General features: G+C 60.7%; 12 protein-coding genes across 28 annotated transcripts in view; 5 read left to right on the top strand and 7 right to left on the bottom strand.

Moving 5' to 3' along the window:
• HMG20B (high mobility group 20B) overlaps positions 1 to 578 on the top strand; it is an 8,061-nt gene extending 7,483 nt beyond the window's left edge. For all 4 annotated transcript variants that reach the window (XM_063358143.1, XM_063358147.1, XM_063358145.1 and 1 more), the window contains one exon: positions 1 to 578. This exon is cut by the window's left edge and continues 550 nt beyond it. The gene's annotated coding sequence lies outside the window, so the exon portion shown is untranslated.
• Positions 579 to 913: 335 nt separating this feature from the next.
• On the top strand, positions 914 to 3,561 carry GIPC3 (GIPC PDZ domain containing family member 3). The gene is made up of 6 exons (XM_063358148.1): positions 914 to 1,171; positions 1,634 to 1,819; positions 2,197 to 2,377; positions 2,885 to 2,997; positions 3,250 to 3,331; positions 3,410 to 3,561. The coding sequence occupies exons 1-6, from the start codon at positions 914 to 916 to the stop codon at positions 3,559 to 3,561; spliced, it is 972 nt and encodes a 323-aa protein (XP_063214218.1).
• Positions 3,562 to 3,953: 392 nt separating this feature from the next.
• On the bottom strand, positions 3,954 to 11,483 carry TBXA2R (thromboxane A2 receptor). Of its 5 annotated transcripts, none has more exons than XM_063358209.1 (4): positions 11,307 to 11,483; positions 8,194 to 8,290; positions 4,825 to 5,734; positions 3,954 to 4,440 (listed from the first exon to the last, which is right to left on the bottom strand). In XM_063358209.1, the coding sequence occupies exons 3-4, from the start codon at positions 5,644 to 5,646 to the stop codon at positions 4,168 to 4,170; spliced, it is 1,095 nt and encodes a 364-aa protein (XP_063214279.1). In that variant the 5' UTR covers positions 5,647 to 5,734; positions 8,194 to 8,290; positions 11,307 to 11,483; the 3' UTR covers positions 3,954 to 4,167. The 5 variants fall into 5 exon arrangements, with proteins under 5 accessions (XP_063214279.1, XP_063214276.1, XP_063214274.1 ...); XM_063358206.1 differs by lacking the exon at positions 11,307 to 11,483 and adding an exon at positions 10,191 to 10,328; XM_063358204.1 differs by lacking the exon at positions 11,307 to 11,483 and adding an exon at positions 10,191 to 10,321 and having other exon boundaries at positions 8,194 to 8,410.
• An 8,551-nt stretch (positions 11,484 to 20,034) lies between these two features.
• Positions 20,035 to 25,495, bottom strand: CACTIN (cactin, spliceosome C complex subunit). 2 transcript variants are annotated; one of them, XM_063358201.1, is made up of 10 exons: positions 25,328 to 25,495; positions 24,356 to 24,845; positions 23,683 to 23,778; positions 23,056 to 23,201; positions 22,809 to 22,971; positions 22,565 to 22,682; positions 22,125 to 22,317; positions 21,659 to 21,781; positions 21,236 to 21,528; positions 20,035 to 20,726 (listed from the first exon to the last, which is right to left on the bottom strand). In XM_063358201.1, the coding sequence occupies exons 1-10, from the start codon at positions 25,468 to 25,470 to the stop codon at positions 20,236 to 20,238; spliced, it is 2,256 nt and encodes a 751-aa protein (XP_063214271.1). In that variant the 5' UTR covers positions 25,471 to 25,495; the 3' UTR covers positions 20,035 to 20,235. The 2 variants fall into 2 exon arrangements, with proteins under 2 accessions (XP_063214271.1, XP_063214273.1); XM_063358203.1 differs by having other exon boundaries at positions 21,236 to 21,504.
• A 354-nt stretch (positions 25,496 to 25,849) lies between these two features.
• Positions 25,850 to 78,778, bottom strand: PIP5K1C (phosphatidylinositol-4-phosphate 5-kinase type 1 gamma). 8 transcript variants are annotated; one of them, XM_063357716.1, is made up of 19 exons: positions 78,607 to 78,778; positions 51,569 to 51,600; positions 49,200 to 49,286; positions 48,721 to 48,851; positions 48,005 to 48,122; positions 45,891 to 46,043; positions 43,133 to 43,432; positions 42,399 to 42,604; positions 41,128 to 41,211; positions 40,569 to 40,617; positions 39,467 to 39,551; positions 38,930 to 39,091; positions 38,741 to 38,770; positions 37,822 to 37,954; positions 37,489 to 37,521; positions 34,975 to 35,079; positions 34,581 to 34,713; positions 30,326 to 30,409; positions 25,850 to 29,904 (listed from the first exon to the last, which is right to left on the bottom strand). In XM_063357716.1, the coding sequence occupies exons 1-19, from the start codon at positions 78,704 to 78,706 to the stop codon at positions 29,902 to 29,904; spliced, it is 2,028 nt and encodes a 675-aa protein (XP_063213786.1). In that variant the 5' UTR covers positions 78,707 to 78,778; the 3' UTR covers positions 25,850 to 29,901. The 8 variants fall into 8 exon arrangements, with proteins under 8 accessions (XP_063213786.1, XP_063213791.1, XP_063213784.1 ...); XM_063357714.1 differs by having other exon boundaries at positions 25,851 to 29,904; positions 37,816 to 37,954; XM_063357722.1 differs by lacking the exon at positions 78,607 to 78,778 and adding an exon at positions 64,362 to 64,495 and having other exon boundaries at positions 25,851 to 29,904; positions 37,816 to 37,954.
• A 165-nt stretch (positions 78,779 to 78,943) lies between these two features.
• TJP3 (tight junction protein 3) lies at positions 78,944 to 92,126 on the top strand. Its single transcript, XM_063357870.1, has 21 exons — positions 78,944 to 80,015; positions 80,463 to 80,568; positions 84,269 to 84,457; positions 84,543 to 84,667; positions 84,881 to 84,983; positions 85,172 to 85,622; positions 85,910 to 86,013; positions 86,999 to 87,161; positions 87,250 to 87,340; positions 87,588 to 87,652; positions 87,806 to 87,884; positions 88,020 to 88,176; positions 88,539 to 88,647; positions 89,092 to 89,311; positions 89,646 to 89,842; positions 90,047 to 90,142; positions 90,448 to 90,518; positions 90,634 to 90,945; positions 91,065 to 91,289; positions 91,537 to 91,580; positions 91,715 to 92,126. The coding sequence occupies exons 1-21, from the start codon at positions 79,798 to 79,800 to the stop codon at positions 91,812 to 91,814; spliced, it is 3,225 nt and encodes a 1,074-aa protein (XP_063213940.1). The 5' UTR covers positions 78,944 to 79,797; the 3' UTR covers positions 91,815 to 92,126.
• Positions 92,127 to 92,251: 125 nt separating this feature from the next.
• APBA3 (amyloid beta precursor protein binding family A member 3) lies at positions 92,252 to 99,259 on the bottom strand. 2 transcript variants are annotated; one of them, XM_063357871.1, is made up of 10 exons: positions 98,048 to 99,259; positions 97,617 to 97,656; positions 97,024 to 97,169; positions 96,769 to 96,855; positions 96,025 to 96,183; positions 95,489 to 95,683; positions 95,072 to 95,284; positions 94,322 to 94,441; positions 93,392 to 93,532; positions 92,252 to 93,257 (listed from the first exon to the last, which is right to left on the bottom strand). In XM_063357871.1, exons 1-10 carry the CDS (start codon positions 99,119 to 99,121, stop codon positions 93,186 to 93,188), a joined length of 2,247 nt encoding a protein of 748 aa, XP_063213941.1. In that variant the 5' UTR covers positions 99,122 to 99,259; the 3' UTR covers positions 92,252 to 93,185. The 2 variants fall into 2 exon arrangements, with proteins under 2 accessions (XP_063213941.1, XP_063213943.1); XM_063357873.1 differs by having other exon boundaries at positions 95,489 to 95,668.
• Positions 99,260 to 99,276: 17 nt separating this feature from the next.
• On the top strand, positions 99,277 to 100,369 carry MRPL54 (mitochondrial ribosomal protein L54). Its single transcript, XM_063357869.1, has 3 exons — positions 99,277 to 99,408; positions 99,650 to 99,806; positions 100,114 to 100,369. Exons 1-3 carry the CDS (start codon positions 99,333 to 99,335, stop codon positions 100,244 to 100,246), a joined length of 366 nt encoding a protein of 121 aa, XP_063213939.1. The 5' UTR covers positions 99,277 to 99,332; the 3' UTR covers positions 100,247 to 100,369.
• A 938-nt stretch (positions 100,370 to 101,307) lies between these two features.
• Positions 101,308 to 108,294, top strand: LOC134526461 (mucosa-associated lymphoid tissue lymphoma translocation protein 1-like). The gene is given in 18 exon segments (XM_063358357.1): positions 101,308 to 101,401; positions 102,274 to 102,436; positions 102,658 to 102,824; positions 103,372 to 103,502; positions 103,615 to 103,765; positions 104,063 to 104,151; positions 104,153 to 104,245; positions 104,361 to 104,457; positions 104,624 to 104,671; positions 104,766 to 104,801; positions 105,067 to 105,270; positions 105,420 to 105,597; positions 105,924 to 105,998; positions 106,472 to 106,599; positions 106,676 to 106,822; positions 107,072 to 107,229; positions 107,327 to 107,461; positions 107,550 to 108,294. Coding segments are annotated over 17 exon segments (2,229 nt in total). The 5' UTR covers positions 101,308 to 101,401; positions 102,274 to 102,299; the 3' UTR covers positions 107,805 to 108,294.
• Positions 108,295 to 110,942: 2,648 nt separating this feature from the next.
• RAX2 (retina and anterior neural fold homeobox 2) lies at positions 110,943 to 113,500 on the bottom strand. Its single transcript, XM_063358295.1, has 2 exons — positions 113,258 to 113,500; positions 110,943 to 111,386 (listed from the first exon to the last, which is right to left on the bottom strand). The coding sequence occupies exons 1-2, from the start codon at positions 113,498 to 113,500 to the stop codon at positions 110,943 to 110,945; spliced, it is 687 nt and encodes a 228-aa protein (XP_063214365.1).
• An 8,367-nt stretch (positions 113,501 to 121,867) lies between these two features.
• On the bottom strand, positions 121,868 to 124,261 carry LOC134526444 (complexin-3-like). The gene is made up of 3 exons (XM_063358333.1): positions 123,460 to 124,261; positions 122,728 to 122,815; positions 121,868 to 122,389 (listed from the first exon to the last, which is right to left on the bottom strand). The coding sequence occupies exons 1-3, from the start codon at positions 123,612 to 123,614 to the stop codon at positions 122,153 to 122,155; spliced, it is 480 nt and encodes a 159-aa protein (XP_063214403.1). The 5' UTR covers positions 123,615 to 124,261; the 3' UTR covers positions 121,868 to 122,152.
• Positions 124,262 to 124,802: 541 nt separating this feature from the next.
• Positions 124,803 to 131,478, bottom strand: part of MATK (megakaryocyte-associated tyrosine kinase) — a 7,819-nt gene continuing 1,143 nt past the window's right edge. Inside the window, exons 2-13 of the mRNA XM_063358332.1 lie at positions 129,080 to 129,136; positions 128,747 to 128,860; positions 128,476 to 128,591; positions 127,931 to 128,150; positions 126,896 to 126,989; positions 126,730 to 126,795; positions 126,481 to 126,580; positions 126,305 to 126,389; positions 126,054 to 126,127; positions 125,753 to 125,948; positions 125,276 to 125,362; positions 124,803 to 125,135 (exon numbers count right to left, since the gene is read on the bottom strand). Coding sequence (XP_063214402.1) covers positions 124,953 to 125,135; positions 125,276 to 125,362; positions 125,753 to 125,948; positions 126,054 to 126,127; positions 126,305 to 126,389; positions 126,481 to 126,580; positions 126,730 to 126,795; positions 126,896 to 126,989; positions 127,931 to 128,150; positions 128,476 to 128,591; positions 128,747 to 128,860; positions 129,080 to 129,088 — 1,344 coding nt within the window. The 5' untranslated portion in view covers positions 129,089 to 129,136 and the 3' untranslated portion in view covers positions 124,803 to 124,952. The remainder of the gene's footprint in view (positions 125,136 to 125,275; positions 125,363 to 125,752; positions 125,949 to 126,053; positions 126,128 to 126,304; positions 126,390 to 126,480; positions 126,581 to 126,729; positions 126,796 to 126,895; positions 126,990 to 127,930; positions 128,151 to 128,475; positions 128,592 to 128,746; positions 128,861 to 129,079; positions 129,137 to 131,478) is intronic.

The raw sequence follows: 131,478 nt of genomic DNA, 5'->3' as shown, positions 1-131,478 counted from the left end.
AGCAGGTGAGGTGGCAGCTTCCTTCTGCTCGCCTCTTGCTTTATTTAATCTTCCCCCTTCCCCTTGCTGCTCCCCGATGGGTGCCTTCAGCCCCCTGCCTGTGTCACCCTGCCTGTCACCTCTCCTTCCCCACCCGCCTCTGGGACCAGGCAGGGCAGCTCCTGCCCTTTGCAGTGGTGAAGGCAAAAATAATCATGCAGGAGCCAGGACTGACCCCTTTTTTTCCCCGTGGTGGGGAGCCTGTGGGGCAGTGCACAGGTTTTCGGCTCCTGCCTCCCTGCCCGAGCCCCTCCTGCATCGTGGGACCACCGTGACGGCAGCCGCGTCCCGGCCGTGCTGTGCTGGGGTCGCCCGGCCCCGGGGCTGCCCGTCACTAATCTCAGACTGTGTAATTAGAGAGTGTCTTATTTTCTTACTAGCACTACGGTGATCTGGCCCTGGGTTTAACCCGGGGCTGGTGTGCGACCGCTCGTCTCTCGCCTGCAAGGTCCGTGCTCTGTAGATGAGTCTCCTGGTTGCCATCTCCCGGCGGCCACTTGGCTTGGGATGGAGATGGGAGCAAATAAATGTGGGAGAAAACAACCAGCCCGGGCTCCGTGTGTTTGTGCTCAGAGGCAGCTTCAGAGCCGCTCCCGGCCCTAATCCCGGGAGCTTTGGGGTGTTGTAGGGTGATGGCCCCGAGCTCATCGCTGCAGCCCCCAGCACCAGCCGGGGAGGGTGCGATGGAGCCGGCTCTGTACGGGCTGCTCTCCCACCTCCTCCAGCCTGCCCGGGGCCCTTCCTACGTGGCAGAGCTCACCCGATCCCAGGTGGGTTACCTGCGCCGCGGGATCGGGTTCCCAGGCCCGGGGATCACCTTACGGCCGAGCCGGGAGCCGGCATCCATCTATAATTCAGCAGTGCCGGCAGCGGGATGCGGCGGGCGGGCAGGCGCGGCAGGCAGGTCCAGGAGGGCAGCCCCATGGAGAACGGCGTGGGGCAGGAGCCGGGGACCCCCGAGCTGCCCTCTGCCGAGGACATCCCGGCCCCCCGGCCCCCCCGTGTCCGCCCCAGGCTGGTGTTTCACACGCAGCTGGCCCACGGCAGCCCCACGGGGCGTATCGAGGGCTTCACCAATGTCAAGGAGCTCTACGCCAAAATCGCTGAGGTCTTCGGCATCTCGCCCACCGAGGTGAGGGGGCTGCGGCTGCCGGGGCGCGGGGAGGGGGCTTTGCACCCAAAGCGGGGGACACCAACCCCGTGACACCATCTGTGGCCACCCGTCCTGTGGGTCCCCAGCTGCTTGCAAATGCAGCCCCCAAAATGACCTGGAAAAGAGTGGTTTAATCTCAGGGCTGTGGCGTCTCCTCTGGGGAGCGGTTGGGTGGCTCTGTGCCTCGGTTCCCCCCCCGGCATGCAGGCAAGGAGCCGGGGCTACCTCTTCCCTGGCTGATGCCAGCGACCGCGTAGCCTGGAGCCCAGGGAAGGGCTCCCAGGGAGCGGGTCCCCGGGCAGGCTGGGTGTCCCCAGACCCCTCTGCTCCAGCAGCGCCCGGACCCGGCTGCCCACGGCCGGCACCTGCCCCGACAACCCGGATGCCCCCCGACCCTGCTGGGGCATCTCCAGCCCCTGATGAGGGGGTTCCCCGGGGCAGATCCTCTTTTGCACGCTCAACACGCACAAAGTGGACATGCAGAAGCTGCTGGGGGGACAGATCGGCCTGGAGGACTTCATCTTTGCCCACGTCCGGGGCGAGACGAAGGAGGTGGAGGTGACCAAGACGGAGGATGCGCTTGGCCTCACCATCACAGACAACGGGGCCGGCTACGCTTTCATCAAGGTGAATCCCCCCCCCGCCCCAGCCCCGTGGGGTCACGCTGGGGCTGGGGGCAGCCGTGGGAGCGGTGGCCCCGCAGGGTGGCGTCCCCTGCTGCCACCCCATCCCTGGGACCGTGCTCCTTCCCTGACTCCCCTCCCACCAGTGTGTCCCTCCCCGCCCCAGGCCCACACTGGCCCTGGGGGTTACCCCCACCATGTGCAGTTTTGGGGGGGGGGACACCCTCCCTGCCTGACCCAGTTGCTGAAGGACACGGGACCACGGAGGTGCTTTTGTGCCGGGTTGGGGGCGGGGGGGGCTATGTCTATCTGTCTTTCCCGTGGTGCCACCTTGTCGTTGTGTGTTGTCCCCCCCCCGCCATCCCCTTCCGCGGTCCCCAGAGAATCAAGGAGGGCAGCATCATCAACCGCATCCGGACGGTGTGCGTGGGGGACAGCATCGAGGCCATCAATGACCACACCATCGTGGGCTGCCGGCACTACGAGGTGGCCCGGATGCTGCGGGAGCTGCCCCGGGCTCAGCCCTTCACCCTCCGCCTGGTACAACCCAAAAAGGCCTTCGGTGAGTCTTGGCGGGGGGGGGGGTCCCGTCCCCTTGCCCTGGGGATGGGAGACCCCTGGGAGGGGCATGGGGAGGCCGATCCCCCCTGCCCCCCCGTCCTGCAGCCCCCCCCGGGGTCTGCTACCCACGTACCCCACAGACTCGCAGCACCCCTGTATGGGGCGCACCTTTGGGGAGGGGGGGGGCGGGGGTCCCCACACCTGCTTGTCCTCCCCATGGGCACCCCAGCTCCTCTGTGTGCGCTGTCATGAGCATCCTGTAGCTGTCTGCACCCCCCCACACCCCCCGCGCCCATGGGTGTCCCTTATGCCCACGCTGCCCCCGAGCACCCCCTCCCCATGCACGGCTCAGCCTGCGGTGCCCCCCCCACCTCGGGGTGCTGGGACATGGGTGGGCTGGGTGACGGCCGGGGTGGGGGCAGCGAGGGGCAGGAGGGTGCCAGGCCCTGCCTGTGCCCTCACCCCCCCTTACTCTCCCCCCTTACCCCCCCCCCACCCTGGGGTGCAGACATGATCGGGCAGAGGACGCGGAGCAGCAAGTCCCCGGGCGAGGGCAGAGTGACCAGCGGGAAGGAAACGCTGCGGCTGCGGGCACAGGGCCCGGCCACGCTGGAGGAGGGGGTAAGACACCCCCCCGCCTCCCGACCCCGAAACCCCCCCCCCCCCGAGCCCACATCCACACACACTGTGACCGGGGTGGCGATGAGCATCCCCACGCCCTGGGTGAACCCTATGGCGGGGGGAGGGGGGTGTTGCTGGGTGCCCACGCGTGCAGCACCCATGGGCATGGCCTTGTGGGAGTGGGGCGGGGGGGGTGTCCCTGAGCTGTGCCCCCACCTCCTGGCACCCACCCGCTGGGCCTCTCGCCCCCAGCCCAGCCCCTTCGAGGAAGAAGCCGCCCGCCGGGTGGACGACCTGCTGGAGAGCTACATGGGCATCCGCGACAGCGAGCTGGGTGAGCGGGCAGGGGGGGACTGGGGGGGCCCTCCCCGGACCTCCACTCGCCACTGACCCGGCCTCCCCTCTTCCCCAGCCTCGACGATGGTGGAGGCGGCCAAGGAGAGCCCCGGCGCGGCCCAGCTCGCCCGCGGCTTGGACTCGGTGCTGGGCGAGTTCGCCTTCCCCCAGGAGTTCGTGGCCGAGGTGTGGGCGGCCGTCTGCCACCCCGAGGCAGGGCAGGAGTAGCTGGGGGGGGGGGGGGGGGGGGGGGGTGGCGGCGGGGCCCCTCGTCTGCGTCCCCTCCCTACGTCCCCACCTGGGGCTGGCGGTGCTGCTGGGGGGTCCCCATCCTGCCCCCTCATTGCACCCAGGTGTGTCCCCTGAGGTGGGGGGGGGGGGGGGGCAGCAGGGCACCCAGCTGTCCCCCCATCCTCCAAGGACCGTCCCCCCCAACTCGTGCACCCCCGAAATGTGGTGGGAAGCGGCCGCGGCTCATTAAAGCAGAGACTGGAGGAGAAGGGCTGTTGCTCCGGCTGGACACGGGGCTGGGGCCCCCCCCATGGTCCCCCCGGGGATGCTCACCCCCAACAGGCGCAGAGAGCTGTACAAGCGGTGGTTTATTGTTGGGGGGGGCACTCAGGTGGGGACAGGGAGGAGGGAGCAGCCCCGAGCCCCCTGCCACCCCCCACCAGGTACCGGGGCTTGGCGGAGGTGGGTGGGGAGAGCCCACGGATGCAGGTGATGGGGACAATTAATTAACCTGGGGGGTGGGGGGGGTGGGATGGGGGGATGGCTTGTCTGTGTGTGTGTGTGTGTGTGTGTCCCCCGCTTGGCAGCTGTCCCCGGGGGCCGCTACTGCAGGACGGAGTCGGCGGTGAGCTTGCGGCGCAGGGAGGGGTTGAGGACGGGGTAGAGGGAGAGGATGGAGGGCCGGGGGCGCAGGCTGGGGTAGACGCGCTGCAGCACGGCCCGGCGGAAGAGGATGTAGACCCAGGGGTCCAGGATCTGGTTCCAGGTGACCATGCGGATGTAGATGAGCAGCATCTTCTGCGTCTCCGGGGGCAGCATCTGGAGCCGGTCGCCGCCGGCCGGCAGCTGCTGCAGGACCGTCTGGACGATGAAGATCTGCGGGGGATGGAACGGGGCAAGGCGTCAGCGGGGGGGGCGAGGGTGGGGGTGGGCCACGCAGAGGCCATGAGCTGCCCCAGGGTGGGGGAGATGGTGAGGGTCCAGGTTGGGCGTTGAGCCTCTCGGAAAGGGCTCCCAGGCCGGTTTGGGGCACCCGATACCGGGGAGCGCCCGCTCTGCCTGCGGGCGGTGCTGAGCCCCAGACCCGTCGCTCAGGTGCCCACCCAGGGTGCAGCGTGGTGGCGGGGGGGACACCGAAACCCAGGGCCTCGCTAGCAGGGACGTGGGGGGAACAACACCCCGAGACCTGGGACCTCGCCGGGGGGGAGGCCACCCAAGAGGGACGTGGAGGGGGGGGCACACCGAGACCCAGAGCCTCACCAGGAGGGGCATCCAGCAGATGGTGGCGATGATCATGATGCCCACGAGCTGCACCATCATCTCCACCTCGCTGTCCCGGCGTCGCTGCACTGACTCCCGGTCATGGTAGACGCGGCAGAGCGTCACCACGCTGACCGTGTTGAAGATGAAGGAGAGCAGCACGGAGAAGATGCCCAGCAGGGCGAAGAGCAGGCAGAAGACGACGTCGCCGGTGTCGGGCAGGAGGGTGAGGAAGCACCAGGAGCCCGGGTACTGCAGCGTGTACCGCCCCAGCCCCAGCACCGGCAGCAGCCCCAGCAAGCAGGAGAAGCCCCACACCAGCCCCACGATGGACCAGGCGCGGCGCTTGGAGATGCTGGTGGAGCGGGAGAAGGGGTGGTTGATGCCAAAGAACCTCTCGCCAGCCATGGTGGCCCCCAGCAGCAGCGGGCACTGTCCGAAGAAGACCATAGAGAAGCCCAAGAAGTTACAGAGGTGGCAGCCGGGGTCCACCTCGGCCCAGGTGAACTTGATGAAGTGGTAGGGGATGATGACGGAGGCTGTCACCAGCAGCCCCATGAAGTCCGTGACCACCAGCCCACAGAGGAAGACGAGGAAGGAGGAGCGGGCCCGGCTGGACAGCTTACGGGAGGAGCTGAGCAGGACGCAGAGGGCAAAGAGGTTGGAGCAGAGGCCGATGAGGCCGAAGGCGGTGGAGAACCAGGGCGAGGTGATGCTGTTCTGCGCCGTGTCGCGGCCGTCACTGGCGTTGAACACCCCAAAGCACGTGTCTGACCGGCCGGCCGCGCTGCCGTTGCGGGGCTCCATGTCCCCCCACCCCATCCCGCTCCTTCCGGCGGCTTCAGGCACCCTCTCGGCTCAGCTCCATGGCGTGTGTCCCCTCCGGTGCCGGCACCGATCCCGCCTTGCCCTGCGGGGACAAGGAGGGGGGGTTTAGGGCCGGGCCCCGCGGCCAAGCCCACCCATCGCCCACCGTGCAAATGTGGAGCACCCCCGGGCTGGGGAGGGGGACACCACGCCAGGGCCACGGCACGTGCCGGGCTGGCGCTGCTCTGGGGGCGGCAGCGGCCGGGAGGGCCCCAGCCCCGCAGCTGGCCAGGATTAACTGTCCCCGGCCACGAGCCACATGGGGCTGTTGCCATGAGGCTGTAATCCAGCGCGGTGGGTGTTCGGAGAAGCGCGGCGCTGGCAGCTCGGCTCTGATGGCACCGGCTCCCCCCGGCCCCAGGGGGGACGCGGCCAGACACCCCCGAGGACACCTGCCCTCTGCTGTGGTGGGGGGATGCTCTGAAGGACGGGGTGCGCAGGGATGGGGCAGCTGTGACAGGGCCTGATCCTGGCACACACCCACCCCCCCCCCATCTCTGCTCCTTCCTCTCTGCACCCCTGGCTCAATGCGGGGAGACCCCGTTCCCACAGTGTGGTGGGGAAACTGAGGCAGGAGATGGGACATCCATGCCCGGAGCCATGTGCTGCAGCCCCCGGTGCCGGCACGGCAGTCACCCCACGGCTGTGGGACACGCAGCTGGCCCGCACGTGTGCCATCCCTCCTCTCCCCCTCCCCGGCCCCGCCGCAGCTGGAGTCAAGGCTTTGTCACCGGGAGGCTGGCCTGGCGCCTGCGGCAGGGTGCACGAGGATGGCTGTGGTCGTGGGCAGCCCGGTCGATGTCACGCTGCCTTGCCGGGCCCTGACCCGGGGCCGGGAAGCATCCGACATCTGGAAAGCCCCAGGGCTGCCGCCTCCATCGCTAATTAGTCCAGGCTGCAAATGGGGTGATGTGGGATGGGGCAGAGGCGTGGTGACAGCGGGGGCTGGACACCCCAGGGACCCCAGGGACCAGACCCCGCCTCTCCTCCTGGGATCCCTTTCTCCAGGCTGCGGATGTCCTTGCTGCCCCGTCCTCCCCGTCCCTACACCGCTGACGTTGTCCCCAGCCCAGTGGCCCCCAAGGGATGCCCAGCTGCCTCTGCAAAGACCCCGCCGCGGTGCTCCTGGGCCGCAGGGGTCCTGGCGGCCCTGCCTTCCCCTCCTGCAGGGTGGCACTGCCACCCGCCCTCCGTCCCCGTCCCCAAGGCAAACCTCATGCCAGCCCCGATGGGCGCCAAACCCAGCGGCTGGTCCCGCGTCCAGCCCTGCTCTGTGTCCCCATGTTCCGGGCGAGCCCTGGGCCGCGTCCTGCAGCCTGGCACCTCCATCCCCTCGCCACCCCCTTTCCGGCCCCCGGCGCGAGGGTGGCCACGGGGCCGGGAGCCGCGGCCCACACCCGCGGCGCACGCCGATCCCACAGCCCATCCCGGGGCTGGGACGGGGCCAGGCGTTGCAACATCCTCCTCTGGGGCCGCATCCAGGCGGGCTGCAGGGCCGGGGGTGCTGGCACCCATCCGGCATGGCAGCGCCCTCGCCCCCATCACCGAATGCACCATCAGCCCCCGCGGCTGCGGGGTGGTAGCAGGGGCATGTCCCTGTCCCCATCCCCATCCCTGTCCCGGCGCGGGCAGCTGGCAGAGCGTGGCAATGATTCACTGCTGCAGCGTGAGGACGGCCACGGCTTTTTCCATGAGACAAGAGCGAAAACTTGCTGCTGTTTGTTTCCTCCGGTTCCCAAGGGATGGCAGTGGCGGCCCTAAAGGCGTCAGTCCCCTTGGGGCATGCGGTCAGGCCTCGGCGGCACTGTTCAGGGTCCCAGAGGAACCACCAACTTTTCCCGTGTCCCATGGGACTCTCGTCCCTGGGAGGCGGCACATTCCTCCCATCCCATGGTGATGCCACCATGGCTCGGAGGTCCCGCTCCGGCTGTCCCTTGCCATGTCTCTGACCATGCTCTCGGGACGCGGTCCTCAAATGTGTGTCCGTTCCCCGCACTCCTTCCAGTGTGGCTGGGGATCAGGAGCCCCCAGGGCGATGCCACCCTGCTGTCCCCATTGCCCAGGGACTCACAGCCATGGGATGCTCCTGGCTCACTGCAGCAGGATCCCACCCCTCTCCCCACAGTGTCCAGAGCGGGGATCCCCGCGGCGTCACCAGGGCTGGGCAAGGGTGCACCAGCCCCAGCAGCTCTGCACACCCCAAACCCCACCGTCACCCACGTCCCCTCCCCGTCCTCCCCTCCCCTCCTGCCCCTGCACCACCGTGACCCAGACCCTCACCCGCCGCTCGCTGCCAGCAGGGCTGGGGACACGGGGGCTCTGCCCCAGGACCAGCCGCGGTGCTGGGACGGGCTCAGGGACCGAGCAGTGGGTGCCACCCTGCTCGGAGCTGCCTCAGCCGGGTGGCGTGGGACCACGCGCAGCACTTAGAGGGAATCAAATATTAAAGAGCTGGGAGCGAGCCGAAACCTGCGCGCGCCAGGGCAAACCAGAGGCACTTACTGGAAGGGGTTCATGTGGGGGCCAGGGACTCCTCACTCGCTGTCTCCCTCCATCATGGGCGGTCACCGCAGGAGGACGCGCGTGGGGACGGCAGTTCCTGCGGAGGAGAGACCCTGAGCCCGCTGCCTGTCCCTGCCGACCCCGCGCGCTGCCGTTTGGGGTTACTGGATCCGGCAAATTCCTCTCCCAGGGAGATCCCACGGGACCAAGGGTTTGGCTGCGAGTAAAGGCAAAGGGTGCTGGGGTTAAAATCCCGGCGGAGAGCAGCTGTCTCCGCAATGGGCCGCTGGAGCCCGAGAGGCGCTGGCAGCAGCGGCGGGGGCCGGTGCAGGCGCTAATGGGGTTCTTGGCGCCGTGCGAGCCCGTGGGTCGGCGTTACGCCGCAGATGCACCGCAGGCCTCCCTGCCTCCGCCGGGCACCGCTTCCTGCCCTGGCCACATCCGAGGTTAGCGAGGGAAAGGCGAGAGGCTAATGGGGGAGCGCAGGAGGCTGCTCCTTATCAGCGCAGCGCCCGCCCCAGCACATCGCTTCCCCGGACGTCCTCGGCAGGATCAGGCCGGGAGGGGCTGGGAAGGGAGGTTCGCTGGGTACCGGGGCGCCACGCGCCTGCAAAGGGACCTCAAACCGGGCAGCAGCGACTCCCCCCCACCCCATGTGCCCCCTTGGCCGGGGCTCTGCCACTCGGGACGTGGCACTTGGCCGCAGGACGGCTGCGCAGAAGACGCTGCGGGGCGTTTGCATTTGTCCCTTTGCTTGCTGGACACCTCCAGGGACAGGCCCTTGTCCCTGGAAGGACGAGGGCTTTCTCTGCAGCGTCCCTTCTCTCCCCCCAGCCTGATGTCCCTTGTGCAGCTGGTCCCACCCTCCCCGTTGGGCACAGCCATCCCACCTCCAACCACCCCCCCCCCGCCCCCGGCTGGGGCTCCCTGGCAGCAGATCAGCTCAAGGCCATCAGCTGGGACGGGAAAAGCAACAGCCACGTCATGGGGATGGGGACCTGGCAGAGCCCCAGTGTCCCTCCCTGGACCCACAACCATCAGATGGACCCACTGCCGGGGGAGATGGCCTGGCCCGGAGCAGGGACACCCCTGGGACACCCAGGACAGAGGACATTCATGGAAAGCAGTGACACACCGGCAGGGATAGACCCCGCCAGGCACGGTGGCTGTCCTCGCCTGTCCCTGTTGTGGCCCGTCGCGGGGGTCCCCAACCCGCTCACCCCCCCGGGCTGGGTTAGCACCGTCCCTGGGCCATCTCCTCCCAACCTGTCCCCAGGGCCCCCGGCGCAGGGCGGGCGGTGGCCGATCACCCTGGGCACCTTTGGGTGCAAGAGCCGGGGCAGCGCTGGGCCCCCGAGGTGGCAGGCCCGGGGGGGGGGGTGGGGGCAGCCAGGGCCCCCCCGCGCCTCGGCTGCCCCCGGCCGCAGCATCGCGGCACCTCCGGGGCTCCGAAGCCGCCGCTGGGTCACCCGCTCCGCCCGCCCAGAACAGCCCTTTTCCCGGTCCTTTCCCGGCCCTTTCCCGGCCCTTTCCCGGTCTTTTCCCGGCCCTTCCCAGCAACGCGGCGGAGCCGGCGAGGGGGGACGGGGGCCGCTGCTCTGGCAAAGCCGCTCGCAGGGGCCGGGTCCGCCCCGGCGGGGGGAGCCCCGAAAGCTGGTGCCGGGGAGAGCCTGGGACGTGCCAGCCCCGGACACCCAGCGCGGGGGGCAGACAGCCGGGGGGGGTTGAAGGGGCACCACGTCCCCGCTCCCCCCCTCCCAACCCGTGGGGGGTCACCGCTTTCTCCCTCCCCCGAAACCTTCGGGTTTCTGTGCAAACCAGCCCTTATCGTCCCGGCCCAGCCCTGCGGTTTCTCCGTCCGTCCCGGTCCCTCCGTCCTTCCGTCCGTTCCAGCCTCGGGGGCTCTTTCTCCTTCTCAGCCCCTCCGGTCCCTACCCCCGCCCCCCGGGTCGTGCATCCTCCGGCCCCTCCATCAGCGGCTCCCGACCCGGCCCTACCTCGCTGCCTCCGGGACGGCGCGGCTCCGCCCGGCTCAGCCCAGCCCGGCTCGGCCCCGCTCGGCTCCTCTCGGCCCCTCTCGGCCCGGCTCAGCCCCGCTCGGCTCCTCTCGGCCCGGCTCAGCCCGGTCCCGCGGGGGGGCGCGGGGGAAGGGCCGAGCCGCCGGCGCCCCCCGCCCCGCCCCGCGCCCCCGGAACAGTGTCCGGATCCGCCGCCCTCCCCCCGCTCCGCACGGGGCTCCCGACCCCCCCCCCTCCCCGTCCCCCCCCGACCCCCGCCCCGGCTCCCGTGCCGGCACCCAGCGCCCCGAGGGACGAGGCACGGCGTCCCCCGGCCCCACCTGCCCCCACCCCGGGACCCCCCCATCCCGGGACCCCCCCCCCGGCCGGTCCGGCTATATTTAGCCGCTCCGCGTTACTCATCTGTTTACCCCAGCCGGATTCCTGCGGCCGGGGGGGGCGCGGGGGGGGTCAGTCCCGCCGCCGCCGCCGTTGTCCCCGCGGGACCCGCACGGCACAGCCCCGTCGGGCGGCACCGCAGGGGGCCTCGTCCTCCAGCCTGGCGGGGGGGGGGCGTCCCCGCCGTCACCCACGGCGGCCCCCGAGACCCGGTAACGGGGAGGAAGGAGGGTGGAGGAGAGCGACCGGCCCCCCCCACCCCCCCCGCCCGGCAGCGTCCCTGGGTGTCCCCATAACCCCGGCCGTCCCTACCCCAGGGGACACACCGGACGCCCGGCTGCTCGGAGCTCGGTGTGTCACTGAGCTGCCCCAGTGGCAGGTGGCCCAGGTGGCCCATCCCAGGCACTGTCCTGCTGAGGCGTGAGAGCTGCAGGAGGGACGCGATGGCCTCTGCTGCTCCTTGTGCCCCGCTGGGGAGGGCAAAGCCCGTCCCTGGCACCAGCGTCTCCATCCAGCTCGGAAGCACTGGGAGCGTCTGAGCCCACGGGTGACGCAGTGGCGCCCCGTGCACCCGGTGTCCCCTGAAGGCCAGGCTGGGGCACGCAGGCGGCCGAGCGATGCTCGGGAGCCTGAGCAGGACGTTTTCCTGCCACCGCCTTGGCACTGCCGGGCTGCAGACCCCGTCCCTCCATCCCCTGGTGTGGAGCAAAGACTCACAGCAGAAGCCCAGGGGCGGGGTGACAGTCGGTTGGAGCCAGAGGGACACCTGCGGAGCCGGACCACGGCCGGCCCTGGTGGAGGAACGTGCCGGGAGCAGGAGAGGCCCCACCGTGAGCAAACTCGTCTCAGCACCGGCCGTCGTGCCCGGATGCTGCTGGGGTGGGTGTGTTGACCCTCCCGCCAGGCTGGCGCGGGGCGCAGCTGTGCTCTCAGAGGATGTGGGCATGGGGGGTGCCGAAGGGTGGCTCCTCACCGGCCTTGCCACCACCCTGGCGTGAACCCAGCCGAGCCGCTGACAACTGTTTCCGACAGCAGAAGAGAGCTGGACCTCCCAAACCCAGCCCGGGGCTGCGCCATGGCAAACCACGAGGCAGAGGAACAGAACCGGCTCCCCCCAAAATACCGGGGAGATGTGGAGCAGAGCACCCAGAGCAGCCGGGGCTGGAAAAACCATCCCGGCCTTCAGCCGGGTCCAGCCCCTGAACCGGCCGCGGTGGGTGCCCGGCAGCCGTAGCCCCGGGGCTCAGGCTCTCGTGCCCCATCAGTGGCTCCATCCAGGGCTGGACGTCAGGGGTGCGGGGAAAAGGCAGCGCCTGGGAGGGGACACGGACCCTGTCCAGGCTGGGGACACCGTGGGATGTTTTTGGGGGAGTAGCCCCCCCATGCGTGTGTGTGCCCAGGAGGGAGGGGGCACAGCGTGGGGGGTCGTTAAGCAGGGAGGGCGCCCAACCACTGCCTTTGAGGTTTGGTTGGGTTTTTTTTCCCATTTCCTCCAAAGCCGTCCCTGGCCCGGCCGTCACAGGCTTCCTGCGCTGAGCTCGGCGCCGGACCCCCCTGCGCCAGGCAGACGCTCAGTGCTTTAAATAACCCACAGGAAGGAGAGGCCGGGGACGCGTCCCAGCGCGGCCGGCCTGGGATGTCCGGCAGGATGGGGAGGGGGCACCGGCTGTGGGGCTGGGACGGTTGGGGTCTGCCCCGTCCCCGCGGGAAGCTCCGCAGCGTGGGCTCCCCCCGCCTTTGCAGGGCTGGATCCCGCCGGCGGCGCCCAGAGCTCTGACACCTTCGCTGCACCTTTTTGAGGGCTGGACTGAAGAATCATGGAAGGATCATAGAATTGTTAGGGTTGGAAGGGACCTTAAAGATCATGTAGTTCCAACCCCCCCTGCCCCCCCCGCCCCCAGCCCTGGGCGACGCGGTCAACATTTTGTTCCTGCTGCAGATACTCACAAACTGGGACCGATTCACGGTTTAACCTTCTATTTGGTAATCTAAATCGCTTCACCCCCTTTGGTCTTTCAATACATGGCGCGTTTTCCAATTCTTTCAGGACTGGGCAACCTTCCTGAGCTATGGGGAAAACCGACAGCCGTGGGGCAGCCCCCGAGGCCGGGGAGCTCCCCCCGAGCCGGGCTGGCTCTGCCTGGGCAGCCCCCGAGCTCCTCCGCCACGGGGCAGGATGCAGCGAGGCCCCTGGGGAGGAAACAACAGCGCTGCAGCACTTCATGGCCGAGACAGAGGTTTCCCGGAGGCTGCCGGGTGTTACTCACCCCGCTCCCCGGCGTCCCCTCCCGCCGGCTCCAGCAGAGCCGGGACACCCCGGCGCTCGGGAGCTGGTGGGGTCGGGGCCGGGGGGGGGGCCGTCCCAGACGAGGGGCCGCGTTAGCAAAGCGCATCCTCCGTAGGGTTAATTGCGCCTAATGCTGAGAGCCGGCGTGTGCCGGCTCATGGGTAAAGGGGGGATTCTGTCCTTGAGCGCGTCAAGGATGATCGGTCAAAGAGCTCCTCATCAAGACAGCAAGTATTGGTGACGTTCTTGAGGAGGAACGTCCTGGAACGCACGAGCATATGGACCTTGAAGATGGTACTAATCTCCGTGTTTGGAGAAGTTTAACCGACTTGGCAGAAAAGTGAAAATTCTCAGTGTCCTGAGCGGAACTACCTTCATTATAACACTAAAAATCACCCCCGTAGGTCGAGACGACCCGCGCCCAGGTGAAGACTGTTTCCCTGAGCAAGCGTATGAGCCGTTGTGCGCCCGTAGGTACATTACTAACCAAGAAAATAGGGGCGGGAGGTACTAATATGATAACCGTGTTGTAAAACGTGCGTATCAACCGCGTGGAAAGTTCCGTTTGGTGTGCCCGGTTTGTGGGAAACCACCCAGCCTTGGTGCAACCCCGAAATAAATCACCGATGTCTCGTCCCGGCGTGTGAGATCGGCCGCTGCCCTGCGGGGAGCGGAGCCGATTTTTCGGACAAGAGTTTCTGGCTTCGCCAGATGGGACGCGCCGTGCAGGGATGGCCGTGCCGACGACCAGCGGGGAGAAGAACCGCGCGGGCTCCAGCGGCCACCGACCTCTCGACCGGCCACTCCGTGCGAGTTCCCTCCTTGTCAGGGAGCGGGGAGCGACTCAAAGGCCCAGCGTTAATTAGAGTCACGGAGAGTAAAGAAGTGGAGAAGGTTATAAACGGAGCGGGGGACGGAAGGCTTGTAGGTGGGGTATTTTATAAGAAATGAATCCCACACGGTGACAACCGCCGTGCACGAAGGGGTGGTTAAAGGTTTTCTTCCTGGGTGACGATCTGGGGACCGGTCCCTCCTCTGCGCCCTCCCCCCGCTCACCTTTAGGGTGTATTCTTAGGAATCGGAAGAAGTTTGGTGGAGGCCCTCTGATGAAAGGAAAATTAAAAGAGTATTGTGCGCGACGGTGGCCAATGTAGAAGTTGGAGGGTGAGGAAAAGTGGCCCGAAATGGGAACTTCGAGGTACGATAGATACTATTTTGCAGTTAGCGTTGTTCTGCAGGAGGCAGAAGAAGTGGGATGAAGTTCCGTATGTGGATTTATTTGTCGCTTTAAGAAATGATCATGAAACCAGAAAGAAACGTGGGTTGCCGGCAAACGATTCTAATGTGATGCTGGTGACGGATGAGAAAAAGGAAAAGCCCAGATGCCGTCCGGCACGTAGCATCGGGAAAAGATGTGTAAAAATGGGAGAGGAGGAAGATGTACAGCTCCTTGTAGCTACAGAGAGCGGTTCTGACCAAGGCAGGGCAGCGGGGAGGGAACAGAATGGGATTCCCGCCCCGGGAGGGTTCGGGCTCAGCAACGCGCCGTTCCTCAGGCCCCTCTCGCGGCAGCAGTGGGACCCGCGGGGCCGCCCGGCTGCGTAAAGCCCCCGTTTACAACCTCCGAGCTGTTAACTTGGAGCCGGGCAGCTGGATCTTAGCGGGAGGATCCTGATCAAACGTACAGACCAATTCAGCTGAGACTCGAGAATCATAATCCCGGCTGGGAGGATGTGCGGGGGCTTTTAAACACCCGGCTCCTCCCCGAGGAAAAGCGGCCGGTGTCAGAAAAATCAAAAGAAGAGAACACGCGGATTAATAGAGAAGGGCCCGGACGTTTCACGCCGAATCGGGAGCTACCTGGAATCCTGATTCTGATGTTGGGAAATGAATGATTAAACGGTATCAACAGCTAATTCTGTGTGGGATTAAAAACGGGGTACGGAGACCTAGGGCTCCAGCTAAATTGTTCCAAGTGGTTCAGGGAAAAAAGAAAATCCTTCTGCATTTCATGAAGGACTTCGTGAAACTGCGCGGAAATGGACAGGCTTGAATCCTGACGACGAGACGAACGAGGTGATTTTTAATACGTTGTTTCTAAGACGGCGTGCTCCAGGGGTAAGGCAGATGCCGCAGGAAGTAGATGGGGTGTCGGGAACGTCGGCCTCACGTTTGATGAAAATGGGGTACGATGTATCGTAACAGGGAGGAGGAAGAAAGGAAGGAAAAGCAGAAAGAGGGGCAGAAAAGCCGGGAGCCGACAGACCAGCTTTTAGTGGCTGCTCTTGCCCGAGCACAAGCAGCGGCTGGAGGAAGGGGTTTTGCTGGAGGAAGGTGTCGAGGAAGAGGAAGGGGAGTGGGAAGAGGAATATCACCAAGGGGACGAGCGCCTTTAGGTGTGGATCGCTGTGCCCTCTGCAAAGGACACGGGCGCTGGAAGAATGAGTGTCCTGAAAGGACTCGAGGGAAGGCACAGCCGGTTCCTGTCCTGGGGCTGGATTTGTTCATGATGGGGACGGAGGATTCTGAGTGACACCAAACTCCCCGGCAGAGCCCCGGTTCCCCCAGAGCTGGGGAATGAGACAATAAGCTTTTTAGGGGCTACAGGAGCTACGTACTCGGTATTAAGTAGTTGTGAAGGACCTTTAAGTTTAGTACGCCAGTGACCGGGGCCATGGGAAAGCAAGAAGTAAAAGCATTTTCCAAACCTGTTAAACGTAGAATTGGTGAACAGACCGTAGTTCATAAATTCTTATATCGTAGAATGATAGAACGTGCTGGGTCGGAAGGGAGCTCTAAAGGGCCATCTCGTCCAACCCCCTGCAGGGAGCAGGGACAAGCTTCAACTGAAAGGCTTAATGTCACCTACCCACACGTAACGCAACCCCGAGAAACCAGCCAAACGCGCCTTTCCCTCAAATTACAGTTGTACTGCGCGGCGTTCCCCTGCTTACAGGCAGCGGGGCGGGAGGCGGCCACGCTGCCACTCTACGGGCGAGGAAAACTGAGCGTAGACACGGGCGGATCATGTGCGGTGCAAACCCCCGCTCCCCCCCCTGCCTCCTTCAGGCCCGCTCGGTTACTCGGGGTGATCTCCCTCCAACCGGGGCCACAGAACAATGCAGTGGTCTGACATGAAAGAAAGGAGAAAGGAGGAAGGAAGGGAGGGAGGGAGGAAAGGAGGGAGGGAGGAAAGAGAGGGAGGAGGGAGGGAGGAAAGAAGGAAGGAAGAAGGAAGGAAGGAAGGAAGGAAGGAAAGGCAAGGAAGGGGAAGGAAGGAAGAAGGAAGGAAGGAAGGAAGGAAGAAGAAGGAAGGAAGGAAGGAGGAAGGAAGGAAGGAAGGAAGGAGGAAGGAAGGAAGGAAGGAAGGAAGGAGGAAGGAAGGAAGGAAGGAAGGAAGGGAAGGGAAGGAAGGAAGGAAGGAAGGAAGAAGAAGGAAGGAAGGAAGGAAGGAAGGAAGGAAGGAAGGAAGGAAGGAAGGAAGGAAGGAAGGAAGGAAGGAAGGAAGGAAGGAAGGAAGGAAGGAAGGAAGGAAGGAAGGAAGGAAGGAAGGAAGGAAGGAAGGAAGGAAGGAAGGAAGGAAGGAAGGAAGGAAGGAAGGAAGGAAGGAAGGAAGGAAGGAAGGAAGGAAGGAAGGAAGGAAGGAAGGAAGGAAGGAAGGAAGGAAGGAAGGAAGGAAGGAAGGAAGGAAGGAAGGAAGGAAGGAAGGAAGGAAGGAAGGAAGGAAGGAAGGAAGGAAGGAAGGAAGGAAGGAAGGAAGGAAGGAAGGAAGGAAGGAAGGAAGGAAGGAAGGAAGGAAGGAAGGAAGGAAGGAAGGAAGGAAGGAAGGAAGGAAGGAAGGAAGGAAGGAAGGAAGGAAGGAAGGAAGGAAAGGGCAGAGAGCAACGGAGCAGAACACAGGCGCGTGCCTGGTCCCCACGGCTCCTACCGCTGGGAGGTAACAACTGCAGTTGCTCGCTCCTGACACCGTCCGGATCGTGGCCACGGGGAGGGGGGATACCAGGGCCCCAAGATGCAGCAAGTTCTGGGGCTGCGTAACCATCGTCCGAGTGGAAAAATACCTGACGAAAGTCAATTGTCTCGGGTCCTATAAGCAGTGATTGTGGTAAAGACCCTCTGAGCTCTCCTGGCTCATGGCGTGCCGTGACCCCCCCGAGCTGAGACACCCCCCAGGCCGACACCTGGAGGCCGGGGCAGGAGAAGACCCTTCTCAAGCCTCAACTAATGCCCGTTGAGGAACGCCAACGCATCGCGTTTACCCCTAAATCTGAGAAAGGGGAATTTTATCTCTAGGCTGGTCTCTCTCATCCATCCCTACGTTAGCTTTCTGGATGGGGATGCTCTTCTGGCCCTCCGGGCACGCGTAGGACCTAAAAGCGGCACCTTTCGGCTCGCTGGCATTGCCCGTTATTAAGAAACTCCCGATCGGAGACCTGTCTGTGTGCGCGCGTGCTCGTATGCTTTGCTTAGATATATACACATATATGGATTAATCTGCAATTTGTGCCTTTGCTCGTACGTGTATGTACGGATTCGGGATACCTGCCAGTAAGTCGAGTGAAATCTTGCCCTCTTCCACTCTGGAACTAAGGCACCTCTCGATTATTTCGTTTACTCATTTTCTAAACCCCTAAACAGGCCAACGATTAGGTGCTGCTAAAATTCAACCTCTCAGTCTACCTTACGTCGTTAGTGAATTTTGAAGCGCTGCTGAATCATAACCCCGTCAAGGCTTCTCATCCGCGAGAGCGTTGCTAAGGGTTCGCTTCCTCTGAGGCCTAACAGTGGAAAGTTCCAACGGGAACCAGGGCGGTCGGTACAAGCCTTGGAACTGTAACACCCGGTTTAAGCTGGGAGAAGAGACTGCGGAAATTTGCAACCAAATCAAATCCTTGGGTTTGTACGCACTCCCCCGGACGTACTGAAGAAGGGACGGCTCTTGTAGGAATTCCCCGACTGAAGATATCGTGGAGCGATTTGTGGAGGGCCACCGAAGAACAGGAATGGGTTGCTGATATTTGGAAACCACGGGAAGCTTACGGCACCTGCGTGCATCGACGTGTTCCCCCCTGAAAGGCACCCAGAGATTTGGCTGCCTCAACCCCCCCACCAGCGGAGGGGAGGGAATTTGCGTGGCCAGTTCCAGAGGGAAAAGGATGGTACCGGCTCTGCGGAAAGGCGGCCAGGAGAGTTTTACCTGGGAACTGGAAATGAGGGGCTTTAATCCCCAACATTCCTGCAGTGAGTAAATTAGATGCAGGGCTATGGTTGAGAAGTTATTTAAAAAGCTATAAACACACCCGCGATCCTCTGATGACGCCTGCGGCCGCTCGCGCTTTTCCTCGATGGTTTATCCCACGGCTGGGTGGGGGTAAGGGAATTCGAAAAAAGCCGGCGTGAATATCTCAGCCCCCGCGTTGAGAAAATTCGGGATGAGACCTTGGGTGCAATCTGGGCCCCGCAAGAAGCAGGAAAGGAAATAGCAAATATCGGAAATAGCAAAACGGAATGGCCTTAGATGTGCCCGTTACCCCCACAAGGGGGTCTGGGCCGCGGTTAACCCCGGTTGTTGTGCGTATGTTGATCAACGTGGCCGGATTTCTACGGATCTGAATGAAATTCGTGAACAGATTCAGCTTTTGCAGGAAATGCAAAAAAAGGCAACACCTCCTCAGGGCTTGACTTCCTGGTTCCCTGATTCAACAGCACGGATAAAGAAATCGGTCGCTCTTGTGGTCTTGCTGACTTTTGGAAGCCTATAGGTAATAGGACCACGTACCTGGCAACGTTGTTGTGAAGTTAGCAGATGCGGGGAGTGATGAGACTGACGCGGGAAATCCCAGATAAGTCTCACAGGGGAGAATTGCACCAAAGCGCGTCCTCGGAATGGTTAATAGCGCCTAATGCCGAGAGCCCGCGCGCACAGGCCCACGGGTAAGGAGGATTCTGTCCTCGATTAGGCAAAGAGCTCCTCATCAAGGCAGCATTGTCAACGTTCTGGAGGAGGAACACCTGAACATACGGACCTTGAGAACGCTACTAATCAACACGTTTGGCGGAGTTGAGCCAACTTGGCAAGACAGTGAGGATTTAGAGTGTCTGAAGCTGAACTACCTTCACTGTAACAGGAAAAGTCACGCCCACAGGTCAAGAAGACCCTCGTCCAGGTGAAGATCGTTCCCCTGAGCAAGCGCATTCGCTGTAACTCGACTGCGCAGCTATATGCGGCGCAAATCAAATATAGATGGGAGGTACTCATATGATAATGATGTAAAATGCGTAGACAAACCACGCGCAAAGTTCCGTTTGCTCTGCCCGATTTGTGGGAAACCCCCGACCCGAGCACCCAGCCTCGTGCCGCTCCGAAATAACCATCCGTGTCTCTTCCCAGCGCGCGAGATCGGCTGCTGCACAGCGGGGAGCGGAGCCGATTTTTCAGACAACAGCTGTGCCCCACGGCCAGCGCCCAGAGGGACCGATGCCAGCCAGCCCCGGCTCAGCCCTGCAGCGCTCCCCAAGGTGCCCGACACCCGCTGAGTGTCACTCGAGGCCCTCGGGGACCCCCAGCGGAGCGATGGGGGTCTGGGGAGCGCAGCCGCCCCTGGGCAGGGCAGCGAGAGCCGCTCAGGCAGCGGGTGGGAGGGCAGGCACGGAAACCGGATTTTCCCCTGTAAGGAGATATCCCATCTGCTCCTCCGCGCCGAGGCAGGCGCTGCGCAGCCGTTGAACCCTTTCATCCCACAGCCGGGTCAGGGGGGCGCTGGCATTCCCAGGCTGGAGAAGCCAGATCCCAGGGGAGAGTGTGCCAGAAATGGGGCCGGCTGGGGGGCGATGGGCACAGGGAGATCTGCGGCAGGGGGACATCTGGGGCAGTTGGAGATGAGGGTGCTGCGGCTCCAGCTGGGGAGCACCGGGACTGGGCAGGAATGTCACCAGCGACGGGAGCAGGCGGGAGGGGGCCGCTGTGGGCAACATACAGGGCTGACAGCACATGGGGAAGGGGTGACAGAGCCCGGAGGCACGGGGGTGAGGACATCCCCCTCCAACATTACCCAGCCACCAGAGGAGCAGGGGAGCCCCCAGTGCTGGCCCAGTGTGGGCCTGGCTGGTGACGATGTGCAGGAGAGCTGCACGGTGCCCACGTACAGGATACCCGGCCTTAAACAACCCCTATTTATTTGCACCAAAGTCTCAGGGTCCCTCAAGATAAAAGCAAAGACAGGGAAAACCCTCAGGAATAGGCCCTATGCTGGGCCAGGGCCTGGGGATGTCTGTGGGGCAGTGCCTGTGACAGGGGACACGACCCCCTGCCCACCCCTGTGCCAAGTGTCTGGAGCCGGCGGGGAGCTGAGCAGCCCCTCATCTGCGATAACGGTAACGCTTGAAGTGGAACCAGAGCTGGAAGATCCCATTGGCAAACTGGCAGCGGAAGCCATGGCGGTGGGAATACTCCCACTCCCGGTTGACGATCTTGAAGGCGATGTCCTCGTAGGGCGGCCCGGCGTGGAAGCGCAGGATGGCGAAGTCCTTGTTGTCCTGGCAGGCCTCCAGGAAGTACTCGGGCGTCGAGCGCTTGTCGATGAGGTCGGGGTAGAAGATGTTGAACTTGTAGCCCTGCACGATCTTCGGGGGGGGGTTGTCGAAGTCGTAGTGGGTCTGGTTGTACTTGTTCCACTCGAAGCCCGTGTGCACCCGGTTGAAGAAGCGGGGCTTGCGGGGCCGGTACTTGTCAGCCCAGAGATAGGCCTTGCCCGTGAGGGGCATTTCCACACTGAACTGCGCCTCGTCCGCGCCCATGCCCTCCTTGGCCTTACGGAAGAAGATGTCATCGGCGCTCTCGGTGGCATCACCTGTAGGGAGGAGGGGTGACATCGGGTCCTGCAGTGCCAGCCAGGCCTGGGCTGCGGGGACGCTGCTGTCAGGCTTGCAGAGGGAAGGAGCAGCAGATGCTGGGCAGGGGATGCGGAGCTGGACACGGAGATGTGCAAGCCGCCCTGCAGACTCCAGGTGGGCAGAGGGCTGAGCTGTGCTGGGAAAACAACCCTTCCCTCTTGTCTGCAGCCCTAACAGGTTGGTGGTGTGACTGGGAGTGGGGAAGGATGTGACGTAGGTACCCACAGGGAACACCGGTGTCTGAGCCCCATCTCCCTGCTCCTGCCCAGGCCACAGCACCCTTTGCTGCCTGGGGCATCCCTGTGCCAGGCCGGCTCTGGATGCGTGCTCCAGATCCAGCTCTCACTCACTCTTTTCTGAGGGCAGCGTCCCCCTCCAGCCCTGCACCCCGAAGCGCACGCACACCCCTCTGCGCCAGGCAGACCGTGAGGCCGGCGGGCACAGGGCCTGAGCGTGGGGCTCCTACCTGTGACCTGGAGCTGCTGCCGCAGAAGCAGCAGCCGATGCGCGTCCTCCTCAGCCTCCAGCACGTGGGCGTCGAAGGGCAGCTCGTTGGTGCCCAGCAGCCGGGGGCTGTACTTCCCTGCATCATAGTCATCCAGGCTCTGCTGGATCAGGTCCTCCTCCATCAGCACAGCTTCCCCCTCTGCCTCTCCTTTGGCCTCTGTGTCCTGCTCAGCCTCCGGCTCCGAGGACGGCCCCGGCTGTACCACAATGCTCTCCTCTGGATCCAGCCTGCAAGGAACAGAGAAGAGAGAACTGGGACGGGGATGGTACCCTTGTTCTCTGCTTTCCCGAGGTCTGTCTAGACGAGGATGCGTTTTCTGTCCCCAGTGCCCGCAGGGAGAGGCCCGGACGGCTGCGCTCCCCAAGGGAAGGGCTGCGTTACCTGTCGCTGGGGGAGGCCGGCTCCTGCTTGATGATGGGGAAGAGCGGTTCGCTCTCCACACCCTGCTCCTGCTTCAACTTGTACAGTTTCTGGCGCAGCACATCCTGGTGCCGCTCCCGCAGCCTGCAAAGAGGAGATGAACCGTCAGGTCCCACCCAGCAGAACCCAGCATGCCCACACTGCCCATAGGTGTGACACCCACCACATCTGCTGGGTTTTGTACAGTTTTTGGGATTAATAACCCTCCAGTTTGGTTCCTTCTCAGAGACCTCACTGTAAACATTGCCACCGGAGAAGAGACCAAGTGTTCAGCCCTTTTCCATGCTTGGGAGAACCAACCATCTCAGAAAAGGTGTAAAACCCCTCCACCAACGACTTTGGGTTTGTGCCTCCCCAGCTCTGCTCACAGCAGGGTCTGCGCTGCCCCTTTCCACAGCCCTGGCCAAGGGACAGTCCCTGCTCTCACCTGGCCCGAGCCATATAAGCCTTCAGCTGCTGCAGCAGGCTCTCCCAGTACCCAATGTCAAGGTTGGGTCCTCCTGCCCGGATCTTGGTCTCGATGCCCTGGTATAGCACTTGCAGCTGGTTGTACGTCTTCCCCTTGAACACGGACTGCACGTCTGAGCTGACCGAGGCATTGACACCATCCCGACGCTCCCCTGAACAGACAGGCAAGGGCGGTCAGTGAGTCTCCGAGCGCTCAGCCTGCTGTCACCCAGGCTCTCCTGGGCTGCACCTGACAGCGGAAGGCTGGATCCCAGCACAGGGAGGCTGTCAGATCCACAGCCTCCATCCAGCAGATCCCAGAGAACCCCTTTGAGCCCAGGTGTGCCCGGCAGACCCTACACCCTGCTTTACCCACCGCTCACACTCCCCTTGACACCCACACCAAGCCCTCCCGCTTACCCGGGCCTCCTTTCCCAGAGGCCTCCAGTTTGCGGAGCTTGGCTATCTCATCCTCTGTGATGATGGTCATGTCCCTCCAGAAGTCCACGTTCTTCCCTTGCTCCAGCTCCATGTAAACCTGCAGGCAGGAGACAAGCAGGACATCAAACACCTGCTCCGCACCCTGGGCAGGGAAGTGGAGCGGAGGGGGCCTCAAGCTGCTGGCCCTCAGCCAGCCCCAGTACAATGGCGGCAGAGCTGGCACCTGGATGTCCTCCACCAGATCCTCCATGTCAGAGACGGTCAGGCCGTTCAGGAAGGTGTAGGGCTCGTGCATCTCCACGGCCAGGTCGTCATCCTCCGCACTGATGTACTTGGCCAGAAGGTCAATGGGTTTTGCCCTCCCATCCCGAATCCGGATCTTAGACCTGGGAAAGAAGAGCGGGACAGTGAGCGGTGCCTGCCATCCTCTGCTCCCTGGTGGGCCCGTCCCCATGAAGCTGCACGCCTACCGCAGCTTGGCCTGCTGCAGGTGGAAGTTGTCCTCCTGCTCCTCCCAGGTTTTGAAGTGCTCTGCCTCTTTCTCTCGCTGCAGCATCTCCAGCTCCTGCTCACGCATCGCCTTCTCCCGCTCTCGCTCCAGGCGCAGCTGCTTCACCTGCCCGGGATGGAGAGAGATGTGAGGCCACTGTGGAGGGGGCACCCACAAAGGACATCCCTTCGAGGACGCAGCTGTAACCCTGCACCCTGAGCTGCCTTGGCTCCTGTCATCAGCCCAAGGCTCCCTGGGGAGCCAGGAGCCATGAGAAAGAAGAGCCAGCATGGGCCAGTGGGGCCGGGGTGCTTGCTGCTCGCTGCCAGCCCTTTGGAGGACAGGGGATACAGGCACAACAGAGTGCCTCAGTGCCATGGCCTGGCACTTGTCCTCCTCAGCACTTCCTGAGCTGGAGTCAACCCCAAGAGAAGCCTTCTCACCCTGGAATAGCAGAAGTCGGTATACTGTGCCCCTCCTGATCCTACAGCCTATGCGCGCCCGCAGTGAGAAGAACAAAGGAGCTTCCAGGTGAGCGACTGAGAGAACTGGGCTGTCCACAGAGTTCTCTGTCAGATGGTGAGAGGGAGGGGACATGCAATCCTACCTTCTGCAGCTCCAGGCGATTGTCCTCCTGGATTCGCTTGTTCCTCTCCTTCAGGTCCTTCTCATCCAGGTGGCTGATTCCTTTCTTTTCCAGCGCCTGAAACAGAGTGGCCAAGGGAAGCTGTGAAACACAGTGACCTCTACAGCCCCTCACCAGCCAGCAAATGCCACCCCATCCACCTGCTTCCACTGCTCCAGAGAGCTCTGATCCTGTCAGAGGTCCCCAAATCTCTCAGAGGTCCCCAGATCTCTCAGATCCTACTCCTGAAGCCCCTCAGCAAAACCCAGGCTCAGCCCAGGGAGGCCACCTGACCTGGCAAGCGCTAACACACCAGTAAACACTGCCCAGCACTCAAGCTTCCAGCAGGTCCGGGTCCCTCTCCTGCCCCCTGACCCACCTCCTCATCCCACACCCCTGGCTACAGACCTCGATCTTCAAGAAAAAGGAGGTAAAACCCCACTGAGCTTGTCAGAAACACCCAGCTACTACTCTAGACCAGCATTTTGCTCTCACATGGCTGCTTTTAGGGCTACAGAGGTTCCCACCTCAAGCAAAAGTCCCCCTCTCCTGACACCCCACTGCTCCTCAGTCCTGTCTTGTCCCATGGCAGCTGCAGGGGCATGATCTCCTTTGAGCAGCCTCCTACAACATGCAGGTGCAGAGAAGAGCTTACTTTGCTCCAGATGAAGGTGCCCAGCAGGTTGTTGTCCCCAAACGGATTGTCGGTGTTGGTGTAACCCATATACTCCTCTCCCCATCCCATCTTCTCCCGCTTCTTCCTCTCCTTGGCCTCCTTCTTGGCCAGCCGGCGAGCCCGTTTCTCCTCAGGCGTCTCCAAGGCTTTCATAAGGGCAGCCTGCTTCTTCTTTTCCTCCTTCAGCCTCAATCGCTCCTGGAGGCTCAGCTGCTGCCCCGTCTCCTCCCTGCCCCGGGAACGTGGCGGGGAGGGAGAGCTGACAGAAGACACGGAAGACTTGGAGCCATCTCTCTTCCTCCGCCGCTCTCTGCTCCGGGCTCTCCTCTTGTCTCGCTCGCGTTCCGAGCTCGAGGCAGAAGAGCGATCCCGGGATCGCGAGCGGTGTTTTTTCTGGCTTTTATAGTGCTGGTCCCTGTTTTTGCTTTTCTTCTTCTTCCATTTCTGTCTCTCATCGCTGGAGTCGGAGCTGGGGTAGGGGGAAAGTCGCGTTTCATTTGGGAAATGGTTACTGGCTCTGCGTCAGACAACAGGCACTCCAGAGCGGAGAGCACCTTTCCCTGCTGCAGATGCGGCGAGTACCGACGCAAGCGCAGCCAGAGCTGCCAGCAGAGCCGAGAAAGCTCAAAGGCGCTTTCATGGCGGCACCTGCCCCCCTGTACCACCCCCTCTCCCCCAGCAAAACCCCCATTCGGGCGGATTTTGTGTCACAGACACCACTTTCCAACCACTCCTTCTCCCGGGTGTATTCAAACCTCCCCTACTCCATGCCTGCGGCCCCGCCCGGGCTCCCCCGGCGCCTCCACCTCAACCAGGCACCGGGAACAACTAGAGAAGCCCGATTCGTCCCACCCGCCCCACCGGGGCCCGTGATTCCCCCCTCAGCCGCGGCCTACCCACTCCAAGGCCCGCTCCCGCCTACCCCCGCGCCGCCGCCCGCATCCCTCTCACCCCGAACTCGGTTCGCGACGACGTTCCCGGCTCCTACTCCGGTATCGCTTCTTCTCCCGGCTACTGGAACGCTCCCGGCCCCGCTCCCGCCGAGGCGAGCGGGACCGTCGCCGCCGGGCCGGGCTGCGCGACCCGGAGCCCATCAGCTGCCGCTCCGCCTCGGGGTCCTTCGGCGGAAGGGCTGCCCGGCGCGTTCGCCTGAGCCGGCCGGGGGCCTCGCCGCGGGTCTGCCCAGCCGCCGCCTGCGCCCTCTCGGGCGCAGGCGGCGGCTGGGCAGACCCGCGGCGAGGCCCCCGGCCCCGCACCCGCCCCTCCCATCCCGCCCCCTTTTTCTTCCTTTTTCCCCCCAAAATGGGGACGTGAGTCCCAGCCGCGAGCGCAGGAGAGAGGAGGCGGAGCGAGCACAGACTACAGTATGCTTTATCACAGAGCCGAGGACAGATAGCATCAATTTACAGTTCTCCGGAGGAGGGGGGAAGAAAAAAAAAAAAAAGGGGGGGGGGGGAAATACCCAAAACCGAGGAAAAAAAAAAAAAAAGAAAAATAAAGCGCTCATGACTTAAACCCCACCCAAAATGAAGAGAAACGTGACAACACCCATGGCATCACATCCCTGCATTCCCACCCCCCCCCCTACTTACATACATTCGTTACATGGTGCGCGCACGGAGCGGACACAGAAAACGAGTGGGAATATGAACATCCCGATAGAACGGAGCCGGGGCTGATGGAGACACGGATGAAGGGAGGTCAGACAGGAGCCCGGTACGCCTGAGGCCTGGCTTTCGCCTCGCCCTTCGTGGCTGGGGGCGAGCGGAGGGGGAAGGCCGGGTGGTGGGAGCCCGGGGCGAGACCTACAAGGGGCTAAAAAACTTCCCGAAGCGCGATTTCGGCACGTATGGCCGAGCCTCTCGCCGCAGAGGCAACGGCAGCCAAAAGCTGGATCCCTCGCGTGAGCATTCAAGGGCTCTACACCATCCTCTCTGCTCTACACCTGCCTGCGAAGAGCCTTTACAGGAGCTCGATGGCGCGCACAAAGAGATGCCGGTTTCCTCTTGCCGGGCCATACCTGGCGGGCAGAAGCCACCTGCAGTTTGGCAAGAGCCCGAGCTGAAAGTTCACCAGCAGCCTGAGCACCAGGGAACATTCCGGGCATTCCAGTGGGGAGGATATGGGGATGAAGGAGAGCGGTGGCACGCGGCTGCGTGGAAACCGGCTGTCTCACGGGGCTGCTCCGCTCAGATCCCGGAGGAGTAAAAGAAACACTCCTTTCAGCGACGGAGAGAGCACGGAGGTTACAGCGGGGACAGCCCCTGCGCTGAGCTGCTGGGCCACTACAGAAAGCCCTGGCAGAGAAAGAACAGGCAGCTGGAGTCCCAGATGAGCAGGAGGGACATCCAGACCAAGGACGGGGTGGTGGTTTTCCTCCCCAAAAAAGGGCCGATGCTCTTTCCTGTGGGCGAGACCTAGTCCTGCCCTCCTCTGACTGCGCGTCCTGCGATGGCGGCGCTGACAGCGCTTGGGAAATGCTCCAGAGCTCCCCGCCACGCTCACGCCGCAGCGCGGAGGTGGGCTGAGAGCCAGCCTTAACCTCCAGGTTCCTTTTAGCCTCCAAGGCAAGGGGAGGCTGAGCAGTTCTCCAGCACCGAGCTAACCCGACCCACAGCAGGGAGCGCGTGCGAGCCCGGAAAGGGGCAGTTTCCATTTCAGATCAATGTCTCCCTAAAGTAAGGTTCCTTCCGTCCCCTCACGATGACAACATTGCTCTAAGCCCTTTGCACGTCCCCTCGCAGCTCTGGTCCTCCGCGTCCAGACCTGCTCGCTCCAAAAGGTTCGGCGTTACAGAACTGCGCAAGGATTGTCTCAAAAAGCCCGAACGCTTGAGGCAAGACGCGGAATGAATATGCTGCAAAAGGTCGGGGTTCCCCCCCCATCTCTTGCGACCAAGCACAGCTCCAGCTTGCAAAGTTCATCCACTGAGATACTGCGTGAAGGTGGGGCTCAGACGCTCCCTGCGCAGAGGCTACGTAGCTTTAGAGACCCCCAAAATGAGGGGAAAGAATAAAATCTCCCGTCAATGATGCTTAAACAATCTTAAACGAGATGCTTGATTGCAGTGGGCTGGACAGTCCTGGCGAGGCTAAACCCACCAGCCCACCAACAAGGTGGTACCAGGGCAGCTGGTTTCTCCCCAGAGCTACGTTCCTCCAGCGCAGCACCCAAGAGCCGCATCTGAAGATGCGGAAGGGATGCGGCTCCCTCCAGCCTCTCTATGCTTGCGGAGGAAAAAAAACCCCAAAGGCTGAATTTTCAGCATTTTGAAGCCTCTTGCTTCCAGCCCAGAGGCAGGCTGTTGGTCTGTGGGTATTGCACTCTTCCCGGCTCCCCTCCGCCACAGCGCTCAGCCCCCGCAGCCCGCGGGGCCCGGCCGGGACTGGCACCACGGGGTGGGTCAGGAGCCGATTCCCAGCCCGCTGCAGGGGCTGGCACGGAGCGCTGCTACTAGCTGGGTGAACGAGCTGTCACGGAGCGACTGAAAGGGGAGAGTTTAAGACTTTTGATAGGTTATTTGGTAAATACGTGAACACACCTAAGGGCAGCAGCTTGCAGGCTCCCCAGCCTGTGCTCTCCAGAGAAGCACACCTTACAGCCTTCGGCGTCTGCAGGCAAGGGGGGGGAAGGCTGGGTCCCGTACTTCTAGGCAAGAAAATGTCAGTTCATGAAGATCCTCACCAAGTTTAGCACATTGCAGAGGGGAAGAGCTTCCTGCCAGCCCAGTTACCTTCTGGGACCTGAATGAACCCATCCCGAGTGCTGCTGTGAAGACAGATTGGAGGGGCTGAGCCCTGAGAGAAGGGTCCCGCTTCCCCACTCCTCTACCAGGAATCCCAAGGACAGTCTGGAGATTGTGATGAGAATAAAGAGATTTTGATCCTCTTTCTCAAGTGAGGCTCACAAAAAACATGAACAAGACCTGGCTCCCTCTGGTCTAAAGGATTTCCTTTCTTCTCTCCGGGAGAAGAAGATGGGATTGCTCGAGTTCAAGACAATGCTATGGCATGTGTCCTGCTGACAGGTGGACGAGCCTAGTCTGAACACTACCCAGTGACACCAAACCCCCTCGCCTAAAGCCTGCAGCCCTCGAAAAGCAAACTCAGACATCCGAAGCAGCGATTTCCAAAAGCAGATGTTACCACAGGCAACATCCCAGGCACCCAGCTTTTTGTCCAACAGAGTCCGTGAACGCAACGCTGCCTGGGAGAGTTAGGTGGCAGAGCCAGACTTCCATTTCTGCCTCCAGTGTGTGCGGATGTGCACGCGCCTCCCTGACTGCCCTGAGGTACGGAGGATACGTGTGAACCCAATGTTCGCGGCCCCCGAGGACTGGGGGGTCGGATACACCCATGAGCATGCGAGGTGCTGAGTGGCTCCAGGAGGACGCAAGTGTCCGGAGAAGCCACACGTGGGGCCAGGCAGAGCGGGGAACTCGCACTCCAGCGCGGCTGGTCCCTGGAGGCGCACAGTTCTCGTCTGTCCGTGCCGGTGTGTCTGGAGCAGGTGGCGGTGCGACAGCCGGTAAGACGAAGCGTGGACTCCAAGCACAGAGGGACGGGGTGACGCAGCAGTGCAGTACACGGTGAAGGCAGAACCCATTGCAACGTCCGGAGGAGAGCCGAGGTGACCACGTCACTGTCGCCAGGAATCGTTTGCTTCCCCCGCACAGTGTTACAGATCAAGAGAAGTCACTAGCGATTTTTTGAATCCAAGTAAATTGCCATGGCTACTTTGGACTACTGTAACATGGGAGCAATTCTATTCAATGGCCTTTAATACATTGCATTTACATAGCACCTTTCATCCCAGGGTTTAAGTGCTTTAACGGAAGTGGGTACTGTACACCCATTAGCACGGGGGAAACCGAGGCACAGAGTGGTTAAGTGACTTGCTTTAGGTCACTCAGCAAAACCGTGGCAGAGCCTGGACAGCCTTAAACCTCCTGACTCCATCAGTTGGTTAGACCACGCTGCTGCCTCGAACGAAGCCACTCCGGTCCCTGCCCTCCCCAGCAACGTGCTCCTACCAATTCTCCAGTGAGGTCTCACACTCCTTTCTGATGCACAAATAATATGACCAAAAAAAAAAAAAAAGTGCAGTAAACTAAATGTTTAAAAAAGCACATTTGTGCTGTCTCTGTGCAAAGATAAAAGAAATAAATACATGATTAAAAAATTAAAAAGGTTCACAGTATCACACATGGATAGGTAGCTACGGTAGTGCACGTCTGGAAAACACTGTGTTACTACCCAGGATTCTCTACACCCAGCTGGATGTCTCCGTTGGGAGCTGCGGGTGAGCGGGTGGTTTCTCTGCTGCCCACGTCTGGGATAAGTAGAAATAAACGGTTATAGTTTTGCTCCGTTCTGAAATGCAGTGCCCGGGATCCTGCAGTGCAGCAATACTGGTGTCAGCAAGCTCTTCCCCATCCCACTGGAACGGCTGCATCAACGAAAAGGGAACACATCGACCTGCAGAGGGAATCGCTGCTCTCTGGGGCTTCTGTGTCTGCATAGAGATTACTGCAAGAGGCAGAGAAAAGAGAGTCAACACCCGAGCACCCGCCCCGCGTTCAGGTCTGAGCCCAGCCAACTCCCCAGAACCAAAACAAGCGTGGAGAGAGAAGGCGGCTGTTTGTTTCGCATCCTCCAGTAACGACAACACGACTGGAGAACTTCAGCTCCCCAGAGCTTTCACTGCACCAAACTATTCAGAACAAGCCACAAACCCTTGCTGAGCAGACGGGGTCTCTGCCGGCGCAGGAGATCTCGCCCGCTGCTACAGAGCTGATCCCAGATTCAGCAGGGCTCTGCCGCAGCCATGCAAGAGCCCCATGCTGCGCAGAGGCCACAGCGGCTCCCTCTGCAAGGTCAGCTTGCAGAGGGAGCGCAAGCTCCGACCTCGACCCACCGGGCACCCGGCACACGTTTCTCGTACACTTACTGTATCGCTCTCCTCATCGGAGACAGAGTGGAGTTGAGCGCTATAGTGGAGCGGGGAGTAAACCCAACTCCTCTCGTCTGTCGGCTGCCAGAGTGGCCAGAGACGGCGGGGAGAATGCAAGGAGAGCAGCAGCAGAGCAGGGAGCAAAGGAGAGAAGAGGAAAAAAAATAAAAGGAGAAAATAAAAAGAGTAGGAAACAATACAGTAAGAACAGCTGTCCACCTGAGGGAGAGAACTGAGCTCAGTGCCAGCTCGCAGCAGAGGAGCCTTCCTCATCCTCAGTTACGTACCTGCTCCCTACCAGCTGGGACACGGGACAGCCCGCCAGCAGCTGACATCGGACACTGCTCCAGCTGCAGTGGGGATGGCACAACCTCTCCTCTTGCAGGGACAGATTTTTAGAGCTTTTGAGATGCCAGGGAAACCTCAGCTCCCTGCCACAGCGTCGCCCCGCTCCAGAGGAACCGAGACACATGGGAAGTGACTGACCTAAGGGCACTGACAGAGCTCTCGGTTCCACTACCCACTCCCAGCTCTCAACCCCCCGTCTCCCAAGCCCTGTGCATTCTACAAGCTGGCATCTCCGGTGGCCAGGAGGGCTTTTACAGTGAAACCTGTTCCGGTTTGCTGTGCCTTCCCCCTTCCCTGCAGGCCAAGCAAGGCAACAATGGGTGGGTTACGACCGTGGTGGATGATGGCCACAGAAAGGAAAGAGTTATCGAAAGGAAAGAGTTATCGCCAGAGTCTTGGAGACAGTGGGGTGATGGGAACAAGTACAACAAAAGGAGGCAAAACACAATTGGATCTTGGAAAGAATGAGGGGGAAGGGGACGTGCGGCGAGAGAGCCGGTTATCACAGCACCGGGCATCGGTGTGACAAAACAGGCTTCTGCTGCCGACACAGCACAGAGAAGCCCAGGCAGATTCAAGGGTTGGTGTCTGCTTCCAGCGTTCCCAGGGGGGACCCACTTCCCCTGCAAACAGGCTCTTTTGGCTCCAGAGGTGATCCCAGAGACAGGAAACTGCCCCCTTTGACTCAGCCTGGGGTTTGCAAAGGAAGAGAAATGGAACTGGGTACTTGGGAAGAAGCCTGGGGGAGGTTCCCAGGCTGGGAACTAAGTGTTAACAGTCTACAATGTACAAGAAACTACAAGAAGCCAGAGGAGCTTTGAAGCACTGGGCTCCGCATGCTGAACCCCATCGGTAATTGCAGCTACATTAGCAGAGACCGCTGGGAGGGAGGGAAGATAAACCTGTGCCTGAAGCTTCTTACGGGGGCTCTGCTAGAGGTGCAGGGAAGCTCAACGCTGCACAAAGCCTGCCCCACATCCTGTTTTCATCTGTCCCGACTGAACCGCGTGCTCCAGCCAGCCTCCTTCAGAGCCTTTTAGGAGCTCAGATGCAAGCAGGGAGCTGCAAAACCCAGCGGGGAGATAAAGGAGCATCCGGTGCTCGGTATTAACCCTCCCGGTGCTGGGGCAGCTCAAGCCAGCCAAGGGGGCAGGAGGAGCTGCTGGGAGGGGTGGCCCGTTTGCCTACAGAGGTGCAGCGCTTTCCTCACGCCAAGGCCAGGAGCACGTTACTGCCACTGCTTCCCCGTGCGCCCTGCCCGATGACCTCCCCCCTGCCTGGCACCAAACTGGCAGCTACTGGGAGGACCACGCTATACAAATGCTTGTGCCGAGGCTCTGAGAGCACTGCCATTACCCTCCGAGGACATCAGCTCTCCCAAAGCCTGAGAAGGGAAATATTAAAACCTACAGCACTCTGAGCCCCGCATTCAGCCCCTCAATGCTCCACTGCCTCCCTGCACCTTTTGGAAAGGAAAACACTCACTGCTCACAGAAAACCTCCAGAGAGGAGGGAGCACCTTGGTGATGCTGAGAAGGGCTGGAGAGCAGAAACCATTCCTAACCCAGCAGGAACTCCTAACGCATTTGGCTTTACGAGCTGCTCAGGATCCCAGCCACCAGAAAGAGGACCAGCCACAAGCCTAATAGAGATTATATCCGCAACTGGAATTTTAGCAGCTTCAAAACATCCTAATGGTCCCTTCGGAACGGCATCTGGCTTCCTGGGCCAAGGGAGCAGAGTCTAACATGACCTACAGAGGCCGGGTGCCTCTCTGTCCAGGTCTGGTGCTTGCAAGTTTGTCCAAGGGCTGGGTGACACTGCAGCCCATCCCACGGCAGGAGCTGTGTCACCAGCCTGCAGAAAAGCAGGGCAGAGCATGTGTTTCTGCAAAATCCCACAGGGAGATCCCGTTTGTGTGATTTCCATATGCTTCCCCGGTTTCTGCTGGGCTGGTTCCAAATGGCCGCAGAATACAGAGCCACAGCATCCAAGGAAACGCAGTGCTGGCCCCAGTGTTTCAAAGCTGCAGCTCTGCTCCCCTACGCGCTAGCGTGTTCACTTACAATCCCAGAGGAAAGCGAGGTGGTTCGGAGTCTGCGCTGGCGGGGAGAGTAAATCCAGTACCTCCCATCTGTGAACTGGATGGCCCCAGGGCAAGTGAAATGAGAAAGGAAACAGAGGGAAAAAAAGGATGATGTGAAAGAGAGGATGAAAGAGAAAGCAAAAAACAAGGGGTTGGGCAACTCCAGGCCTGAACGGACCAGCAGGCGGGAAAGCCGTGCGTGGGAAGAGCAGCGCCCATGCCCTGCCACAGTCTCCGCACTTTTATTCCCCTGTAGGTGAGCAGGAGGATAAAGTGCTCTCCTTTCAGGAGCAGACTTCCAAAGATCAGATCAAAGTCCCCTGGGACAAATCATCCTCTGCACACAGCATCCCTTCACCGACCATCGCCCCTGGAGCACTCTCCTGCAAGAGAGCAGCCATGGACCAAGCCCCCCTGCGCTCTGGTGCAGCCTCAGTCGAGCTCCAGCTCAAGTGGTTTTCCAAGGAGAGCGCCCGTGGGAACCCAAATCAGCTTTTCCCTTCATCCCAGCAGTGACAAACACTCCACAGCACACGACACACATTTAATGCAAAACTCAAGGACTCAGATGAAGTATGAAATGCTGATGAGCAGTCAGTCACGCTCTCTGTGAGCACACACTGCACACAGATGGTTTCCTCCGGATAGGGAGGTGCCCCTCAAGTTGGGGGGAGCGCATATGCTCAGGGACAGGGAGGAAGAGGAGCTGACCCTTGCTAGAAGACACTTGCCAGTGGAGCAGGCAGTATCTGCAGGCAGCTTGCACACAGCTGCCATCCACAGGCAAAGAAAGAGCAGCCGGTGTTAGAGGGAGCTGTTTGCGTTTCGAACGGCATGCATAAAAACCCAAACAGACAAGCTTTTAAAATGGAGCCGATTCCTTCCACAGCTCCCACAAGCCTCGGAATGACTCGGCAACGAGTGAGCAGCTCTGCAGCAGAGTCATGCAAGCACAGGGAAAGGCAAAACACTGCCATTTTTAGGTTAGCCTGAAGGAGCTCATCACAAGGGCTCAGCTCATCTCCATCGCCACGTAACTGACAGCACCGAGGCGGAGCCGGGCGCCTCTTTTAATGAGAAGGTTCCAGCGCCCAGGCACGGAGGAGAGCTCTCAGGGGTCGGACCCTCAGCTCCGCTCCGTGACTCCACCGGGCAGGTACGCGTTTGCTAAAAAACTCTTCTCTGGTCTGCAGAAGCTGCTCAGACATTGCGAGAGCTGCCTGAGGAACACAGCGCCAGGCTCCACAGCACTCTGCTGCCAACCAGCAACCACCTCACTTACTCCCTGTCTCAGCACTAGATTTCCACTGCATCACCTAACGCCTCTGCCTGCAGGGAAAGGAAAAGCCAGAGTTCACCAGAGCCCAAGGTCAGCCCCACCGCAACCACCTCCCTTCTGGCTCTAGGCCACTGCGGCGCGTTTGTTTCCAGGAAAGCAGCCGGGCTCTGTGCCTGAGGAAGGAAGAACCTCTCAGTTGCACCGACATTCACCTTGGCTGGTCCCGGGAGTGAACACGCTGGCCTAGATAAGCCCTTCAGCACTTGTGCTTGGAAGTAGAGCAGCACACCTACAGCTACATCCACAGCACAATGACACCCATTTGAGCCCCACTAGATGCTGTCTTGAGTTCTCCAAGGGTTAATCCAGTTCCCTGCATTCAAAAACCCATCCAGCGTTAAGATCTGGAGGTGCTCAACACGAAGACGGCGTGGGGCAGACGCTGCCCCACACCCAACTGCCTGAAACAGAGACTGTTACAGCCTCGTCCAGCCTTTCCCCCCACACCCCTAATGGGCCAGGAGGAGAAGGTATCTTACAAAGTATATGTCTGTGACTGGCACGTCATCTTCATCGGAGGCCTGGCTGGCTGGTTCGGAGGCCTGGCTGGCTGTCTCCACCTCTATCGTAGCTGCTGACGTTACAACGGCACAGGCTGAAGAAGCCGCCTCTCTGGAACGGGGAAGAAACAACAGTTGTAGTCACTGTGATCAGAAGAGGCACAAACAAGACTGTATGATTTAGTACAGAGGAGCTGAAGATGCTCCACTGTCACATCCAGAAAGATCAGGTCAGCTCAGCTTCAATGGGGGAGCACCTGTCTCTCTTCAGGAAAGCTGGTGCCCTACAAAGTCAGCCCCCAGCACAAGTTGCCACCGACCAAATGACACCGGGCAGGCTCTGCAAAGCTGCCCAACGTTCCCAAACACTCACTCTTTGTCATCTTCTTTGGGAGCGACGATCTCAACGTCACACTTGGGCTCCAGCTCGACACTGATCTGCTGCAGCTCCTCCTCAACCCGCACCTCCTCGTGTGACCTGGAAACCAAAGACAGAGGCCCAAAGGCTCAGTTGGGCACTAGTTATGCACAGCCTTCAATTTTAGGTCAGCCTGAATCAGTCCTGAGTCAGCCCAGCCTCTCGCACTGCAGCCTCCCACAGGACAAGCTGTGCTGGTCGCCCCGGCACGCGGCTGCCAGGCGCTGGCGGCACCAGGCTCCCAGCACAGCCCGAGCTGTTGACTTCGGCCCAGAGGAGCCACCAGACCTCCCAGGATTGAGGATGTGGATAACCAAAACTCCCAGGCAAAAAGAGTCCGTCCTGTCAGGCTGCACTGCTCAAGACTAACGAGGTGGGAAAAGAGGACAAGAAGAAAGGGATTAATTAGCCAGGGCTGCAGAAAAGACGGGCAGTGTCAAACGGAGTACGGGAGGAAAGAGGAAAACTGGCCTCTGGGGAAAACCTGTGTCCAGAGTTAGCCCAGCGTTATCTATCGACTGCACAAGGGCCAAACCCTCCAACCTCTTCCGAGACTCCCAGAGCCCCAAAGCTGCTCAAGCGCACTCCAGGGTTAACGTCAGATTTATCTGCACGCTCAGGAGCTGTTTGTGACACTCGTCAATTTAATACCTCATGCTATTAAAGTAATTGCTTGTGCTAGCAGGGCTGGTTCCATAGCCCTCGTGGGAAGGAGGAGAGGGAGCTTGCCAAGTCCAGGGCACGGTCTCGAGGACGGACGAGCTCCGGACTTGTCGGCAGCACCATCCTGCCCTGGCTGGGAGCCGGAGCCAGCAGGCGGCACTCCTGTCCAGCTCGGTGCCGGGATCTCGCTCCTCTCTTCCTCGAAGGGGTGGATCTCAGGAACCCGGAGGGAACTCCCCAGCAGATTTAGAATAATCAGAGGTGTGACACGTTCTTGAGCAAATTGGATAAGGTCTTTTTCATTTCAGCTCAGGAATGTAAATTCATGCTTTAATAACTTTGTTCTTGCACCGGCTTTCACCAGGGGATCGCAGAGTGCTCTACAAATCCACAGGTCCCTGCTCCCCTGGAAAAGGGCACACTGAGACGCCGGCACCAGAAATGGAGAAACTAGGCAAAAAATAGCAAAGGCGGCCACACTTGCGTGCGGTGGTTGTAGCTGTGGCGAATCTACGACAGACAGATCTACTTCTGACCAAGTCGCTAAGCTCCCCGTACGGCCCAGGGCCAGTCACTGTGATTCACCTGACCTATTTCTGGATGAAATCGCATCCGACAGCAGCTCCCTCCATTAGATGCCAAGGGAGTAACTTGAGTGAAGTCACTGCATTTTGCCGAATGGGTCCCACCACCGCTGCCTGAGATTAAGTCTCCAATTTTCAGCAATCTCACACAATGGTGAGGTGCTTCGCAGGTGCCTGACACTTCAACGAGTGCTGCAAATCAACAGCAGGTAGGTCCTCACCCTCCAGTGACAGGAATTTACCAAGCCTCAGCAACACGCAGCATCCAGAGGTATTTTCATTATGAAATACCACACAAAGGGATTTTTTTTTTCCCACGGTGTACGTGGTCTGAAGCTCAGCAAATCACTAAAAGCTAAGAACGAGGGGAGATGTAAGACTAAGACAGTGCAAACCCTCATCTTCCAAAGTCCTTGCCTTCCTGTGAAGCGCCAAACACCAACTGCAGGGAGAGAGGACGTCAGCCTGCCCAGCAGCTCCTCTGGCTACGGCACATCCCAAGACCGAGTCTCGGATGTGCGTTTCAAAGTCTGTGCCTACAACACTTACACGGTGTCCTGGAAAGCCAGGGCAGAGTCGGCAGCAAACACAGGGTCCTCATGCAGATCACGCTGACACAGGCGCTGGGGTCATTTTTAGTGGTGCAAAAATATGCAAGATAATTACGTGATATGAGCCTCTAAATCCGGACATCCCTATGCAGCAGGGGATTTTTGTCCTGCCTTGCCCTTGGCTCTGAGCCACCTATCACCACAGGAGGGGTAAAAAAAAAACCACCCTCAAAGTACCCGAGTTTCTGAAAACACGGGAAGGTTCTTCTCTGGGGTCTAAGGGTGCTCAGTGCCTCGCAGCCAAAGCCCTTTCCCACATTCACACCCGCCGCAGCCAGGCGGCAGGAGATGCACGGAGGGACATCTCTTCTCTTCCTGCTGGTGAGGCTCATTTACCCAAAGCGGGACGTAAATGACCTTCCTCGATTCTGGTGCTGGTTGGGTGAGTAAATTTGGACAACTCAGTCCTTTGTAGACTTTCCTGGGCCCTTTCCCATCAAATAACAGGAGTGATATTTAAGATTCCTTGCAAAGCACTGAGAGATCTGCTTGTAAGGAAAATTCCGTGTAAGAAATGGGGATCATTTGATTGCGAGCGGCAGCTCAGCACCCTGCCACATACACGAGGTCTCTGTGCAGCAGCGCAAGAAGAGATGAAACACTTTTCTCACCTGCCATCCTGCCCTGAGGAGTGTGTGCGCCTCCTGCAGAAAGAAACCAGAACAGTAGATTCTGAGGAGCGATTTAAGACAGAAATCCTACACTGCCCCCAAATCTAACTCCCCACCCCATGAGGGAGATGTTCTACTTAACAGCTGACACTTCTCCCAGCAATAATTAATCCCATCAAAGCTGTGTCGTCTTGCTCCCAGGAGAGATTTAATTAAAATCGGTCATTAGCATTCCAGAGCATAGGGCAGCCTGCCGAGATGTGCAGCACGAAGAGGAACGGCAGCCGCCTGCCGGCAGTGGGAGCAGGGGACGGACGCTGTCCTCACCTGTACCTGGGCTGCTCAGAGGTCTCCGAAGGGGATCGCTCAGGAACAGAGAGAGATGTTGAAGATAGTGTCGTGGCTATGGAGGCCGTAGTAGCTTCTTCAAAGGAAGGAGGTGTGCAGGGCAGCAGGTCTGGCCTGCCTGCTGGCCCGGAGCGGAGGGCAGGAGAAACGCAGGAGGAAAGAGATGAGTAGGTCAAACACCAACACCTCACCTACACCAGCCCTGTGCGGGGCTGTTCCACCACCAACCCCCGCACACCCTCACTGGGACCGGTCACTTAAAACCACAAACAGGCGAGAAGTTGAGCTGGGTTCACGAACGCAGCAGCTTCTCCCCAGGCATCCTCTAGAGAGAGCCAGTAAGCACCACTGCCAGCAGGACAGACAGCAGCTACAGGAAACGTAACGCCAATGAAGGCATCTCACTGGTAAACCAAAGCTGGATTAAAGGCTTGGGTCGCCAGAGATAAATATCCAAGTGAATTAAGAGATGAATCGAGTGCTCACTGCTTCGTACGGGTAGAAATCTAACGCCTACTCACTCGAGAAGCCTGTCCTTCACCACTCTAGCCCAGAGGGACGTGATGAAAAGGCAGCACGGAACCAGGCCATTCGGGTTTTTTTCTAATAGCAACGTCATGCCCCTTATAACTGTCCAAACGCTGTCACTGGAGTCCTGCACTTCCCAGTGCGTTCCTCGCCTTTGCTTTTTTTAAGGGTGGAAAATTCAACTTTGTGATCATTTTTGGGCTACGACTGCTGGCGCCAGTTGGCAGCTGCTGCCTTGCAGCGGTGACGCAAGCGACCATTTGTACTGCAGAACCACAGCGTGCTGCAAAGAAGGGATTCGGTCTTCCCCGATGCAGAGGCGCTGCTTCCCCAATCAACTAACCGTCGGTGCTGTGACAAAACAATATACTCTTACCTTCTCCCCTGTCCTGGTTAAGTTTAGCACCTGCAAGGCACAGCAAGACACGCGATGAAGAGCTGTCCCTCGAGGAAGACATGTGGTTGGTGCACAGTGGGGAACTTGACGAGAACAGGGGAGGATCCTAAGGAACCGCTAGGAAAGAGGGTAATGACACAGCCAGCAGCCACCGAACGAGAGCGTTACCTTCATCGTCAAGCGTGGGGTAACTCCTGGCCGCACGGAGATCATACTGCGTTTCGTCCTTTTCAGAGGGGAGCTGGCTGGCTGAGAACGCTGCTGTTGGACCAGCCGTCTTGACAGCGAGCAAGGCACTACGCCCTTTCTTTGAGGGAGATGACTTCAGAGCTGGACGAGAAGAGTGAAAGAGAAGATGAAATTGCCACCGCCACCAACTACTGTCCCACTAAAGGCACTTTTCCCTCCACAGGGAGAGGCCTCTGCCCTCCGACACACACGCACGGGCTCTGCAAGTGCCATCTCCACAGGGCTGAGCCTGCGTCAGGCTGCAGGAGAGCTCCTGGGTGGGAGTCTCAGCAGAGCAAAGCCAGCCGTGACAAACCGAGGGCTTTGCAGTTCCCCAGCTTTGCTCTGTATTACGGCGGAAAAGCCTGCTCAGACTCTGGCCCAGAAAGCCTCCACGTGGACTGAAGCAGCAAGACGGAGATAAGGCTCTGCCTCTCCCACTCCACACGGGCAACAGCTCTCGGACGAGGTACTTACAGGAATTCTTTCGAAACACCGTGTTGGTCATGAATTTGAAGAATCTCTCTGCATAAAAGCTGGGTCTGTGTACTGACACCGTGTCCTACAAAGGCAAGAAGCAATTGTTTAATTTTAAAATTGTCCCTCAAGGCAGAATTTCTATAACAACCGACGCAGTCTTTTTTATTCCAACATTTAGCACTGATAGAGCCTTAAAATGGAAAGGCTTAGCTGAAATGATCTGATTAATGCTATAAATAAGCCTGAAGCATTGCCTTTGATTTGATTGCATTTGATTATACTCTTGCTGTAATTTTATAATGGATTTTGGTGATTTTATCCCTCTGTAGACTTCCTGGATTTTTCAAATATTGGCCTGATTACACAGATATGATTTGTTCTGGCTTTGCTGGCTGACGTTCAAAGCACACCTGGACACCTTTGCATACGACACGGACACCAAAAATTCAGCACAAGGTCTCCATACATTTCAAACATTTTGCACTTTTTGTTTAAAAATAGTAAAACCGAAGCTATCTCTGCTTCTGGCGTTTGACTGTGCTACCGTGACTTGGCATCTCCACCTTTCCTTTGCCTTGTTATTTAAAGGAAGCTAGGATATGCCATGCTGAAAAAAAGTTTCCACATCCAAAGTTGCTCTTTCGTTAAATACGCACCTGGCGCTGCAGGAGACAAGACAGCAGGGAAACACCGCCAGGGATTTATTAACAGATAGCTTACTGAAGTGGAAACACAGTCAATCACCAGAGAGAGCAAACGCAGGGCTCCGACACGTACACGAGTGCTTGCGCCTTGCGCGTTCAGCTCCTGGTGTCGCGGGGAGAAGGAAAATGACAGATGGGAGCAGAGGAGGAAAGCCGGTAGCACGACAGCTAAACACGCGAGGAGGGGGAGTGAGCAAGAAAACCTGATTGGGAATAAGCGGCGCTACACCGCCGTGGAGGCACAAGAGGCAAGAACTATTCCTTTCATTGGCTTCCACTGTGCCAGTTCGGGCACTATAAATAGCGCGGTAATCGGCACCAACTAGAATAAACGAAGCCAAGGCAGGTAATCCTGCCGAGGCCTGGCCAGTTCCTGCCTCTGCACAGGCACTCACCCCGTCATGGACAAGGGCCTTCCAGGTATGTTCTAGCTTCTTGATGAACCTAATTCCAGGGGAAAAGGGGAGAGAAAACGAAAGAAGAGCGATTCAGGCACATAACTCTGTATCAAAGCCACCTTTCACAGCCCGCACAGGAGAGATCACTGAGCTGCTAACGATTCCGCCTTCATCCGGCGTGTAGCCAGGAGAGGTCAAGCCGAGCACAGCGGCATCTCTGCAGCGGGGTCAGAACTGCCTGGGAGCCCTACGGGGAAGGAGAAGCTGGTCTGGAAGAGGGGCAGAAAAACACCTGGAGATGCGCTACCCATCCGAGGCACAGAGCCGGGGAACTTCTTTATAAGCAGCTCATTATGTCTTAGAAAAATGGTTCTGTGTCACCAGCTGTTTTAAGGACAGGATAAAAATCCACAGCCCCCAACACGCATCGACAGACAGCTTTAGGCAGCCTGCCCACTCATTAGCAAACTCTTCAGGAGAGGAAAATCTTCCTGCTTTCATTCAGTATTAAAATAGATGTTAAGACACTTAAAGGGCAGACTGCAAAGTTACCTACCTGTACGACTGAAGGATATCTATTATCCCTACGTGTAGCAGGAGACGCTCTCCTTTGCCGTTCACGGCTGGGATTCCTCCCATCCTGCAGGTAAAACAAAGCCTCAGCGAGTGCACCCCAGAAAGAGCAGCTGTAAAACCCCGAGAGCTGCGGAAGGGCAGACAGCGGCACTGACAAGAGGGCTCCGATGGGGTGGTTGGACACAACGCAAAACCTGCAAAGCCGCTTTCTGCACGGCCATGGGAAGTCACCTACTGACCCAGGCCACCTCGCACAAGGTGTCCCTGGGGCTGCCGCCTGCATCGCCAAACACCGGCCATCAGGACAGGAACCGCGTCACGTGGCAACGGCTCTGCCTGGGCCGGAAAGCACCACATCGTTTTTTCTTAGCTACAGGGTATTTTATTCTGGGGATCAGGTTATTTATCAGGTCAGTGTGAGCTGTCTGCCTGTTAGGGCAGCAAACCTTTAAGAACAAGGGTATTTGCAGTCCCATCCACGCTAATATCAGTCCTGCCAAAAGTGCAGCAAGCACTAGCACCAGCACACAACAGAAGCACGCGGTCTCAGGCAGGCCACTGCAATTAGTCATACGACTTGAAAGAATGGAAACACCAAAGTATTATCCTGGCTCCGCCGTGACTCACCCTCCATCCATGCTGGAGCAGCTGGTTTCAAACAGCAACAAAGAGCAAACCCCCCGTTTGCGAGCAAGCTTGGTCCAGAGAGGCAGAGTCACAAGGGCCGCCTGCAGCCCGAGTGTCACAGATCGGGCATGGCACAGGACAGGATTTGGGCAACCCCCCCCTGCCCCCAGCTCCACCAGTTACTCCAGCGCTCGGCTGCACTGCTGTGTGCTAATTGCACTGGGATGCACTCAGGGTACTGTCAGGGATTCCAAAGATGGAGTGATGGAGAACAAACGCCAAGCTCCTAGGGACAGGCTGATCCCCACTCCAGCACTCGGATGCTGAGCTAGAACTGAGCTAGTTTCATCTCCCCAGAGCACAGGAGGATGTTTAGAGGCTGGTACAGGAGCTGACAACCTACAGACTGGCCTAAGAAGAGAGACCTCTGTGAGCCTGGAGTCCTACACAAATACTCCCCGCCCCAGATTTCCCCTTTCTCACCACACCACGTTACCGGCAGCAATACCACAACCCCCGGGAGAGACGCCCACTCTGCTCACATGAGCCGCAGTTCGGGATCTACTACTCCGGCCTCCACCTCTGCCCCTCCCAGCAGCGCAAGAGAACCCGGTTTTCACCTACGTGTCGTCTGTGTCTATGGACTCCCCCCGGGCGGCCCCACCCTGGATGGACTCCATGGCCGTGGAGTAAAGTGCCTTCTGCCCCACGGGACGCTTCTCATCCGACGTGCTGTGGGCTCCCTCAGACTGTCGCTCCCGTTCTTGCTGGTCTATGTTATGAACCCCGAGCAGGAGGCTGTAGTCCATGATTTTAAAACTTTCCAACACCTACAGGTTAGCATTGAGTTTAAGAACAAAGACAAAATATCAGGCCAGCAGCTCAAATCCAGCACAGATCTCGAAGCACGGAACAACCCATCCACATTCCCACTAACAACTCCTTTGCCAGAGCCTGAATGTTTCTGAAACAATCATCATCTCTGGACTTGACAGCACAGAGTTTGGCCACCCCACAACCAACCCAAAGGGCTGAAGGCTTGCAAATAACACCGTCGTACCATGTATCTGCTGCACCCTGTATGGGAAAAGCGTATTTCGTCCCAACAACCCAGCTAACAAGTGGAACAGGCTCCCACAATTTGACGCGCCAGGCAAAGGAACACAGCCTTAGTCCTCAGGGGCTGTCATGCCATCCAGCTCCGCTGCTTCGCTTTCAGGGAGAAGGGCAGTAGAAGGGATTTATCCTGCTTTGGAGTTAGCAGATTAGCAAGGTTCTCAACCGTTTGCTCTTCCTCCTCATGCTCGAAAGGCACCGAACTTCGTGAACCCCCTCCCCAAGACGCGGCCCCTCCTTACCAGACAGTCTCGTTGCAACGTTTTCACCAATGCACTGAAAGTGTCTGCATCCAACATCAGGCCCTCGGGCATGTCTTGTATGAAGTCTAGATCCTTGTACGTAGGGCTGGACTTTTCTTTTTCCTTCTTGGATGCCCGGCGTTTATAGGTTGAGCCTTTCAGGTCAAATTTCAGGTGCATTTTCACCACGCGAGGCAGAATGTTGTTCATCACGACCACGCGGATGTTTTTGCCCCCCGATTGCACACAATACAGTCCGTAAAACTTCGGCAGCAGAGTGCGTGGGTTCTGGTTCAGATTCTGCGGCAGGGGTGGAACAAAAGCATGGCGAAAGGTCATTTTGGCAGAAAACTCCTGCCACGTTCAACACACGGCACGTTAACAGATCTTGGAGCAGTCAGGCTAGGGGTTCTTCACCTAGAGATTTTCTGAACTTTACACAAGAGCTCACTGGACGCATTTGATAAACTCTTGCATTTCAGTGGCTTTAGGACCTGAAAATACCACTTATGCCTTGAATACAGGGAATGAGATGTTCAGCACTCTGGGCAAATAACCAAGTCCGGAAATTCCCCGCTTTCCCCATCAACAGCAGCTAAAAAAGGGAAACCAAACTGGGAGAGAAATAAACACAATAAGTGGGAACTTCAAGTTTAAAAATAACAGCTATCTTCATCTCTTCAGAAGTGTCGGAAATCAAGAGCCATTCTACGGCCCAGAATAAACCAGGGACACGGTATTTTTTAAACAAAACAACATCAATTTTCTGCTCCTTTTGCAGAGTTGCTTTATAAAACCCAGTTGGCCAGAGAGCACGGATATCCTGATCCGCTATCATCTCCTTTTTTTTTTTTTTTTTTAGGCAGCGGTATTGTTAGGAATGACATGACAGGCACGATTTGCTTGTTCAGCTTTGGGGAAATTTGGGAAGGCAACAGAATATCTCTGCACGCTACGAAAGGAAGGAGAGAGCTGACAGATTCTCTGACAGACGGCAGAAGCACGACCGTATTAAAATTTCATGCCCCTCCTCATCTCACCTAACTGGGCACGGGAGCGAGCCCTCTTTGCGAGCGCGCTCTTCAACACGGCGCAAGACGGAACGCAAACGGCACTTGCCCGGCTTTAAGTAACTGAGGATGCGACCACTCTGCTCCCTTCCCACCGCCTCCTTCCACACCAGGTGGGTTTCCCCAGGAACAGCAGAGAGAGCGCGCGTCAGCACCACAGTAACCCACAAGTGGCACGTAACTCTGCACCAGACAGGCCAGGTCGGTTTAATCCGTTACGCTAATTGCTAGCCAGGACAACAGCGCAACTCCAGTCCCATTCCAAATCCTCCACCTGATTTACTACGTGCGTTAGGCAAGAGGTGGCACTTTCCAAGAAAGCTCATCCTGTCCAGGAACTTGACTGTGACTTGCAAAAGCAAGCGACCGGCTCCCGCTTCCACACAGACACCCAAGGCCCTGTCTCACTTCGGCAAATTTTCCCCCAGTAAAGATTGAAAGGGAAGTATTTTCATAAAATCGGCGTACGATCACAAAAATCAAACCCACTGCAACACGCATGCACACAGATGGGGCAGCATTAACATCGCTTGCCATCATCACCTTCTCCTCGGCACCTCCATGGTAGCTCTAACAGAATTTCAGTGCCTCCATCTATCGAGTGGACCCTTCACCACAGTTACACAGGGAGACAGCTCTGGTTTACGCGCCAAAGCGTTGGGTTTGGTTCTGATCTACTACTTGTGACCACATGCAAGTCCTCTGGGTCTCAACATATTGCCCTGCCAGGCCCGAGATTCAGCCAAGAGCTACCTGCAGCAGACTGGATGTACAAAACTGACTGGTACCGCGGGAATCTTCAGCTTGGGACTGAGCCAGGACAACCAGCAACTGCCTTCGGAGCAGCTCTGTTACACAGCGGATACGGGAGATATCCAGGGACGGCCGCAGTTTCCCCACAAAACCAAGGTGGTTCTGTTACCGCAGTCATCACCCCGGAGCCAGGCTGAGGCAGACGCACGGCGCCAAGGGAAGAAGAATGAACCAGTGCTGGCGAAACGACACCCAGAAACACACATCTGGGAAGCCATTTTCAGGCCAGAACATGCCTACGAGCTATGGCACAATTATCTGCCTTACCTGACAGGCTGAGAGAGTTGGGTTGTTCAGCCTGGAGAAGAGAAGGCTCCGGGGAGACCTTGGAGCCCCTTCCAGTCCCTGAAGGGGCTCCAGGAGAGCTGGGGAGGGGCTGTTTGCAGGGGCATGTAGCGACAGGACGAGGGGCAATGGTTTAAACTAGAGCAGGGCAGGGTTAGATCAGACATGAGGAAGAAGTTCTTTACACTGAGGGTGGTGAGACACTGGCCCAGGTTGCCCAGAGAGGGGGTGGAGGCCCCATCCCTGGAGACATTCAAGGCCAGGCTGGATGAGGCTCTGAGCGACCTGATCTAGTTCAAGCTGTCCCTGCTCAGTGCAGGGGGTTGGATGGGATGGCCTTTAGAGGTCCCCTCCGACCCAACACATTTAAAAAAAAAAAAAGTTTACCCCCAGAGTCTGCAAGTAATTGGCGGGATTTGTGCTTCTGGGCCTGGCTTTGAGACATGCTCTTGGTGATGTCCCCAGCACAGGGCGGGCAGGCCACAGGAGACCCAGGCTGGGGAGGGGGGGGCCTGCCCCGGGCAATGCTTTGGACGGAAAAGCTGCCACCGCCAACCCAAGTCGGGTCCGAGGCGCCGGGCGATACGCACCATGTAGTAGCCAGGAAGGAGCTTCTGTAGAAATTCAGCTTCCTTGTGCATCACAGTTTTTATGATGAATTCATCGTCGCTGGTGACATAGAAGAGGGAGCCGCTGGCACCAGGGTTCGACAGCTCTATCAGAGGCTCGTTACATAACGAATACTAGGGAAGAAAAGGAAAGAAAGAAAAAAAAAAAAAAAGATTATTTTTAGCCCCCGCTCATTGCGCGTCGAGTTCTATGCCCTTGAGGGCTTTCCCCAGCACGCTGCCTCCCTAGAAGATTAAGGGGTAGCAAAGCTTAAGTGAAAACTATTTTCATTACAGGTTAGGTCTAAGCGGCAAAGCTGATGGACAATTTACAATTAGAGACCGAGATTTCAGTTCAGAGCACCCCAACTGCTGAGAACCAAGCTAATAATCTGCTTTCAGTAACATCCAAGCTCCATAATGACATCTTGTATTTTCCCACTGTGCATGTATCACATTTAGGCTTTTTTTTCAGCATGTTACCGCAAGCGCCGAGGGAAAGACAGGATTTTAAGAGACATGACAGTCTGCTCAGGGTTCCCCGTATCACCGAGCTGGAGGGAACGCGAGGCACCGGCTGTCCTCTGGCCTCGTGCTCCCCTGTGACACGAGGATTTTTACAGCCGCGTCTCACCCCCTCAATCCTGATAGAAACCCAGGAAAAGGATTAGACCAGGTGCCCAAAGGAGAAGAGGGATCGGCACTGGGTAAGCACAGCAAGGGGTACCGCACCGAGAATTGAACCGGGAGGACACTTCTAGCCATCAGAACTCAAACAGCAGGTTCTCAAACGAGGAAAAAAAAAAAAAAAAAAAGGCAACAGGGGGAAAAAAAAAAAAAAAGAAGGAAGTGCAGGCAAGCACATGCCCTTTGCAGGTAAGGGCCAACCCCAGGGTAACCGCGCCGGTTGCGTGGGTTCAGGGCAGCACCACGTCAAGAGCTGCCACAGCAAGAGGCAAGATGGGGAGAGGGAGGTAGGGCGTGCAAGGGACACAATCAGAGCAATAAATTAAACGCTCATCATTACGCACTGAAAACAGCTTTCAGCCCTGCACAGATTAGTGATCCAAGTCTTTATCAAGTTAATTATCTCATGCATAATTAAAGGCATTTGCTGCTGTGGCAGGCAAGAGAGAAGCAGGGGAAGCAGAAGCAACAAATCAGAGCCGCGACCTTTCCAGGCTCTTTGCCTCACCCAAGTTTTGAGCCACTCATCAAATCAGCTGCCATTATCTCGGATGGCACAGATGGGGACCGTGTTACTGTCAAACCGTGCAATGGCAGAGATTTGGTTCCGCTTGTAGGTGTTCAGCTGTGATTACCCCTACCTACAGTTCAACTCGGGGGAAAAAAGGGGCTATTAAAAAAGGGGGAGGGCGTGCGCTCGTTTGGACGTGTTCCCTTCCCCAGTTCAACAAATGTCCTTTTCTAAAGAGCAGGACGTCACATACATGCAAGGGATCAAATTCAACCCCAACGTACCCCAAGCCCCAACAGCTTGTATTACTAGGTATTTTAAAACCAGCCTTTCCAGCTCTGAGGAGCTTTCTGAGCACAAGAACAAGCTGTATTTTATTCCGTCTTTGTAAGACGATTAAAATAACTACACTCGCGTCGCTCTCGAGTGAGTACACAAAGAAAAATTCCCATCTTTGTCCTCAGAGCCCCAGGGGACATTACAGGGTTGCACCCAGCAGAACGCAACTCCTTTTGCTTGTAAACACAGTAAGTTATTGTCACCACAAGCAACAGAGAGGGAACCCCGTCGCGTAGCTCACACAGCACTCGCTGTGTGCAGATCATTGCCTTTCCCTCCAGGGCGAGCCAGCAGCTACCTCGTAGCAAACAAAGACTTGGGCTGAGCGGTGCTGGTCTTGCTGGGACCGTCACTGGATCTCCTCCAAAACTGAACAGACTCCCTAAATCCACAGCCTGTTCCCACTCCTGGCTGGGATCAGAACGATGCCTCAACTCTTTTCTGTCCCTTTTAGGCAAGAATCGCTGACAGCCTTCATTTAGGGGCAAATTTCTTGGGTTACTCTAGACCATCGCAAACAACGGAGGAAAGACGGAGAAATCCCAAAATATATCCATACCAAATAATCATCTGGACGAATCCCAAAGAGTTCTCGGAAGTACCGAAAAGCCACTGGCGCGTAAGTCTTGAACCTGAAGTCAGCGTAATGGTGAGCCGGGGTGAGGTTACTGCCTTCGCTGCACAGAAGAGACAGGAGGTGAGCAGGGCCTCTGCGTTACCGCTCACCAGACAGCTACAGCCACATCAAGGCTACTGGATATTTAAGAGGAACCGAGCCTCGCAAAATGACACCTTGGGAACAACAACAAAACATCTTTCTTCTGTGGCAGGACAACAAGAAAATAGATTTTAAATTATCTGCCACAAACTACTTCCAGATAACGCGTGGAACCACCGCTTGCCAAGCAGAATATATTTACACAGGGAATACAGCTTTTACGAGCTTTGTTTATTCACGGAGCTGAGTTTCTTCCATCTCAAACAGGGGATAATTTTGCGGAAGAAATTCTAGATGGACAGGTAGAAAGAAAAGCACGTAGGAAGGCTAACAAGCGCAAGTATACAGCACTGCATCTTTCACTTCCTTGTGCAAGCCAGTGTACTGCAGAATCTAACACTTCCCACTGTTATGTTTGTACGTAATCGATGCATATTTAAAACATTCAGAGCATCCAACTCTGTGATCTAAAGACAGATGGAAGCTCTCTTGAAAAAAATCACTGAGAGGAAAAGAAATAACTCATCCGTTCATTTTGTTTCCCCTCTCTCCTTTACCTCGGGAAAAAAATGCTCTCCACCACGTAGAAGTCCTGCATCAGGACATCTCTCTCTGGCTTGGAGCTCAGATTGCCGACAGTATATCCAATCCCTAGCTGGATGGCCCCCTTCAGAGTGGACGAGGTGGTCTGGCGGAAAGAAAAGAGCAGTCAGTGAGCGTTTCACAGCAGATTATCGCCATAACATCCCCTATAACAGAACGCAGTCGTGTCTATGGCTTCTATGGGGTCACCCCAGGCGCTACATACTGCTACACAAGTTCAACCAGCTGCTGAAGGGTTAAGGCTCCCAGAAGGTTTGCCATTTGCAAGATTATGCAGTACGAGGGCGCTGCGTAAAATCTAAATCAGCTCGGTAGCTGTGACCAAACTGAACCAGGAAAGCTCGGCTGTGCTATTGCTAACCTCGGGCCCCAACTCCTCTCCTCAGCCTGCTACCTACACGCAGCCGCCCGTCCCCACGCCGCAAACCCAAACCTTTTTGTAGGTGGTTTCACCAGATGCATCAACGCCTCGATGACCTATCTTCTTCCCTTGGCCGGGCTGTCCTGGTAACGACGGTCCCTGCAACGAAAAGAGCATGGCTAAAGCCCAGAAGAGAAGCTGACCTGGCCAACAAGAACACGCAGAGCGGCACAGGCACAACCACCATATCGTGGGGATCGCTCTCTACCGCTGGAGAAAAATCTGCAGAGCGCAAACAGGTGTAATTGGCACCAGCAAGCCTTAAAACAAAGCTGTTTGAATTATACATCCATCCCACAAGACAAGAAGAATTAGAATATCCAACCACTCCATCTGACACCCTCGGTACTGAGCGGGCAGAGCCCTCGGCAAAGATGCTGAGCTCAGGGAAGATCCGCTTGCTTCCCAGCTGCCAAGATTCCGCAGCAGTTGCTCGACTGCCGTTTCCCATCGATTTAAAATAGCCACGAATTAAATCAAACAGCAAGAGAACTTTATTCTTAAAAATCCCACGCCCTCAGGTGTCATACCAATACCTCGCGCTTCACTGGAGAAATACAAGCCAGACAAGAGGGAGAAACCAACCCCACTCCTGCCTTCGTACGGAGAAAACCCACGTAAGTGAGATCTCATTTGTTTACAATTGAGAGGAGGAGCCCGCACAGGGTGAACCGCGACACCAGCTCTTCCTGAAGTTTTGCAAAGAGTTTCCAGAAACACTATGGGGCTGCCAGCACTTCCGAGAGAGAACAAACCTCCTCCTACCCCATTTTCCTCCTCTTCTACCTCCGAGTCTGCCTGGGCCTTTTTGTGCTGATCCAGGAGGGAGCAGATCGTGGCCGTACCCTTCCGCAAGCCAACACAACCAGGTTTTGTGGGGTTTGATGCTGCTCCTTTCACAGCCCTGCGTGTGGGGCCTCTATTCTCTGCCACAGGGCAACGTTTCGCCTCCTCCTCCGCTCCCCCAGCACCCACCCGCGACACCGGGGGGTTCCTTACACTAAAGAACAGCCAGGCTTTGGGTGTTCCTTTAAGCAGCCTGCGGAGAGATCCAAGGTCATTTCCCAAGCGACAATATTGTATCGCACTCTCTCTCAAGTGCCGCACAGACCCATCTCCGAACTGATGGCTACAGCAGACAATGTAGAATTTTGTTCAGACTACAGAAGTTCTTTGTGTTTTAGCTTTTAATCAAGAGCTTGCAGCTATTTCTGGCCAAACTGCCTGTACTTCTGGTACTAAGGGCCCGACCGAGCTCTCCTTCAAAAAAAATATCTTATTTCCCACTCCATTTGAAACATTTAGCACGGCCGGGCTTGCTTCCCGGGACTCCTTCTCCCAGCAGTCGTGATCAGCAGCACAGCTCAGCCTTGCCTCGCAGCTTCCAACATCACACACAAGCTCAGGCTGTGTCGTCCTGCCTCGCCACGCGGCTCCTCATCATCCTCTCAAAGCGATTAACAGACACGGGTAGCGGTTAAGGGATTGCCATCACATGAAAAGCAGGAGCAAAAGTCTCTTCCGCAGTCCCTTGTCTACCCGTGACTGTGTTTCCAGGGCGAGAAAAAGCGGGGCTATTTGTGCCCTGAACAAAGCAATTGACTTCCACAAAAGCTGAGCTTCCCACTATGCATATCTCCGGGGGGTGAGAACGAATCGAGTGCCACATTCCTGGCAGTTTTATGGGAAGATTTTTGCTATTCACATATACAAACGCTCATCATCCCAGGTGAGTAATGGAAAGGGGTACGTCAGAAAGTCAGATCAAAGAAAATTCATTTGAACATGGTGCCCTAAACCAAGAGTGTGGGCTTCAGGGAACAGCTTTCAGGCACAGATCCTCCTACTAGATTCCCTGCTGCCAACTGTGAAGTTTTGCTCCAGAAGGTAACAGTGATTCAGCAACCTGCGACCTGGATTATGTGTGAGAAAATATCAGCCCCTCGAGACGTTCCCCTCTTTTATGGCTTCACAAATCACAGCCTCCTCGACTCGCTCGCAGGAGCGGGTAAGACCCAACGCTGAGCCCTGGAGACGCTCAATACACAGATTCTCCATTTATCCCCTGCTGGTTCTGGTGTGGGAGAGGTGCCCTGAGCCACTTACTTACAGACATCATGGATCATGCGGCTAAAATTGGCCACGTGGTGGGCATAATCCCTTCACATCCCCTCTGGGCTGGTGGTGATGCTAACACAGCGACTCCAGAGACCTGCCATTAATTTTCTTTCTTCCAAATAACAGATATCAAATTTTCAGTAATCTTAAACGTATTTTTAAATCCAACTTTGCTCAAAAAAAGTCAGGCACGAGCGTTTTCTAGAGCTCTGTGTTCTCGTTTCTCAACACGGGGTTTTCAAGGCCAGCTTTACACATCTCACCTCAGTGACGGCTGCCTTCTTCGGTGCCAGACCTGAGGAGAGAAGGGAAGAGCATCAGTAAAAGTAGGGACATCAGGAAAAAAAACCAAAGCAACCAATGAGAAAATAGCCTAATGCTTTGCTCTTTCAAGCAAGCTGGAAAGCCTTTAAAAGCAGCTGGTTCACTAGTGCGGGAGTCTGAAGTCACAGGGGTCACCCAAACAATTTCGTATTCAGAAGCAAAAGACGCACAGTTCTCCCCAGCAATGATGTTTCCCAGAGGCTTCCGCGGAGAGAGTTCTGGTAAATCCCTGCTGCACCGTAAGTAATAGCTCCACAGCGCGCTGAAGAGTCAGTTACATGCAGAAGCCCAGAGAGACACTTATGAAGCCGCTTTCCAGCCACTCAGAAGGCACTCGACAAACCATATTGATAATTGAATCTATTTATAGAATCCGAGGTCCAAATATATCGCAAAAATGGATGCATCATTTATCTCTACCACGGCCTTTGGGAGAAGCTGCCATTACCCCATTACAGCGAACAGTGAGAAACAAGGATTCTGCCTGAAGCTTTCAGATAGATACTCAAGAGTTGGAAACACGGGCCCAAACCCACCTTCCCCTTCCCCAGCACGAGCCCAGGCTGGCAGGGAGCTCCTTAATTTTCAGACAACAGCGAGAACAGGCTCCTCTGCTGCTGGCCCCGTGGGGCGTTTGCTGGCCTGCCGAGAGCCTCGCGAGTGGGACCACAAGCTCCAGCCCAGCTGGCTCTGGAGAGCCACCATGAACAAGGATCAAGAGCTGCTTAAGAAGAAGAGCTGCCCACCCCATCCCGGCAGCACAACGTCCCCTGCCAAGGCAGCCCCCAGACCCCAGAGTTAGGAGAGAAGCCCGCTTGCACAGAACACAAACCCAAGGCATAGATTTACGGCCGTCCAGGTAGGAGTCTGCTGCTCCCTGCTCCTGCCTGAAGCATTCCTACAAGCACAGATCCTTAAGCAACCCACAATCCTTCAGAAAGGGCTTAATTTCACAAGAGGCCGTTGAGTGGAGCTTGAGAGTTTTGGCTACGAAGAAGAAAGGCTCTTCCAAGCCTTCAACTTTTCCCCATTTGAGGGCAACAGGGGGATTGCACAATCGCCTACCGGTGCGCAAATCCTCCTACTCGAGAGGGAAACCAACCCTCAAGCTGGGCTTGGTCCCCCTCCGGGGGGAGCAGGAGATGTCCAGCCCTCCCGGCTGGCAAGGGGTGAAGCCCCAGAGGATCCATCCCAACATGCTGCTGCTTCAGCATCTCCCCCGTTTGGCCAAGAACTACAATGGTTTAACTGGGGTAACTGCTCAAGCTCCTCAAATACGAGCAGCAATGCTTCAGGGCTTGTTTCAAACGGAGCCTCAGCAAGGAGCTGGGCATAACAGGAGCAAGATGCTCTGCAAATGACGACAGCACCAGGAGAGAGCTTGATTCAGTTACTTTTCAGGCAGTATTTCAGACCCTGGGAAGCAAAAAACCAACAAACCCAAAAAAAAGCCCTTTGGTGGCCACGAGAGAGATGAAGTCACTCTCGATCCGAAGCGCTGAGGTTCTCTCACCATCCGGTCTCAGCAAACTGGGTGCAAAACGGGTCTTGTCAACACGGCACTTTGAACTGTCTGCAATGCAGCTCCCCAGCACGACAGCTTGGCCCGCGCTTGCAAAGCCGGAGCGGCATGGGAGGGTTCACTTCTTGCTCTTTTGTTTTAAATCCTGCTCTCCGGGGCCCGGGCTGCACATCAGGAACAGAATCACAGGACTGCAGCAAAGGTCTGAAACCCCGTTCCCCCCGTGCAAGCCGCATCGCACAATCCCATCTCAGAACACTAGTGCCCCCTCAGCGAGTTTGCTGATGACACCAAGCTGCGTGTGTGTCGACACACCGGAGGGAAGGGATGCCATCCAGAGGGACCTGGACAGGCTGCAGAGGTGGGGCCTGTGCAAACTTCATGAAGTTCACCCAGACCAAGTGCAGGGTCCTGCACCTGGGTCAGGGCAACCCCCAGCACAAACCCAGGCTGGGGGATGAAGGGATGGAGAGCAGCCCTGAGGAGAAGGACTTGGGGGTGTCGGTGGGGGAGAAGCTCCACACGCCCCGGCACCGTGCGCTGGCAGCCCAGAAACCCCCCGCAGCCTGGGCTGCATCCCCAGCAGCGTGGGCAGCAGGGCGAGGGGGGGATTCTGCCCCTCTGCTCCGCTCGGGGGAGACCCCCCTGCAGTGCTGCCTCCAGCGCTGGGGCACCGACAGCAGAAGGACACGGAGCTGTTGGAGCGGGGCCGGAGGAGGCCCCGGAGATGCTGGGAGGGCTGGAGCCCCTCTGCTGGGAGGACAGGCTGAGAGAGCTGGGGGGGTTCAGCCTGGAGAAGAGAAGGCTCCGCGGAGACCTTCCAGCCCCTTCCGGTATCTGAAGGGGGCCTACAGGAAAGCCGGGGAGGGACTTTTTACAAGGGCAGGTAGTGATAGGATGAGGGGTAATGGCTTCCAACTGGAAGAGGGGAGATTGAGATGAGATGTGAGGCAGAAATTGTTTGGTGTGAGGGGGGTGAGCCCCTGGCCCAGGTTGCCCAGAGAAGCTGTGGCTGCCCCATCCCTGGAGGGGTTCAAGGCCAGGTTGGACGGGGCTTGGAGCAACCTGGGCTGGTGGGAGGTGTCGCTGCCCAGGGCAGGGGGTGGCACTGGGTGAGCTTTAAGGTCCCTTCCAACCCAAACAGTTCTGTGAGTCTATGATACGGAAGGTGAGCACAGCAGGAACCACTCGTCGGCGCAGACCAGCTCCCCTCCACCACTCATGTGGGTAGAGCATCCTTCAGCCAAGGGACCATCCCCTACAGGGATGTGAAACCTCATCACTCTTTAGGACTTCACCAGCTCAGAGGACCACCGCTAGCCCAAACTCTGCATCAATTTTTGTGCCGAAAAATTAGTTCTTTGGTCTAAGACAACATGATCGCTCAACAAAAAGCCCTGCCCTGGCCAGGGGAGCAGAAGCTACGGCATCAAGTGAGCATTTGGCTAATGAACTTTCAGGGCATGGCCGGAGCAGCAACTCAAGACCACAGAGGAACCCAAACGGGCAAATGCTGTTCCAGGGTGAACAGTGGAAACGGCTGGGAACACAACACGGCCAATACGCTCTCCCTGCCACGGCCAGGACCGCTCTCCTACTGCACTAATCTCTTTTATGCACTTTGTCACAATTCCAGGGCAGGAGATTATCTTTAATTTTGTGATAATTACCACAAGCCGCTTTCGTTCCCTGCTTTTAAGTGTCTGCTGCTGTACACGTACCAAATGTGGAATCAACACCAATGAAGGAAGGGTACCGGAGGCGGGGGACTGCGGATCTCCAGGAAAAATGATGTTTCAGCTGGACAAGAGCATAACCAGCAAAACCTCCACCTCCCGAAAAAAAAAAAAAAAAAAAAGAAATCACCAAAAAAAAAAAAAGGCTGTATAAAATCGACTTGTCTAGGCAGAAAATGAAAAAAAGCCTTCCCATGGCTTCTCGGTGCGTGGCACTCGGCTGCGCTCATCTCAAACACGCTGACAGATGGCCTTGCAAAAACTGATTTAACTCCGGCTTCGGGGGTTTTACAGCCACGGGAGACAGCGCTCGGGTTTGCGGGGGAACAGGCGCTCTGCTGCGGGAAGTTTCAACACTTAACAAAAGCTAATTGAAACGATTCTTATCGGATTTGGTGCAGCTTAGTGAGGGTGTATTCAGAAACGTGAGGAGTGGCTCCAAAAGGGGAACCCCGGGACGGAACCCCAGCTTTCTGCCCTGCCTCCAGCTCGTGCCTGGGTTTTGTAATGCGTTTCATGCACGCTTGACCTGCTGCCTTCGGTTCCTCTTCTCATCTGCGCACGGCTTTGAGCTGACCCTATCCCAACGCTCGAGCTCCTCCAGGGCCTCAGAAACGAACGCTTCGGTTGTAGCATTCAGCGATTCTCATCTCCGATTTAACGTTTATTTTTTCCCCCCCCATACGCCCCTCTATTCACAGCCACAACCGCCCTGTCCCTCCCCGCCACGACGCCGACACCTCACAGGACAGGGATGAATTTACTCCCGGAATTCTGCCTATTTGCCGTCCAACGCAGAAAAGGACTCTCGAGTTTTAGCTTTACCGTACCAGAGGAGCGTAACCCTCCACAAGGGGAAATAACTCGATTCTCCTCTTACGCCATCCATTGCGTCAACAAACTGCTGTTCAGGCCTTTTCAGGCCCCCCACTCCCCACTTACACCCACTTGACCACTCGCTCCCAGTAAGCGACGCCCGACGTAGGCTGGCAGGAGGCTCCCGCTCGCCAAGGAGCGCCTCTTCGTTAACAGGTTCGTCAGCCTCACCGCTGCATCCGAACGCACAAAACGGTGCAGGGTTGGGATGAGAGCAGCTCCCTCGGCTTCTCCAGCCCACAGCCGCTCTAGACGCTGCCACCAGGGAAACGCAAGCAATGTCAGAAGTTAAAAAAAAAAATAAAAAAAATAAAACCCATAAAATTTTGGGGCCTAAAAGCAAACTTCATGAAAACCAGAAAATATTGCCTGTGCTGACCACAATTTAGAAAGAGTTTAAGTTAAAAACAGGGGTTTCGAGTCTCATTTAGGTGCAGAGAATAAATTTTAAAATCTAATCGAGGAAAAAAAAAGAAAAAAGTCACTGGGGCCCCTCTCAAAGCCAGCTGAGACAGCGGACGAGCAAAAAGCCCTTCGATATAAAACCAGAAAGAGCCACAAAAGGCATCTGTCCACTGAAAAGGCTTTTCTTAAGAAAGTTTACAATCACCAGCAGAAGCCTTGTTTAAGGCCTAATAAAGAAGTCGTCTTTACAAGGCAGATGTTATACACACACTTACAAATTATAAGTATTTGATGCTTTAGAGAAGCCGAAGCGAGGTGGAGACTCCTTTCTCCAGTCGGAGATAGTGCTGCATCTTTAACAGCAGCTTCACTTTATCAAAGCGTTTACCAGGAGCTCTACAATGTGACTGCAGCTAAAACCACGTTGGGGTATAACCCCCCCCACGTTAAGCTCTTCAGCCGCAGGCTGGGCCGACACGACCCCTCCAAAAATGCAACACGCGAGAGACCTGCCGTTTGCCACGCTCTCCATCGGGGCAGCCCAACCGCAACCAAACACGGCCAGTTTTCAAAGTACACTCCTCCAAAAGTGCCGCATCAGCAGGTCACATTTGTTGGTGGTGCTTTTTTTTTTTTTTTAAAAAATGTTCGTTGTTTTTAAGCTACTGAGCTGACATCAGGCTTTGCAAAATTGACATTTAATATTAACCCAGCCTTAGCGGCTGGAAACGGTGAAATTCCGACACGTCACACACACACACACAACACCCAAAGGGAGTCTGCATCTAATTTTCCACTGATTTGATGGAGAAGAAGCCAACGCCACACACCTGAGGAACCCATTTGGACAACAAGAGGAGGTGAGGACGCAACCGGGATGCCAGGGTTTATCGTTCCATCAGAGCGCTCCAAACGCAGCCCTGGCTGGTTAATGCATTATGTGCAAAAGCATTAAGAAACACAGTCCTAAGGCACGGGCTGTGAAAGTTAAAGGCAATCACAGAATCCCATACTGGCCAGGGTCGGAAGGGACCTGTGGAGATCATCTCCTCCAACCCCCGGCCACAGCAGGGTCACCCACAGCAGGTGGCACAGGAACGCGTCCAGGCGGGGTTGGAATGTCTCCAGAGACGGAGACTCCCCCACCTCTCTGGGCAGCCTGTGCCAGGGCTCTGCCACCCTCACAGCAAAGAAGTTCCTCCTCATGTTGAGATGGAACTTCCCATGGTCAAGTTTGTGCCTGTTATCCCTTGTCCTGTCCCCGGGCACCACTGAGAAGAGCCTGGCCCCATCCTCCTGACACCCCCCTTTCAGTATTTATAAGCATTGATAAGATTCCCCCGTCAGTTGTCTTTTTTCCAGACTAAAAAGACCCAAATCCCTCAGCATTTCTTCCTAAGAGTGATGTTCCAGTCCCCTCAGCATCTTGGTAGCCCTTTGCTGTCCCCTCTCCAGCAGTTCTGTCCTGGCAATACTCGTGTAGCAGATGTGTTGCAGTCGAAATACAGACAGAAAGGCTGGAAATGAAACGCATCCATCAAAAGAGACAGCTGTTACCTCCCGTAAGGGACTGCTGATAAAAAGAAATTAAAATTGGGAGGAGAGGCAACTCAGAGAAGACGCCAGAACACAGGTCTCAGCTGAGAAGCAGCATCTGACTCGGCGCAGGGCCGGCAGCCGGGGCTTCGCAGGAGCCAGCGCCAGTGTCCTCCGTATCAAAAGGGAAGGGCAGAAAGAGACCAAAGGGGGCTCCAGGAAAGCTGGGGAGGGACTCTGGAGCAGGGAGGGGAGCCATGGGACGAGGGGGACTGGTTTTACACTGAAAGAGAGGAGATTGAGATGAGATGTGAGGCAGAAATTGTTTGCTGTGAGGGGGGTGAGCCCCTGGCCCAGGTTGCCCAGAGAAGCTGTGGCTGCCCCATCCCTGGAGGGGTTCAAGGCCAGGTTGGCCGGGGCTTGGAGCAACCTGGGCTGGTGGGAGGTGTCCCTGCCCAGGGCAGGGGGTGCCACTGGGGGGGCTTTAAGGTCCCTTCCCACCCAAACCAGTCTGTGATTCTACAAACCTCCGAATTTCTCCTCACGCTCAGACCGCGCGGCTCCGGCTCGCAGCAGACAGGACCGACAGCCCAGGGCGGTCGCGAGAGAGGAGCCGACACAACCGGCAGCAGAAGCCGGACTCTGAGCAGCCTCCTGGAGTGGAGAAGGCAGCTATTTACAACCTGCCCTTCCCAGGCACCCAGGATGACCTACTTCTGATCATTAAACACATTTCTTCCCACAAAACACCACAACTTCATTAGGGTGAGAAAAATCAAGTAAGCCACAATACTAAATAAGAAGTTTGGGGGTTTTCCCCCCGCCTTAAATGCGGCATCTCTCACAGAAAGAGCCGTAGCTGACTGCTCCGCACCCTGGGCACTGATAGCTGCTGCTGCCATTGGGGAGCTTGTAGAAATAATAAGGAAATGAAGCAATCTGACATAAATTCTGCTTGTTATATAGAATGCACATATAGCTTTGATACTAAAACATCCATTTTTCCCTGGAACTCCTGTTGACTGAATGATTTTTTGGGGATCATCTACAGGAAACTCGCGCTGGTGAAACACAAAAGAGCCGAAACATTCTCTCTCCCCACCGGGGCCAGCCCGGTGCTCAGGCCAGGCTGGCTCCGTCCTGACGGGCAGCACGGCAAGGGGCAGGAGAGCCCCCGCACCCGGCAGCCCCACGGTCCCCAGGACACCTCAGTCACCATCCAAAGTCCAGCAGTTTTGTGCAGACAGATGGAAATGCTGGCGGCACCGGGCAATATTCAAACGGGACTCCCAGGAGCGGCCAGAGATAAGTAATCCCATTTAATCCCACCTCGGCCGCCCTGCTCTCCTGCCCGTCCTCGGCCCCTGCTCGCCGCCCACGCCAGCCCCGGGCCTGGCCATGCCGTTTCAGACACGCGGGAACCACCTCCGCTTCGGGCAGGGTAGGAGATTTTTTGCAAACCACGATCTGCTGCACCAACGCTACGCGCTGCACTCTCTTTTCCCATGCCCTTTGTCTTGTTTATTTGAGCATAAACTCGTTAGGGAAAGGAACGGCATGGCTCGTACAAATTAAAGGAAAGAGCTTAATGTACCGGCTAGGTAGGACGGGGCCCAGGGGCACCGCGGTGACACAACAGCGGTGACACAGCTCGCTCCTGCCTTTCCAGCCTGGGCAGTTTCCATCTACCAGATCTTCAAGGAACCGGGGTTGGGTGGGCGGCAGGAAACCCCCCCGACTGCAGCCCACCCCCAGTCCTGTCCCAGCCACCCCCCCCTCACCCCCCCAATTTCTGCTTGAGGGTCTGAACCCCAGACCCCAGGGATGGAGCCACTGAAGCCCTGTATCACACAGCCCAGCGCGGCCATGCCAAGCAGAGCATCCCGCTCGTGGAGCGTCACCACCGCAAGGGACTGCCACAAAGGGAGGATTCTGCAGTAAAGGCGCCTACCGGCCTGTTTTATTTTTTGCTTTCAGGCAGAAACTGTTTCTGCCTCAGGAATAAATATGTTTATCCCAGCTGAGGAGGCAGGGCAGAAGTTAACGCGTTCCTCCCTCAGCCGCAGGTGCGGGACCGCATCCCGGGCGCAAGCCTCCTCGGGAGCCGCGCTGCTGAGCCAGGACATACCAGGCTGAAACGTTTCCTTGACAACTCACCAGAAAAGCGCTTACAGCACGGAAGCCCAATTACAGCGGGGAATGAGCAGGACAAGACCATGGAAATGAAATTTAAAAAGAACTGATTTGTTTTCTTGTCTCAGATCAGCTGCATGTAGGAAAAAGAAAAAAAAAAAAAAAAGGACAATTTCAGAGCGCCTAGCCCGAACCGTGTGACACAGCCGACAAAAGAGCATAACAAAAATCTCATCAAGAGGAGCACACAATAGCTGACACCCAGTAGCGGAAAAAGCTGCAGCCGTTCGGCTCCACATTCGACTCTGTAATTATGCAATCCAGTGGGATGTTCAGGCGAACATCTGCTAGATGGGAAAGGTGCAATCTTATCGGAACACAGTGTTCCTGCTCCCTTCCACGCCGCCGGTCACAGGAGGATTGCAGAGTGGAACAACACACGCTCCCCAGCACGTCCCAGGCGGCCGAGCATCTCCCCGAGGCAGAACAGTGAGACGCTGCCAAGGCCAGGGACCCCGGCAGCGGCGCTGGGGACGCCAGCCTCCTCCTAGCCCCTGGCTTCTCTCTTTATTACAACCTACAAGTCCAAATCTGTCTACCAGAATTCACAGCAAAGCTTAATTAGGATTAATTAGAGAGAGCAAACATCGCAGCAGGAAGCGTGACCTCTCCAGGACAGAGCCAGCTCTCTGCGCCTCCGACAACATCCAGGCACCGTGGCACCACTTTAACACCACGACGCCGATTTAGAGCGAGGCCATAAAAGACTGCAGGACTTTGAAGTCACGTTCCTCACAACCATCCAGAAGAGCCAGAGCAACACCCAGTTGCCCCCTTACCTTTGCTCAGGGGTGGGATCAGCTTTGCATCCCCTGCGAGAGGGTCCCGACCCACCAACACCGACCACTGGAGCTTCTCCTGGCTGCTGCGAGAGCTGTAGTTCAGCAGCGAGAAGACGGAGAACCTCCTGTTGCCTTTACAGTCACACTGCAAAAACATCGGGGACCTGAGCGCAGCGCATGACCCCAGGCAGCCCTTGGGACTCTTCCTGTGTGTTCCGATGGAGTTTTCAGCTGCCACACGGCCCCAGAGCGCTGTTTCCCAACCCCGGGTCAGAGAAGCACAAGACAGCTTTGCGAAGGCTTGATCCAGAACTCCCTTCCCTCCTTTGTTTTCTGAGCATCCCTATCTCCCTGCCTGCAGCTGCTGCCTAGAAGCGGGATTCAGGCACTTTTAACTCACGCCGTGTCCTGCCTCTGTGCAGGGAAAGGATGCCCAGCTGCATCCTCCACGACGCTGTTCTCCAAGTGCCACTAATCAAGGGGGAGACGCGCGAGCCGAATGCGGGGTTACACACCGCTTGCCAGAGCAGTTAATTCTGCCCCAAACACAGCGGGTGGGCAGCGTGGCACGGCTCAGTGCTTCAGCTGCACGAGGCTCAACGTCAGACCTCAGCAGCTCCTGGGCAAGTAGGGATTAGCGCTGCCGGAGGTTCTTCTCCACCATCCCACCACCTCCGCGAGCTCCCTTTGCAACTCACCGTCTCTGCCAGGACACCCGCAAGGCTGGGACCAGGCACGGGACAAGGAATCAGTGGCTGGAAAGAGAACTTCACTGTAGCCAACCCCCAAACTTCTTAAACTGATAAATAGCACAGGATATTGTTACTGACAGGGCCAAACCCCTCTAATTAGAGAGCAGGATGCCTTAGCACAACATCCCCTTACCCTGCTTCTCTGGGTACCCCTCCGAAGGATCTCAACCTGCCTTGGGAGAGCACTGGCGAGTCAAAAAAACCCTTTGAGCGGTTTGTAGGAGCAGCGCAGCAGACACAAAGAGCGGCAGATGGCAAGCTGTACAAGACAGTGACAAACTATGGCCCCTGTTTTATCTCTCAGCCCTTTCTCACCAAGGGTTCTGCAGCTAAACAAAGTCGGCCCCTCCGATCCAGGAGGGAGGGAGGGGTGAGGTTATTTATTGCTTCCACCACTTAAAAGCATCTTCCTATAGATGTTACTTGACAGAGAGCTTACTCCCCTTGCTCATTCACTGTCAAGGATTATTCTCAGACTAAATTACCTTAAAATAGAATACAACTCAAGAAAGATAGCCACCTCCCCAGATTTTCCACTTTCTGACCTTCTAAAAGACGCGTTGAAGTCCAGTTACGACAGTCACAGCAGGGAAAGAAACCTACCTGAAGTTTCACAATAACCACCCACCGCAATAGCGGGATCTACAGAAGCAACCACAGCAAGCACCGCTTTAAAACTGTGGGAGCTCAGCATCCCAACAAACAGCAAAGTCCAAAGGGAAAACAAGTCTGCAGACAAATTTTGTCTGCAGGCCACCCTCCACGAGCCATCCTGAAGACACACCTGGATTTTCAGCGAGCGGGGTATTTCCTGATTTACTCCGTAGCCAAAGCTGCTCGGCTAAATCCTCTAAGATTTAATTCCGCTCTTGCTAATGTCGCTTGACAGAGATTTTCCGGGGGTGCTCAAACCCTGAAGACTTGAAAGGGGATTTCAGAACGGGGTCGCATACAACATGCGTCACTGGATATAAAGTCCTTTTGCTAGGCTGCTCACAGCAGGTCGAGTAAACTCTCCTCCACCAAACACTTCCAGGTTGCCACGGGTGCTGCTGCCAACACCACAACACGCACACGTACGCACCGGTTTGCATCGCGACGCTGAGGACAAGGTCTGGGTGGGAGAAGAGCTGGGGACATCTGTAACTTCTACCTGTTTCAAAAACAAGACGTCAAGGCAAAAGCATCAGGTTGAATTCCTGAACGTGTTTTTCAAGCATGGGTTTGCTTTACAGCCCCTCTACGCAACTCGGATGTAGTTTTCAAGCTGACCAAGTCCCGCTAAAAACACGCGGTTAAAAAGACAGGATCAGAAAAGCGGTCCAGTGACACATCTTTGTTCATGAGATCTGCTTCTGAAAAAACTTCAGCTTTTGCTGCCGTAACAACCAGAAATTCAAGCTCTCCAGCTGCATGCGTGTCTCATCTGAGCTCGTTAGGCACGAAGCTATCAGAGATTTCTTGGCCTCATTCAAAATTAACTACCTGGATTCACACGTGGCAGAAGGCCAGGTCTGGCTGGTGTTTTGCTGCTCCTCATCAGTGTGTCCTCTGCCCTCGTCACAGGTTCCTGCCACCCGTGCTGCCTGTGCCCTCCTCCTGCACAGACAACACACGTTTCACACAACCCACCCAAACCCTACGGCAAGCCCCAGTGAGGGCTGGCCAGCTCTTCAGGAGCAAGCTCTGCTCAATCACAGACTGGTTTAGGTTGGAAGGACCTTAAAGCCCACCCAGTGCCACCCCCTGCCCTGGGCAGGGACACCTCCCACCAGCCCAGGTTGCTCCAAGCCCCGGCCAACCTGGCCTTGAACCCCTCCAGGGATGGGGCAGCCACAGCTTCTCTGGGCAACCTGGGCCAGGGGCTCACCCCCCTCACAGCAAACAATTTCTGCCTCACATCTCACCTAAATCCCCCCTCTTCCAGTTTCAAACCCTTCCCCCTCGTCCCGTGGCTCCCCTCCCTGCTCCAGAGTCCCTCCCCAGCTTTCCTGGAGCCCCTTTAGGGACTGGCAGGGGCTGGAAGGTCTCCGCGGAGCCTTCTCTTCTCCAGGCTGAACCCCCCCAGCTCTCTCAGCCTGTCCTCCCAGCAGAGGGGCTCCAGCCCTCCCAGCATCTCCGGGGCCTCCTCTGGCCCCGCTCCAACAGCTCCGTGTCCTTCTGCTGTCGGTGCCCCAGCGCTGGAGGCAGCACTGCAGGGGGGTCTCCCCCGAGTGGAGCAGAGGGGCAGAATCCCCCCCTCGCCCTGCTGCCCACGCTGCTGGGGATGCAGCCCAGGCTGCGGGGGGTTTCTGGGCTGCCAGCGCACGGTGCCGGGGCGTGTGGAGCTTCTCCCCCACCGACACCCCCAAGTCCTTCTCCTCAGGGCTGCTCTCCATCCCTTCATCCCCCAGCCTGGGTTTGTGCTGGGGGTTGCCCTGACCCAGGTGCAGGACCCTGCACTTGGTCTGGGTGAACTTCATGAGGTTTGCACAGGCCCCACCTCTGCAGCCTGTCCAGGTCCCTCTGGATGGCATCCCTTCCCTCCGGTGTGTCGACACACACGCAGCTTGGTGTCGTCAGCGAACTCACTGAGGGGGCACTCAATCCCACTGGCCATGTTGCTGACAAGGATGTCGAAGAGCACTGGTCCCAATCCATCCCATGCCAGAAAATCCTTTTCTCCAGAGGGATCCTATCCCTCCCTGGATGTGCCAACAGCTCCTCTCTCCCCCAGGACTGAGGGGGCTGGTACCCAGGAGCGGTACCGAGCCTCCAGTCCTCCTCTCCTCCAGTGGGGCTCCATCAGCAAACGTCCCCTGCAGCAGCAGCAGCTCTAGAGAGACCACGTACCCGTGCTGGGAGACTGAGGAAGGACCTCTAGGGCAAAAGCTGCTGCCGCGAGGCATGGGGGGGCTGTAGGTTAAGAATAAATTTAAATTATTGCTCACCACCATGTTCTCTTCCCACCAGCCTCGTTAAGGCCACTTCTGCTCCCTGTGACTAGAATGCTGCGGTCGGGTGCTCCTGCTCTGCTCTAACAAAGGCACCTGAACAGATGGAACAAAACAAGCCACGGCAGAACAAGCTCAAAAGATGAAGTGTGCTGCCAAAAATCGTAACTCAAAGTTTCAGCAAGTAGTCTCTGCTCTCCCTGGGATCCTGGCTGTAGCGTGGCAGCTAGTGACTCAGCTATCAGCTGAAAATAAGTTACCTAAAAAATAATGAAATGTAAAAATCCCTTCTAGGGCTCTTAGTAGGAAATACAAACAGGCAATAAATACGGAGATGGCAGGAAGAGATAAGCCAGTGCCTACGCTGGCTTACAAGGATGTTTCAGCTGCGTTACACTGACGATGACGGACAGCCTCCAGCCTCCTCCACCACAGGTAACCACAAGCTGAAGGACAGGCTCTTTCTGGCACTGATCTACAGCCCGCTCCAAAGCCCGGCCAGCAAAGCAGCTTCCCCAGCCCAGCCTGGAGGTTCTCGCTTGGAGGCTGAGCCAGGTATTTATTGTTTCTATTTAACCAAGTGCAGCTCTGTCCGTTTATCTACTCTGCTCCAGACTCTGTACAGGTACGCGTCCAAACTAAAGATGCAAAAGAACAAAGAGCAAAATCCAGAAGAGCACTTAGGCTCCCCAAGTGCTGCGCAGGCAGACCTGAGGCACTGGTTATCCCCAGACTCCAGGTGCTGAGGACGCGTCAGATTTCTGGCACTGTTTTCCCAGAGGCTGCCGCACATGCCCGTACCCGATCCGGCCCCTCTGCGAGAGCAGCAGTGCTCGGCATTCAGGAGAACGGAGACCACGGTCACGGCTGAGTTGTGCGCAAGGCAAGGGCTGCGCATACCCTTTGCTCCCTGCGCTTCCAGGGGATCTAGAAGTGGTCAAGGTCATTCTGAAGTGATTTTGTGGTTTCTAGGATGCGTTTGACAGCAGACTGTTATTAGGCGAAAGAGAACAAGTCACTGTGGAGCTGAAGCCCAACCAGCCGGCTCAGCTCCTTGCCCAGCTTTCCAGAGCCCCCGGCCGGCTCTCGGGCAGTGGGATTCAGAGCAGGCCTGCTTTAACGACAGGCATTCGTTAAACACAGAAACTACAACTGAAGAACGTGGGGCTGCAGGGACAAGTGATGGTCTTGGGAAGAGCCCGGTCTGGCTGGCCACACGGCTCCTACACGGGCAGGGGGGTGCAGCTGGGAACAACTCCTGGTCTCACAGGTCCTAAAACAGAGCCCTGAACCGCAAACAACTCAACTCCTGAGCCCTTCTCGGGGCTTTATTCAACATCTGCAGCATCCGAGGGAAAACTGGGGATGTCCTATAAGAACAGGTATGGAATAAAGCAATTTAAGACAGCAGCGTGGCGTGAACTTCAGTCTGGCATTTCTGAACCACATAGAAGAACCTCAAAGGACTGTTAATACTGTCTGCTAAGACTTCAGTAAAACCAGAAACTAAGTAGTTCCCCTGAACTGTAACACTACAAGACTGGATCGGCCAAACACGCGCTGCCACCGACTCGCGAAGGAGACGGGCACAGCACAATCAGCTCCTGCCTTTGGAGAGAAACAGAAACCCCAGCCAGGCACGCAAACATCATACGTTCACTCTGAAAAGCGTCTCCAGGAGGACAACGAAGCCTCTCGCTCGGGTTTCCCCTCCCAGCTCGGCCGGTAGCTGCCGGCTCTCCATTTAATGATGGTGGGGTGGGAGAAAGAGACAGGAGTGTGCGGTAACGCTGGCCAACAGCTACGTACCAGCTCTCCATGGGGAATACAAGATGCACGGGGCTGACACGGGAAGTCCCATGGCTTAAACTCTGCATCTCCTGGCTCCCAAGCCAGTAATCTTCTTCCAGGCCAGCTGGCTCAAGCCTATCGATCTGCACCCACCAAGCAGTGGGGCTCCTCCAGCCTCACCGGTGAGGCCAGGGAGACTTGAACTGGTGAATTATTTTTACAAAGCACAGTAAAATGGAAGTTAGAAGGCTTAGAGCAGTCAGGTGCTGACGGCCTTCCACGGGAAGACGAAAAGGCAGGTCTGATGAAGCAAACCCACCCCGCAGATACTGCGACGCCATTTACGGAGGGACCTGACCAAGCTGTGAAGTTTTGGATGGGGCAACGCTTCTTGGCTTCCTCTTCACCAAGAGGGGTGCACCGGTTCTGCCCGACGTTCAAGGCCAAGCATAAGGCAAAGGACATTTGGCGACCGTTATCTTGGCAAGTCAAAGCAACCAAAGGCAGGAGCTCTCATCGAAAACATTAAGTAACAGGCAGCACTCGCCACTCCTGCCTGTAATACATTCCTTTTTCCTTTAGATGAGCAGCTGCCATTTGGGCACATCTTATCCCTCCCTCCCACAGGCCTCGGATTAAGTCATTTTTCACCCCACCTCACCCTTGCAGATTAAGTTGTTTTTCAGCCCACCTCACAGGAAAACTCGCATTTAAATTTCATTTCTTCAGACCCTGTAAAAACCCACCTCGTTCCTCTAGGTTACGGTTTGCTCTTCACGCTGGTCGCTTCCAGCCTTCTTGTACTCCTAGCTTTCAGTTCAGAAAAAAGATTCAAAAATAAAACCAGTCTTTGTGTTTTAAAACCTGGAAGTTGGGGAAGCCACAGCATCTCTCTGAAATCGGTTATAAACCTTAAATCTCAATACCTCGGGGAAGCTCAGGCATTGCCATCCTACCGATACAAAACCAGAACTCGGGTGTATTAAATGACGGTCCCTCCCAAATTACCACGCTCTTTGCGGCTGACGGAGTCCTGACCAGCCGCCCACCACCAGCATTTCATCTCCAGAGGGTCTGCAACTTAATACCAGCCTGTATTGGCCAGCTCTGCATCTGGTAGACGACGGGCAGCCCGGTTTATTATACCAAAGTCAAACATGAGGCAACCGCTGCCTTTAACTGAAATACAACTGTCTTGTCCGACAAAGTGCACACTCATTTTGCTTCGTTTTCAGGCCAGACCCAGGTTTATCAGGATTTGGATAGGGGAGCTGCGGCGCAGATTGCGGTTAGACGCGGGAAATGCACGGGGCTGGTCCGCCGAGAAGCCGCAGAAGCAATTAGCAGTTTCAGGATGTTCGCTCCTTCGCTTTCTCATTTTCTTTAATAAGCATTTTCTGGCATTACCAGTCTAGAAGCCTCTTTCCTAAAAGAGTGTCCTAGATAGTTAATCCACCAGTGACTCCTACTTAATACCAAAATGAAAACAAACATCCAACCCTCCGAGACTAAGGTGGAGAAAGACTATGTCATCATTTCTCTTCCACCAAAATTAATTTAAGCCTGAAGAGATGCTGGTTTGAGAGGAAGCATCCTGGAATTAGAAAAAAAACAAACAAAACCACACCAGTCTGCATACCTAAAGCTACAAAACGCAGCATAATATGCACCCCCTAGAAAAAACTTAATTATCTTGTAGCATAAATTAGCGTTACAGGGGAAAAAAAAAAAAGCAGTAAATTAAGCAAAGGCAATTGTTGGCCTTCCAGATTTCAGTTCTGATCCCTGAACAAACAGTCCTTACCGACACAAGAATTATCCCATAACATGTGCTATTTAAACCCACGAATAATCACCACATGTTTGGCCAAACTGAAAAAAACTTTGCCTTATTTCTGGATTCCACCTAGGCAGGCGTCTGCCCTGTAACTAAGCGCACGTCAGTTAACACTGACAAGTACAGCTTCAAGACGGTATAATTTTTTGCTGTCTTTGTTCCAGCTTTGAAGTCGGGGACTATTTTACATCTCTATAGTTTGCATTTCTGCCAGCAAATTCTATGCCGTTTTGTACGCTGCCCCCGTCAACACGCATCCAGACAGATGGCGAGAGCGGCACCGAATACATAGAGAAAGGAAAACTGTCATTTTAAAGACAACACCCATTTAAAAATGACATTTAAAGAGAAGACAAGCGGCTTCAGGTATTACATCTGCCCTCTCGGCAGCACGTAGGATTCCTGCCGGTGCTGCCCCTTCCTCTCGGCGTGGGGACGCGCGCGCTGCAGAGCCGGCTGCACGGACAGAAACCGCGAAACCAAGAAATCGCAGAGCGATGAGGCAAGTTTCACATCAGCATCTAAATGGAGTGCCTGCCTGCCTGGAGTGCCATCAGGCACACATTCAGGGAAGCAGCACTCAGCCAGATGATGATTTTTAGCCAGCTGCCTCCCTTTGAAAAATGCAGTAATGGACAATTTTTGCCTTGAAAAACGCACAAAATTTGCTCCATCAGATATGCAGAGAGACTATAGAAAGAAAACTACTGCAGCATCTTTGTCACCAGCTGCCGGATCCTGCAGATACAGAGGTGTTGGTAAAAGTTTGCTTGCATTACTGCCCAGGTCACGGCAAGTGCCAAACGCAACACACGAGCATGAAGACAAGGGCAAGTTTTCCCCGTTTTTTTTAGAGCAGTCGCCAAAATACCATCGCTTCTGCCATGCGTTAGAGTCTTCCCCCTCCCCGCATTTACTAGCGCAGCCAACGCCACCAGTGTCGCAAAGCCAACGGGAACTCCAGCTCCCAGTTCTACGTGGGGCATCCTGCAGGGAGAAACCAGGCCACCCGAAGGGGGGCAACAGGAGACTCAAGCTAACGGACATCACTTTGTGAAATGGAAACTCGTGTTTCTAGGCGTTATGCCACGTCTGAAGGTTTTTCTTCAGCCCCATAGACCTTCGGGACCTTCAACGGACATTGGAGAGGATATTTAGCCGAAGCTGGCCACCCAGAAGCTGACCCACTTCGGACAAAGTGGTAACGAAACCAAGGAGGCTCCAAGAGCAGAAAACCATCTGGGTCTCACCTCGGCGGCCGTAACCCCCAAGATCTTACTGGCTGCACCGACACAGCAAGCAAGCAGCACATACAGCCGTCGGCGTTTCCATCGCGGACGTGCACGTCGATGAGATCGGCCGTTTAAGGCCCAGCAGCCTGCCCTGCGCCTTGCGGTGCTTCGGAGACGCGTCTTGAGCTTTGGAAAGATTTCACAAAATCTCTCCAAACTTGCCAATTACATAAAAATATTTCTCAAGTGCTCCAAATCCTTTGTGAGCTGTACTGATGCGCCAACCAAAATTGCTCCCAACACTCAAGTTGCTCAAATTGGTGCAAAGTGGCCTTAATTACCTGAGCTCGTACAGCCCTGCATGAGAAGTGAAAATCCATACGCAGCCCTTCTACGCTAGACTCTAATCCCCGGAGGGCTGAAAGGACCAGCATTAGAAAGGTGTTTATAGAGTATTCACACAATAACTGAAGCCGTGCTGAAACCGCATGGCTGCCCAATTTCAACCGGAGGAAAATATCCAAGTAAATATCCAAGAGCTCAGGAGGATGCTGTCGACTTGCCCTTTAAACAAAATCACTTCCACTCACAAATCAGGAATTCCACCCTGAAAAATAATTGGGAACACCCTGAAGCCATTCGTCTTATGCACAGGAACAACACTATTCTACTCTACTGTTGGAGAGAGATATACATATATATGTGTGCGTTTGTGTGTATGTATATTGTTTGGTAGGTAACAAACTTGTAGAAAAGCCTGCAAAGATCACAAAACACTCCAAAGATCGAAAGCAGCAAAGCGAAGGTCGCCCTGCTGCCTTGCAGCACCCGCAGCTGGGACTCTCTCCCGTCCTGCAGGAAGGGGAGGAAGGAGAGCAGATTAAGATGACCGACATTACCCCTGCTTTAAATATAAGGTAGCAGCGCTTTTATTCTACGTACCTCATCCTTCCCCATCCTTCCTTCCTGCCCCACGTGGGTTGAGCAAGAAAGACACAAGACAGGCACACATCCAGCCTTAACCAGGGAGGCAGAAGGTAAGTTTGTGCATCAAGCTTGAACTCACAAGAGCCTGACTTCGCAAACAACGCTCTTTTAATGGAGATTATGCGCGTTTTTCCTCAACTCCACCAGGTTGTGCTTCACTGGTCTCAGCGGCCGTCTCAGTCACTGGAGATCTGGACCTCAACTTACTTGGGGTGACAGATATAAAGCAGCAACTGAGAAAGGCAAACTCCAAGGGGAAAAAAAAAAGTGTAACTGGCAATTTAAACACCATCTTGCCAGGCAGCAAGTGAAAAGGCAAAATAATCTTGACTAATCCTATTCTTGCAGAATCACAACATGGTCACCAGCATGATCTGACACATTCAAGACACCCATTTTGAAGGGCACCATCCCGACGTGTCCAGAGTTTGAGTTACGTTAAGGACAGGCTTCCAACACCAGCCCTGCCGAACGACTGCCTGAACTCACCTACCCGGCCTCAAAAGCAGCAGACCTCTTTGCCTCCTACAGAAAAAACAAACAAAAAACCAACACAAAACAGCTGGAGAATTACTCTGAATGACTAAATTCAGCAGAAGAGTAGGGACCTGACTGGCTCCTGGCCCAGCACTCCCCTTCCTCTGCTGATGAGCTGCCTTTCCTCCAGGAGCTCAGCACTGGCTGAGGTCAAAGCTCTCCCACATCTTCTGGAGAAGAAATCAGGAGGCGTCTACTGTGGTACAGGAACACAGAGAATTTGAAGAGTCGGTAGTTTGACAGAGCTTCATCAGAGAAAGCATCACCAGGCTTAAATGAAGAGCCACTGTGGCTACGTGGACCCTCAAAGCACAGAGAGCTAATTTTGCAGGAGCCACCATGAGAGCGTCACTCAGCAGCAGCTACCGCAGGCACCACCGGGACCCGCTGCAAATCCAGACTGCAGAAGCAGTAAAGTCTCAACAGCGGCAGCCGGAGCACAAGGCAGAAGCTGAATTAAACATCGTTCCCCTGCATGGCTGGCAGAGATTTAATTTTACACAGTAAAACGAAAAGCAGCGTTTGAGCTGCCTGGAGTTTGACCGGTACCAAGCTCCCCACCAGCCCGTGGCACTAACGGTACCGTCCCAACAGCGCTGCCGTGTTTTAATGCCTGCAAACAAGGCAAAACTGCCCTCGTCTTCTAATCCCTTAATTCCTCCGAGTTCAGAAGATTGAGCTATTTCACACAGAACAAAGACAGGAGCTTGTTGCATGTGGTGTTCCCATGCTCAGCTAATTCCCGGCCCTTTCAGAGGCGGCGAGTCTCTCTGCCCGGGTCGGTCTTGTGACAAACCCCGGACCGTGCCCCGGTTCCCTTTGCTGGATCAACAAGCGCCTTGTGCAGCAGCAGCTCCAGGTGTCCACAGGAACACGGGCCCGTCCTTCCCAAATGCTACTCACGCGACCGGCGGGTCTGCGAGGGTAGAGACGCCGGAGAAGCAAACAGCCGGTTTTCCAGCTTCTCTTTTCTCCCAGGAAGTCCTTCCCACCCTCTCCAATAGCAATTTCTGCAAAGAGAACATGCAGATTCTGCTAGTTACAGCGGAGACGAGGACTGTGCCCCCTCGATGAGTGTTTTATGCTCCTCGCGCTGCATGCAAACCATACGGGCAGCGACTGGCCATTGCGAGGTTCATTTTCTGCCACTCCAGATCTAACGGCTGCGAATCACCCGAAGGGGCAGCTCTTCTAACGGCCATTTGCCAGAGACGCAACTGTGCGGAACACGCAATCTCCACGCTATTCTTCAAATATCAATGATTCCAGCCTGTTTCTGTGTTACGGTAAATATTTAAGAGAACCCTTCGCATTACACACTGACTCTCTAGTTGTATGCATTTGGGGTTTTTAAACAGAATTAGGGAAGAGCGATGGTTTTGCTGTATTCAGAGAGAGCTAGAAGAGACGCAAAGGAGCTAAATCATACAGAGAAAGTCTTGCAGCCTCTCACCAGAGCTGCCAGACGGTGAAACGGGTCACGGTTAGCAGCGACCAGCAGCATTGGACAGGCCGTAAACACCGGGGCAACCGAACGCATTGAAGCCTCCAGATTTCCTCACCGCGGCGGCACGTCCTCTGACTCAGCCTGGGTTATTCACCACAAGCCAGTGCAAAAACCCACACGTAAGCTGGGGAAGCCGCAAGAACACATGATGGAAGAAGACAACGCTTAATTAGGGCTTGACAGCATTTTCTGCTTAAATATGTGGGTGAGAAGAGACAAAGTGACAGAAAAGCTACTCCAATCACTTTTAGCTGTTTAATTACAGAAAACGTTTCCCAGAAAGTCCCGAGGTTAACTCAGCTACTGGCAACACTGAAAAACTCAAACAAACAAGTGCCAGGCTGCTTAGGAACGGAATATTTCTAAGACCTACCTAAAGAAGGAAAAACCCCAACATTACCATATTATCGTTGACTCTTTTAGGGCTGCGCGGAGAGGGCAGCCTCCCCGCCCGGGGACTCAGCCCGTGGTTATCTGGAGAGGAGGCGGAGAGCCTGGGAACGCCAGCAGATGCTTTTCCCCTTGGCACGCAGCTCCCCAGGCAGGGAGGTGAGCAACGCCAGGCTGCTCCGCCGAGAAGGTCGGTGCCGATAAGGATCAAGACAAAACTCCCTTCACAGGGGCCACCGGTTTGCATGTTTTTTTTTTTTTTTTTTTTTTTTTTTTTTTTTTTTTTTTTTTACATGACCTTCTTCTTTCTTGCGCTTCTGTTGTTTCATTTCAGCACTGAACGGCCTTTGCTTTCCAGTCCCTCGCAGTGCCTTGATTTACCTCTCTGCCACGCTCCTGCCGTTCCGTTGCCATGCGTGCACTCGCGCAGCCCGGCGCAGGCAGGGGCTCAGCACAGCACGCGTTTCCATTACGGCATCCTTCCCATTAGAGGAAAACACAACCGGCTGCACTTGTTTGTTGGACGAACACGGCGCACCATCAGCAGGCGACAAACACAGAGAGGGCGCTCGTGCCAGGAATTCTGCTTTGCCAAAGACTTATAGAAAATGACAACATTTTGCTCCTTTGAGTTTCTGCGCCAGCCACAGATGGGTTTAGAAACAGCGAAATACCACACGGAGGTATCGCCCCGATAGCAGCTACTTATTGGGAACCCACACCAAACCACTAGGGCTTTGCACCTGCATAATGCTTTAAAAATAGCTTCTGCCCAGCCCCACGGACGTGATCAGACGCCCAGTCCGACATGACTAAGAGATTCTGTTCTTGGGCACATTCACAAGGCGACCCAGCTTGAAGGCCTGGAAGGCAACAGCTTGGGAGAGCGCTGAAGGGAAGCGACACTGACAACTGGGTTATTACACAAATTGTATTCAAAGGGGACTATCAGGAATTTTGGTTAGAGACCTGGAAAGACTTAATGGGAAACAAACCCCCCCCGCCTAGGCCTTCTTCTGCTCTTCTGTTGTTATTTATGAATTCAAACATACACAGTCACCCCTCTCCCCATACATACATCTTCAGGAAAAGGAGGTGCCGAAGCCTCCGCTTTAAACTTCCAAGGGTCTAGAGAGCATGCCTCAAAACCGGCATCCTGCTCCGCTCCCCCCTGCTCCTGCCCGTTCCCCCGGCACTGCGGGCTCCGGGGGGGGGATCAGGGAGGGCGCACCCATGGGATCAGACTGCCCGGGGAGGGTAGGACCCGCCATGGCTCCTGCTTTCCCGCAGCCAGGCTGTGAGAGGGAGCATCTCCAGTGAGCGACGCGACCAGCAGCTCCGTCCCCGCGCTGCTGGTGGGAGCGGAGCGTGCAAACCAGCCTGGTGAAGGTCACTCCCACCCAAACACAGCCAAACCCTCCTTCCACCGGGAGCTGGAAACACTTCCCCCTCCAACTCCGCTTCTGACGTTCCCCAGCACGGTGCGAGAGGTGCAACGTTTTCTGACTTGTGGGTCCCAAGTTAATTACACCCCCGTAACGCCTGCAGTTCCCACAGGCACAGAGGGGAACTGACCTCGTGCCTGTGAGGTCCCAGAGAGCACGCGGGTACCGCATCCATGTCGGGAGCGGGGCACCTGCCAGGCCTCTGTAGATTGATCCTGGTCTACAGGAATATGTTTGGCAGCCCAAAAAGAGGAACGGGAATAACCAAACGTGACAAAGATGTAAGCAGCATGCGACGAGAAGGGCTCTCCGAGCCTTTGTCAGGGTATCGCACAGCCGCGACGGATCTATTTGTGGACTCGAGTGGCTGCGATTGAAAGATGGGTTCGTGAAGAAAGCAAATACTGGAATTCCTGCTGCCGCTTTTCAGGCTGCAGCCACCTTATATGGGAAAATCATATTTAATAAGATGGTGCATCTGGCAAGAGCCCATAATGGTCATGTCAGTGAATCACTTCAATAATCGTTCCCAAATTACGCACTGCTCCTACTAAATCCACTCAGGTCATTCCCCGAGGAGCCCTTCTGGAGAGGCCCAGCGAGCTTCCCAAGTGGGACACGGCAGCGGCAGCTCTGCCAGCCGCAGATCCAGCAGCGACGTAACGGGCCTATTATATACAGGTCAATGCCAAATGCTAGTTAATGAAAATTAGATTAATCATTCTTCGTCCTGGGTTGCTGAGGATTCGTTCTCCAGCCTGTCCTGACACTGATACTGATGGGCCCAGCACCCTTTGGGGCAGTGCCCAGATCTCCCCGCCATACAGAAACTGCCCTTCACAGCTCCCAGGCCCCGTAATTCCAGCTTCCCTATTTGTTTCCAGCCGATGCGCATCTTAAAGGACAATTAATTTGCCAGAGCGGCCCGAGTTCTATTTTCATTGCCTCCCTCCTTTCCTGCAGCTGAGCTGTGACTTATTGACTGTGAAGTAACTGCAGGGTCTTTGGGAGTTCAAGGCACAGGGTGTTTTTCTGCCTGTTTTTGCCTAGCTGACTCCCTCTGCCATCATCCTCGCTAGCACCATTTCACGGGAAAGAGGCATGTGACATCCAACTAAGCTGTGAACCATAATCATGCTGGGGATGATGTTTACGTTTGATTTTTCCTCAAGCTGATAAGCCCTCTCCAATTTCCCTCTCCATCGCGCTGGTATGGATCGAACCGCTCGCGCCCCACGGGGTGGGATTCTTCTCTTATCTGTAATCTCCGCACTGAAAATATCGCTCCCGGCAACACTTCAAAAGTCACTTCAAAGTTATCACTGCAAAGAGGGAAGAGCTGCAATACCCTTCTTCATCTGTCGCAATCAGCGCTCTCCCAGTGCTTTCTGCAGATGGCCTTACAGGTGCCGCCAGCACCCAGCGCGCTCGGCACCGCTGCCGGGGCCAGGAACGCCACCCGGCTATCTCCAGCTCTGGGTACAGCGAGACAACTGTTGAACAAGAGCATAAATACCTGTTAAAATCACTTCAGCTCCCTAAAGCAGAGGAATTCAACCCTGAAGAACACCTTGGAGGTTTTTGCCCAGGCTCTAAGACATAAATGATGGGCAGAGTGCCACCCATCTAACAGGAGACACGAGAAATGGAAATAAGTTGGACATCAACATTACCTCCCCCCTGGGCTGAGAATTTCCACCTTTGCAAGGAGATGGTACAAAACTGGTAGCAAAGCTGGTCTCCACCAACAGCTCTCCAATAACTCGAGCCCCTTTGGAGGTTTCCAGGCCCTGTCTCCAGGCTGTACCCAGGCAGAGGGGTGGTGACGCGTGTCTCCTCACCCAACCGGTTCTGGGATCGGGGCACCCCAGCCTGAACGATCCCAGTGCTCACGTGCCACCCCGCACGCACGCGGTGCCTCCGCTCCTGCCAACAGCTCCGCTACCTGTGCCAAACCCGGCCAACCGTCCCTCACAGTCCCTGCAGCCCCCTCCCAGGGCAAGAGGCTGCGGACTTGGGGAAGGAGGCACCGCACACACGTGTCCCCATCAGCTTTTGGAACTCCCTCTTCAACCACAGCGGTTACAGAACTTTTGAAAAACTCAAAGCCGGGTTCTCAGAAAGGGACCAAATTGGGCCTGTATGCTCACGCATGAAACAGTGCTCTGGCCCTAAATGAGGTTTTCTCCATCAAAGTGTGTTATGAGGCTTCCAGAAGCTCCCTTCAGAAAACTCTCCATGCCTTAAGTCAACCTACCCCCAAGGCTCCCCTGACTTTCAGCCCCTCTCCTCCCTCCATCCAGCTTTACTCCTGCACCAGCCCAACGGACTCTGCTCTCGATGTTTACCGAGCACTCGGGGAAGGTCTTTGCTGACCCGACCCACAGTCTGGATTAACCCCGCCACGTTCGTTTAGCAAGAGCGCAAAGAAAGGAGCAGATTTTAGCTGCACCGGTAATCCTTCACCACCGGCACAAGCATTAAGGCGAGCGGGATGAAGCACCTGTAGAGGTGGGTCACGAGCACTTCACCACTTCCGCCGCTGCCCCAAACAGCCACAGAGGCACCAGCGCTGCGCGCGCTAAATTGGATTTCTCGCCGTCAGCTTCGAAACAGTCAACAAAACAGGGCGGCATTCTGCACAAACCCCCTCTGCTCCTGGGCACACCGCTCCGGCGTGCGGCATTCCCATCTGCTGCAATGAGGACCGCGGAGCCATGGACGTGCTCCGGCAGCCAGCCGTCCCCTCTCTGCCCCGCCTGCGGGTGCCTCCGCGCGCAGCCTACCCAGGGCCATCTCCGGTCCCCCCAGGCTTTGTTCCCTTCCAGAAAACACTCGTTAGCTGTCGTGCACGTTGTCCCCAGCCCTCCCGGGAGCTCCAGTTGCAGGCACGGCTGAGACCGAGTGACACAATTTGGACACTATCCAAGCAAGGAGTAAGCAACTCGACTCAAAAAAAAAAAAAAAAAAATCAAAGCATCGGTGAGATTACTGGCTCCGTTTCATCTTTTTTACTATCAGCACAAGGTGAGACAGTCTACAGGTTCGTAAACTCAGATTTACTTGCAAAGGAAAGAAAAACACACAGTCCCTGCTTAAATCTCTCCTGAGCAACAGCCTCCACACACCTTGACTTGTGCCGCGCAACAGCCCTCTACGCTCCCTAAAAAAACAGAAAGGTGACAGGGAAATGAGAAGGATAAACAATATTTTAGTTGTTCATTGGCAAGAGGTTCTCTCTTTTGCTCCCGCAGCATCACAAGCTGGAAGTCCACCAGCCACATCGCACCGCGCTGGGAGCACGCTCCCAAAAAAGAGGTCTGAGGGGGGGACGCCACGGGCAGCCCGGGGAAAGGCAAGCAGCACGCAGCTGGCCCCTCCATCGTCCTTGCAGCACCGAGGAACCCAAGCAGAAAGGCCGGGGCCACTTGCCTAAATCTCAGCACCTTACCAAAAGTGACACGTTACATCCAGCCCCCCCAAGGCAGCGGATGACATCTCTGAAATAATCACAGCTACCGCTGCAATTTGTTGGTTTACAGGAGATCTAACGATGCTCATTTAAGGGCCCGAAGATGAGATTGCTGTCACGGCACAACCAAAACCCCGCGGCCTCCTCGCAGGCTCGGGAGAAACCGGCGGCTCAGGCGGGTGTTCGGGAGCGCGGCGTCGGGGTCACGAAGGACCGTGTCAGCCCCAGAGCAGCGCGGGGCCCCCGCGCACAGCTAACGCTGGCGATTCTGAGGCTGTTAATTGCGCTATAAATGATGAGGCACAGCGGTGGAGGCAGGTGCCCCCCAGAGCTGACCCTGCCAGCCAAGGAACCTGGTGTAAGGCTGCCAGCTCCAGCCCTGCCCGGGACCACAGGGAGCCGCCGCAACAGCCCGCCGGCCCCCAGCAAACACCCCCCCCGCCCGAGCCCCGGGGAACACCAGAGGCCCGGCCTGGCTCATCGAGAGGGTAGCCCGGCCCGGGGCCCTGCTCGCCAGCCGTGTGCCTGTTCCGGCGGCGGGGTGCCCCGCTCCCGGGGGTGCAGGGTACCGCAGCCCCCCCGGGGCCGGTAGCGGGCAGCAGCCCCGGAGGCGGGCAGGCCGGCCGGTGCCCTGCGCGTTGCCCCGGGGGCCGCAGCCGCCGCCCCCCACCGCCGCCGGCCCGGGACACCCCGGGGCGGGCGGGGGACGAGGATAGGGACACCCGCCCCGGGCCGAGGGGCAGCCCCGGGGCGGAACCATTCTGGGTGCCGGGGGGGGGGGGGGGCGGCAGTTGGACGGGACCACGCGGTGGCCGGGGGTGGCACACTCGGGGGGGGGCTGGACTGAACCACCCCGACCACCCCCCGCCCCGGGCACAACGCGGGGCCCGGCCGGGAGGTACCACTTGGACCAGCCGGGGGGGAGTAGGGGGAGTTGGGCTAAACCACTCTTGGCCCCCGGGGGGGTAGCAGCCCCTCAGGGGAGGGGACCAGGCCGCGGAGCCCGGCCGAGGCGGCGGCTGCCCGGTACCCGCAGCCCGTTACCTCCTGCCGCGTCCAGTCCCCCCACGCCGGCCTCCGGGGTGATGGCGCCGGCCCCCGCCACGGCCGAGCCTTCCGCCTCCTCGGGCACCTCCAGCTCCATGGCCGCCGCGCAGGCCGCGGGCAGGGCAGGCCCGGGGCAGGACAGGCCCCCCGCCGCCGCCGCCGCCGCCGCCGCCGCCGCCGCCGCGCTGCTCCCGGCTCCGGCCGCCGCCGCTGAGGAGACTGGGAACGGCGGGGACCATAGAGCGCGGGAGGCGCCGCGGCTAGACCCGCCCCAGCGCGGCGGGGCGGAAGGGGCAGCGGCCAGCACCGGAAGTAGAGCTGTCCCCTTCCGCCGGAATTAATCGCGACGTAGTGGCTTGGCTGTCGCGATAGTCCGTGCACTGTGGGACGAGGACCCCGCGCTGGAAGGCGCGGGGAGGGGTCGGGGCCCCGCACACCATAGAGCGGCGGAGAGAGAGGCCGCCGCTGTCCTCTCTAGCGGGCGGGAGGCACCATAGAGAGGGGGCGCGGCCTGCCGGTCGCCATGGCAGCGGGGGCGGGACCCCGGCGGCGGGGGCGGGCTCGGCCCGGTGCCGCGTGCGGCCTCGTGCGCGGGACCGGGACCGGGACCGGGACCGTGCGCCGTCTCCCCTCCTGGGTTCCCCGGGAGCCGCCAAAGCCGCCGGGACGGGTCTGCCCCGCCCCGCCGCCGGGCACCGGGCGCGCTCCCTCCGAGAGGCCTCGCGGCCGGGCCTCCGCCGCCGCTCCCCACCCCGGCTCCCCCCAGTGCCCCGCCAGTGGCACCATCTAGTGGCGCCGCGCAGCCGGGCCGGACCCGGGGAAGCCCCGGGGCGCGGGTCAGCCCCGGCCGGCCCCGCCGGTTCTCCCGGCCCCGGGGGCCAGATGTGTCACGGGCAGCGGCAGCCCCGGCCGGGAGCCAGCCCGGCGCTCAGGCCCGGCCCGCGGCGCCGCCGGGGAAGGAGCCGGCAGCTCCGGTGATGCTGGTGGGCGGCGTGGCCGTCCCCCCGCCCCAGGTGCTCCCGGCCGCGGCGCTGCGCGGAGGGCAGCCGGTGGCCCGGCAGCGGCTGGGGAAGCGGCGGCCGCCCGGACGGGAGCTTCTCCGTCCTCCCCCCGGCGCTGGTGGGGGGCTTCGGCTAGAAGGAGCCCCCTGGTGCCGGTGTGAGGAGCGGTGGGGAAAGCGGCGGCTCCATGGCTCCGGCCCCGGGGTGGTGGCTGGTGGCCGGGGGGTTCAGGAGGAACTGGTCCCCCCACGCCGCCCCGCCGCCGGGCCGTGACCTGCTGTGGCATCAGCACCGACCCCGGCCGGGAGTGGCAGCCTGGATCGAGAGCCGAGGCGTGGAGCTGGTTTCTGTCACCACAGGACAGCGACCCCGCGGAAGGAGGAATGACGGGGGGCTGGTCCCCAGGTGGGGGGCAGAGGGAAGGGGAAAGGGAGGAAAGGGGAAGCAGCCATCAGCAGGGTCACCTTTGCCCCCACACCCCCCTCAGGACCGGGAGCCCCAGGCTGGCCACCGTCCCTGGCCCCTCTTGGGGCACTGGGTGAAGCCATTTGGTCCCCCGGTGGACTCCCGAGCAGGGGTGTTGGGAGGGTTTGGGGGTCCAGGGCTGTGTAGGTGGGCGCAGACCCCCACCACCTCCTTGGAGAGGGCCAGGCTCGGGGGGAGGACCCTCTTCCCCAGGCACCGCCACCCTCAGCATCTAGTGAGCCTGTCCCTGCCCGGGGCTGGGTGGGGGGCGGGTGGACGTGACTGAGCCACCAGCACCATGGAGGACAGCAGGGACAGCCCCCTGTGACCCCTGCTGTGCCTGGGAAGCTGCCCCGGGACCCCCTTCCTCCTGCTTCCCTCTTGCAGGCAGCGTCTGGCCCACAAAGGGTTACGCAAGGCACCCTGGAGTGACACCACTGCCACCAGCCCCGGAGCTCAGCTCCTTCCTGGTCTGATCCCGATCGGAGGCTCGGTGAGTGCCTGACCCTGTCCCCCCGGGATCTGATGGCCCCGATTCCTGTTTGGGGATGGGGACCCAGCCCTGCTTTCACCTGGGGAACCGACCACGCTTTGTTCCTCCCTGGGTGGCTCCAGGACCCGGAGACCCTCCTGGAGTCCTGTCCTGATGGCAGGGAGACACCCCGGGAGGGATCCTGGGACCCTGATGTTGCAGCTCTGTGCCCTGAGGGCTGGAAGAGGTGCCTCCATCCTACTGATTTACACCCTGGCTGGGTCAGACCTTCCAGAGACCCTTTTCCCAGAGCTGGGGGGTCAGGATAAGCCCATTGCAATGTGGGTGGGGTTGGGTTAGAGGAGCTTCTGGGGGGACCTGGGACCCCGGTCCTGCACGGCCAGGAGCAGACAGGTGACGAGCGGTTTTGCAGCTCTGGCTGAGAGCAGGGACCCCACTGATCCCGGGAAGGCTTTGGGGCCCCAGACTGAGGACCCCCGTCGGTGGGGAGGTTGGGAAACATGTTATGGGTTGTTATGGTTCTAATGACCACGGCCGTAACAGGTTATGGCCACAGGGCAAGGCTGGGGTGGGCAGGGTGTGTGGCTTTCCAATAAATAACCCCCCACCAGTTGCTGTCCCCACGGTGGGCATTGCTGGCGGTGTCACCCCGGGGCCAGGCACAGCCCTGAATCAGGGACCTTGCAGCGGGACAAGCTGCCCTGGTGCAGCCCCGGCTTCGTTTGGCATTAAAAACCCTGGAGGTGAAGGCCACGGTGCGTGCGTGGGGCAGAGTGGGGGCGTGCGGGGGCTCCCCGTGCTGCCGGTGCCCAGTGCCGGGCGCGTTGGGCTGGGCCGTGGTCAGCTCTGCCCAGATACTGCCTCTCCCGGCGGGGCCATTTCGGGTGCGGGCTGGTTTCTGTCGGAAACCGGCCGAGCCGGCTCCTCCGGCTGCCAGCCTTGGCCTTTGGCTCGGGACAGGCCCTACGCCAGGTCTATCCCCCCCCCCGCCGCCGGGGACAGGACCGGGGCTTGGCGGCACGCTGGGTGGTGCCTGTGCCAGCTGGCGAGATGGGAGCTGCTGCTGTCCCCACACTGGCCCCCCGGCCCCAGGCTGCCACTGCCCACGGCGAGCCACGGGTGGCAGTGGGATGCGGGTGCGTGGCTGATCTGTGGCACCCTGGTGATGGGACAGCAGCGGGAGCCATCTGGGGACAGCGAGGGGCTGTGTTGGGTGGCAGCAGGAGCAGCTCTGGCACCGCAGATGAGCTGTCACCCCGGGGAGGTGATGCTCTGGGTGTCCCATAGTCGGGGTCCCTTGGACCTGTGGCTCATGCCGTGTCACCTGTGGGCATCCAGAGAGCCCGTAAGCACAGACCAGCCGACACTGGTGACATGGCGGGGACGGGACACGCCAGTTCAGCTCACTGTCAGGAATCCACCCCACCGCTGTGCCAGGGTCTCCTGTGTGTTATCGGTCTTACAACACCAGGACAGGACCATGGGTGCCACCACACCGCGGTCCTGCTCAGCCCCAGCCAGCCCCTGGGCACACGTGTTGGCCACCGGTGGGGGGGGGGGCAGGCACTCGGGCTGGTTTTGGCAGCTCATGACGCGGAGTGGAAACCCGGACTCTGCCCTCCGCACTCGCTGGCTCGCAGCCCGCCCGGACGGGGCTATTTCTGAGCCCCGGTGAATGATTACACCATCCCTCCCGGGGGCTGTCGTGGGCTGGGTGTCGTTTTGGGGGCCCAGCCGGCTGCTTTGGTGCAGCTCCAGCTGGGGGCTGGCCACGGGAAGCCCCCATGCTGGGGCTGAGCCGCCATGCTTGCCCCAGGGCTGGCTGCCAACCACCGGCCCCAGCTTCCCCACGGGATTCCAGCCTGGCATTGCCTATGGCATTGCCCACGGGGCGTCAGCGCTCGTTTCGGTTGCCCCCTGGTCCCGCTGAAGCTGCCCCCCGGCTGATTCCCAAAGGGCCTGTGGTGGTTTCCAGCTTCTCGTGGTGCCAACGTGGGGGGGCCCTGGCCGGGCTCGAGGGTGGCCGAGCCGCGTTGGGGAGCCAGCATGGCCCCTGGCATGGCGGTCCCGGAGCCCTTGGGCACCACGGGGCCGTGTGGGTGCTGTGGGACAGGGTGCTCAGGCAGTGGGGCCAGCGCGGCCAGAACTGGGGGCTGCGTCCACGGCAGAGCCATTGGCCAATCAGAGACCCCGGAGATCTGCTGTGGCAGAGCCATTGGCCAATGAGAGACCCCAGAGATCTGGCACGGCAGAGCCATTGGCCAATCAGAGCCCCTGGAGATCTGCCACGGCAGAGCCATTGGCCAATGAGAGACCCCGGAGATCTGGCACGGCAGAGCCATTGGCCAATCAGAGCCTCCGGAGGTCTGCTGTGGCAGAGCCATTGGGCAATGAGAGACCCCGGAGATCTGCCACAGCAGAGTCATTGGCCAATCAGATCCTGGGGAGACTCGTCACAGTACATATATCAGCCAATCAGAATCCGAAGACATGCCACGGCAGAACTGTTGGCCAATCAGAGACCAGAGAGATCGACTGCGGCAGAGCAGCCGACCAATTGCAGCCCGCAGAGCCGTCGGCCAACCAGATCTCGGGGTCCTGCCGTGGCAGAGCTGCTGGCCAATCAGTGCCAGGGGACAGCGCTGTCGGCCAATCAGCACTGGGGAGATCAGCAGCACCGTCACAGCCGTGGCCCCTTGTGCCCGCGGTGGGCCGTGCCGTGCCCGAGCCTCAGCCGTGGCCGTGGGTGGGCCCAGGATGGGCGCTGGTAGCCCTGGGGCAGGAGCAGGACGCGCCGTCCGGGGCAGCCTGGCCCCGGGGGGACATTTCAGCAGGCGATAGGTGTGGGTCTGTCCTCGCCGGTCCCTGCGCCGGTCGGAGGGGTGAGGACCCAGTTGTGGTGGTGGCATCGCGCCGGCCTGTTGGCCTTCGCGTCCCCATCGCCCTGGAGAATGATTTGCTGGTCTCGCCGGGGTTCCCTTGGCGTGTGCGATGGCACGGATAAGCCTTGGAGTCCCTGGTCAAACTGGCTCCTTCCCGTCCCACCCCATGGGAAGGCGCGGGAGGCTCTGGCCCGCTGTCCCCCACCCCACGCAGGGATCCCGCGTCTCTCCAGGTTCACGCTGACGTTTCCTCCAGGGAGCCAGGGGCTGGTGGAGGCGCTCCCCAGGCATTTCTGCCCGGATGGAACATCACCCTGTCGGTCAGGCCTACCTGTCCTAAGTGGAAAATGTTGGATTTGGGGGGAAAACCCAGGGAAACCAAAAGTTGATGCTGAGGCGCTGCTGCTCCCCAAGTGGTTAGCGGAGCTGCCGGCTCCGCCGTTGTGCCGGAGCCCAGAACAGCCAGGCAGGAGGGCACCGAAGCAGCGTCCCGGGGTCTGCTGGCTCCCGGGAGGAGGGAGGGGACCATGAGGACGGCATGGGCAGGTGGTCCCAGCCCTGGAGATGGGTCCTGACTTGCTTGTCCTGCGTAAAACCTCCCCTTCCATGGACTCACATCCGAGGGGACGGAGATGGACCTCCCGAGGTGGGGAATTTCGTGCTGCACGGAGGCAGCTCTGGGTTTCGGAGCCACTCCCCTGTGGGGTTAGCCGGGGTGTGACAGAGCTGCGAGTCTCGGTGCCCCGGTGGGTGCCAAGGCACCGCAGGGGGTGTCCCCGGTGCCTGCGGCTCAGCTTTGCTTCTGCTCTTCGTTGCAGCCTGAAGTGGGATTGAGGAAGGGGCCAGCGGCTGCAAAGAGGAGCCGGAGCCGGTCTGCGCCCCCGGCTGCTGGGCAGGGGCTGCTGCGCCGGCCGGCTGCTGCGGTCACCTCCCCTGGTTTGCGTTGGCGAGTGCCCACCATGGAGGAGATGCTGATCTGGGAGCAGCACACGGTGACGCTGAGCAAGGTGAGTGTGGCCCAGGGTGGCTGCAGGAGGGGACGGGGTCTGTGGGGCCAACTCTGCCTGACCCCTCTCTGCCCGTCCCCGCTAGGACCCTCACAGGGGCTTTGGCTTCGCTGTCTCCGGAGGCCGGGACCGTCCCAACAGGGTGACCGGGGACACAACGGTGGTTGTTTCAGATGTGGTGGCCGGGGGACCGGCGGTGGGTCGGCTCCAGTGAGTGTACGGGGATGTGGGGATGTGGGGGGTGCTCGCTGCCAGCGGGGACGGGAAGGGCAGCGTATCGTTTCTGCTAGGACAGGGCCAGCCCGGCTGCCTGCCCGGGGGGATGGGGTCCTCCTGGGGCAACGGCTGCCCCCGCCACCCCGCCAGCTCCCCCCGGCTGGGGGCTGCGGCTGGGGCAGAGCCACAGCTGCATCTTCCCCCCAGGAAGAAGGATCACATCGTGATGGTGAACGGCCTTTCCATGGAGAACGTCTCGTCCTCCTTCGCCATCCAGACACTTAAAACCTGCGGCAAGATTGCCAACATCGTGAGTGTGCCCTGTGGCGGGATGGGGGCCGGCATCATGCACGGAACTGCATCGTGCCTGTCCCCATCCGGCTCTCCTGTCCCACACCCCCCGGGGTTCACATCTGGGGCTTGGAAAGTGCTGTAGAAACACCTCCTGGCAGAGGCGGCTGCACCCACCACCCTCTCCTTCTCACTTTCCACCTGCAGACACTGAAAAGACCGAAGAAAGTCCAGCTCCCCGTGAGCAAGAGCCACTCCGCATCCCCCACCATGCCCCAGCGCTATGACTCGGACGAGGACTTTGGGTCGCAGGGTGCGCGTCCAGCCCTGCACCGCTCCCGGGATGACCTGGACCACAGCCGGGGCTATGACGGGGACTCCTCCAGCGAGAGAAGTTCTGGCCACCACCAGGATGACCGCCGCCACCACAAGCCAGCGTCCCGGAGCCGGAGGCGAAGCCAGGACAGCAGCCACTGGAGGGAGAGCCCTCCTGGCTCGGATCGGAGGGGCTACAGCCGGCACCGCTCCACCAATGGCTTTGGCCACGAAGGGGACACCAATGGGCTGGCCCTGGTGTCGGGCTTCAAGCGGCTGCCGCGCCGGGATGTGCCGATGAAGCCCATCACATCGGTCCTGGTGAAGCAGAAGCAGAACGAAGGTGAGGCCCTCCCGCTCCCTCTGTCCCTGGGTCTTGTCACTTGGTTTGTGGCCGTGCACCCCCTGGGGAGGAGGCGATGTCGGGGTTGGTGCCGGGGTCTGGGGCACGCCGTGCTGGGTGCACCAAACCTGCCTGGCCTCAGCCCGGGGTTGCAGTGCTCAGCTTTGGGGCTTGCTAGTGCCCCATGGGGAGCTGGGGCGGGCCATGGGGCTGGTGGCGAGGGGGTACCTTGAGGGGGTCCTGCGTCTGCCTGGCTCCGGCACTGGCAAGGGCTCTCTCTGGTGCAGAGTATGGCCTGAAGCTGGGGAGTCAGCTCTTCATCAAGCACATAGTGGAGAGCGGGCTGGCGGCGAAGGGCAGCTCTTTGCAGGAGGGAGACCTCATCCTGAAGGTACGGGGGCCCAGGGGGCACGCAGCCCTTACTGCGGATCTCACCTCCCCTCTTCCAGTGGCTCATCCCTGGCCAGCGTCACCCAGGGTGCTTCCCTCGGCTGCCTGCAAAGGACGGCAGCTCGGCTGGAGGCAGCACCGCCTGGTGCCCGCGCCCTGCCCCGGCTCCCCAGCCGTCACCAGGGACCCCGCGGGGGCCCTCGGGGACCAGCTCCCTGCAGTGCCAAAGCTGCCTGGTTGAGGCAGCCCCACGGCGTTCAACCAGCGACGGTGGCTTGTCCCGCTGCCACAGCGGGATGACACCTGCCCCGCTCTCCCCACGGCACGCGGTCCCCTCCCGCGCGTGCATGTCCCTGCCGAGGGAGCGGTCGGCCCAAGGAGCTCGGGGGTGGTCAGGGCATGTCAGGTGAAACGACGCTTAAAGTATTTGGGGAAGAGGAATTAGGGGAGGGAGACGCTTCATTTGCACACATGGGCCAGGCCCACCCGTGGCTGCTGGGAACCGGGGCCAAAGCGACTCTGGGACAAACAGGAGCGATTTAATCCCAGCAATCCGGCAGGAAAAGCTGCCGTGCCTCGGGGAGATCGCAGCCCCACTGTCCACTTGGGGCCTGACCCCCCGGCGCCAGTTCAGTGTGTGGAAGGACAGCGCTGGGCCAAGGTCAAAGTAAAACTGCGCTTCAGGCAGCGTCTGAGGGGGTTTCTGCAGCTCCTGCCTCCGTGCAGGGCCCCCCTGCAGCTAAAGGTGGGAGTTAATTAGCCTCGCTAATTTGTTTCCTCTGTGTAGGAGGAGGCCCCACTGGGAGGCAGCCAGGAACGGGGACACGGGCCAGGATGGGCAAAGCTGCGGGAGCTGGGGCTGGGCTGGAGCGGCTGGGCAGGGACCGGGAAGACGGCAGTCGGAGCATCCCATTCGAGCGGGGCTTTCCTGGGGGCGGCTTTCCCAGGAGCGAGTGCGCTGAGGCCTCCTGCTCTGCCCCCTCCAGATCAATGGGGTGGCCAGCGAGGACATGTCCCTGGCTGAAACCCAGCAGCTCATCGAGCGGACGGAGGGGACCCTGACCTTGCTCGTCCTCCGGGACCACCGGCAGTTCCTGGTCAACATCGCTGACGTTGAAGACAGCCAGAGCGACAGCTCCCGGATGGATGGTGAGGGGACACGGGGATGGGGCTGGGGCCAAATACACAGCCCAGGGACTGGACAGTCACTAATGCGTCTTCCCTCCTGCTGCTGCAGATATCTCTGACATTGACTCTGAACTGTCCCATCCGCCGTCCCCTGAGACCTCCCCACGACTTCCAGCTGCTGCCAGGATGAATTCACCGCCGTAAGCGCCGCTCTGTCCCCACGAGCCCCTCTTTTCCCCATCAGATCCCCCAGGTCCCCCACGTTCCCTGTCTCTCTGGAGGGGCTGGTTCTCCTCCATCCCGGAGCCAGTTCACCCTGGAGGTGGGACTGCCATTCCGTCCCCAGCTTGTTCCACTGTCCCCGCTGCCCTCTTGGCACTGCCTGCCCATGCCCATCCAGCACCTGCCCCCGTGACCTGCCTAAATCCTGCCCCAACTTTGTTCCAGGGAGAGGAGACGATCGAACAGGGACCCTGCGGCTGACACGGTCGTGGACGATGCTCGGGGCCCTGGTGAGTGAGCTCAGATCAGGCTGGGAGAGTTAATGGCTCTGAGGGGGTGTCTCTGCTGTCCCCATCCCCCTGGCAGAGCCGTGCCAGGTCTCCCCGTGCCTCGGCTGCCCTGGCAGTGGCGCAGCCTCCTGGACCAGCCCTTCTTCCCTGCAGACCTGCTGGAAGCTGTGGAGGGTGATGGCTACCACAGCCCCCACACCAGCCCCGCTGCCCGAGCTGCCCGCAAGGACGGGTACGTCTGGGAGAGGCGGTGGGAAGGGGAGACGGGGACCTGCTCCGCCGCGGGGTTGGGGTCACAGGGCCGGTGACCCCCTGTGCTGTCCCTGGCATGTCACTGCTGGGCTGACCATGGCTTCCCCCGTGGCAGGTACAGCGCTGACTCCAGGGTTGTGCACTTCGTGAAGGCCAAGAGCGTCGGGCTGCGGCTGGCCGGTGGGAACGACGTGGGCATCTTCGTGTCAAGCGTGCAGGAGGGGAGCCCGGCCGACAGCCAGGGTGTCCGGGAAGGGGACCAGATCCTGCAGGTACATGGGACTGGGAACGGCTCCGAACGTTGCTGCACCCGGACTGGCCCCATCCCTCTTGGGTCTGATACGCCCCAGGGGTTGGATTTCTCCTGCTGGGCATCATTTTGGGTCGGTGCTGGGTCGGTGCTGGTGTCCGTGGTCTGAACCCATTGGGCTGGCTCCGAGGGGACGGTCCCGTCTCCAGCACCATGCCAACACCCGCGGGGTCCTCCCCAGGGCTCCCAGAGGTCGTGGCAGGCACTTGGGTCACAGGGACCAGTTCCGTCTCCCACCCTGCCCTGGGCACTGCTGTGCCTGGGACCCCCACTGGGTCCTCCATCTCACCGTTGGGGCCGTGTCTAAGTGCTTTTCCGTGGCAGGTGAACGACACCAGTTTCCAGAACCTGACCCGTGAGGAGGCTGTGGAGTTCCTCATGAGGCTGCCGCCGGGCGAGGACATCACGCTGCGGACGCAGAGCAAGCAGGACAGTGAGTGACGACCGGCCTCATCCTGGGCTTGTGCCTCTCCATCCTCTTGTCTCTTCCGAGCAAGCATCAGAGCTGCCGGACTTGCCATGGCTCTTCCTGCCCCCGCGGGGTGGTCCTTCTTCCCTGCACCCCCCTCCTCCGGAGAGACGATGGGAGGGGACCAGACTGTCCTGGCCCTGTTTGTGCCTTGGCATCCTGGAGCACGGGGGCTTTCTGGCACCACGGCTCAGCCCGGAGAGGCCAGTGTGTGCTGGGGGGTCAGGTCCTGCTCTCCCCGGCATGCCTGAGCACGCCATGGGAGGAAAAGGTGTTCCCAGCACCCTCCTTAGCAGCAAGGGCTACTCTGGAGGCTCCCGGCCCAGCCCAGCTCCTTCCCAAATTTCTTCAGCATCTTCCTCCTCAGCCACCCCTTCCCCTGATGGTCCCTCTCACCCTGGGCTCCAGTTTACAGGAAGATGATCTCGTCCAACGTGGGTGACTCATTCTACATCCGGACGCACTTTGATTTCGAGAAGGACACGCCGTCGGGGCTCAGCTTCGTCCGTGGGGATGTCTTCCATGTGCTGGACACCATGTACCGGGGCAGGCTGGGGAGCTGGCTGGCTGTGCGCATGGGCAGGGACCTGCAGGAGCAGGACAAGGGCATCATCCCCAACCAGAGCAGGTAACGATGGAGCCAGGAATGGCCCCAGGATGAGCAGAACCAGGGGATGGCTCCCCGGTGAGATGGGGACATGGATGGTGGGCCCACTAAGAAGCAGGGCAAGGGCTGATGGAGCAGCAGCGGGACGTGTGAGATGGTGAAATCCCTTCTCAGGGGTGATGGGGCAGTTGATGCTCTGGTTGTCCAAGGTCCCACAGGGAGAAGGCTACCACAGCCTCATCTGGCTGTGCCACTGAGCAGGGACGCTGGATTCCACCCCTCCCCTTGGAGCCTGGAGAGACAAAGCGGGGGGTAAATCCGGAGGTTCCAGGTCCTGAGCCCTTTTCCCTCCTAGGGCCGAGCAGATCGCCAGCCTGGAGTCGGTGCTGAAAGCCACGTCTGGTGCCAACCCCTCTGGGGCACGGGCCGAGTTTTGGAAGCTGCGGGGCCTGCGGGGTGCCAAGAAGATGCTGCGGAAGAGCCGGGAGGACCTGTCTGCCCTCACAAAGCAGGGCCACTACCCGCCATACGAGAGGGTGGCCCTGAAGGAAGGTGGGCACTAGGGCTGTGTCCCCAGTCGCCCAGAGCCACCCAGGGGACATGGGCCCCAGGGCTGCCCCGCTGTGGGTGCTAGCGGGAAGAGCGGGGCAAGTCCCAGGCCCACAGGCACCTCGAGGAGCGGGGCTGGATGCCCGGGTGCTGCGAGCTCTGCCTTTGCCCCCAGCCTCTCTGAGCGCGTCTGTCTTCTGCCCACAGCCAGCTTCAAGCGGCCGGTGGTGATCCTGGGCCCCATCGCAGACATTGCCATGCAGAAGCTGAGCACGGAGCTGCCTGAGCTGTTCGAGATTGCCCGTAAGTGCCCCCCACGCCAGGTAGAAATCGTATCCGGCAGCCAGACCCTGTGTCCAGGACCTGTGGGAGCTCTTCACCTGCGGCTGTCCCAATCCTGCCTCATTGCCCCCTCCCCGTGACACCCCAACACCTTCCTGGACTCATTCACCCTCTCCCCAGGCATCATGAGACCAGCCAGGCCCCAGGCATGTCCCCCCCTTGAGGGACACAGCCCCGGGGCAGGACACAGCCAGACCCAGCCTGGGGCTGGCAGAGATGCCACGTCTCCCTCAGCCCCTCTCACGCCGTGTCTTCATGTCCTGCAGCGAGCGTGGCCCGAGATGGGGCTTCATCCAAGGTCATCAAATTGGACTCAGTGCGGCAGATTGCAGAAAAGGTGAGAGACCGTCCCTGTGTCCTTGTAGCCAGGCGGGCCAGGGCCTGGGCCTGGGGGGGAGCCCACGGCTTCTGTCCCTGTCCCCAGCGGGACTGATGGCCATGCCCTCCCCCAGAACAAGCATGCCCTGTTGGACATCACGCCCTCGGCTGTGGAGCGCCTCAACTACGTGCAGTACTACCCGGTGGTGGTGTTTTGTGAGCCTGAGAGCCGGCAGGGCATCAAGGCCATGCGCCAGTGGCTGGCGCCCGACTCCAGAAAGAGCTCCCGGCGCCTCTACGCTCAGGCCAGCAAGATGAAGAAGTACTGCAGCCACCTCTTCACCGCCACCGTCAGCCTCAGCGGCAGCGGCAATGCTTGGTACGAGGCGATCAAGGACATCATCAGGACTCAGCAGAGCCAGCCTGTTTGGACGGCGGTGGAGCAGGTATGGGGCATGGGGTCCCTGTGGCAAGGCTCAACCTGCCGGGGTGGCAGCCAGGCAGGTGACGGAGCCACGCACCCGTTCCCCCCCCCACACACACACCTGGGGTCCCCACCCCACAGGCAGATGTGGCACTGGAGGACAGTCTGGATCTGCTGAACCCACCAAGCGCGGCGGCCTCGGGCTACCTGACCTGCGACAGTCACGCCAACAGCGACTACGACGACACGGACGGTGAGACGGGCGCCTACACTGACGGCGAGGTGGAGGACGCCTATGACCAGCCTGGGCTGGCCCGCTCCTCCGAGCCAGTGCAGACGTCCCCAGGCCACGGCCTGAGAGAGCAGGTGGGTCCCCCATACTGGTATGAGGGGCTGGTGGGGCAGAGGAGGGTGGCACAGCGCCTACCTACGGGGGCTAATTCCTGTCCCCTGTGGCACAGGCAGGGTGTCACCTCCAGCTGCTGCCGGGTCCAGCTGCACATCCACGCCTAGCTCTGGCTCCCCATTGCGGGGACGCAGCCCAGCCCCGGGCTGGGTGGGGCACAAATCCTGCCCCTACCTCTGACCCCCCCGTCTCTCTGTCCTTTCCCAGGCGACCGAGCAGCAGCAGCAGGGCCAGTGCTACGACAGCATCAGGTACGCTGCGCACCAGGGCCAGCCCCGGGGCTGGGGCAGCGCCTGCGCGGGCTTCCGTGTCAGCTTTGCCCCTGCCTGCCAGGGGACTGTCTCTGCCACCCGCAGAGGTGTCACTGCAGCTTCTCGTCCCCCAGGGAATACGAGCGCGACGCTGTGAAGAGGAGGTTCACACGAGCCAGGGACGACTCAGACCAGGAGGAAGGCTACGAGTGGGGCCCAGCTACAGACGTGTAGCAGCACCACTGGTCCCTGTCCCACTGGGCAGCCGGCCCCCTTGGGCCAGCCCCGTGCCACGGGGTCCATGTGACAGCCCAGGTAGTGCCACGCAGCACCCCACAGCCAGGCTGGGTTGGGACTAATCCTGCTGTACCCCTCCCCACTGAGTGCCTCCTTCCCCCTTTTGGCCGCGTCCTCTGCTGCTGGAATAAAAGGGACGGTTTGATGAAGATGGGCTGTTTCCGTGAGTGCTGGGTGGCAGCACGCGGGGGAATCCCATGCAGCCAGGTGGCCTTGCTGGACCCAGAGGCCCTGCCTGGTGAGAGGCATCGGTGCGGGAATCAGGCTCGGGTTGTGCCAACATCTGGCACCGCAGCAGGCTCAGGGCACGTGGCCCAGAGCTGAGCCCCCTCTGCTGCAGCCCAGCCAGGGCTCCTGAAACACAGCCTCCCACCTTCCCTAAAACTTTTTTATTTTTACATCAACCGAGCACACGGGCAAAGTCAGGTCAGCGCTGCCTCGGCCGTAGGGAGCCAGAGACCCACTCATCAAAAGACAGTAGCACCAGTGGCTTGTCCCTGGGGCTCATGACCCCAAGCTCCCCAGGGCGTAGTGCCGTGTTCCCTTTCGCCGTGCCGAGGGACAGCCCTGAGACAGCCCGGGGCCCCAGCAGGCCTGTGCGTGCAGAGCGGTCAGAGGCAGCACTAGGGAAAAGCAGAGGTAGTTTCCCAGCTCGGTGCAACAGGTCTAACAACGGAGGTCGTTTGTACCCACGACAGGCCCCTGGCAAAGCCAGGGAGGAGGAGCAGGTGTCAAGGGTGCTGCTGCCCCTAAGGCTGAGTCTGGGAGCTGCCGGCTCTCCCTCGGGGGTGCCAGTCTGCACCCACACACTGGCGCGCAGGGTCAGCGCCCCCCCGGGGCCGTGCTGGGGCAACCTCCAGAGCTGTGCTTCCAGCACCACCCCCACATGGGGAAAGGCACCGTCGGTGAGTGTAAAAGCACTATCTGCAGTGACTTGGATGGGGTGACCTTTCACGCAGGGTCCCCTCTCCTCCTGCCAGCACCAGGCCAAGGCAAGGGACCCTGTGAAGGAGCAGAACAGGCACCATGCAGGCACTATGAGGCAGGGAGGGGTGAATGGAGGGGGAGGAGGTGCCCGCACTGTGGCACCATAGGTTCTGACACCGCTCAAGCCGGGTATCAGACCCTCAGAGTCTCCCACTGTGTCCTGAGTAAAACGGAAGAGGTGCAGAATTAGACCCTGCTGGGGACCAGAGGGCTCCGACGAGGGCGCTGGGGCAGGTGGCAGAGCCTGTCCTGCCCTTGTGGCCGCGGGCTCACTCCTGCCCGGCCCCAGGCACGCAGCGACAGCCGGGCACGGGCAGCGGCTCAGAGGAAGATGGGCTGCTCCTGCCCGGTCAGTAAGCGGTATGTGGAGGCCGGCATGGTCTTGATGTGGACCTAGGCAGAGACGCACCGATCAGTTGGGAGACGCCAAACCCCGGGCTGGAAGGAGCCCTGCCTGCTCTGTGCGCAGCCGCAGCTGCCTCGTGGCACAGGGACCCTGGCCATCACCCAGCCCGGGCCCGGCTCACCTCGCTGACCGCCTGCGTGAGGATCTGGATGATCTTCTCGTGGGGCGTTGCCACCACGCTCTGCCCATTGATCTCAATGATGCGGTGCCCCACGCGGATGCCACCTCTCTCTGCGATGCCCCCACGCATCAGGCTGCAGATCTGGGGAGCAGGGAGCGCTGGTAAGATCAGAGCTGTGCCCACAGCTCAGGGCCACGTGCAACCACCACCCCAAACCCTCTCATCCGTGCGGGCTCCTGGCAAGAGCTCTGGACTCGGGCACTGTCTCCTCCAGCCCATGGGCACACAGCGAGGGCAGGGCTGTCCCTTTGCGTCGCTGCCACCAGAGCAATGTGCTGAGCTGCAGGGCATGGGCAGCCCCCAGGTGTTGTTCCCCTGCTGACGGAGAGCTCAGCTCCCCCCATGCACCCAGCGAACCCTCCTGCTTCCATCAAGCTTTTCCCTGCAGCGGCAGCTCCTGCGCGTGTGTGGAGTAACTGCATCTCCAATACTATTGGGAGCATACAGCCGTGCCACCCCCCCGCTGCCCACCCACCCCATCAGCTCCTGCGGGTCCTGAAAATGCTCCTCTCCGCCTTTCAAACGCAGCCACTGTGGAGCCCAGAGCAAGGAGTGTCTGGGGCACCGGAGACAGCAACATGTCACTAAGGTCACGCCAAGAAAGGCAGGAAGAAACCACCACCCCAAAAGCAAATAGCTAAGGAGCATTAGGGAGACTGATTCAACCACCCGTGCTGCAGGAGGGCTACAGAGAGCCTTTTGCAAAGCAGACTTCTGTGAAACCTCAGCGCTGGCAGGCAGAAGGAACTCTGAAGCTGTGTGCTCCTCCATGCGGACACAGCCAGAACCGTGTGTCCCTCTGCCAGACGGGTGGCTGCAGTCCTCGCCTGACCCCGGCCTGGCTCTGCTCCCAGCCCCGTGGGCACTCACCACGCCGTTCTCAACACAGAAGCCCAGTTGGTACTTGGAGTCGGGGCGCCGGATGACAGCCGTGGTGACAGGGGGACAGTGCACGATGTTCAGCATCACCTCTGTCTGGTGCTTCAGCTCCTGGAAGATGGGATGGGGCTTTGTCAGAGTTTGGAGAGGTATTCGGCATGGCTGAGAGAGGCAACGCAGTCACGTTGCTCATGGGAGGGATGAAGATTAGCAACTTGTTTTCAATGGGCAAACTGAGTCACACACAGGGATATTGCCATGTTCAAATTCAGAGAGAACTTATAAATCCAGTTCTAAGCGTTCCACTCTGCCCCTGAGGCCACACTGTCCTTGCTTTCAGCTCCTTCCTGCCTCGGAGATAAGAAGATGCAACAGGTTCCCTCCCGGACAGGTGCCAGCCTCCTCACCCACTCTCCTCCTCGGGCAGGGCCCTGCCTGCACCCTGCCACAGCAAGTTTAGTCCCCAGCTTTGTCCCTGCCTTATCGCATCCCTTCCTCCCAAGCACTCAGAGCAGGGACTGTCAGAGCCCACGGGATGGGTATGGCCCCCCGCACTCCTGCCCCCTCTGTCCCCCACGGCCTCCTACCACCCATCTGCCCCCAAGCTGGGAGCACCGGGGGGACGCCGGCATTACAGACACTCCTGGGCGCATTCAGGCCAGTCCCTGTCTCTGCCAGCACTCACCCTCCTGCCAGGGTGGAGGCAGGAGGCCGCCCCGGCCGCAGCCAGCCCCGGCTCACCCGGATGATGCTCTGGCAGGTGGCGAGGGGCAGCCCCACCAGGCTCGTCCCGTTGACGGACATGAGGCGGTCCCCGATGCTCAGCTCGCCCGACCTCTCCGCGGGGCCCCCGTGCATCAGGTTGGCGATGACCACTGTGGGCAGGATGGAGCCCCAGCCTGACTCCACGATGGCGATGCCCAAGATCTCCCCCTTCTGCTTCCGGATGCAGACCTGTTGCGGGGCACAGATGGGTTACGGTCAACAGAGTCATGGGACACGCATCCCGGCCCCAGCACGGGTGTCCTGGGCTCAGCCAGCTGGGATGGGGCCCAGTTTTATAAGGAGCAGCTCGGCTGCTCAGGGAGCTGTGGAGGGAACAACAGAGGTGCCAGCGGGTACCCCATACTGTCCCCACCCTTCCAAAGCAGCTCTTACGTCCTTGCAGTTCTCCTGCCGGGAGAAATGGGTCAGCTCTGCGTTGTATTGCTCCTGGTCCTCCAGGGCACGGCTGTACTGGCGAGGGCTCAGCTCGCTCGGGTCGATGCTGTTGGCCTCCAGGAAGCGCTGGTAGGCCACGCCGAACGCCTGCCCGATGGCCTGAGCGATGATCTGGGCCTGGGGAAAGATGGGCTGTTCGTGCCCACGGCTCAGGGCCAACGGTCTCATGACCAAAGTGGAGTCAACAGCTGCCAGGGCCCTGCAAAGCCCAGCACAAGCGCTGTGCCTTGGGAGCTCCAGGGCATCCCGGCTCCTCCCCTGCCTGAATGGGCCCCTTTACAGCGCCAGTCCTCCCCCCTTTTCTGCTGGGCCCCTCTATGTGGCAGAGGTGCTAAGGCTGGGCTCCTTCCTGCTCTCTGTGCTAGTTGGGAGCCCCCAGCATGGACATCCGGAGCACCCTGTCATGACAGCAGGATGGGGCCCAGGACCCAAACGCCACCCTCCCCTCCCGAGGGACTTGCGTGTCGCCTCACATCAGCTGAGTGGAAGACGTGGCAGATCATCTTGTAGAGCCGCTTCTCCTCTGCCACCTCCGACCGCTGAGGCAGTTTCCGGCGCGCCATGAGCACCACAAGGGAGCCGATGTCGGCGATGTAGGAGATGGTCTGGAGGGAGTGATCCATCATGGCCTCCTGGCAAGGGGGACACGGGCAGAAACATTCAGCCCTCCCTGGCCCAACAGACTCCATGGGCAGCCTGCGAGCCAGCCAGGCACTGTCATGAGCAGGAAGGGTTTGGGTTTAAATGCCACCATGCTGGGACACAGCCGAAACGCCTGGCACACGCCGGGCAGAAACCACGTCTACACTAAAAGATACAAACAGCTCCTTTGATCAAGGACTCATCCGTGTCCCTGGGTGCTGCTGGGGAAAAGACAGCTCTTCCCTCTTACTATAAAGCAGCAGCTAATCCTGAGGTAGAGAGCTACAGAAATTTCAAGCCTGGGTTCCCTGGAGCTTGGTCTGGAAACCCAGCAGCTCCCATGACATGCAGTTTGCATGAGAAGCCTCGTGGAGCCACACAGACAGCCGAGGGACACAACACGCCTGCGTGGGATGGCTGCAGAGTGACATGTCTCCTCCCAGATGCGTGTCCTGGCCCGCAGGCCATCCTTGGTCATGACCCCACTGGCATGGGTGCAAAGCAGAGATCCCAAGGCCAAAGAGGAAGGTTTCAGCAGCCCCAAAGCCACGTGGGTGCTCCTGTTCCCCACTCACCTGCGTGTCAGCCGTGAGCACCTTGATCCTCTGTGTGGAGACAAACAGATCCACCTCTGTCATAGGCTGGGACTCCCCCTCCGGTGCCTGCAGAACAAAGCACGCAGGAGAGGTCACTGCTGCTGCTAGGACTCCTCTGGGTCCCTGCCCCACGGCAGGAGGTCCCCCTGGGCAGGTCCGGAGCGCTGCCCCACACCCACGAGGGGCCAGGCTGGGCCAGGCCAGTGGCAGTCGTGCCCCCCTACCCTCCTGCACCTTGATCCTGTCCACCGCCTCCTGGGCCTGTGCCATGCGGACGCTGGTTGGGGGGTTCCTCTCTGAGACCAGCTGCGTGGAGCCCAGGTACTTTGCCCCAAAAATCACACCATCCAGCAGATCCTCTGGGTCACAAGGGCCTGGAACTGAGGCATCGGGAGGGACTAAGTAGAAGCTGGTCCCCCCACCTCTGAAAACTGGGGGTACCAACTCCTGCTGCCCATTAGCTGCATTCCTATACACGGCAAAGGAGCTCAGCACTTGGGAGAGAGGCTCCTGGCATCACCAGGGGACCAACTCTGACCCCAGGGCTGCTTCCCCCTTCCCTCCAGCACACCCTGGCATCCCTCTTTCTCCCTTCCCAAGCCTGAGCAGTCCCCCTCCCTGATCCCTGAAGCACCCGCATTTGCAAACGCAAAGGGTCAGCTGGGATCGAATGAGCCACACGGAGTCTGCAGCCACATGGGCACAGAGCCAGGTGCTCCCTCCCCAGCTGCGATCCCTCGCCACCCTGCTGCATTTGGGGTCTGGGCAGGAGGCAGTGGGTCAGGACTCCTGGGTGCTTTTGCTGCTCAAGCACTGAAGCAACTCACCCTCTTTGAAGGCCGGGCAGGAGGATGGAGGTTCCCTGTTCTGCAAAGCAATGAGAGAGCGGGTGAGGCTCTGGCTGGGATCCCACGGATTCAGCCTGCCCATCCTGTGGCCAGGCTGCCCTTGGAGCACCAGGACAGGGAGGGCAGCGTGTCCTGAGGCTGGCGGGGCGGGAGGGATGCAGGTCCTAGGGCTGGAGGCTGTTTGCAGGCATGCTTGGATCAGACAAGTGCAAGTATCCCCCCACGTTTAGAGAAGCAGGAGCCAAAGCCAGTACCGAGGGTCTTGCCTGGGCACCCCAACAGCATGAAGCTCTGTAAGACCCGAGGAAAAGAAATCCCTGGCTCCTGTCTGCCACCACCCAAAACCCCACGAGGGAGCAGAGCCAAGGGGCATGTCCTGGCTCGCTGCAGCCCGTGCGCGATGCACTCACAGTCACGCTGCCTTGTGGTGGCTGCTCTGCCTCTGGGGCTGGAGTGGGAGGCAGGGTCACCCAGGCCGGCTCCGGGGAACCGTCCCGATTGCCCTCGCAGAGCCCCTCTTGATAATACAAGCCATCGGAAGATCCTTCCTCCAAGCTCTCCGGTCTCCCCAGCCCTTCAGGTGTCTCTGCAGTGGCTGGTTCCTCCTGAGCCTGCAGCATCTCCAGGTTGGTCCCGGCCAGGACATCGGAGCGGGCCAAGGGTGTCTCGGCGCTGGCCTCAGGCAGCCCCCCCTCGTAGCACAGGAGGCTCAGCAAGTCCTCCCGGTCAGCCTCAGCAAAGAGCAGGCCGTGGCAGGGCCGGGAGCAGGGCGAGTGCTGGGCACAGCAGGGCCGTGTCTCCAGGCCCCGGCCTGTTGCCACATGCAGCGGGCAGGGCCGGCACTTGTCCTGACACTGCCCAGAGCTCCGCTGGGCCTGCTGTGGGGCCGTGCCCGCCAGAGGGGCCGTGCCAGCGCTCGTGGAGGGCAGCGGACCCTGCTCTGAGGCGGGCGAGCGGTCGCAGAGGTTGGGGTCGAGGGTCTCGAGCTGGGCCAGCAAGCCCTGGATCTCCAAGGGTTCGTCCTCTGCATCCTCGGGGGACTCATCCAGCTCCATGACTGTCGGGTCGCCGCTGCTGGGGGCTCGGGGGTGTCCTGCGCCCCGAGGGGTGCTCTCGGCACTGGGTTTCCAGCCATCGGAGCCCCGCGGCCCCGCAGCCCCTGCCTCCTCGTCCGTCTCTCTGCCCGAGGCTCGGCAAAGCTCAGCTTGTCCGCCCGCTCCCCCTCCGAGGTCCGAGGCTGAAGCAGGCCCCGAGCCGGGCCCTAGAGCCCTCCCCCGGCCCTCGGGGGCGGGCCGGTCCCGCGCGGGGCGCAGGGTGACAAGGCGGGGGCTCCCCGGCTGCCCGGCACCCCCCCGGCGCGCAGGGGCGCCGGGCCGCACCACGGACTCTTCCTCCGTGTCCATGGCCGGCGGCTCCGGGGCCTCCTCGTTACCGACGCCGGGGGGGGAGGGCGCAGCCGCCTGGAAATCCATGCTGCTCTCCATGGCCTGGCTCCAGCCCGGGGGCGCCAGGGGCAACTCCGCCGGCACCGGCTCTCCCCCCGGAGCCGGGCCGGGCCGGGCGAACTCTCTCGCCGCCGCCGCCCCGGGAGGGGACGGTCCCGCTGCTGCCGCTTCCGCCGCTTCCGCTTCCGGGCGCCGCCGCGCATGCGCGGGCCGGTGGCGGCCCCTCCCGGCGTGCCCCGCGGCGCCCGGCATGGCGGCCCCGGTGCTGCTGCGGGTGGCTCGGGCGGCGTTGCCGGGCACGGCCCGCGGATACGCCAAGAAGCCCGGTGAGCCTCGTCCCGCCGCCTGGCCCCCATGGCGCCCCCGGCCCCGGCGCCGTCTCGCGGTCCCCAGTCCCCCCGCGGTCCCCGAGCCTTCCCTGGTGGCGGCCTGGTCCCCTCCTCGCCCCGTGTCCCCCGGCCCCGGTGCTGCTGCACCCCGCCCGTGCCCCTGCTCCCGTCCGTTCCCCTCCCGGCATCTCCGCCCCCCGTCACATCCCCGGCCTTGACCGTGCCCTTGTCCCCGCAGCCGTGAAGTCCAAGGGCAAGAACGTGCCGAAGGAGGGGCTGCAGGGCCCGGAGGTGTGCACGGACCCCGTCATGCTCACCACCCACGCCATGGGGGTCAATTACTTCAAGGAGGGCCCGGAGGTGGCCCTGAAGCCCGACTCCGAGTACCCCGACTGGTAGGTAGTGCCCAGCTGCCCGGTCTGTGTGCGGAAGGGGGGGGTCCCTCCGGGGGGGCCCGTCTCTACAGAGGTGCCATCCCCGAGGCACAGACCGGTGTAGGAGAGACAGAACTGTTCAGGGCGGAGGAAAACTGCCTCTCTGCAGCCCAGAGACCTTCCGCCCGGGCCGTGGGAGGAGGGCAGGCAGCACCGTGGATGCGGTGGGTGAGGAATCTGTGCGTCCTGGCCACGTCTGTCGGTCCGTCCCGCGCTTGTCCCTTTGCCCTCCCTGCTGCGGCCTCACGTCGTCTGTGTTCGCCCCCAGGCTCTTCAAGATCCACCTGGGCCCCCCCAAGAAGCTGGAGGAGCTGGACCCCGAATCGATGGAGTATTGGAGGCGCCTGCGGAAGTACAACACGTGGCAGCGCAACAGGCTGAAGAAGGGCAAGAAGCTGTAGGCGCTGGCAGAGCTCGGGGCGCGGGGGCCACCCTGAGTGCCAGCATGGGTGGCGCTGGGACCAGCTCCTGCCTTCGGTCTCTTCTTCTTGCTGTAAACTCGTAATAAATCTCTGTGAGGCTGATGATACCTGTTGCGGAGGCTGCGGCAAACCCAGGCCCTCAGCGAGCTCGGTGCACATCCCTCCTCAGGCCGGGCCCGGGCTGGTGAGGGGCTGAGGCAACACAGGTCACAAATTTTTGGTGTATTTGCTAAAACAGAAGCTCAGATTTTCGCTCATAGAGGGAAAAGCTCAGATTTTCGCTCATAGAGGGAGCCTGCGCTGCCAGATGGGTCGTGGTCCCTTCTCTGTCACTGCACTGCAACAGCTGCGGATTTAGGGCCCCACAGGGGGGGTGTAGTGGGTTTGGGATGGAGAAAGGCTGTGCTGGTGCTGCTGTGTCCCCTGGGGGGGCTTTGGGGGCTGAGCAGCCTGTGCTGCCTGGGGGCGGGAGGACTGGGACCAGGTTCTGGTGGCGCCGCAGGGCAGCGGGTGAGGTGAGCGGGGACATGGTGGCCCCTCGCAGTGCCACCCCCGCGCCACGCTCTCGCTTCCTCCTCCGGCAGCGGGGGACCGACGGCTGCTGGGGCGGCAGGCTCCCGGCTTGGCTGGGCTGTGCGGTGAAGGCAGGGTCTTCCTCACAGCAATGGGGGCCTCGCTGCCCTGTCCCTGCCTGTCCCCAGCCTGGCAGAGCCCGGCAGCTTCCCCTGGGTCTCGGTCCTGCCCACGTGTGAGCTCCCCCGGCTGGGACTCGTTGCCCTGCGGCTCCTGCCTGTCCTTGAGCTGGGCAAAGCAGCCACCTGCGAGGTCCTCCTGCAGCGAGGAAGGGGTGATGGAGGCGCTGCCCGGCCCAGCAGCATCCGCAGTGGCCCCGCGCCCTGGGGCCGGGACCGGGGGCCATGCCCGGCTCCCCCCGGGGGCTGCGGGGTGGCTGGGTTGGCAGCTGCAGCGCCCGCGTGCCGGCACAGGAAGCGGTAGAGGAAAGCAGAAGTGCCGTGCTGCAGCGCCGGGGGTGGGGGTGTCGGGGAGATTTTGGGTTGAACCCTCATTTCCTCTGCCTGGGGCTCGGTGCGCACCCTCGGAGCTGACGGGGCTCAGGCCGGGCTGTATCCCGTGGTGAGTGTCCTGTCCCCGCCGTGCCCATCCCGCAGCTTGCCCTCCCCTCGCCACCCCCCAGCGCCTCCAGCCCCCCAAATCCAGCGGCAGGTGAGCAGAGGGGGCACCTGAGTCCTTGTCCTCTGTCTCAGAGCCCCCCCTGCTCGCGCTTGTGTCACCTGGCCACCGTGGATGGCTTGGTCCTGGGGACAAGCGCCCACCTAAGGTGGGTTGGTGGGGAGGGACCCGGGGGGGGAGGAGGAGGGCGCCCATCCCTGGGTGCTGCCCCCATCCAGGGCGATTCGTGCCACGCTCCCCTCACTGCCAGAGCCTTGGCCAGGGACAAGGAGAGCTGATGTGGGTCCCAGCCCCAGGACCCCCGTGTACCCTCCCCTAACCCCTCCACAGGCTCCTTGTGGTGGCCCGGCAGGGCTCATGCTGGCTCCGGAGCCATCACTCAGGGGCCTGGTGACGGCAAGCGGGCTGCTGCCAGAAGGAGAGGGGTCCCTGGGCTCAGCCCTCCGTGCTGGGCCTCATTCTCTGTGTCCCCCGAAGGAGCGGGGAAGGTGACGGGGGACGTCCCCTTTTTCCAGTCCCTTGGACCCCGTCCTGCGAAGGTCCCTGTCCTGGGGCTGGGCCAATGTGGCCCTGGCTCCTCACCTGAGGCCGGGGGCAAGCAGGGTCCCCCGTGCTGCTGTCACAGGTCTTGTCCTCAGGTGCAGAGGGGGGAACTTGTGTCATTCCTGGCTGGCTGCTGGCGTCCAGATCCAGCAGCGCTGCCCAGCCAGCTCCCAGCACCTCCGTCCTGAGCCACCCTATGCCCGGCAGCGTCCAGGGTGTAGGTGCCTGTCACCTTGTCACCTTCTGATGGCTTGTCCCCTCCGTGTCCCCAGGAAGGTGGCGGCAGGGCTGGGACGGGATGGGGGACTGGAGCATGCCCATCAGCTCGCTGGGCGAGGAGGTGATGGCGCGGCTGTGTGAGCTCCTGGATAATGCCGGCCGGGGCTGGCGCAAGCTGGCTGAGATGGCCGGGGTGGAGAAACGCTTCAAGTGCAGGTAGGGGTTGCGGGGCATCTCTGGGGGTCCAGCCCCACGGGGTGACAAAAGGCACATGGCACAGCCCTGCCATGGTCTGAGTGAGGGGCACACAGGTCCCTTGGCCACCCCATCGTGGCCACAGCCTGCGCTGGGGACACTGCCGAGTCCCCCGGCCGGGTTCCCCATCCTCCTGGTGCAGGAGGTGGGCAGCGGCGCTGAGCACTGCGGGCGCCTTGCAGCACGGAGGAGCTGGAGATGTGCTCGCTGAAGGTGCTGGAGCCCCATGGCAGCCCCACGCAGTGCCTCCTGCAGCTCCTGGCCGAGCGCGACTGCACCCTCAAGTACCTGCTGGGCTGCCTGGAGAGGATGGGGCACACGCAGGCCTGCCAGGTCCTCAGCAGCGCTGGTAGGGACGGACAGCGGGGTCCCATGGGGCCTGGAGAGAGGCACCGGGGGACAGTGGTTCAGCAGAAGGAAAGCAGGGGGAGATGATGATGGTGGTCTTGTGCTGGGCAGCGGGGCCCTGGGATGGGATGGGATGGGATGGGATGGATGCAGTAGGGTGAGATAGGATGGGATGTGGTGTGCTGGATGGGGGCAGGGGGGACAATGGGAAGTGGTGGGACAAGTTGTGATGGGACAAGAAGGGATGGAACAGGGTGGGGTGGGATGGGACAGGATATGATGGGACAAGATGGGATGGGGTGGGGTGGAGCAGAGTGGGATGGGATAGGATGGAACAGGATGAGGTGGGGTGGGTGGGATGACACTGAGTGGGACAAGGTGGGATGAGGTGGTTGGGACAGGACAGAGGGGTGGGATGGGACAGGGTGCAGTAGGATGGGGTGGGATGGGAAGGGAGGGTGTGGGACAGGTATGATGGGACTGGTTGTGACAGGGTGGTGCAGGACAGGGGTCTCAGCCAGCCCAGGCTGGTCTCTCCTCTCCCGCAGTCCAGGACATGATCCGCATCACGGTGCAGCCGGAGTCGCAGGCGGTGATGGAGGGGGTGAGGGTGTCCCTGACCTGCTGGGCGACTGGCCCGCCGGGGCTCGCGTACCAGTGGTTCTGCGGGAAGCAGGAGGTGAGGTCCCCTTGCGCCATGTCAAGCAGGGCCCCTGGCCCCCACCCATGGTGAGGGCACTGGGACGGGTGGGAGGGACCCCCCAACTCTTTGTCCCCGTCCTGTCTTGTAGGTGCCCGGAGCCACGTCCCCAGAGCTGGTGATCGACACGGCCGCCCCACCGGGCCAGGCCGAGTGGTACATCTGCCGGGTGAACTGTGGGGCCGCCTTCGCCTTCTCCAGGTGGGCCCACGTCCAGGTGGAGAAGAGCAGCAGCCCCAGCTCAGGTGGGCCCTGAGATCTGCATCCCCGGGCTGGCACCCATGGGGCACCGCTCCCCCCCTCGGCGCCGGGGTGGCTCCCGTAGGGCATCGCTTGCCATGTCACCCCCTGGCTCATCCGCCAGGGTCTCTGGGCTTGCTGGGGTGACAGTGCCCATGGACGTTCTGTGTCCTCCTCGTGCCCTCTGGTTCACGCCACCTGTGGGTGCCAGGGCCTGCGGGTGAGGGACGTGGGGCTCATGGGCAGCTCAGCGGAGCCCTGCCGTGGCCGGGTGCCGGATTTGCCACCCTGTCCCCTCCCTAGCCAGCAGTTACTGCCCGACCATGGTGGGGCTGCAGATCCTGCGGCAGCCGCGGCCGTGCCACCTGGCCGAGGGGGACACGCTGGTGCTGGAGTGCAGAGCCATCGGCAACCCCCCGCCCCAGTACCAGTGGTTCAGGAACCGGCGCCCTGTGGAGGGGGCGCAGGCGCCCCGGCTGCAGGTATGGCGGGACCCCTGGCGTGGCGTGGCGTGGCGTGGCACAGCACAGCACGGCACGGCGCAGTGCGGCATGGCACGGCACACCGCCTCAACTGCTCACTCTGTCCCGCCGGCAGGTGAAGCTGGTGACGACGGCCGAGCGGGGCAGCTACTCCTGCCGCGTGTTCAACCTCTTCCATGAGGTGTGGAGCCGGGAGGTGGACGTGGAGATCGGTGAGGGCCCCAGACAAACCTCCATGGCCCCCCGTCCCGCCTGTCCTGGCTCTGCTCTGCCCCCCCGTGAAGCCCTCCCCTGGTTGCCCTGAGGTTTTGGGGGGCTCCAGCCTGCGCCGGCTGGTGCTGTCGCACACGGGGCTCCCTGACCCCCGCTTTGCCGCAGGCCCGCGGCTCTTCGCCTCCGGAGGCTCCTGGCAGGAGGGGGACAGAGGTAGGTGGGGGCAGAGAGGGCAGGTCCCCGCTGCTCTGCCCGCTGTGCTCCCTGGGCACCGCGGGGCTGTGGCATGGCTCTTCTCTCTTTCCAGGCTCTCTGGAGCACGGCGGCCCCGGCCAGCTGTACGGTAAGAGCCTGCCGGCGAGGGGTTGGTGGTCCTGTGGGGCTGTGACCGTCCCCAGTGTCATCAATGTCACCCCACGAGGCTCTGCTCGGGGTGCTTTGCGCTCTTGGGAGAGCGGAGCAGTGAGGCAGGGATGCCACGGGGCACCCCGGTATCGGGGGACGGTGACACCGTCTGCAACCGGGTGTCACCTCCGCGGGCTGAAGGTAGTGGGGACAGCAGGAGCTTCCCGCTCCATCCCCAGCACCTCCCTCTCCCATCCCGGCAGCCACCGACAAAGTGGCCCTGCTGATCGGCAACATGCACTACCTGCACCACAAGCAGCTGAAGGCGCCCATGGTGGATGTGCACGCCCTCAGCGCCCTCCTCCGCCAGCTCGACTTCAAGGTGGTCTCGCTGCTGGACCTGTGCAAGGCCGAGATGCAGATGGCCGTCAATGAGTTCCTCCTCCTCCTCGACAAGGGTGTCTACGGTGCGGCGGCACCCGCCAGGGTGGCTCCAGCTGCGTGGGCGGGGGGACTGGGTGGCTTTGTGCTGGTGGGGTCTTGCGGGGTGGCTGAGCAAGAAGCGGGCACCATCAGGCTGAGGGATGTCGCCTGCTCTCTCCCCGGCTCCTGACAGGTTTGCTCTACTACGCCGGGCACGGCTATGAAAATTTTGGCAACAGCTTCATGGTGCCCATCGACGCGCCCAGCGCCTACACCTCGGCCCACTGCCTGTGCGTGCAGCGGGTGCTGCAGAGCATGCAGCAGCGCCGCACCGGCCTCAACATCTTCCTGCTCGACATGTGCCGCAAGAGGTGACCCAGCCCCGGCCACCGGCCCAGGGACAAGCTGCTGTGCCGGGAGATCCCGGCACAGCGGTGCTGGATCCCGGGGACAAGCTGCCGTGACAGCACAGGGGTGCTGGATCCCGGGGGAGCGGAGTGGGATGTCCCCCGGGGTCCCATCCAAGCCCCTGGCCTTTGTCCAGATGCCCCAAAGCATCCCTGCCCCAGCTGAGCCGGCAAACGCCATGATGGGTGGGCAGAGGGGCACAGGGCAGCCCCTGGGGTCTGGGGTGCCTTGGGGTGGGTTTTGGGGGTGCGGCGGGTCCCGGCTCCGTCTAGTGGCGCTTCTCTCACAGGAACCTCAACGACGACATCATCCCGCAGGTCGGTGCGCTGCAGGTCACGGCCAACATCGTCTTCGGCTACGCCACGTGGGTCCCCTCCTCACCATCCCCCGGCACGGGCAGCGGGGCCGAGTCTCCCTCCCTGGTGCTGAGCGGGGGCCGGGGCCCAGCCCCCCACCATGGCGCTGCCCCGTTTGCACCCGTTTCTCTCCCCACCCCGTGTATCAGCTCCCCCCGGTCGGTGCTGGAGGTGGTGGGAGCCCCCAGTCCCTGACAGGGCAGGGAGAGGCCCACGGCGCTGCTCGGCTTCGGGCAGCGCCTGAGGTGAAGCCCCGAGGCTCCCCTGGAGCACAGGAATTGGGGCTGGCAATCATTTAAGCACCCTGGATCTGCCTGCGGATCCCACCTCTCCCGGCACGCTGCCTGGACGGGTGGGCACGAGGGGGTAGAGCCGTGGGCCGGTGGCTCTGTCTTGCCCAGGGCCGTCAGCCTGGTGGGGGCTGGTTCCCAGGGGAGCGACAGAGCCCCCGATGGATCCCACCGCTGCCCCGTCCCCGCAGGTGTGCGGACGCTGAAGCCTACGAGCTGAGCCAGGGCGAGCTCTCCAACGGCATCTTCGTCACCTTCCTCAAGCGCTGGCTGCTGGAGGACGAGAAGATCACGGTGCTGCTGGACAAGGTGGCGGAGGGTGAGTGGGGAGCGGCGGGGGATGGCGACCCCCACCCCCGCGGTGGTCCCCGCTGACCCCCCCGTGCCCCTCGCAGACATGGGCACGCTGGAGATCACGCGGGGCCGGCAGGCGCTGGAGCTCCGCAGCAACCTCTCAGAGAGACGAGCCCTGACGGACCCCATCCGCCCCCCGGGCCAGGACGAGTCCTCCGCCAGGAACCTGCAGTGGGCCAAGGCTCACGGTGAGGGACTCGGCCACCCCATCTGGGCCTGGCACCCAGGAAGGGGACGGTGCTGAGTTGCAGGGCGAGGTGGCGGCAGCACCTGCCGAGTTTCTCCCACCCTGGAGGAGAGAAACTGCCGGCACGGAGCCACCAGCCCAGTCACTGTCCCTGCTGCGGGGTGACACGGTGGTCAGCTCACCCGCGGGTGCAGCTCTGGCCCCGAGCACCTGCAGGTCCCAGCCCCGCGCTTGCTGTTCCCCCCCGCAGTCCTGCCGGAGAGCCGGCACCTCCGCTTCGACTGTGGCGTCACCGTCCAGCTGGGCTTCGCCGCCGAGTTCTCCAACATCATGATCATCTACACCCGCGTGGTGGCCACCCCCGGCGACATCGCCAAGTGCGAGGCCAAGCTCACCGACATACCCGAGGTGGGAGCGGGTTGCCGAAACCTGCGCCGGGGTGACGCCAGGGAATAAGGTGGGGGGACCAATGGGGGATTTCACGGCTGGACATCATCTGGGGCAGGAGCTGGACGTGGACCTCAAGTGCACCAACAAGGAGAGCCCAGAGGAGGTGGGCAGCCCGCTGGCGCCCGCCTGGAGCCTTGGCTGCCCCTCCAGCTGCCTCTACAGCCGGCTCTGCGGCTTGCAGAAACTGCGGGTAAGAGCCGCGCTGGCTGGGGGGAGTGCTGGGAGCACGGCGTGGCCGTGGCCCGGGACGGGGTGCCCACGGTGCTGTGCCCCCGCAGCAGGAGCTGGCCTTCACCGTCTGCCTGCAGTACCGCTACCGCGGCATGGACGACTTCGTGGAGGAGAGGCGGACGGTGAGCGTGGGCAAGCCGCTCATCGCCAAGCTCAACCTGCGGCTGGCGGCCTCCCCCTCGCCCCCCGGCAGCCCCCTCTCTGCCTCCCCCCCCGGCAGCTGGGGGGCAGCGGGGGGCTCCTGGGTCAACACCCCTGAGGAGAACCTGAGCCCTGAGGTCCCCGGCTCCCAAGCCCTGTAGAGGGACAGCGTGCCCCCCCCGCCCCCCGTCACCACAGTCCCCTGGGTGTATCCTGCGGGGGGGCCCGGGGCTGGAGGGGACAGAGGTGACGTGGATGGAGGCAAGCGCTGGGTGGGGTGAGCCCCATCCTGGCCTGTGCCGGGGGGGTGCGGGGCTCATTGCACGGCACGGCTGGGACCCCTGCCCAGGGGACTGCAGCGCGGTGCTGCCCGTGGACACGGCACTGCCGCCGCGGGCACAGGCAGTGCCAGCCCTGCGTCCCCTGGCGTGGCAGTGCCAGCCCCACATGCCACGGCAGTGCCAGCCCCACACGCCATGGCAGTGCCAGCCCCACGTCCCCTGGCGTGGCAGTGCCAGCCCCACACGCCATGGCAGTGCCAGCCCCACGCGCCAGGGGACAGTCCCCAGACAGACCCCACGGCTCATCTGGCACGAGGCGTCGCGCCGGGGCAGGGTCGGGTTCGTTCAGGCCTAGGAGAAATAGAGAGAAATAAGCAGATTAGGGGGCAAATCCCGCGGGAGGGGATTAGAGGGGGTGGGAGCGGGAGGGCTCCTGCTCCGCCACGAGGGGCTGGGGTGCCCCCCAGCGCCCTCAGTAGCACCCAGTCCTCCCAGTACAACCCCAGGCGCGGGGCTGTGCCAGTCCCATCCGGGCAGCGAGTGATTTCAGGAGAGGATTGGGACTTAGGGGACTAAAAAAAAAATAAATTAAAAAAAAATCCTTTTTTTTTTTGCTGGGTTTTTCCCAAACGCGGCCTCACGCGCAGGCGTCCACAGTGATGCGGGGCGTGCTGCACCGGGGCTCAGCCCGGGGAAAGCACCAATAAAGAGGGAAACGGCAGCCGGCTCGGCGCTCCCGTGGCTTCCCCGCGTTTACACGGCGGTTTTTTTGGGGCCAGCACTATTGCGAAGCGCCGCGCGGCACCGGGGTGCCCACGGGAGGGAAGGGGCAACCGTCCCCAAATCCAGGGTACCCCAAATCCAGCGTCACCATAGCCCATGTCACCGTGTCACCACCAGCCGGTGCCACCCCCATGCAAATTAGCTCATTTAAATAATTCGCACGACTCCCCAACCCAGGCGCTCGCTCGGGGAGATGCATCCTCATCCCGGGGCCTCTCCGCGCCCTTGCTTTTGGGTGGCGGTTGCAAGATTGGAGGCTGGGGGGCGAGGGTGGTGGGGCGGGGGGAGCATCCTCGCCCCAATTAGGCTCCGATCAAACGGGTCGGGGGGTGCCGAGCCCCCCGCTCTCCGCGCCAGCCGGCTTTTGTTGGCGCTCCGGAGGCCGAGGGGTGCCCCGGGCTGGCGCCAGCCTTGGCAATTATGTCATGTGAAAAGCGCAGCCCCCATTGAGCGCGTCCCTTCCCCCGGATCAAACCCCATTACTTCCGCAGCCGTTGCTTCATTATCTCCCCGCCGGAGCACGCCTCTGCCGAGGCCGCTTCACCTCGGCCCTGGCCCATTAGCCGGGTTGGGGAGCCGGGGGAGCATCGATTATGCGTTTAATGGGTTGTTGAAGGTTTAATTGTCACTAACGAAGCAGACGAGCAGCAGCAGCCGGGGGACGGGGGACAGGGAGAAGGGTCTCGCCAGGGTCAGTGCCTTGCCTGGCCTGGTGGCATCCCGGCCGGTCCCGCCCTGACCCCGGGGCTGTGAGGATGTCAGAGTCCGGCACCGGGGCTGTCGGGATGGGGGGGGACCGGGGGTGCTGGTGCTGCGCAGGGTCTGGCACCTGTGGGGACACAGCGGGGATGGGGCCACGCCAGCAAAGTCCCCAGTTTGTGGCTGTCGTGTCTGAAACGGGAAGATTTCCTGGGGAAACACATCGTTTTGGGAGGCGAGGGGGGAAGATCGGCGCTCACCTTGCTTCCCCAAACACCCCAGGGCACCCCAGGGACCCCCGCACCCACTCGCCCAGGGCTGAGCCCCCGATCTCTCGCTATCCCGGACGTGCTGCAGCACCTCGGAGCCACTGCGGGCTCGGCCGTCTCTGGGTGCTGGTGCCGCTGTCCGTGCCCCGAGCCCCGGCGGGCGGGCTGGGTCCCCCTGGGGCTGCGGAGCCACGCTGGGGACCCCGGGGACGTGGCACCTTGTCACCACCCTGCTCCCACCTGGCAAGGTATAAACCGGCCTTGGTGCACCCTGCCATGGGGGCTCCCAGCTGGCCCCCTCCTCCGGCCAGCCCCGTGGTGGGGCCGTGGGGGGTCCCGTTGCCCCCCACCTCCCACCCGCACAATCACGGCAGCTTCGTGCCGCCAACATGTGGCCGGGCGGGAGCCGCTGGGGAGCAATTAGGGCAGGCGGGCGACAGGCGCAGCCCCCCCGGGATGGCCGAGCAGATGCCCCTTGATGAGCACAAAGCCCGTCTCAGCCCGCGGCCGGGGCCGCATCAGGTCACCCCTGCCTGGATCCGGCCCCGCACGGAACACAGGGAGCGGGGCGGGAGTGTGGCCCGGGACGATGCTCCCGCATCCCCCCAGAAAGCTCCATCCCGGCAGAGGCTCCGCAGCCCCAGCGCGCTAACGAGCGGCACGGCTAACGAGCGGCACGGCGGGCAGGGCCCCGGCAGCGCCCGACTCCAGCACGCGGCAGCCATTCGGCTTATGTCTTTACTCACGATACAACTGTCTTCTCAGCGCCGGCGCATCTACCGGCGCAACCGGCGTCACCCCGACGTGGCTAAAAAAAAAAATCCCCCCAAGTACTCCCTACAAAACTAGAGCTTTTCCGGTCAGTTTTGTTTAAATCTGCAGCATTAAAAAAAAAAAAAAAAAAAAGAATTAATAATAATGAGAAGGGGAAGGGGTGTGGGGAAAGGAGGTGTCCGACCGGGGGCAGTGGGTGGCCTGGTGGCACAGTCGAATGCCTGAGCCTTGGCCAGACCCTCAGCTCGGGCCGGTGCCTCGGCGAGGCAGAGGGGCCGTGGGTGGCTGCCAGGGTGTCACCCCATGGTGGGGTCCCGCTTCCCTTGCCACTGACGGTGCCGGCTCCTCGGGGGGAAGATGCAACCCGGCACCCCAGCCCCACGCCGGCTTTGGTCCTGCTGAGCATCCCACCGTCATCCCTTTGCCCACCCCGGGGCCGAGCCGACACCGGGGACAAGAAGCGGGGGCCGGCAGGGCCGGAGGGGAGCGTTCATCAAATGGGCTGCCAGGTCTTGTCAATGGTCTGAATGTGCTCCTTGGCTTTCATGCGGAGCGAGGCGATGCTGGAGCTCCTCTGGTCCACCTCCTCCAGCGGGTACTTGTCCACAAAGGTGGTGCCGCACTGGTAGGGCGCGGGGGCCATGGGCTGCATGCCCTGCGCCATCGGCGGGGGGGTGTTGAGGAAGGAGTGCCCGCCGTAGGGGGGCTGCAGGGCCTGGGGGGCTCCCATGAAGCCGGGGATGCTGTGGACCGTGGTGGCGCTGGAGATGGGGGATGTCAGCCATGGGTCGAGCGGGAGGGAGTTGCTCATGGGCCCCACGTTGGGCGTCATGGGGGGCCGGTTGAAGGAGAGCACGGGAGTGTCGTGGAGCTTCATGGAGCTGGCCTCCATCTTCTCCTGTCGCCTCCACTTGGCTCGTCGGTTCTGGAACCAGACCTGCGAGGTGAGAGCCAGGGTGAGCCCCCCTGTGCCCAGCCGGTCGCTCTCAGCGCGCCCCACGCACTGTGCCCCATGCAGGGTTCTGCACTGCGTTCTCCAGGTGGAGTGTCCCCTACGGGGTGTCCCACCCCGCCTGGGATGCCCCATGTGTTGGGTCCCACGTGGGGTGCCCCACAGGGCTCCAGCAATCCCCAGGGCACTGCGCACCTCTGCCAAACCTCTCCTGCAAGCCCCAGAGACTGAGGGCACCTCCCAGGTGTGGAAAGCAAGAGGTGTCACCACCCAGCCCCTGCCCTCGCTGCTCCACGGGAACACGCACCCTGTCCCCACAAACGCCCATGCAGTCCTCGGGGTAACGTTATCTGTCCTTCAAAAGCTCCTTGGTAAAATCTTTTAGAAGTCAAACTGCCACGGTCGCGCCAAAGCCCAGCAGGAACGAGAGGGAGCAGTGAGCCAAGGCCAGTGGTGACATATCGCCCTCGTCAGAGCGCTGGTCCCCATGTCCCCAGTGCCCCCAGCAGCACGGGCTGTCTGCTGCACGATGCCGCGGGGGAGTAAAGATGAACGTCTGGGCTGAGAAGGGAACGTCTCCCATGGGCTGGTCACGGTGGTGGACACTGGGCTGTACTGGTGCAAACGTGTGTCCAGAGACGGGCACCGGAGCTGGTGCGGGGTCTGGAGCACAAGTGCTGTGAGGAGCGGCTGAGGGAGCTGGGGGGGTTCAGCCTGGAGAAGAGGAGGCTGAGGGGAGACCTTCTCGCTCTCTGCAGCTCCCTGAAAGGAGGGGGCAGCCAGGGGGGGTCGGGCTCTTCTCCCAAGGAACAGGTGACGAGATGAAAGGAAATGGCCTCAAGTTGTGCCAGGGGAAAGTTTAGGATGGATATTAGGAAAAGTTTCTTCCCCAAAAGGGTTGTGAAGCACTGGACCAGGCTGCCCAGGGCAGTGGTGGAGTCGCCATCCCTGGAGGGATTGAAAAGCCGGGCAGACGTGGGGCTGAGGGACGTGGGTCAGTGGTGGGTTTGGCGGTGTTGGGTTAATGGTTGGACTTGATGATCTGAAAGGTCCCTTCCAACCCGGAGGATTCGGTGCCTCTATGAAACTCGTCATTGCTCAGAGAGCTCAGCAGAGGTGTCCCTGTGGTCTGCACCCCCCCCCCCCAGGAAAAGGCTGTGTTGTCTTGGACTGGGACTGAGGCCTGGGAAACTTGGTTCACTTGTAAGGGGATTTCTGCCTTGCTCTGCAGTGGGTCTGTCGCTTCTTCAACTCCCCGACCCTTTCCCTCACCCTGGTCTTGCCCCGTCAGTCCCAGGGACAGGCTGCGTCTCCCCCCAGCAGAGCCTTGTCCTGCAGCCCAGGGAGCGAACCCTCCCCACCCCTCCACCCCCCCCAGCACCGCCCCGCGCCGGCAAGCCTAAAACCCCCAAATGTGTGAGGATCTTGTGCTTTCCCAGCCCTAAAGACCTCGAAGGGGTCACAAGTGGCTAAGGTTTGGCTGCTTTCCCCTGGGACCAGCTGGAGGGACGTGAGTGGGATCAGCTGGAGGGACGGGAGCAGCAGCCACCCGCAGGGGAAAAAGAAATAAATCTCTAAAACCCACCTCCCTGCCCAAACGGAGCCCCTGGCACCTGGGCTGAATTGGGACCTCGCGGGGGGGACGAGGCACGGCCATTAAATCCCCTCTCCGGTTTTGGCAGGAGCGGCCGGCTCTGCGGAGATGCCGCTCCCGCCCTCCGCCAACGTGGGGACTGAGGCACGGAGCGAGACAGCGGAGCCGGGAGCGGAGCAGAGCTCCCAGCCCCGGGACGGTCCCTCTGCCACCGCCCAGGGGACAGGTCTGGGGCGCTGGGGCCACCGGGCGTCCTCCCTACCTGCACGCGGACCTCCGGCAGGTTGACCTTCATGGCCAGTTCCTCGCGGCTGTAGACGTCGGGGTAGTGGGACTTCTCGAAGGCGCGCTCCAGCTCGTGCAGCTGGTAGGTCGTGAAGGTGGTGCGGTTCCTCCGGTGCTTCTTCTTGGGCTGCTCCTCCTCGGTGGTGGCTGGCGGGGTGTCCTCGCCGTCCCCCGGCTTCCGCAGCTCGCCCAGGTCCCCCTCGCACTTATTCAGGAACATGGCGGCGCCTGCGAGGGGACGGCGGGGGTTAGCCGGGGCGCGGGGACACCGGACTCCCCTGTGCAACCCCAGGCTGGGGATGGAGGGACAAGCGGAGGGATGGACGGGAGGACGGGGTGGCCCCAGAAACAGGTTACGCAAAGGCGTAATCCTCTCCGCTGCTGCAGCGTTATCCCGGGGCCGCAGCGTCCCGGGGACTGACCCGGGGGACAATGCCCGCGGCACCCCGCATTCGGCTCTGCCATGGGACGCGGCCAGGTCAATGCGCCCACCCAAAGCTGGAAGTCGAATTTCACCTAAAGGCGAGGATTTTATGGAAGTGCCATCGCTGAGCGCTGATTCGACCTCTCCCCTGCCCGGCGTGGAGGGGACCAAGCCCAGGTCAGCTCCCTCCTCCCAGCCCAGCTCCGCTCCTCCAGCCCCTCTTCCCCACGGACTACGAGTCTGTCCCCGCGCCCCTGGGGGACCCAATGCCGGTTCCCAAGAGTGGCCGGAGCCACCCAGTGCCGTCCCCTGGCTAATAACCTTTTTTCTGCCCGCTTATAAGCGTTTTCAACCCTTAAAACATTTCATCTTTAAGCTTTTTATCCGGCATCTGAAATCTTCCTGCAGTATTTGCTGGGGATTAAGGGTCCCTTTCTACCACGAGGATGCAGGCAAACACGGAAACGGGGCAGAAAGCCGTAATCCTGGGGCACTTCTGCTGAGGGGAAGGTGCCTCATCGCCCAGATGTGCCAGCAAGAATCCAGCTACCTCCCAAAGGGGTGTCGGGAGGGAGAGGGAATGCTGATTAATGCTGGGAGGGAATAAATGGGGGTGCCGAGAGGGCGGCATCCAGGGGCCGGGTGTTGCTCAGGCTGCGCAGTGTCCGTGTGCAGCGAGCACGGCGAGTGCCTGCGCAGGGCGCGGGGCATGGGCGCGAGCAGGGCGTCTGCAGCAGGCACGCGTCTGTGCGCGTACGGGGACGTGCGCGGCGCGCCCACACGGGCAGGCGTGGGGTGCTCGGGGTGCGCGGGAGGGCACGCGTGCCGGGGATGGAGCACGGGGTGGGCGGTGTGAAGCGCGTGCGGGGCAGTTTGCGCTGCGTGCCCGCTGCGTGCGGTGCCCGGGGTGCAGTGTCCGCGTGCCACATGTGCGCAACGCCATGCCTGCACTGCCAGCGTGCCAGGCACGGTGTACGTGCGCAGCGTGTGCAGCGCGTGTGCAGCGCGCACAGCCGGCAGCGGGTGTGCAAGGGGTGCGGGGTGCGCAACGTGTGCAGGGCGTGCGCAGTGGGGCGGGCACAGCGTGACTCCGCGCACGGCGGGGTGCGCAGTGTGTGTGCCGTGCCTGCACAGCGCGCGCAGTGCCTTTGCGCGCAGTGCACCCAGCGCGTGCAGTGCAGGCGCCTGCAGGGCGTGCAGCACACGCTGTGCTGTGCAGCGCACAGTGCAGGCGGGTGGCACGTGCAGTGCCTGCGTGTACAGTGCACCCAACACGGGCAGCGTGTGCCCAGGGCCCGTCGGGGCTGTGCGCTGTGTGCAGGGTGGTGGGCGCAGCGTGTGTGGCGCAGGCAGCGCGTGCCCGTGCGTGCAGTGTGTGCAGTGTGTGCAGTGCACAGCATCTGCAGTGTGTGGGTTGTGGGTGCAGTGCACGCGCTGAGGCTGTGTGCAGCGTGAGCAGTGCTGTGCGTGCAGTGCGTGCAGTGCGCGGTGTGTGCGGTGTGTGCAGTGCATGCACAAGGGCTGTGTGCAGTGTGTGCAATGTATACGGTGTGTGCAGTGCACGCGCAGGGACTGTGTGCAGCATGAGCAGTGCTGTGCGGGCAGTGGGTGCAGTACGTGCAGTGCCCAGTGTGCGCAGTGTGCCCAGTGTGCGCAGTGTGCGCACAGGGGCTTTGTGCAGTGTGTGCAGTGCGGGCAGTGCTGTGCATGCAGTGTGTGCAGTGTGTGCAGTGTGTGCAGTGCATGCACAGGGGCTGTGTGCAGTGCAGGCAGTGCTGTGCGTGCAGTGTGTGCAGTGCGCGCCCAGGGGCTGTGTGCAGTGCAGGCAGTGCAGGCAGTGCTGTGCGTGCAGTGTGTGCAGTGTGTGCAGTGCACGCCCAGGGGCTGTGTGCAGTGCGGGCAGTGCTGTGCGTGCGGTGGGTGCAGTGCGTGCAGTGGGTGCAGCGTGCGCAGTGTGTGCAGTGCGGGCAGTCCTGTGCGGGCAGTGGGTGCAGCGTGCGCAGGGTCAGCGTGTGCAGCTACGGGAGTTGCCGGCCCCCCAGGACGCCCCCTGGCCCCCAGCATGGTGGTCCCTAGCCCCGGGGGCTCTGGCCAGCTCCGGCTCCGTCCCTGCAGGGGGGCTGCAGCCTTGGGGTGCCCGGGGGGAGCCGCGAGCCGGGGCGGGGGTGCTGGGTGCTGCGCCCCCGCGGTGCCCCGAGGCAGGGATGAGCGGGTGCTGGGGGAGCAGGGGCCCCGCCGTCACCGTGCGAGTGTCGCAGTGTGTCCTGGGGCTGGGGACGTGGGGAGGGGACGGGGTCCCCGCCGCCGTCCCGCTCTCACTCACCCGCTTCTCATTTGCGCAGCTCTGCACCTGCAAGGAGAGGGGAGAGGGGGTGAGCACCCAGAGCCCCCCAACCTGGGGCACAGACCCCCCCCGGGGGACCCAGCACCCCCTCAGAGCCCCCCAGCTGCCCTGCTCAGCCATTTCCCTCGGCCCCACAGGGCAATGGGGGGCAGCTGGGGGTGAGGGGGGAGCTTGGGGGGAGCTGGGGCAATGGGGATGGGTGAGATGGGCACTGGGCGGGGGGGGGGGGTGCGCTGGGGACAAGATGGGGCAAGAAGGAGGAGAGGCGAGGTGGGACGATGCGGGGGACAGGGACGAGGTGCGGTGATGGCGGTCAGGGCCAGGGCTGGCGGCAGCCCCCCCCCCCCCCCCAACCCCGTCCCTCCATCCTGACCCCATCTGAGAGCAAAGGAGGCCGCGGCCCCGCGGTACGCAGAGCAACGCCCGGCGCGGGAGCGGGAATGGAAGGAAGAACAGCAAAACAGCCAAGCGGGAGCGACCCGGCAGCCGGGCGGCAGCACCGGACCCCGCGGGATGGGGGGTGCGAGGGTCAGACGCCCCCCCCCCCCCCAACCCCGACCCCTCTCTGCCTCGGCCTGGCCAAGGTCGCGCGTGTCCCTGGGTGGGGAAGTTGGGGACGCCGGCAGGGCCGGGCTGGGGGACGTCAGCACTGGCCACCCCCTGGTCCCCGTCCTCCAGGGACTGGCCCTGGGACCCCCGAGCCTTTGCCGTCGCGTTTCAGGAATCCTGCCTAAAAACCCGGCAGCGCTGAGCGGGCACGGGGGGGTGTGTGGGGGGGGGCAGCTCCCTCCCTGCTCCCATCAGACATTTTCCTGCGGCCGCCGTCATCCCGGCGGCAATTTGGGGGTTTAAAGCCTTAAGCTTTAAAACTGTGCCGGGAACCGCAAGGACCTGAAGCCTCGGGAGGGTTTTCCCCCCGCCCCCGGCTCGGCGCCCCCAGCCCTGGTTTTCCTGTGGGGGCTGCCAGCTCGGGGGGAGGGGGTGCCTGTTATTTAAGACACCCGAAAAGGTGGCAGAAACGCCATGGAGCCCTGGTTGAAGTGGGTAAAAAAATCGCTTCCCCGGTGCCGGAAAGCAGCAGAGCATCAGTGAGGACAAGCGGCCTCCCCTGGCAGTGGGGCGCGCGGGGGGGACAGCCCGGGGACAGCCCCGGCTTTCGCTGGGGCGCATTTTTTTGCCCTCGAAAGCCCGTCTGGGTGCCAGGATTTCACACACACACACACACACACACACACACCCCGGGCTGGGGCCACCTGGGACGGGCTGTTTGCGGCGGCCGGCGCGGGCGGTGGGGAGCGTGGGTGGCTCCTGCCCTCCGGCCCCGGGTGTAAATCGGTGCAAGTGATGCTGACGGGTGCCCGGCACCCGCTCCCGCGCCCCCAGGGAAAGGTGCCAGCCCCGGCCCCGGCCCCGGGCGCCCCCCGGGGACACCCGCTCCCTTTTTCAGCATCTTCCCCCAGCGCTTCCTCCCGAATCGGAATAAAACGGCGTTACCTGCTGGGCCCAACTCGGCTTTTCCAGGAGTATTTAACTTTGCCGGTCCCTCCCGGGAACCAAACAAGCGGCTCAACCTCACCAATCTCGCAGCTTTGGCAGCCAAAGTTGCCTCTAGTCTTCTTATTTGTCACAGAACCGCCGCGCTAAGGCTCGGGAGAATCTTTATTTAGTGTTGCAGATGTCACCAAGGCCCCGCAGATTGGAAATGAGTCCAAAGGATTAAGACGAGGTTATTAATTGGAGGCCTTCCCCTTTAAGAATGATTGACAGTTACTTTCTGGACAAGTAATTGCTCTAAATGTCCCCCCAGCGCGGGTCCGGGGGGGCGGCGGCGGACAAAGCCCCGAACTGCCTTCCCCACTCAGATTGTCTCCCCACAAAGGCGTCCTGCTGGAGTTTGCCTTGTAATCCCCTCATTACGGGCGAGGAAAAAGAATTAGAAACAGGGGGAGCGGAGAAGAAAGGCCGGGGCGATGGGGGGAGAGGGGGAGGGTTTCCTTGGGCTGCGGAGGCTCTGCCCCGGGGATGGGGTCCGAGGCCGGCGCCCCGAGCCCCGGCGGGATGGGGGTGCTGCCGTGGCGGGTGTTTGTGCTCCCCGGAGGGGGATGGCGAGCCTGGGGGTGGCCCCGGTGACGGCGTGTGTGGCCCCAGCGATGCTGCCGGCAGAGCCCTGCCCGCGCGGGGACCAGTGGCGGGACCAGGGGTGGGACCAGGTGTGACGGCCCGCGATGGGCACGGGGTGTGGGACCAGCGATGGGGACCAGGGGTGGGGTCTGGGGACCCACTATGGGGTCTGGGAGTGGGGACCAGCCATGAGGAGCAAGCGTAGAGACCGGGCACCCTGAACAGCCAGGGGGATCCGGAGCGGAGAGCGAGTGTGGGGCACAGCCATGGGGAGCAGCCATGGGGAGCATTGGGCACCGTCCATGGGACCAGGTGTGGGGACAAGCCATGGCCGTGGAACTGAGCACGGGAACCGGGCATGGGGGCACCGCGTGGGGTCCAGCCGTGGGGACCAACCCTGGGGGCTGCTCGTGGGCCCTGGCCGTGGGGGTGTGGGGCAGGGGCAGCCGGGCTGGGGGGCAGAAACGCTGTCCCTCTCCTCCCCCCTCCCCCTGCCGCCCCGGGGACCCTGGGGGTCCTGGGGTGCTCCGGGTGGCGGGTGCTCAGTGACGCCCGGACCTCCCTGTCCCGCCGGGTGGGTTTTGGTCTTTTCGTTCTCCGCTCACTTTTACTTTCTCCCAAAAGCCTCTTCCTGCCACCTGCAAGCGCTGCCACCCCCGGCCGCCGTCTCGGCTTCCTCCCACTCCCTTCCTCTCGTCGCCACGGTTCCCCTTTTGGATGGCAAATGTCACTGCGGGGTTTTTGGACGTCCCCGCACCCCGTGCCAGGTGGCTGCTGGCCCTGTGTGGGTCTGTGCCCTCCCCACCGGAGCCGCTGCCAGTGGGACCCCACAGCCACCCCTGCGCCCCGGTTTGGGCCCTGGGGCCTCCTCAACGTCCCTCCCTGCGGGGTGTGCGGCTTCGCCTGCCCCTTCTGACACCGCTCTGGGGACAGAGTGACGCTGTCTTGGGCATGGCGTGCCACCACCCCGAGGACAGCGTGCCACCACCCTGGGGACCACATGGTACCACCCCAGGGACAATGTGCCACCACCTTGGGGACAGCGTGCCACCACCCCAGGGACAGTGTGGTACCGCCCCAGGGACAGCATGCCACCACCTTGGGGACAGCGTGCCACCACCCCAGGGACAGTGTGGTACCACCCCAGGGACAGCATGCCACCACCTTGGGGACAGCATGCCACCACCCCAGGGACTGGCTGGCAACACCCCAGGGACAGCACGGCCCCACTCCAGGGATGGCGGGACTTGCCCCTGGGGGCAAACATAGCACCTGGGGACGGGGTGACACCCCCGTGCCAGGGCCCCACCTGCAGCAAGGGGGTGTGCAGGGGGGGCACCACCTTTGGGGGGGGTTTGGGGACACCCCTGGGCGCAGGGACGACGCCTGGGGCTGGGGATGCAAACAGGCACCTGGACCTGCTGCTCGCCCCGGGCCAGCGCTCATGCCCACACTGGCCACTCTGACGGGCGCAGAAGCCAGGTCCCCTGCTCCGCTGGCCCTCGGTGGCTTCCCCCGGGGTGTCCCTCCCTGCTGCCAGGGCGCTGCCATGCCGGGGCCGCGGTGCCCGGGCTGGCTCTGGGAACGGGGGGCTGCCTGGTGCGGCGCGGTGAGCGTGGTGAGCGCGGTGAGCGCGGTGTGCGCGGTGCGCGCGGTGCCGGCCCCGCTGACCGCCTTAAGGTGTTGGCTCGCACGGGGAGCTGGGGGGGGGGGAGGGGGAGGGGGGGGGAGGCCAGCAGGCTTATTTGCCAAATGATTATAATTGCCTTTTAGGAGCAGATAGCAAATTGATTTGCTTCCTCGTCCAAGGCCCGTAATCGCTTCATCACTTTAAAATATTAATGCTATACTTCTTTGCTAGTTTCCCAATTACCCTAATTGAAGGCAAATTGGTTAAGAAGGTGCAATGCAGAGTATCAGGGGGTTTAGTTCACTCAAATGACAGTTTTAAACCTCCCTAATCCTATTAGCGGGCAAAGCTGCTAACGCTTAGAGACGCTGCGTCAGCTTACCGGGGCGGTGGGGCCGGAGGCGGGGGTCGGGGCGGGGGGCGGCCGGGGGCCACCGGCCTCACGTGACCAGCTCGGCCGGGGATTTATCACTTTTTTAGTTCATTAAGAGGCCTTGGGCCAGGCGGGGAGGCGGCAGGGGTGACCCAAAAGGGTGCTGAGCGGGAGGCAGGTGGCAGCGTGGGGAGGGCGGGGGGGGGCAGGACGATTAGCCAAGGAGACCTGGCGGAGGGTCCTGACCCGAATCCCAGCCGGCGCTGGGAGCCCCCGCGCAGCCCCACTGGGAGCACTGGGAGCCAGGCTGCCGTCGGGGCGGGATGGGGCCCCGGTGCAGAGCCGGACAGGGGACCCTGCCATTACGGAGCGCCTTGGGGACCCCGGTGCCACCGTCCCAGCGGCTGGCACCCAGCGTCGAGCCCCAGCCCGGGAGAGAGCGGGGATGTGGGGTGGGAACAGGGTTGCGCCGGGTGCCGCCACCCTATGGGGGACCTGGCCGGGGGACGGGTGGGGACACAGATGGCCCCATCCCGTGCAACACGGGTGGGTTTTTGTGCCCAAATGGGAGATTTTGCAAGTTCTGAAGAAAGGCCGGAGGGCGGGGGTGGCGGTGATGTCAGGGACAGTGGGGAGGGCGGGTGCAGCGGGGCCACCAAACACGAGGAGGCTCCAGGTGTCAAGCCCTGAGCTGCCCGTCACACGCTCCCTGGGATGCCCCAGCACCCACCAGCTCCTCGAGGGGCGGGTGCCCAGGGGGGAGCCGAGCACCTCGTGCTCCCGGGGGCCTCCTTGCTGGAGCTCCCGCAGCTCCAGGTGCTCCAGCCGGGGTGGCTGAGACCGGCGGCTCTTGTGACAGCGATGAGCTCCACAGCACAGCTCCCAGCCCACCTGAGCTGCTTTGGGCTGCCCCCTCCCAGCCCCACCGCCGCAGCCAGGGGCAGCCCGGGCCGGGGCCGTCCCCACAGGCCTTTCCGGAGCAGATGGCCCCGGCGTGGGGAGGACGGAGGCGGCTCAGCGCGTCCTTTCTTTCATGCAAACACAGCGTGACTCCCCCGGCGGCTCCTGCTCCGGCGGGGAGGTGCCACTGGGGCCAGCGCTGGCCATACATTTTACAAGGGTTCAGCTAGCTTAGTCCTCGGGGACAGGCGACTCAGGCAGATTAGACCTCGCTAAAATAGGCAGGTATTAGTGATCTCAGCAGCCCCCAGCCTTCCGGCGCGGCGGCGTTTAAGCCAGTGCCGCTGCTCAACAGCCAGGAGCGGGGAGCAACTCCCCGGAGCGGGACGCCTCGGCCCCAACCAAAGGGACCCCTGCGCTGGCGGGGGATGCTCGAGGGGGAATTAAACGCTGCCACATCCCCGCCGCTGCTGCCCCTGGTCGGGGACAAACACGAAGTCCCCCGGCTCCTGAGCGCCGCTGGGGTGCGGCCGTGCCCGGGGGCTGCTGCATGAGGGGGCGATGGATCCAGTGGCCGAGAGCGATGGGCTGGGTGCTGGCTCGGGAGCGCGTGGAGCAGCCCTGCTGCACCGGTGTCATCGTGTCCCCCCCCTGCCAGCCCAGGACAGGGTTTGTGCGGGTGAGGGGTACAGCAGGAAGACCCGGCTGGTGCCAGCAAATGCCATGTTTATTGAGCCAAAAGGCGCGCGAGGCCCCGGGGCTTGTTCCTGGGGGTGACAGAGAATTAGGGACCGGTCACCCGCTGTGTCCAGGGGCTCACCCCAGGGGCACGGTGGGGAGGGGCTTGGCCAGCACGGCTGGAGGGGAGCCAGGTGTCCTGCACCCCAGCACCCACCCGGCGCACCCCGGGAAAGCAACCGGGAACGGTTTTGGGGAGGGAAAGCCACCCCCAGCACGCGTATCGGGACCCCCCACCCCCAGGTAACGGCACCTGTAACACCTGCATCCCATCACTCCTGGGGGGCAGGGGCTGAGCCCCAGCGCTGCCGGTGTCACCGGCCGGCAGGGCAGGCAGCGACGCTACATCAGGGCGCACTTCTCCTTCACCTCGTCCATGGTGCCCAGCGCGCGGTCCCGCAGCGCTGGCAGGTCCGCCTCCCGCAGCTTTGTCAGGAAGGCAAAGGCCCCGGCGCCATCCTCCTCCTCTTCCTCCTCTTCCTCCTCCTCCTCCCCCTCGCTGCGCACCATGGCGGCCAGCTCCTCCGGCAGCTCCACCGCGCCGCCGGCCACGTGCAGCTGAGCGTCGTCCCGCTCGTCCTGCGCGCGGGTGGGAGACAGCGTCGGGGATGTGGGCAGACGCAGGCGCCCACCAGCCATGGGGCGGGGGGACGGGGGAGCGCAGGTCCCTGGGGGCCAGCCGGGCGCTGCGGGGGCGTTGGGGACGCTGGGGGGACACCGGGACTGTCCGGTTCCAGATTCGGACAGCTGGACGGACACATGGATGGTGCAGAGACAGCAGCCGTTTGCTGCCCTCTTCAGGAATCATCTCCTGTCCCGGAGGAGGCCTGGCAGCCGCCGGGCCTGGGGCTGTCCCGGAGGATGGAGGGGCCGGGGTAAGACCCCCGAGGTCCCCCCGTGGGTGGGCTGGTCCTTACCTGGGCCAGGTGGTACTTGTCCCGCAGGTGCATCCGCATGGCGGCCCGTTCTGCCTTCTTCTGCGCAAAGGCTTTGTCCCGTTCGATCCTGCGGTGGCGGGGACCGCATCGTCACCCCCTGCCTCACCATCCCCCCCACCAGAGCCCACCTCCAGCATCGCCCTGCTCCTCCGGCAGCAGCGTCCCTGGGCCAGCCCCGCGCCGGGGTGGGAGGAGAAGGGGATGCGGAGGTCTGCAGGAGGGTTGCAATGGGGGCCTGGGGGCAGGGGCCACATCCCGCCCCTCCAGCCCCAGCAGAGATGCTCAGGGAAGGTGCCCGTTGGAGGCGTTTGCTCCTCCTGCAGCCTCCCAGCTGCTGGATGCGGGGCCACCGGGTCCCCCCAGCGCCTGGACCCAGGAAGGTGGGACCTTAATGCAATCCCATGCTGGCCACTGTCGTCCCTCGCCTCCACGGTGCTGGGCTGGCACCACCAGACACCCGCTGCTCCGGGGCGCTAACACCTGGGGGTGCCCCTTGTCACCTCCGGTGCATCGAGCCACTGTCCCAGCCCTGCGCCAGCCCCCACAGGGACGTCCCGTGCTGCGGGCGGAGGCGCAGAAGGGCTCTGCCCGTCCCTTGCCCCGGCTGCCTCCCTCTCCTTGTCCCAACCCAGGGACAGCCCACGGCGGGTGGGAGCCTGGTCCTGGTGCGTGGGGGACCCCAATGACCCCCCAGCCCCAGCAAAGCCTTACTTCTCCTCCAGCAGCTGCCTCTGGTACTCCTCAAACTCCTCGCGGGCCATGCCGTTGGGCAGCGTGGCCGCCTTGCCATCCTTGGGGGGCCCCTTGGGTGGCTCCTCCTTGCTCCCCTGAAAGCTCTTCAGGGTGGCTGTGAAGAAGGTGGCCATGGGTGGGCGGCTGTGGCAGCCCGTGCCCCACGGTGCCCAGTGCCACCGGGTCCCTGCCCGGGGCCGGCGCCTGCAAGGTCAGCGGGACCGGCTGCCCCACGGGCGCAGCGGATCAGGGGCGGATTAAGGCATTAGGAGGGGAAGACACAGCCAACGGGGTGGAAAGACCTTCCCGCGCCTCTCGCTGCACCCAAGGGTGCTTGAGGGGGGCGGTGGCGCAGGGACACAGTGGGGTGCTGCCTCGTTGGGGTGATGGGGAGGATGGACTGGGCTGAAAGACCCCCATTGCGTGGGCCTGAGGGAGGGCGGCACCCTCAGCGCCGGACCGTGATGGGGGGAGCCCAGCGCCACAGGGACCCAACGCCACCCGCACCGGCACAGGGGGGGTTGGAGGTGCAAAAAGTCGGCGCGCGGGAGACCCAAGAGGATTAGCCCAAAAAACCCAATCAAGGGTCAAAGGACGGGAAGGAAGGCGAGGCGGCGGGCGGGCGCACACGCACCATCGCCCGCGTGTGTGCGGCCTCGTGCCCCCGTTAATCCCGGCTCCACCGAGACGTCGAGATTGCTTGGGAGCCGGCGCGGCCGGGGGCTTCCCGCCGCCGGAGGACGTGCCCCGCTCCCGTAATCTATACGCAAGCAATTCCCATACAGACTCTGATTAAAAGAATAATCCCCGGCTGCGCTGAGCCCTGAGGGGAGAGGGGCCAGGCTGCACGCGGGGGGCTGCGAGGGCTGGATCTCCCGGGCCCCCCCAAGCCTTTCCCTGTGCTTCGCCAGGCTCCAAGCGAGGGATAGGCCTAATTTGAGCACAGAGGCTTAAAGATGCTGGTTGAACTAATTTCTTTGGTTTAATCAAAAAGCCCAAATCCGGGTGGTTTAGCTGGCTGCGCCCGATGTCCCCGCACGGGGCCGGGTGGCTGGAGCGGGGCCGTGTTGGGGTTGGGGTTTCGTCCTCCAGCAAGCGGAGATGTCCCTCCTGTCCCCCGTCACCGGGAGGGACAGCTCGAAGGGACCCCATGTGTGGCACCCGCCGTCCGGGGCTGAGTGTGGGGTGTGTGGGGCATGGCCCCCACCTTGGGAGGAGATCGACCCCATGGGAACCTTCTCTGGGCTGTGTGGTGGGAAGAAGGAGCTGTGCCAGGATGGAGGGAGGCTGTTGCCTCCTCTTTGGGTACCCTGGGGGAGGACAGCCCTCCCCCGCCGCTGCTGCCCCATCTCCACCGGGAGAGAGCAGCACCGGGGGCCACCCCACTGCCCGGCCATCCCTTGCCACGCTGCTCCCAACCCCGGCGGGTCCGGGGCACTTCTGACCACGGGTTCCCGGGAGCGGGATGGGGGTTAAACATCCCTCAGGTGCTTCAGCTCCTTCTGCAGCTTCTCCGTGAGTTTCTTGAAGGACGGCCGCTTGCCCGGCTCCAGCTCCCAGCAGCTCTTCATCAGGGCATAGACGGTGGGCGGGCAGCCCTCGGGGGACTCCATGCGGTACCCTTCCTCCAGCAGCTCCGTCACCTCCTTCAGGCTCTGGCAGGACGGAGAAGTCGGCTGGGACCCCCTTTCCCGGCCCCGCCAGGGGCTTGCCTTGGCCAAGGGACAGAGGGATGTCCCCGTCCCGTTGGTGCCGGCAGGATGTGACCTGTGGCGTCCACCGGCACAGTACTCACCAGCTTGGGGTAGGGCGCTCGCCCAAAGGAGAAGGTTTCCCACAGGAGGATCCCGTAGCTCCACACGTCCGACTTGGAGGAGAATTTCTGTGGCAGCAGGAGGAGAAGAGGCTGAAGGCGGACGGGGGCTGCGCTGGGCCCCTGTCCCTCCCCGAGGGCAGACGGGAGACAGCTCCCACCCCCCGCCACCCCCAGCTCCTCGGGGGTGAGACCCCCCGTATCCCTTTCCATCACCCGCACAGCCCTGGGTCCATCCCGCTGCATCCCACCGGAGCTGCTCTGATTCTCGCCATCCGCCAGGGCGAGGGCTGGTCAGGACAGAGCCCGACCTTCCGGAAGATGCGGGGGCTGAATGTGCCAGAAGCCACCACGGGGCAGGGACAGGTCGGTGGCAGCAGGGGGGACCCAAGGGCATGAGCTGCTTCGGGAGGGCTCCCCCGCGGCCCCGGCCCTCCCTCCTTTCCCACCGTCGCTCACGTTGTGTTTCAGGGCCTCCGGCGCCGTCCACTTCACCGGCAGCAAAGTAGCATCTGCGCCCTTGGGATTGACCCGGGCCAAGCCGAAATCGCTCACTTTGGCCACGTTCTCCTCGGAGATGAGGATGTTGCGGGCGGCCAGGTCCCTGTGCACCAGCTTCTTGGACTCCAGGTAGTCCATGCCCTGGGCCACGTCCCTGCCGTGGGAGGCAGAGCACAACGTCACCCCTTCTCCTCACAGCTGCCCAGGGGGATGCAGAGCACCGGTCCCCAGCTCGGAGGGAGGAGGGAGATGGACTTACAGAGCGAAGAGGAGGAGCTGCTGGGTCGGGACACGTGCCCGGCCCCGTGTGCGCAAGAAGTTCACCAGGTTGCCCTGTAGAGAAGGAGAAACACATAAGGACCAACAGGATGGGGCTGCCAGCGGACTTTTGCCTCTCGCGGGGGCTGCAGCGCCCGGCATCCATCCAACCCAGCCCCCAAAGGGGGATTTTCTCCCCAGACCTGAGTGGCGGTGGGTCCTGCTGGCTGAGGACCAGCTGGGTGCTCTCACCTTGCTCATAAACTCCATGACGATGTAGAGGCCGTTGTGCAGGATCACGCCAAGCAAACACACCAAGTTTTTGTGCCGGACCTTCCTGAAATGGAGGGGACCCGGGTCAAGGGGGTGCCTGCTCATCCGTGAGTCACGGGGCAGGGTGGGGCCGTGTCCCCCCATGGGGGTCTCACGTCATGGCAGCCGTTTCAGTGAGGAAGGCCTGAGCGGTCACATCACACTTGATGTTCTTCACAGCCACCTTCTGCCCCATGTACTCGCCCTGCAGGACGTCTGGGAGGAGACGGGGGGGGGGGGTCAGGCTCAGCACCGCACCCGACCCGCTGCGTCCCAGGCTGAGCCCCCCCATGCTACAGGATGAGGAGGGGACATCGGGGGGTGCCATTTGGCCAGGGAACCTCCGACCCCATCCTCTCACCTACCTCCGAACTCGCCTTGCCCGATGCGGTCTCCCAGCGTGAGGTGCTGCAGGTTCAGCAACCAGCCGGCTGGGCAGGGGCACGAGGGCAGGTTAGCAGGGGTCACCAGCAGAACCACGCTGCCTTGTCCCCAAAACCCAGGCCACGACCCCCTCCCGTCATTCCCCACCTTTGGCCAACTCCTCCTCAGCCGACTTCATGCCGGTTTTCGGTTTGGGCTTCACCAGCTTGGTGCAGATGGCTCCCTGCTCCTTCATGTAGTGCTGCCGAGGGACGGACAGACGGAGGCGATGTGGCGATGCCACCTCTCACCCCCAGGCTCGGGGCACGGAGCCAGGATGCAACCGCAGGATGCCCCATGCGACCCCACCACCATCACCACCCTCGAGGGGCCCAGAGGCACATTTCCCCCAGCGCTGCGACTTCCAGCCCATGTCCCAGCCCTGCTCGGCTCCAGGCACAGCCGGGGAAACGCCGTGAGGGACCATGGGCGATCGGGGATGCTACTGGCCAGCTGAGGGCGGTTTGCAGAGGTGACAGGGAGCGGAAGCGGCAGGACGGCCATCGCGGTTACAGAGCGGGGCCGGGGCAGCTGAAAGGGGGAAGGACCCACCCAAAAGCAGAAGTTGTGTCTAAATATGGAAAACGTATGAGAGTGCGAGCCCCTGGAGAGGAGACGGGCAGCAGCTACGAGACAGGGCGAAGATGGACCTTGAGGAAGAGCTTGCTGGAAGGATGAGAGCTAAAGCGGCGGCCCAGGAGCCCCGCGGGGTCAGCAGCCGAGGGGGTGTTCGGAGGGGAGAGAAACACATCCGAACACTTCGGCAGGGCTCAGACCTCATCCAGGGTCCAGGGGGGGCAGAGGCTGCTGGGATCTTCATTTGCCAAAATGCCCTAAGCCCCAGTGCTGCCTGAAGCACGGAACGAGCAGGGATGGGGGGAAACGTGGCCCTGTGCAGGGGAGCGGGGCTGCTGCCAGCACGGCTGCTTCGCGGCAGAGGACGTCCCCGGGGCATCCCAGATCTGTCCATCGCATCCCAAACTGAGTGGGAACCACAAGCCTTTGACAGGGATGGAGAATTGCACCAGGAAACGAAACCCAGTGAAAACCACAGGAGAAAGGGACAGGGACCTGCCACTGCTCGGTGTGACCCCTTGGTCCGGTGCTGGCGGCGCTCGCTGCCCAGGGAGGGGGGGGTCTCACCTCGATCATGTCGATGAGGTTGGAGAAGTACTGCTGGTTGTCGATGCTGAGCGTGTTCTCCTCGTGCACCACGCGGTAGTGGATCACCTCCTTGCCGAAGCTCACGCACAGTACGTAGTCGCCGGGGTGCCGGACAGACTCGCGCACCAGAAACAGCCCATCCTCGGGGGGCTGCAGCTCCTGCACCGCCTCCACCCCCGAGATCTTCCCGTGGAACCAGCTGGGGAGAGGGGCATTGAGGAGAGGGGCCGTGCCGGCAGGCTTCCCCCGCAGCGAGACGGGGAGAGCGGAGCCCCCACCAAAGCTACGTAGACCCCACTGCATAAAACCCCTCCCGGTGAGGTCCATCCAAGCTGGGTGGGCGCAACCGGGGTCTTTCAAGCCAGGCACTGGCCCCAGCAAATCCCTCCATCGCCAGGGCACGGCTACGGGCTGCTCTGCCCCGCCAAAGCCTGGCTGGGGGGAAACGCGCTGGACTCCTCTGCTGTCGCAGCGCCGGGGGCTGAGCCGGGCTGCCGCCCCTCCGTTCCCCCGGCTGTACTCACGGCATGAGGCTGAGCTTGGGGTCGACGCGGATGGCGCCGCGCTCCCGCAGCGCGCTGGCCGCCAGCAGCCCCTCCTGCCCCGTCTTGTTGTGCCTGGCGCGGTACCAGCCCTTGCCCTGGGGGCGAGAGGGTCTCAGAGCAGGGGAAGGAAGGCAGGATCCCCCTGGGAAGGGGGGGACCTGTGTCCGGCGGCTCAGCTGATGGCACTGGGGTCCCATCCTCTCCATGCCCTCCCGGGGCATGGCATCCCCCAAGCACCTGTGGGGCTCACCTCCACGGCCTCGATGATGGTGACCACGTCACCCTTGTGGAAGGCCAGCTCCTGGGCCTTGGGCTTGGTGTGGTCGTGCTTGGTGACGCACTGCGTCCCGGGGGGCCAGTGTTTCTGCAAGGGAGACGGCAGCGTCAGCAGGGACAGCAAGAGTTGGCCCCCCTCCACCTCCCACGGCCATCAGGGCCAGCCCCAAGGACCATCTAAAGCCCTGGCTGGGGACAAGGGGCACCGGGCACGACCCCCCCCTGCATCCCACAGCGGTCCTGGGGGGACATGTAACCCCGATGTCGGCAGGGGAAGTGCTGCCATCCCTGCGGCAGCCCCACTCACCCCAGACATGGCTGGACGTCAGTGCATCAGGGACTCCCTGTCCTCTCCCGCTGCCACCTGCAGAGAAGAAACCAAAGGGGGCTGTGGAGGGATGGGGCTGAGCTGGCCCGTCCCGCGCCGCTGCTGCTGTTCCCACGGGCTCCTTTGCCCAACGCAGCTCCTCGTAAGCCCGTGCATCGCCCAGGGCAGCCCCGCGCCACAGGAAGGAGAAAAAGGCTTAGAGCAGGCTGCAAACCCTGCCCGTGCGGCTGTACCCCAGGGACACTCCTGTCCCAAAGCCGGGGGGGGAGCAGGACCCAGCTGTCCTGGCCCTACCCCTCCTCCCTGCCCTGGAGTCCAAAGGTGCGCTCCTCTGCCCACCAGAGCCGCTGGCACCACAGGAGCCCGTCGCTGCGGCCACGGAGGGGAGTGTGGTTTTACCAGGAACTTGTTTTTTCACCTCCTGTTTCAGCAGCTCCAAGTCATCAGGGCCACGAGAGGCACCAGCCACGGGGCCCCGCTGACGTGGGACGCAGCAGGGCTGATGTGGGGGCCGCTCACGGCAGGACCAACGCTGACGGGCAAGTCGGGGCCGAGGCGGGACTGACACATCCGCTGGCTGTAGGATGATCACGCAAGTTCCCTGTGCTCCCCGTCACCAACTTGTCACGCTAGGATGCATGTGACCACTTTCCAATTAAAAATTGTGTGCCTTTTCCTCCTGGAGCACTTCATCCCCCATGTCACCTCCGTGGGAGGATCATAGATTCATGGAGTGGTTTAGGTTGGAAGGGACCTTTAAAGATCATCTAGTCTCAACCCCCCCTGCCCTGGGCAGGGACACCTCCCACCAGCCCAGGTTGCCCCAAGCCCCGGCCAACCTGGCCTTGAACCCCTCCAGGGATGGGGCAGCCACAGCTTCTCTGGGCAACCTGGGCCAGGGGCTCACCCCCCTCACACCAAACAATTTCTTCCCGATATCCAATCTAAATCTACTCTCCTTCGGTTTAAAACCACTGCCCTTTGTCCCGTCACTATAAGCCTTGGTAAAAAGTCTTTCTCTGTCTTTCTTGTCAGCCCCCTTTAAGTATTGAAAGGTTCAATAAGGTCTCCCTGGAGCCTTCCTTCTTCATTTTCTTTTCACACATGGGAACAGAAAGCTCTTGCACGCTAAGAAAAATGTCCTTAAAGAGTCACCAGCTCTGTTCAGCTCCTTTATCCCTGAAGGCAGATTCCCAGAAGGTTCCATCCACTAATTCCTTGAACGACTGAAATTGCAGAAGGTGGGACTCAAAGGGCAAATCCTCTCCCGCTGCCCCAGCAGCACAGGGACATGGAGGGGCACAGCCCACCCGCTGGGCCACTGACACCCAGCCTGTGTCCTCGGTGACACTACCGGGGCTGCTGTGCATCCCCGTACCACGGCATCACCCCCAAATCCACCCCGAGCTCTTAAAACTCAAGTCATGGTTTCTGGAAGTTTCGTTCTGATTTCAGCACCCTTCTTCCAGCTCCATTTTGCAGTTCAAATGTCTCTCCGTCACCGCACGGCAGACACTTTCTTTCCTTTTCTAGAAGGAGGTGGGATTTCTCAGCACGCGCAAGTCACACTCTTCAGCTTCGCCAAAGGTGCCACCCGATGAGACCCACGTCCCACGTAGGCAGAGCTGTTTCATGCCCGCCTTGCTCCTTCATACCAGAGAACCAGACAGCGGGAAGCCGCCCCAGCAGCTCCGTGCTCCTCTCTGCTTCCAAGACCTCGAAACAGCCAAGGGAGCATCGGCTTCCAGAGGCGAGAAACATCCGAGGAGAGGGAGAGGCGATTTCTTTCGTGCGCTGGTTTTCTTGGTGCCCAGCGAACAGGGGAGTCTGGGCAGGGCAAGGCAGGGCTGGGACCCAGCGCTGACTGCGCCGCGCTCGGGAAAGCCCACTGTTGGCCTCTTGGAAACTTCTAGCCAGAGCAGGATGATGTCTCCCCATCTCTGCTGGGCTGGGAGAGGTGCAGGGATGACAGCCTTTGCTCTATTCCTCTTTTGGAGGATGAGTCACGGTCACTCCTCTGCATCACCGGTGTTAAACCCCAGCCCGTCCCCATGACGGTGAGGATCTGAGGATGTACCATGCTTCCTCATCCAGAACAACAACAAAAAGAGGCACAATTCAGCTCTTGCTAGGTGATTGGCAGGCAGCAGTTTTATCTGTTCCAGAAGCCATCGTCAGCACAGACACCCTCTCGTCCCGCAGCCCGTCCCTGCCGCACGTATTATCTTGGTGGACTTGGAGATGCAAAGGCCACTCGGTGCCCGTTCCCCAGCCGGCGCAGCCAAAGTCTGACGCGACTGGATGCGGCTCAGCTCGCTTCCAGGCTGGCGCAGAGCTTAGGGACAGGGTCCGCTCCATAGCCCTCACTGGGGTACAAC

This window comes from Chroicocephalus ridibundus, chromosome 22 (genome assembly GCF_963924245.1).
Source record: "Chroicocephalus ridibundus chromosome 22, bChrRid1.1, whole genome shotgun sequence".
In the NCBI taxonomy this organism is placed as follows: domain Eukaryota; kingdom Metazoa; phylum Chordata; class Aves; order Charadriiformes; family Laridae; genus Chroicocephalus; species Chroicocephalus ridibundus.
The sequence above is the reverse complement of the archived record's forward strand: the minus strand, read 5'-3'. Positions and strand labels throughout refer to the sequence as shown.

What these genes read in the sequence shown, in the direction of transcription:
- GIPC3 (XM_063358148.1), top strand. Translation starts at nt 914, where the DNA reads ATGCGGCGGGCGGGCAGGCGCGGCAGGCAGGTCCAGGAGGGCAGCCCC. An exon ending in TCGGCATCTCGCCCACCGAG is followed by an intron (nt 1,172 to 1,633) that starts GTGAGGGGGCTG and finishes TCCCCGGGGCAG; the next exon opens with ATCCTCTTTTGCACGCTCAA. An exon ending in ACAACCCAAAAAGGCCTTCG is followed by an intron (nt 2,378 to 2,884) that starts GTGAGTCTTGGC and finishes CCTGGGGTGCAG; the next exon opens with ACATGATCGGGCAGAGGACG.
- TBXA2R (XM_063358209.1), bottom strand. Translation starts at nt 5,646, where the DNA reads ATGGGGTGGGGGGACATGGAGCCCCGCAACGGCAGCGCGGCCGGCCGG. An exon ending in TCTGCTGGATGCCCCTCCTG is followed by an intron (nt 4,441 to 4,824) that starts GTGAGGCTCTGG and finishes CATCCCCCGCAG; the next exon opens with ATCTTCATCGTCCAGACGGT.
- CACTIN (XM_063358201.1), bottom strand. Translation starts at nt 25,470, where the DNA reads ATGGGCTCCGGGTCGCGCAGCCCGGCCCGGCGGCGACGGTCCCGCTCG. An exon ending in GCACCTTCATCTGGAGCAAA is followed by an intron (nt 23,779 to 24,355) that starts GTAAGCTCTTCT and finishes ACTCTGTTTCAG; the next exon opens with GCGCTGGAAAAGAAAGGAAT. An exon ending in CCGGCCTCCCCCAGCGACAG is followed by an intron (nt 21,529 to 21,658) that starts GTAACGCAGCCC and finishes TCCCCGTCCCAG; the next exon opens with TTCTCTCTTCTCTGTTCCTT.
- PIP5K1C (XM_063357714.1), bottom strand. Translation starts at nt 78,706, where the DNA reads ATGGAGCTGGAGGTGCCCGAGGAGGCGGAAGGCTCGGCCGTGGCGGGG. An exon ending in TCCTTCCTGGCTACTACATG is followed by an intron (nt 43,433 to 45,890) that starts GTGCGTATCGCC and finishes CCCCTGCCGCAG; the next exon opens with AATCTGAACCAGAACCCACG. An exon ending in TCTGAGCAGCCCAGGTACAG is followed by an intron (nt 37,522 to 37,815) that starts GTGAGGACAGCG and finishes TTCTTTCTGCAG; the next exon opens with GAGGCGCACACACTCCTCAG.
- TJP3 (XM_063357870.1), top strand. Translation starts at nt 79,798, where the DNA reads ATGGCTCCGGCCCCGGGGTGGTGGCTGGTGGCCGGGGGGTTCAGGAGG. An exon ending in GGACGATGCTCGGGGCCCTG is followed by an intron (nt 87,653 to 87,805) that starts GTGAGTGAGCTC and finishes TCTTCCCTGCAG; the next exon opens with ACCTGCTGGAAGCTGTGGAG. An exon ending in TGCGGCAGATTGCAGAAAAG is followed by an intron (nt 90,519 to 90,633) that starts GTGAGAGACCGT and finishes GCCCTCCCCCAG; the next exon opens with AACAAGCATGCCCTGTTGGA.
- APBA3 (XM_063357871.1), bottom strand. Translation starts at nt 99,121, where the DNA reads ATGGAGAGCAGCATGGATTTCCAGGCGGCTGCGCCCTCCCCCCCCGGC. An exon ending in CTGCCCGGCCTTCAAAGAGG is followed by an intron (nt 97,170 to 97,616) that starts GTGAGTTGCTTC and finishes CCGATGCCTCAG; the next exon opens with TTCCAGGCCCTTGTGACCCA. An exon ending in ACGTCTTCCACTCAGCTGAT is followed by an intron (nt 95,684 to 96,024) that starts GTGAGGCGACAC and finishes GGGCACGAACAG; the next exon opens with CCCATCTTTCCCCAGGCCCA.
- MRPL54 (XM_063357869.1), top strand. Translation starts at nt 99,333, where the DNA reads ATGGCGGCCCCGGTGCTGCTGCGGGTGGCTCGGGCGGCGTTGCCGGGC. An exon ending in CGGATACGCCAAGAAGCCCG is followed by an intron (nt 99,409 to 99,649) that starts GTGAGCCTCGTC and finishes TTGTCCCCGCAG; the next exon opens with CCGTGAAGTCCAAGGGCAAG. An exon ending in GACTCCGAGTACCCCGACTG is followed by an intron (nt 99,807 to 100,113) that starts GTAGGTAGTGCC and finishes GTTCGCCCCCAG; the next exon opens with GCTCTTCAAGATCCACCTGG.
- RAX2 (XM_063358295.1), bottom strand. Translation starts at nt 113,500, where the DNA reads ATGTTCCTGAATAAGTGCGAGGGGGACCTGGGCGAGCTGCGGAAGCCG. An exon ending in TGCCGGAGGTCCGCGTGCAG is followed by an intron (nt 111,387 to 113,257) that starts GTAGGGAGGACG and finishes CTCACCTCGCAG; the next exon opens with GTCTGGTTCCAGAACCGACG.
- LOC134526444 (XM_063358333.1), bottom strand. Translation starts at nt 123,614, where the DNA reads ATGGCCACCTTCTTCACAGCCACCCTGAAGAGCTTTCAGGGGAGCAAG. An exon ending in AGGCAGCTGCTGGAGGAGAA is followed by an intron (nt 122,816 to 123,459) that starts GTAAGGCTTTGC and finishes CCGCCACCGCAG; the next exon opens with GATCGAACGGGACAAAGCCT. An exon ending in ACAAGTACCACCTGGCCCAG is followed by an intron (nt 122,390 to 122,727) that starts GTAAGGACCAGC and finishes ACCCGCGCGCAG; the next exon opens with GACGAGCGGGACGACGCTCA.